The sequence below is a fragment of the Mirounga angustirostris genome, unplaced genomic scaffold (assembly GCF_029215605.1).
Source record: "Mirounga angustirostris isolate CCGP_5_RB_7025 unplaced genomic scaffold, mMirAng1.0.hap1 SCAF_10, whole genome shotgun sequence".
NCBI classification, from domain to species: Eukaryota; Metazoa; Chordata; class Mammalia; order Carnivora; family Phocidae; genus Mirounga; species Mirounga angustirostris.
This window is the reverse complement of record NW_026991718.1, coordinates 48,627,483-48,744,891: the sequence shown is the minus strand read 5'-3', so window position 1 is coordinate 48,744,891 and position 117,409 is coordinate 48,627,483. Positions and strand designations below refer to the sequence as shown.

General features: G+C 49.4%; 1 protein-coding gene across 7 annotated transcripts; it reads left to right on the top strand.

Annotated features, from left to right (window-relative positions):
* Nucleotides 1-16,110: 16,110 nt before the first annotated feature.
* Nucleotides 16,111-115,235, top strand: TET3 (tet methylcytosine dioxygenase 3). 7 transcript variants are annotated; one of them, XM_064572301.1, is made up of 12 exons: nt 16,111-16,246; nt 17,901-18,617; nt 33,290-33,346; nt 67,241-69,374; nt 85,896-85,986; nt 92,232-92,325; nt 97,104-97,312; nt 98,635-98,785; nt 101,493-101,582; nt 102,072-102,209; nt 106,616-106,952; nt 107,473-115,235. In XM_064572301.1, exons 2-12 carry the CDS (start codon nt 18,315-18,317, stop codon nt 109,248-109,250), a joined length of 5,382 nt encoding a protein of 1,793 aa, XP_064428371.1. In that variant the 5' UTR covers nt 16,111-16,246; nt 17,901-18,314; the 3' UTR covers nt 109,251-115,235. The 7 variants fall into 7 exon arrangements, with proteins under 7 accessions (XP_064428371.1, XP_045740710.1, XP_054365736.1 ...); XM_045884754.3 differs by lacking the exon at nt 16,111-16,246 and adding an exon at nt 16,836-17,050; XM_064572300.1 differs by lacking the exon at nt 16,111-16,246 and adding an exon at nt 17,409-17,579.
* The last annotated feature ends 2,174 nt before the right edge of the window (nt 115,236-117,409 follow it).

Here is a 117,409-nt window from a genome sequence, read left to right as displayed (position 1 = left end):
GCGTATGTAGGGTTTGGTACTACGTGTGGTTTCAGGTTTCCACCGGGGTCTTGGAACGTATCCCCGTCAGACAAGGGGGAGACTACTGTACAAAGAAAACTGGTTTCTCTATAAAAGCGCAGCTCCCAGTCAGGTCTTCGGCCGGCCCCTGCCACCCGATGACCGCCCCTCAGCCCTTTCTGTGGAGGGGTGTTGGAACTGCCCTGTTGATATAACCTCACCTGCCGCCCCTCCTCCCATAAACCCCACAAGACTACCTATGCTTCCAGAAGACATCTTGTGTTCCCCACATAACGAAATGCTTCTCTCTCATCTTCTCCCACTCTTTTTTACTGAAAGAACTACTGATTGTGTCAGCCCCCGGTCTACTCCTCTCTCTCTCAGGCTCTGCCCTGGCCCCACACAGAAGGAGCCAGTGTTTGTGCTCTTGGCTTATTCAGCTATGTTCGACTCTGTAGCGGACCTGAATGAAAGTTGTTTGGGGACCTCTCTCCCCTCCTGGGCTTTGCCATTTTTGACACAGACCCTGTCTTGGTGGCCTTAGCACAGTGCCTGGCATTTATCTATTTACTGCTATTTGGCGAGTGCCTAATATAGACTTGCTAAATAAATGAGTGAGGTAACTGGAGACATGACCTGCCCTTTCTGGGGTCATTGGGTTTGTGAGCTCTGTGTTATGATCACCAAGTTACGAAGTGCCTTCTGCGTGCTAAGCACTACAAGGATGTGCAAAAAAACTACGAGGCCAGACCCCATCCTCAAGTTGTCAAGGGAGCCAATGATGACTGAATGCCTGCTGTGTGCCAGATACCCTGCCGAACACTTTCTAAATGTGATTTCATCCGCTCAGTAATCTTAGGAAGGAGGTTTAGGATCCCAGTTTTTACCAGTGAGGAGATAGAAGCTCAGGGAAGTTAGAGAACTCACCTGGGGCTCCTGCACTAAGTGGTGGAGCTGGAGCTCAAACCCAGGTCCACCCTGATTCCAGAGTCTGTTCTCTTCCCACAACAAACTGCTCGTTAAGGGAGACAAAGTTAGACTTTGAGAAAAGAAGGCCAGCATGCATTTCTTTGGGCCCCTATTTAGATTTAGCAGTCCACTGGGGTTGCTCAGGCAGGCAGAACTTCCAGCTTGCTAGCACTGCTAGGTGGGGGCCCCCAGGTGCATCCTAAATAAGCCTTTGGCCCCGCGGGTCCTGAGCAGGCAGACATGCTTCCAGTGGCCCAGATCTCCTCTTCCCGGCAACCGCACCTTCAAGGTGCTGAGTCCCTTCAGGCGGCGGGCATTGAGGTGCATTTGGAAACTCAGTGAAGATTCTGGGATGCCTTTACAAATGCCATTCTACCCAACTTCCTGGTCCAACCTGGATGTTGCTATCAGACAATTCTAAACAGCTTTAATCCTGTTCAGTCTTCTCCTTTAAAAAGATCGGCATCTAAATGCAAAGTGGTATCCTGGATTGGAATCTGGAATAGAAAAAGGACATTAGTAGAAAAACTAGCAGAATCCAAATCAAACCTGGAGTTCAGTAAATAGTAATATCCCAGTGTCGGCTTCTTAGTTTTGACAAATGTAGCATACAATGCAAGATGTTAGCATCAGGGGCAACTGGGTGAGGGGTATGTGGAAACTCTCTGTACTATCTTTGCAACTTTTCTCTCAATCTAAAATTATTCTAAAACTGGGGCCCCTGGCTGGTTCAGTTAGTAGAGCATGTGACTCTTGATCTCGGGGCTATGGGGTCAAGCCCCACGTTGGGCATAGAGCTTACTTAAAAAAATTATTCCAAAATAAAAGTTTATTTAAAAAAGTGTTGGTGCCTCTTACAAGGTGATGACCAGACTCCTGAACTGAGCTTTTGGGATCCTCCCAACCTTAATCTTACCCTACTCTGTGAAAGAATCCTCTGTTCTAGCTAAATGGTTTTACTCACTGTCCTCTGCACAGTTTGTGCTCCCCTCACCCGTGCGTTGGCCCTAACCATGCACCCTGCTGGACTGATAAACTGCCAAGGAGTCGTCATGGTCCTTAATTGCAAACAGAAGCTGGTTACGGTGAATCTAATGAAGCTCAAGCTTCAAGGCTGTCATTTGCAAGGTCCCGGAGTGTCCAGCGTGGCTGTTAGGAGAACGTGATCTCCCATAACTGCTCCTGCCACACAAAGTTCCTCACGGACCTGAGACTCTGGTAGGTATATCTTAGTTGCAGTCTTAGCCACATGCCCTTGACACGCCCAGTAGCTGCATGGGAATCTGAGAAAGGCAGTATCTGACTTTTCATCTTCACCGTGCCCAGGCTGGCTCTCCCTCCAACCACAGTGGGAAAGTCCCCAAGCACAGGAAGGGGATTCATTCACTGATTCTCCACAAAGTGGCAGATGTTCACTACAGGTGGGTTTTCTAGAGCTCTATACTAGGGACAGTGGGCCCAGCTGACACTTGTGAAACCAGCTTAGTTTGGCCCGGAGGCTGCATGGTCCACACTACACTCCTGCATTTGATGCATGAGGCCAGGGTCAAGGGGACTTCATCTCCTGAGAGCACTTGAATTGAAACCCTTACAGTGGAAAGGGCCCCTGTGCACAACTTCGGGAGCAGCAATGGAAAAGAGTGGCACTGGGGAGGTACAGCCTCCTCTGAAGCTGGGGGCCTTCCCCAAGGCAAGAGAACACCTGTGTTCTCTGTCTCCCTGATGGCCCCGTCCCCCCTCCGGCCACCGCAGCTAGAAAACTGGGGGCACCTGACTCTTCCCTCTCACTCATCCCCAACAGCTGGCTGGTCATCTGGGGCTAGCAATTGCCCCCTACTATTTCTCAGCTCTGTGTCACCAGCAAGCGCCACCTTCAGTGGCTGACCTGCTCCCCAGCTGGGCCAGGGCGCCTTTGCGCTCCTACCGAGGGCCCTTTGTGTGTATCTCATGGTTGCCCTTTTGCCACCAAAGCATCAAAATAGTCTATTTCCCCGTCTCTTCAGTAGATCACTGGACACGTCATGCATCTTTGTATCTCCAGTGCCTGGCACATAGGAATGGGCAGCTCAATAACTATTAGACGAAAAGAAAGAAGACAGGAGAAGAGTAGGCTGAGCTTGAGGAGGGTCCCTGGACTAAGCAATGAAATGTCCCCGCCACTCCTACCCCTTTATGCTGCAAGCACCATGCTACGTGCTCGCCAGGTCCCAGGCCAGCTCCCAGCTAGGCGCTGAGCAGCCTCTCCAGTGTGAAGGGTATAAGTAGAAGACAGGCAGGGAGCCCTTTGAGTCTGCTCTCGGACTCCCCCGAGCCAGGTGATCCTGGGGCTGCTGGGCACCAGGTAGGGCCTCATGAGGAGAGAATTGCAGGAGGCAGAAGAGGCCCCAGGCCCTGACTGGGTAAAACTGCAACATTAGCCCCAGATTGCCCTCCTCAGACTTCTTCTACACAAGAAAAATTTAAACCTAAGTCACTGTGGTTTGGGGTTTTATCATTGTATATAGCTCAACTAATAATCCGGGGGCTCTAAGCTTGCTGTGACATTCTCTCTTGCCTCCTCTGGGGCCCTGCTTGCAGGACAGATGTGTGTCAGAGGCCTTGCAACTAGAAACCCCGGAGAATGTTACCTGGCACTGGAGACCCCCTGCAGTGGATAGATGGTTCCAGGGTCCCCGGTGCCAGAACGTGGGAGGAATGAGGAAAGAGGGTGGAGAGAAGCCATGTCACCCTGGGCAAGTCATCAGGCCTAGCTACTCTTTGGTTCCTTGCTTTGAGAACAAGAACGATGTTCTTCAAAATTCTTATAGCCTCAAGTTCAAAATATTTGCCTTCCGAAGGAAAGGAGATGGAGGGCTTGGGTTTAGGCGTCACACCTGGGCTCCAATCCCGGCAGGGCCGCTAACCGTTTGTGCAACTTTGACCAGTTCAGGAACCTCTCTGAGCCTCTGTTTTCCTTAAGTCCGAAAGTGAAACTATCTTTGCTCCCACTTTGCAGGGCCGTTCCAGGATTAGAAATACTGTAGACAGGGCGCCTGGGTGGCTCAGTTGGTTGAGCAACTGCCTTCGGCTCAGGTCATGATCCTGGAGTCCTGGGATCGAGTCCCACATCGGGCTCCCTGCTCTCCCTCCCCCCTCTCATGTGCTCTCTCTCTCTCTCTCTCATTCTCTCTGTCTCAAATAAATAAAATCTTAAAAAAAAAAGAAATACTGTAGACAAACTTCTGGGCACAGAGTAGCCACTTAGTAAGCGGGGCTGGTAGGTCTGTGTGGGTGGAGAGTCTTTCAGAGAGGCTAGCTGAGCTGAGCCGCGGCGGTGAGGCGAGGAACGTGGTGGGAGGCAGGATGGTGAGGACAGACCAGGCAGGTAAGCAGTGTGGGCAAAGGAAGGAATACGTATGATGTGATGGTGAAGAGGGGCTACAGTGTGGTCCCAAGCGGGAAGAGACGATGTGTGCCTACGTGTGATGCCAGACAGACCGTAGCCGGAGCTGCTTCCAGCAAAGGGCGCTGCATGGGTCCCATGGCATGTGAGCTGAGCACCACACGGGAGGAGTAGCCGTAGAGCAGAAGCCGGGATGACAGTGGCTGTGGAGTTAAGGCCACGGACAAAGGCAGGGAGCTAGGAACGTGTCTGGTGCGTTCTGGGGGCGGGGAGGGCAACGGTGGATGAGGAATGCTCAAAGCTTTAAATGGAGCACTTGGGCCCCTCTTCTCTGCAAGGCCACGGCAGGCCGGCGAGCCTCCGATGCTCACGCTGTCTCCTACCTGCTTGCCCTCAGCACCGCTGTGTGGGCTGCGTCTGTGAGGCCGAGCCAGGATGCCTGGGGCTGGACCGAGCCTCTCAGGTCCCCCGGGAGACCTGGCAAAGGGGCTGATAGAGGACTTGTGTTCAGAAGGTGAAGGGCTTGGAGAGCAAGCAAGCAGGCATTCACTGCAGCTTCCTTCCCGCCTGGCGGCTGGCTGCGTGCCCTGAACTTGACCTCAGACGACCTGTGTGTTCCCTTCCTAGAAACGGTTCCATGGCCAGAAGCAGTCGAGCTTCGGCTTGGCTTTGGCTTGCTTTCTCCTTCGGAGCAGAGACTTTGCCTCAGCCGGGATGGGCTGTGCGTGGAAGCCTCCTCGTTACCTGAGCAGGACCTTGCTTTCCTCTCCATCTCCTGCCTCCCAACCTGCCCTCCCTGCCTCCTGGCAGCCTGCGTGGTTCTCACTTTTGCATCCGCGACTTTAAGAGTGTGAGATCACTGCATAGATAAGGGCAGAAAGACCAAGGGGGAAGTGTGAAATGTCTTCCCCAGGCTCTTCGGGCGAGTTGCGAGTCACTACAGTTACTAGGGCGGAGCCGGGACAGCCTGGAGTTCTGACTCGGGCCAATTTCTCCGTCCGGCTGTGAGCTGCATAACTCCATACTCCTCAAATTCATTAAGGCAGGAGGTGTGGACCTCAGCTAATGTGCAAATCCAGATTAACGTCGGTGTCTCGAAATCCTTGTGTGAAAAAGCGAGTTTTGTTTCAGGCATTGTCCTTGTTAACAATACCTGATTGGTTGTTTTGTGAATTGAGTTGGCATAAAAAATAATTCCAGAAATGTTTGGATTTGTCCAGTGTCACTGATTAGTGTTGCCTTAGGAAACTAAATCCAGTATTAGCCCCAGTAAGGGGAAGGAACCGCAAAATTTTCTCTTTAGTCAAATGCATAATGTGTATATATAAGAGAGAGAGCATACTTAGCAAAGAAAGGGACTAATTTCTAATCAGCATACAAACTAGAATTTATTAATCCCAAATAGACTGCTTTGGTCCAAAGCCTTTTCAGACTTACCTTTGCAGCCAGTTTATAGGTCCCAGTAGAGAGCCAGGCTGTGTTCACCATTCAACAGGAATATGTTGAACATCTGGGTCCCAGGCACTGGGCAGGGTGCTGGGAATACACTGGGTAGGAAGACAGGCACACACGTACTTCACGAGCGACCTCTTCACTTAAAAAAAAAGGTCTTATCTAGGCTTGAATACCATCTTAATCATCAGGTTTGGTTCTGAAAGATATTTTTGACTGTTTTCTAAAATTAAGCTCCTCTTCAAGGATACAAGAATGAATTCACTGATTGAAACGAAACTACCCAGAAAAAAAAAAATGTAGCTTAGACAAAGGCAGTCTCAAAAGAGGAATTCCCAAGACATTTTAAGCAGTGGCCACGCAACCTCCCAAGGAGACGGTTGAATAGGAGCACGTATTTGGAAGCGGTATGTATTTAAAATGCAAAAGTACATTTTCATGAGAACAAGGTTTGGGCTTCTGAAAGCCAGCCACCTCTCAAAGCAAGATGACCAAATGGTCTGAACCAACTCAGATCTATTGGCTGCCGTCCACTGGCCATGAGCCCTTAGGCTAGGACTGTCCTGGGCATCCACATCTGACAGCACCTGCCTCCAGAATCTCCAAATCAAGTCAAATTACAAGACTGACAGAGCTTAGAAACAAACCTGCTTATTTGCCTGGGTTCCCATGTTGCCAAGGATATTCCATTGATCAAAGATAATTGTTATCATCTGAGTTTCCAGGTTCTAACAAAGAGCTCATTCTATATGCTTTCTATTTCACACCGACCGTTCTCATTTGAACGCTTGCGGTAGGCACCAAACATCCCCATTTTACAGACAGACAAACTAAGCTTTGGTTAGACGGCTTGCCTAAAGCACATAGCTACAGAGGGCCACTGATGGGGCTTGAAATCAGGTCTTAGAGTTCCTCCACAACCAGACAGAGGCCTAAACTTCTGCCTAAAAGTGAAATGGCTTGGACAAGTGGTGGTTCCCCGCCTGGCTGCACGTTAGACCACACCCAGGTGTGGTTAGATGTTGCCAAGCACATGAGGCTTGGGGCCCCCACCCAGATCCATTCAACCAGAATCTCTGGGTATGGGGCCTGGGCACCAGGATTCCTGGAGTTCTCCGGGTCGCTGCAGTGTGCAAAGCCGCAATCATTCTGTTAGTAATCAGAATTGGCTTCCTTCTTTCCAAAGAAATTGCTTTGTATTTGTCTTTTTTCAAAAATAATTTTCTATTTCTCGATTATAGGAATAATACTTTTTGTAGAAATTTTAGAAGAAAGGTATGAAGAGGAAAACAAAAAGCATCAAGAGATCCATTGTTAATACTGCGATGTATTCTCTTCCGATCTTTGTGCATATCTACTTACAAATGTATATGATTTCATATATTTCGTAAATGTTTTCCAATGTTGCCAAATATTTTTCAAAAACACTATTTTAACAAAACATAAAAGACGTTTTTAAGATTTATTTATTTATTTTAGTGGGGGCAGGGACTGAGGGAGAGAGAGTCTTAAGCAGACTCTGCACTGAGCTCAGAGCCTGATGCAGTGCTTGATCTCATGACCCTGAGATCAGGACCTGAGCTGAAACCAAGAGTAGGTCACTTAACCAACTGCGCCACCCAGGCGCCCTAAAACATAGGAGATTTTTAAAGATATGGTCCATGACATTAATAATGATTAACATTGGACTGCGGGTTCTTTTCAGATTTTCTTTTTGCTCATTTGTGTCTTCTATTTTTCTATAACCTATAACCTATGTTTGTTTAACTTTTAAATTAATAAAATCATTATAATGGCTGCATCATGATTTAATGTGCTCACATTCTATAACCTTAATCATTCTTTAATGTTGGACATCCAGGTTGTTTCTCATTTTCTGTTGTTACAAGTAAGTCTTACATGACGATCCTTGTACCTAGATTTTTGTGCACCACTTTCTTAAAAGTGAAATTATTGAGCCAAAGGGTATAAACATTTTGAAAGTTATTGATAAACATTGCTAAATTGCTTCCCAGAAGGGTACACAAGGTGATGGTCCCCTCAGTGGCATATGTTGGGAAAGAGAATTGTTACAGTCTTTGCAAAATTGAGTATTTTCATTTTGTGATTTATCAGTTTGCTATGATTATTAATGAGGTTGGGCTTTTTATATCTTTATTGGCCATTTGTATTTCTTCTTTTGTGAGTGTTCACATCCTTTGCCTTTCCCCCTCCTTTTGGATATTCATCTTTTTCCTTACACATTAAGAATACTAAGTATAGGGGCGCCTGGGTGACTCAGTTGGATGAGCATCTGCCTTCGGCTCGGGTCCTGATCCCAGGGTCCTGGGGTCGAGCCCCGCATCTGGCTCCCTGCTCAGTGGGGAGCCTGCTTCTTCCCCTCCCTCTGCCTGCTGCTCTCCCTGTTTGTGCTCTCTTTCTGTCAAGTAAATAAAGATCTTAAAAAAAAAAAAAGAATACTAAGTATATTACACTTTTCCTGTTCATTTGTTTTGTAAATATTTTCCCTAAATTTATCATTTAATTTATCATTTATCATCTCCTACAGGAACCTGACTTGAAATGATCAAAACTATAATACTTTTTAGTACACATTCCTTGAATTGCCCTACCTGATACATGATAATGTGAGAAATACGTTGGCAGGCCCCACCTTCATAGGACAAAACATTTAAAAGCAAACAATATGGCATAGCCTCTCATAAAAAGACTGCCCCACCCCAAAATTAACAAAGCCCATTTTCTCTCAGATTTCAGAAATAGGGTAGGTCTTAGGAAGGTACCACTGGGCCTTAGGTGGCTGCCTAACTCCCAAACTCCCCGGGTCGCAGGCCTCGGGGACAGACTCTAATCCTGAGTAGGGTTGCTCCAGAATGTAGCATTTGGTATATACATATGCTAAAAAATAATATGTTGTTTCTCTGACATTCAAATTTAACCGGATGTCCTGTACTTATATTTGCTAAATCTGACAACCCTAATCCTGAGGTTTTCGTTCAGCGTTGATATCGGGCCCTATGTCCCAGATGTGCCCCGAGGAAGCAGGACACAAACCCTGCATCTCTGGTACATCACGTAAGGAATTTACCTGCCTGCCTCCAAGGAGGCTCTCATGGCCAAGGGGCAGCGTCCTCTCTGGGCCCCAGGGATATTTTCCAAAAAACCCACTGCATCAACTTTTCTACACCCATTGGCACGTACTTATAAACCTCAGCTCTTCCCCCAGGCCCTGTGGGTTGCTTCCAGCTTCCTGTGCATCGTTGTTCTTCTCCCTCCTTTTTCTAGCAGCTGTGAGGTTCTCCTGGGGCTGGTGGATCTGGGCAGGCCCCACTGAGTGCCCATCATCCCCTCACTCAGGCGCCCTTTGCCCACTGCACCTTCCTGTTTGAGGCTAATCTGTTCCCTGTGGCCTCTCTCTGCCTTCACACCCCTTTTCTGTCTGAAAGGCTTTGATTCACTACAAATAATTGGATTGTTTTCCAAAAGCTAGATGTTCAAATTCATGCTTTATTGTGGTTTGAAATGGCCAAATGACAGGCGGATGTGGGTCATGGTCTAGTCCTGTCTCCGTTAGGACAACCCTACAGAATGGCAAGAAGAGGGAGGCATCGGCTCATACCCCGCCTCCCTGGCTTAGCAGGAACGATGCCAGAGTGACCTCGAATGACTCAGAGCCTTAGTGCAGGTGTTCCCAAGAACGCCTCTCCTGCTCCGTGGGGAACCGCGGCAGCCTTTTTATCTCTAGCCCATTTATCCCCGAAGACTTCCAAAGCAGAGCTTCTCAATTTGTAGGGCGCCCAGGAGTCACCTGGAAGTCTTGTTAGAACACAGAGACTGATTCAGCAGCTCTGGGGCCTCCTGAGACTCTGCCCTCCTACCAAGCCTCCGTGCTGCTGCTGCTATGGACCCAAGACCACACTTGGAGTGGCAAGAGTTTGAAGCTGCTTCTTCCGCAGCCCCGGGATGGCCCAGGCGCCTGGTCTTTTCAAGTCCAGGGCTCTGGTGAAACCACCAGGCTCAGGAGGTCCGAATCCAAGGCAGTGGGGTCCATGTCTGTGAGGAAGGAGCCCGCGGCGTGAGGGCAAGGAGGGCAGCAGGGGTGAGAGCCGGGTCGCCACCCGAAGGCTGAGAGAGGGGACAAGCTCAGGACCGTTTAGAGTGGAGGTGGCAGGCGCTAGGGCTGCTTGAATATGCAGGGAAGGACGAGTTTGGAGGGCTGCCGTCTCCAGCTGGGGAGGCGGCGGAGGGGCTCCCACTCAGTGCCAAGTCTCATCCTGGGCACCTGCACATCATTACCTCCATTCTCTTAGGTAATACATAATATCCTCCCTGATTATTATATAAATTTTAACTCTGGTTGTCATGGCTACATGTGGTTGAAATATTGTAAGACCCTTTCTCCGTGAAGGGAGAAGAGGAGGCAGGGGATGGGACGGGATGGAAGGAGGGGACCATCTGAGCGCCTACGACACGCCAAGGTCCGAGACAGGACATTGCCATAGCGTGGCTCCTTTGACCCCCTGCCAAGGACTCTGCAAAGGAAGGAGTATAAGTAGCATTTCGACAGATGGGAAGGAGGCTGGGAGAGGGGAATTACCTCGCCCACAGTCACAAACCAGTACACAGAGGAGCTGGAAATGGAGCCCAGGCACCCAGAGGGAGCATCTCAGGGTTTGGGGAAAGTGAAGGTGTGGGGGAGGGGCACACAAGGGCCAAGTGGAATGATCGGGTTTGGTAGGGGCTCTGAGGATGGGTTTGCCTGCACTGCACAGTTCCTGCAAATGGGGGCTGGACCCTCACCCATGAGGGATATGGGGAAGGGGAGCCTTGAGAATGAAAGGAGTCGGTATCAGGTTCAGGTCTGAGATGGGACAGGCTCCTGCTCAGCGGAGATGGAATGGGCTGCATATGGAAACAAGGCGATGGGACAAACAGGTTGAAGTTGAAGCCGTCTTGTAAGGATGCTCAACTCTTCCTAAGAAGGCTTTGCAGTGCTCTGGCTGGATTCTTAAGATTTGTAGCTCAGGAATTTCATGATTTTTATACTACACATTTTCTATGCTTTCCTCTCCCCAGCTCTCCACTTTTTTTTTTTTACAAGTTCCTTTTAGAAAGGCTGAACTTGCTCTTCTGAAAACCTCCTCTGTAAGCCCCCATGTAATCGATCCCTACCCTGTTGACGTGACTCCCTAAATCTCTCTTCAGTACTTCTCTCCACCCCACCTCACAACCCTCATAGAGGCCACCACCACTTTTTTCTCACCTGGGTTCTGGCAACAGCCTTCCCGCTGGGTTCTCTGCCTTCATGCTGAGACTCTAATACACCCCCCGTAGTGCAGCCAGCACTGAGCAAGATGTGGTCTCTCCACAGCACGGTACACGGGACAGACCCGGTGTCTGTCCCTGACAGACAACAACGTGATGGCAGGTGCAGTCTCGAGAGACCATCAAAGGCTTCCTGGAGTGTCACCTGAGTTTAGCCAGGAAGGATGAGTGGGAGTGAATGGCGAGAAGGCAGGAAATGCTTCTGCCATCATTCTGCTGTTTTAGAATTTTCCTTTAGCAGGCAGGCCCCTGGTGACACATATACCCTGAGTCCTTTCCTCTGCTGGATTCTTTCTTAAGTCACACATTCATTTCTACTGAGTTTGTCCCACTGCCACTCATCTCTTCCACATGCTTCCCTCCGCTCAGATTTCTTTGTCCCGGGTCTGAGTCTCTGAATCCTCTCTAGTGGGAGAAGTGACAACCCAATAGAATGGGAATCTCAGATACACATCCCCAGGAGGCAGAAGCACTCATGAAATGGGCAGAACTGATTGCATCCCTCAGATATCCACATCCACCTCCCCTGCAGACACTATTCCCTGTGTGTTACTAGTGCTGTTAACCAAATGTTTGCTTCTCCTTCCAGGCACATGGGAGCATCGCACCTACTGCGCTTCCTCGCCACCTTGTGACTTGCTTTGGCCAGTGAAATGAGAGCAGAAATGATGTGAATTGCTTCCAGGCAAACACTTCGGAAATTAGTGCTTGATTTGCCCCATCCTCATTTCCTGCCTTCAGGGTCGAGGAGGCAACATGTCCAGTTGTAGTTGCCTGTGTCCCCGAGTAGCTATGGGAAACGGAGCTCCTATTGACCCCAGTGGACAGATTTCATGATTGAGAAATAAACGTTTATGTCAAACACTGAGACGTGGGGATTGTTTGTTATTATAGCGAAACCTAACAGGTCCTGTTACATTCGGTCAAAATAAGGTTTGGGGGGAGGTGTACCAAGGCCTTTATCCCTGTTGGGTATTCAGCAGCCTGAGTCTCAGAGTCCATCAAAGTTCCCACCCTCCTGCCCAGCCCCCTTAGGTTAGAAGGTTAGAAGATTTCCAGGTTATTTCATCTTTTTCCTATTATGGTGGGGGCCTCGCATTCTCCTTGCAAGTTATATAGTCTATTTGATTCAGCCTAAATTCAAAATGAAGTCACAGAAATAAAACACGAAAGCATTTGCTGAGCTACTCAAAAACATAGTCTAGATACCCTACACGTGTCACACTAACCAATGCATGTCCAAAAGGAATCCACTGATGAATCTCCCTTCTCCCAGGAGCAAAAGGCCAGCTCTGCCCCGTATCAGCCCTGGCCCTGATAGGAGAATCACAGAGGTCCCGGATTGTAGGCCCAGTTGTGCCACCTGGTAGTGAATGACCTCGGACAAATTACCTCTCTGAGCCCCAGTTCCTTTATCTGTAAAATGGTGATAATAAGAAGAAAAGCTATGTCACAGAAAGAAAAGGAAAGTAACACTTGCCCTTGGTGTATTAGCCACTACGCAGACCGAATGATAATGTATGTGGAAGTGCTTTGCAAAGGGAAAGCTCTATGCGAACAGTAGCTGATAACGTTTTAAACCAATACATGATCAAAGAAGAAACACGTCCCCAAATAAACCTCCCAATGCCTTCAATCTTGAACACGAAGCCCAGGCGTGGACCTGGCTGTCTATTTACATTTCTGCAAAAGGTTCCATAGGACAAAGCTCCTTCTTCAAACAGGACAAATTGCTTATTAGCTAAAGAGAAGGAGCAGGGTCAATCATCTCAGAGGTGAGGGACGCATGATCATTTGCAGGTTCCGCAAACAAGCAGCAGTGCTGATTCCACGAAGTGACTTCCAGAAGAACCACGCGGGCACATTCAACTCAACTTCCTGTGCTCTTTCGCCGGGTGCTGAACCCACCGCAGTTCCTCCGTGGAGCTGGAGGTCCTCATTATTTCCCAGCCCCACCTCCATCCCCAAGCAGGGCAACGCCCCCTGCCCACCCCGCAGAGCCTGCAGCCCACTGGGCTTGTTTCCTTCGCGACGGGATTTCCCTTTCTAACTCTTGGGGCAGCTGCGGCAGCCAGGTCCTGACCTCATCGGAGCCCTGGCCTAAAAAGGCTCAGTCTTCGGTTGCTGGGGGGTGGCGCCCCACCGCTGCTTAATAAAGGGAGCCTCTCTCGGTCTCCCTCCTCTAAGCGCCCCGGGCCTGATCCCGGCTGCCGCCGGGGTGCTGAACTGGCTTCTTCTCAACCGCTGGCTTCCACGAGTCCAGTGCTTCTGCAACTTCGGCGGGCATCTCCCGAAGGGCTTGTTAAAACACAGCGCGGGGCCCCACCTCCAGTTTCTGCTCGAGTAGGTTTAGGGTGGGGCCCGAGAGCTGGCATTTCTAACAAGTTCCCAGGTGCTGGTGACGCTGCGTCTGGGGACCACGGTTAGCGAACCACTCACTGCCTCTAGCTTAATGCGGCCGCGGGACAGAGAGGCTCGGCGCCGTCCCAGCTGCTCTGCCGCCCTGAGTGCGAGGAAGGAGTAAGCCGGCAGCGCGCGAGGCTGCAGAGCCCAGAAGGCCCGCTGGAAAAAACCCCTTGGAGGCCTGTGGGTCTTCCGTGTCACTGGGATATGTCATTAATCAGGTTCTACTGACCTCGTTTCTTCATTCAACACATATTGACCCAGCGCTAGGTCTAGGGTTACAAAGGTGGAAAGACGAGGTCCCAGCCCTCCAGGAGCTCATAGTAACTGGGAGGGAAATGTGCAAACAATTACAATGCTGATAAGATAACTGTGGCAAAGGGAGGGAGCTTGAAACTTCTGGGGTAGGGGTGGGGGTGGGTGGGGCTCTGGAATCCCAGGAGCTGGAAGAAGTTTCGCAGAACTGGCATTTATGCGGAGACTTGCAGGATGAGTGGAAATTTGGCAAGTAGAAGGAGTAGCTGGAAGGGGGTTGGTGGTGAGGGGCGAAGGGGTTTCCCTAGGCACAGGGAATGAGCAAATGAGACTGTCCAAGTGCAGGGTTACAGAGGGAGAAGCCTCTGGGAAAGCACAGGCAGGTGTCGGTCTGGGCCCGGTTTCCCTCCCACCTCTCTGGTGGCTTCTTCTCAGTCTCTCTGGCTGGCCCCTTGTCAGCCGCTGTTCGTTGGGAGCTGGCATTCCCTGGGGCTCTGTCCTGGCTGCCTTCTCCTCTCATGCTCTGTGTCCACTACCCGTGAGCCCCTCCACATCTGAGACCTCACTTACACGGTGCTCAGCAATGGGGCCCGCGGGTGTGTTTCCAGCGCAGGCCCCATCCCTCAGCTCCACACGGACGCCTCCAGGTATCTCTCCTCCCGTACTCTGTCTTGGTGAATAGCACCAGCATCCACCTAGCTAGCTAAGCCAGGGGGTTTTGTGAAACAACCCCCTCATAGATAGCTGGTGGAGAGTACTTTGGCAGGAAATTGCTCAGAATATGGGAGGAAAGATGCCAGGCTCAAATTCTGAACCTACCATTTACTAGCTGGGTGACCTTGGGCTAGTTACTTAATCTCTCTGTTTCTTTATCTGTAAAATGAGTTTCATGATAGTACCTAGTTCACAAGGTTGTTCTATGGATGAGACAGTAACTGCTCTCATTTATTATGCCCTATGAAGAAAAAAAAGAAGTAACTGATTTCAAGTAGCGCTGTCCAGAGAGCAGTAGGCCAAGTACTTGGATTCTCTCAGAGATGCTGAGTACCTTGTCCAAGGTCACTCTGCTAGCAAATGACACAGCCGGGTCTAGAACCCAGAATTTGCTGTCCCTAAGCCACCTGCTTCGCCCCATTGTCACGCTATCTGGAGATTGTGTAACAAATAGGGAAATGCTTATGGTATAATGGTAAGTGAAAAGAAGGCAAGCAAATTGCGTAATCAGAGTGTGTACAGCCATGTTATTTAAAAACAAGGAACTAATCTACAAATAGAAAAGGCTAGAAGGAAATATACACATGGTTAAAGGTGGTTGTATTTGGGTGATGTTTGTCTTCGAATTCTCTATATGTTCTACATTTTCTTTTATATAATTTTTATTAAAATAAAATTACTTAAAACATTAAACATTTATTACATTGACAACAATTTCAAGTCCACAACCTGTTCTCGTATTTGGTTGAAAATTACACTAAGTATCTCTTCTCAGTTCTAGACTTACTTCCCCGAACAGAAACTCTTTAGTCCTCTCACACACCAAGGTAGGAAGTAAGTATTGCAGCCATGTTCCCCACCCACCCGCGGCTGACAACCTGGCCACTGGCGCACGCTGTCAAAAAAAGGCCTGCGAGGAGGGAAGTTCCAGGCAGAACCCCGGCTTCTCCTGCCGCCTAGGGCTTTCTGGACAGCGCTACTTGAGATCAGTTACTTTTTTTGTTTCTTCTAAATAGCCGGCCGAATGCTCTTTTTCCAGTTCTGGCTGAGTTGTTAGCTTCAGCCGGGCGGGGATGCCTGCCAGGTACCTGGCTCCCCGAGCACCGCCCAAACTGGTCAGGCCAGTCCGCCCCAAGGTTGTTTCTGCCAGGACTTGCCCGCGCGCGAGCGTGTGTGTGTGTGTGTTAGAGACCCACCCTTCTCCCCAGCAACCCAGGTAGGTGGAAGGCAGCTGCGGACAACAGCCTGGCAGTCAGGCCAGATGGGTGGAGCTGAATTAATCTAACCTGGAATTTCAACTTGGCCTGCACAACAGGTGAGGGGAAAAAAAAGCAGCAGAGAGAACGGGCAGTTTGGCAACTTGGAAATATTCTTGTGCCTTGCTCCTTGTCCTCTGTCTGGAAAATAGCCCAGGGTGACTTTTCAAAGTGTGTGCACCCGCTAATGGGGCTTGGTTGCGCCACGGCCCCGTCGGAGGTTCTCTGAGCCCCTCCTGAACGCTGTCCTCCTCCGTTACCCTCCGCGACGCGCCCGTTCCCCCTCCTCTGGGAGGCAGGGCGGGGGTATCGGATTAGTCTTTGTTTTCGACGCGAAAGAGCCGAGCGCGGCGCGGGGGAGGCTCGCGATGGCAGGGCCCTGGGGTCCGCCTGAGTACGGCGCTCGGCCGTGACCCCTGCGAGGGTGCCCCGCAGCCGGCCCGCAGCCTCTGTCCCCGGGTAACCCCTCCTTGCCGGCCAGGCTGACTCGGTACGCAAACGCGCGATGTCCCCCATTGTCCTGCCTCGGAATGAGCGAGCGGCAGCCGGGAGAGGGGGGTCAGTCAGGCCCGGAGCTCAGTGCTCCCGGGGGCTCCGGGGCCGTCCCGGACCGCTCGGGCCCGCAGGGAGCGGCAGGAAGTGGGGACACCGGGGCCGGCTCGGCCGAGGGCCTAGGCTGGGAGGTCCGCGTGCCCCACCCCGCGCGGCCCGCCTCGCCCGCCCGGGCTGCAGAAGCGCCGGAGGGCGGGGGCCGCTAGCCCGAAGGGGGCAGCCGGGTCCTGGGAGGGCCGCCGCGGGGGCGGGGAGGTAGTGCAGGTGCAAAGGCGCGGCGGCGGAGCCGGGCCCTGCCGCCACCCGCTCGCGGGCTGCCCGCTCCGTCCCCTCCCCCTCCGCGGGAACAAACCTCCCCCCATTCGAGCAGCCCCGGGCCGGGCGGAGGGGGCGGCGGGGCCGGCGAGGCCGGCGGGGCTCGGCGGGGCCGCACGTGCGCGCCCTCCCGGGCGGGGGAGTCCCCGGGCGAGCACGTGCCGCGGCGCGCGGGGGGCGGGGAGTCCCGCGGACGCCTTCATTGCTGCTGCTGCTGCCGCCGCGGCCGCCGCTGCCTCTTCCTTCCTCCTGCGCCGTCCCCTCCTCGGCCCGGGCGGGGGGCTCCGCGCGCCGAGCTCGGCCCGGCCAGGCGCTCCGTGAGGCGGGCGCCCCAGGCGGCGGCGGCGGCCGCGACGGTGGTGGCGGCGGCAGCGCGGGCCGGGAAACTTTGCCCCTTTGTGCGCTCCGCCCCGGAGGCGGCGGGCAGGTCGGTGCAGTCGGTGCCTTTCCGGCTCCGGGGTGGGGGAGGGGCGGCGGGGAGGCGGGAGGGGGGGCCCCCGGCCCGGGGAGGGGGGAGGAGGGGACGGCCCGGGGGCCGGCCGGGGGGGGCCGCTACTTTGTTGCGGGGGACGGGGCGGGGGTGCTACGGGTCACAGTGTAGCGGAGCCGGGCGGGGGCGGCGGGGCGGGGCGGGGGCTGCGGAGCCGCCGGAGCCGAGCGGCCGAGGCCCCAGAACAAAGGAGCCCGAGCGGCGGCGCGCGCGCGGCCCGGCCCGAGCTGGAGCGCGCCCCCCCTCCCCGCGCCCCCTCGGCGGAGCGGGCCGCCCTCCCCCGTTGGCCGGCGGGCGGGAGGGGGGGCGCGGCGGGGCGGCCGGCGCGGGCTACCCCGGGCGCGCCCCCGTCCAGGCCGCTTCCGTGCCGGGGGCGCTCGGGCAGCCCCGCCGAGTGAAGCTCTCAGCAAACTTTATTTTGAAAGCTCTGCGCCCTCGGGGAGGGCCCAGCGACCTCCAGTGAGGGGTGTGTGTGGGAATTTTGGTGAAACTCTCCCAAGCCCGTGGGGGTGGGGCAGAGGACAACTTTCTTAGAAATCTCACCTTGATCACCCCTTTAAATTTGTCGGGCAGGTTCCCTCAGCACCCCCATCGGGCGCTAGGCCTCCTCCCGCAGGCGGGGAGAGGGGTGCCGGTGCGCCCCTGCCAGAGGTTCGGGCAGGACTTTGTTTGAGCAAGCCCTTTCTCTTCCCCCATTTTCTCTTTTTCCAGAAGCAGGAAGAGGTAACATGTGAAAGTTGTCCCTGAGCTTCGAGTGATGCGCTTCCCCTTTCTGTCTCTGTTTTAGGCAGCGCTGCCTCCTCCATCATCCTGCCCCCGGAGGACAAGTACCAGGAGAAACTCCTCACCCTGCCCAGCCCCCACCACACACCCACCTGCTCACCTCATGCCTGGGTCCAGGGTGGGTGAGGGTGAAGAACCCACCCAGCCAAGATGATTCTTTCTCTGGGGACCGCTGCTGGTGTCCTGCCCCAGATCCTGGGTCCCAGCAGATGGGAGAGTGGCCCCCAACTGAGCCCTATCAGACTGCTGCAGAGGAGGTGAAGAGGCGCCTATCCTGGAGACTGGAGCTACTTGCCTTCACCCTTGTGCACTCTTGACTGTTCTAGGAAAGAAGGACCTGGTGGGGGCCTTGGCAGGCAGGCGGGAAGCTGGACCGTGGCTCTCCTCCGGCACCTATGCCCCTACCTCTGGCAGCATCATGAGCCAGTTTCAGGTGCCGCTGGCGGTCCAGCCGGACCTGCCAGGCCTTTATGACTTCCCTCAGGGCCAGGTGATGGTAGGGGGTTTCCAGGGGCCTGGGCTCCCGATGGCTGGGAGCGAACCCCAACTCCGAGGGGGTGGAGATGGGCGAAAGAAACGAAAACGGTGTGGTACCTGTGAGCCCTGCCGGCGGCTGGAAAACTGTGGGGCCTGCACCAGCTGCACCAACCGCCGCACACACCAGATCTGCAAGCTGCGCAAGTGCGAGGTGCTGAAGAAGAAAGTGGGGCTTCTCAAGGAGGTAAGCTGGCCCTTGCTTGGCTGCCCTGCCCTTTCCACGAGGCTGATGTACTCTCAGGGTCTTGCAGACGCCGTTGGGCCCGTTCTTCCATTCTCATCCTTTCGGTCTAACTCTGAATGGGGCCATGGGTCAGAGCTGGCTTGCTCGCCTTTGCCGGGCTGACAGTTGGTAAGAGAGAAACCGGGTAGCAGGGGTCTCCGGCTAGCACGCTCATCTCCGATGTTTGCGTTTGACGCATCTAGCCTTATTTCTAGAAGTTTTTTGTCCTGCGTGAAGCCTCAGATGCACTTCCAGGTCACACCAATGCTTGGGTGACGTGGGGGAGTGATGGTGTCAAGTAAGGGGTGGAGACTGAGGGATTTGGAAAGAAAGATTTGGGGTGACAGGGCGGTTTTATGCTGCCCTGATGGGATGGGATGTGTCTTTTCCTAAGCCTTTTCTTGGGCACCATCATTCTTCTCAGAAAGACAGCAGGAGCGCCAGTTGGAACTGGGAATTTGATGACAACCCACGATTTGGGTTCCCCTACTGGCCTGAGGTACTTCTGGAGGTCAAAGACTTTTCCTTATCTCCTGTGTTCTCAGGACCTGGCTCAGTTCCTTGACGTGTAGTTGGCACTCAGAGACTAAATGAATGAATGAATGAATGATGTGCTTTCAAGACACTGTCAAGCCCAGGAAAGAGTACTCCCTTTATTTGGAATAGGGGGATGGAGGGAGGAAAGGAGGAGCGGGGATGAGCTGAAAGGGGGAAGTGGAGAGGTAGTGACCCTGCACTGGCCATCTTTCCCTTCTATTCTGGTGGCGGGCTGCCAGCACGAGGTTGGCGGCAGCCTGGATAGCGGAGAGTTGGCAGAAGTAGGGACGAGCGAAGCTGAGCAGCTCTGGAGGAGCGTGGAGCAGCTGAGGTCGCTGCAGGCAGCGGAACTGGCGCTGGACAGAGCCGGCGGCCTGCGCGGTCTGCGGGGCTCCTCTGCTCTGCCACTCATTTGTCCAAGGGCTCAGGCGCCTCGGGCCCCCTCTCCGGGCCTGTCTTCTCCCCGGGGAAATGGAGGGGTTGTGCTTGATGGCCTTTGAAGCCCTTTCCAGCTGGGCTGGGAGCTGCTGCGCTTCTGAGGGCTAGGGCACCTGTGGCTTCCATGGGCTGGCGGCTGGCGCTCGGGATTTCCCTGACCGCTGAGCGCCCAGCTGTGCCGTGAGCTTGGTGGGGCTGTGGTCCCGTGGCTGGGAAGAAAGCTCCAAGTGTTGGGGGCAGGGAAGTGGTTGTTGCTGGGATGTTTTTTACTCCTTTTCACCTTCTCTTGTCCACTCCCTGTGGAAGCTGCATGTCATGGCCCAGGACCACAGACTGTGCTCTATTTCCCCGGTCTCTGGTTAAAGCAGGTAGCTCCCCACCCCAGCCTGGGAGACTGTGTTCAGCCCCTGTGTGTTGCTGGTGTTGTGGGGAGTTGGCATCCTGCTGGCCCAGGGCCCTGTGGGTCATTTCTGAAAGCAGGGAAAAGAGCAGGGGTAGGCTTCACTCCTGGGCATGAGATTGGTGTTTTGGTGTAAGGAAGACCTGCTCGGTCTACTTTTAAAGCTTGGTTCCATTGCTTGCTTCCTTCAGCCATTCACCGCACCACCCCGCCGCCTCCCACCCCTTATGTTTCACTCTGCTTCTCCCGTGATCAAACCTGAGTAGGGGGGTTGATCTTTCTAAGCTGGATGTTCCTGGAACCAGCGGCCCTGGTGAACCGTGTTTGAGCTTTTCTTAGAGCGGCACCAGTGCGGCCTACCTGAGTGAAAGGGGCAGAGAATGAGGCCAGGGTCCTGTTTTCCTTGTGCATAAGCTGCCGGCCTGGGCTGCCCGGTGATCATGGGTAAGATACAGGGATCTGGCTTGGCTGAGGCTTACAGACAGCCCTGCTGAGAGATCTGTATCCCTGGGGACGTCGCCATGGCCAGCTGTCCCTCTAGGTCCCCAGGGTCTATGGCTGGTGGCCCGAGGTGTCCCAGGACAGAAGGTCCGCATACTGGCGTGTAGACCAATGCTGGCCTACAACAGTTTTCCCAGTTTCTAGAGAAACAATGGAAAGGGGACAATGCAGTGAGCTAACTTTTTCTGACCTGTTTTAAGGATAGGTCCTTTCTATTTGATGTTCAAAAGGTGCTTTCTTTTACGAAATAAAGGTGCTGGTAGAAAGTAGATCTATTTTTTTTAAAAAGTCTTTACTTGGTAAAATACAAGATGGTAGCCACTAGCTCTAGATCTACGACTTTTTTTTAAATTGGTTTGTGAAAGCTGAAAGCATGGGAACCACTGTCCAGGCCACGCTGCATTTAATGAATGCATCTCTCACGCGATCACAGAGCTGAGAAACGCTCCGAGAGGCTCCGCTTGAGTGATGGAGCCCGAGAGCCAGCCCAGCATTTATCAGCCCCAGCGGCACTGCTGGGACCTTATGCATCAGATGTGAGCAGCCTTGTAGCAGAGGGAATGTGTCCTGGGACTGGGGAGGTTGGGAAAGGGGGAGACATGTTACTGGCATCTGAGGGTGGTTTTTGGTTTTGGCTCAGGAATAGAACTTTAGAGTTGGGTCCTGATTCTTCAGGTGGGGCAAGACCCAGCATCCAGGAGTCTCTTGAGAACCAGTCCGTCTCCTTGTATCCCTGCTCCCTGGCATTTCTTCTTCTAGGCACCTTTTCCCTCTACCCGTCTCCACCTCCCCCTGCCTCCTTTGAGTTGTCTGCTGACCGCTGCCTTGTATCATTCTGTAAGCGGGGAACGTTATCTTGGGTTTCCCATCTTTCTTCCCTACTCCTCACTCTTTTTTGCTGTGTGTGTGTGTGTGTGTGTGTTTGTGGAAGGGGAGGTGCCATGGAGCCCCTTCACTCAGAGAAGAAGTTCAGCGTTTTAAGACTAGAGATAGCTCCCAGGGACGGGCCCTCCCGCCAGAGCCAGGTGACTGCCTCTCTGGGACTGAAAGTGAGGCCATCCACCTTGATGTGGTTCATTCCTGGACTGTGGTCTTCCTTCCTAATGGCAGGAAGGATTTCGATCCTAGGTTGATGTCTGAAGCTGTTAGTCTTCACATTCTTTTTACCTGAGTGGTGACTTGTAGCACAACGGACATGCCTAATTAGAAAAGTAGGGTTTGGTGGGTGTGGAGACAAAGTAGGCCTCAGACCCCAAAGCAGCACTGGACTGCTTACTGTCTTGAGCATTGGTTTCTCTTTCTCTTGTTCTCTTTTTTTTTTGTTTTTTTCTTTTTAAGTACGCTCCATGCCCAGCATGGAGCCCAATGCAGGGCTTGAACTCAAAACTGTGAGATCAAGATCTGAGTTGAGATCAAGAGTCGACACTTAACTGACTGAGCCACCCAGTTTCTCATTTGTCAGATGGAGCATCTGTTTCTCATTTGTCAGATGGAGTGACCCTTCTCTGCGGGGTTGTTGTGAGGATTAATGGAGATTAAAATATGCATAATGTCTGGCACATAGTAGGTAATCAATAGACAGTGACAGAACATTTCTAGAACACCTAGAGAAGATGCCTGGGAGTGAATCCCAACTCTGAGGGATGGTGATGGGTGAAAGAAACGGAGACAGTGTGGTATCTTCATGCATTAACAATTGTGTATTAGTCTCTGAGTCGTAATTGTAGAGATATAATAAAAATTAAATGTTTATCTCAAGACATCTTCTAGCTTGCTCACAGAAGAACCATGGAGCCAGGCAGAAGGAGGGAGGAGTTTGCAGCCTCTCTGCTGGGGGAGGAGGCTAGACACCCAGGGGCCAGGCGCTGCTGAGGTCTTGGGCCTGACTGAGAAGTTGCTCGTGGGTGAAGGCAGTAAACACCTGATAAGAAGGGTAGGAGAATAACTCTTAATGGAAAAAAACAAACAAATCCTGCTTACAAAAACATACGTGTAAGGTGGGAAGCTTGACTGAGAACATTGTGGGTGAAAAATGAAGAGAAATGGGAATACATATACATAGCGTGAGCACACTGTCTAGCCCTCGGCCAGGTGGATTCAGTGGCTCTCTCTGCCAGTTTTGAGACAAGATACCTCAGAATTGGGGATCCCTCCACAGTATCAGAATACCTATGAATTCTTGCCTCGCCTGTCGGTAGTTCTGTGTTTCTGAAGACAGAGGCTGTGAGGAGGGGTGCTTTCAGGCTGGTACCAGTTTGCACCAGCAAAGGGAGAAATGGTAGAAGAGAGGCGATCAGATCCTTCATAGAGAAAGGAACCCCATCTTAGCGTTTGGGAAGCCAGAGTGAAGCCTGGGCAAGAACAGGCATTTGCCACAGACTTTAGAAATTGTTTTTCAAATGCAAACGGTTTTTAACCCCATGGCCACAGACTCTAAAAGGGAAGTTAGCAGGAGGGATAGGACTGCTCTCTAAAAAGGAAATGCTGACAGTACAGCCCTGAATGGTGCCCCAAGGAGGGAGGTGGTGGGACTCAGGGAGAACTGAGCCGTCTGTGTGGCTACATGAGCTCTGTTCAGTGAGCGCAGATGGTGGAAGGCCACGCTCCGTATGTGGAAAGGGGGTGCGTGTCGCCGAAGGCAGATTCAGGAGTGGCCTGACCCCTGAAGAGGAGTGTCAGGAAGTCCAGTGGCCAGAATGTGCTGAGGCTGGTGGAAAATACTCAAGACAATAAATGTCTTTTATGTATTCCCAGGGTAAGAATGAGAAGGAAGAGTAGGCTTACAACTTCGGGCGCATAACTGGGGACAGAGAACAGCCCCTGGGGCCCTGTGTTGTTGGGAGGAGTGAGCTTGGGGAGGACCCCAGGGGGTGTGCTTAGGAAAGGAGGGCCCTTCAGCTGCCTCAACCTGAGCGTGAGCCCTTCGCTCGCTATGGTACGGAACCCCGTCACCCACGCTCGCAGAGTGACAATCTTTATGCAGTTATGGTGTTTGAAAGAGGGCTAAAAGACCGGAGACAGGCAAAAAGTCCCAATTTTTCAGAGAGATTTTGGAAAATTTAAGCACATAAGCTTGACATCAGTTTTCCATCGCTCTAGAGCAGGTTGTTAAAAAGGTAGTTTGTGAGACTAGAAAGGCAAGTGGTGAGCTCTGGTGAGAGGGGTGGTCCTTGTGACTCTTTATAAAGCAGCCCAGCCAAATGAATAGATGCTGGGTTTCTGCAAATAAATGATGGCATCTCCTGCAGCTTCTTGGACAGATCAGAGGGCCAGCTTTTTATTTAAAGTCATCCTGAAGAGAGGTCACTGGTGTAACTGCCTGGTTCAATCTTTTTATCAACCATGTGGATCAGGGATTCCACATTGCGATCCCCTGGGTTCCACTCCCAGGGATTCTGATTTAATTGGTCTGTGATGAGCCCAATTGGGCTGGGGCTCCCCAGGTGTATCTAATGTGTAGTTAGGGTGGAAATTTGATGCAGATGAGAGACCCAGGTGATGAGCGCCGACCTGGGCTCTTCTAGTCAGGTTGCTTGCTCGCCCTGAGTCTCAGAGTATCTGAATGGTTCATGACCATGCATCCTTCTTGCCTATCCGCGGACCAGCAGCATCGGCATTACCTGGGAGCTTGTTAGAACTGCAGAATCTTGGGCCCTACCTAGGACGTACTGAATCAGAATCTGTACTTCAACCAGATTCCCAGGTGATTTGTATGTCCATGAGAGTGTGAAGAGCTGATCTACAGCACTTGTGTGACTGGGAAAAGGGGGTGGAGCTTGGAGAAGGGGACAGAAGTAAGTCTGGATGAATAGGTAGAGAATTCCAGTTGCCAACAAGAATAAAGAAGATGACCCAATCCATTTCTTTTCTTTCTTTTTTTTAAGATTTATTTATTTATTTTAGAGAGCGTGCATGCGCATGCACATACACAGGGTTGGGGGAGGGACAGAGGGAGAGGGAAAGAGAAACTTAAGCAGACTCCGAGCTGATCGTGGAGCCCCACGGACACGGGGCTCGATCTCACGACCTTGAGATCACGACCCGAGTGGAAACCAAGAGTCAGACGCTTCACCAATTGAGCTACTCAGGTGGCCCCACCCCAACCCATTTCTTTACCCTGCAGGTCAGGGAGACAATAACCTCTTGAGATTTGCTTCAGGTTTATTCTTGTTCTTCTGGAGCCCATTAGCTTCTAGTCTAGTGAGTTATCAATAAAATCTCTTAAGGACTTGTGGAACTTGTGTGTGTGTTTTGAGGGTAGTCAGGAAAGGGCTCTCAGAAGATGTCTGCTGGTAAGTAGCCAGACTCAGGATCTTGGAGCCCATGAGAGAAGTAATTGGTGGTGGTTGTGAAGAGGAGTGGTATATGTTTGTAGGACCTTGGGTCTTATGGGAGGGTTTGGAGACTTACGGAGGAGAATGCATGTGTACCATCTTCCTAAGCTGTAGGTAGGGAGTAAAGGTGTGTCAGATCTGTGGGTGGGGTGGGGTGGTGATGGTGGTGGTGCAGGTATTAAGTTGAATGATAGAACAAGGGGCTAAGGAGATTGGGGTGGTCTGGAGCATTGGGCCCCAGCCAAACTTGATGGAATTTAATCAGTAAATCCAGAGTCTTGTACTTGTTTAAAAAAAGAAAAACTAATGCACAAGTAAGGAACCCTGGTTTCCTAGCAAGTAGGAAGAGCTGAAACTTTTTTTTTTTTAAGATTTTATTTATTTATTTGAGGGAGAGTGAGAGAGAGCATGAGAGGGGAGAGGGTCAGAGGGAGAAGCAGACTCCCCACTGAGCGGGGAGCCCGATGCGGGACTCGATCCTGGGACTCCAGGATCACGACCTGAGCTGAAGGCAGTTGCTTAACCAACTGAGCCACCTAGGCGCCCCGAGCTGAAACTCTTAAAAGGATTGTTGACAGCCTATCTCGAGATCCATCAGAATGGTCACATGAAGGATAATTGAAGGAAATAGGGCTGTTCAACTTTGAAGTGAAGAATGCTAAGGTGAGTCTTATGTGAAAGAGGGAGTCAGTTTCTTTCTTTTTTTTTTTTTAAAGATTTTATTTATTTATTTGAGACAGAGAGAATGAGAGAGAGAGCACATGAGAGGGGGGAGGGTCAGAGGGAGAAGCAGGCTCCCTGCCGAGCAGGGAGCCCGATGCGGGACTCGATCCAGGGACTCCAGGATCATGACCTGAGCCGAAGGCAGTCGCTTAACCAACTGAGCCACCCAGGCGCCCAAAGAGGGAGTCAGTTTCTATGTGTACAGGAGTGTGCAGAACTTTTAGTAGTGGGTGGAAGTTATAAGCAGGGAGATTGAACCTATGTTAGAAAAAAGAATCGTCTAGGGGTGCCTGGCTGGCTCAGTCGGTGAGCATGCGACTCTTGATCTCGGGATTGTGAGTTCAAGCCCCACTTTGGGTGTAAAGCTTACTTTAAAAAAAAGAAAAGAAAAAACAATTGTCTAACATTTACAGCTGTTCCAAAAATGAAGAGCCAGCCCTGAGAGCGCGTGTGCCTCCTGTGCCTGCGAATGTCTGGGAGAGGCTGGGTGTTGACTGGTAGGGATGTTACGAGGACATCCTCTATCGGTGGGGGCTTCCACGCGTGGTGTCTTCTGCTGAGACTGTAAAGTATAACATCAGGTCTGTTTTCATGTTACTTAGACAATTACATTGCCGAAGGAACCTCTCTCTTAGGCCATAAAAGTTTTTGGTCAAGTTCTAGATGATCTTAGACCTAGACCTAATCTCAGACTTACGTTGGAATAGAGTGTGAATTTTCTGAAAATTTCTGCCAAATGATATGTGAAGGTTCAGGGGTGTGTTTTCTCAGGGGAGAGGGCCCATGGTTTTCAGCAGATTCTCTGTAGTAGTCACGGCCTCCCCAAATTTCAGAAATGTTCTCTGAGTTGTCCAGTATGGTAGCCATTAGCCCTGTGTGGCTGTTTAAGTTTAAATTAATTAAAATGAAATAAAACCAAATTCAGTACCTCAGTTGCACCGGCTACCTTTCAGTTGCTCAATATCCACATGTGGCCAGTGCCTTGTGTATGGGACAGGGCAGATATAGAATGTTTCCGTTACTATGAAAAGTTCTGTTGAATATGGAGCTTCCCTGTGTGATCTCTGAACCCTCACTGAAACGTGTATCTGGGTTGGGGAAATAGTTGTTTCTGTTGGCTGCTCTCAGAAGAATATTTTGGACTGGGATCCCTGTCCCCACCCCACCCCCAAGGTAAGCGGGGAGGGGTGTGGAGGGGGCTGGTTCTTTCCTAGGCTCTAACACACCCTGAAGCTCCTTGCCTCCCCTTGAAGGCATGGGCTGTGTTCTAATTACCTGCTACGGGGAAGGAATAACGACAGGAATGAGGCCTGGTCCCTACCCAAAGGCTGTCTCTGAAGCTCGCTAGAGGGAAGTGGCCTCTCCCACCCCCAGTCTTGACCAGTGGCCTTGGTGAGCCTTGCCTGTGTTTGCATCTAGCCCTGTTGTCGCCTCTTTGCCTTGGGCCTCTCATTCTGGAGAAGGCGTTGTGGGGACCGGTTGAAAGACCACATCAGGGGTCTCAGGAGTTGTCACTAACCCCATCCCCATCACTTCTTCACAGCCCCCTTGTGGATCGAAGGCAGGACGCTCAGGAAGAGAGGCACCCCTTCATCTCCCTTGAGCCCTACTTGGGCCTGGCCAGGCGCTCCTGGGGGAGTCGTTGAGGGCTGCAGGGGCCTCTACCTGAGGGTGGCCGGGTACACACCCTCCGGGGCCCTGTCTCCTGTTGTTTGCATAAGAAATCCGATAACCTAAGTTTTTCTTAGTCTTTGAGGGAGAAGAGAAAGCTGGCAGCTCAGTTGTGGGTGACTGGCTGGACTGCGGGTGACTGCAGGTCTGGGGATTGCTCGCTGGCTCTTCCTCCGCCGCCGGCTCTGACCCGTGAAGTCCCCAGTCCAGTGTGCCCCCCACCTCCGTACACCCAGCCGGGGAGCCTGCGGACGGAGGGTGTACCTGCTGCTGCTGGCAGGGCAGCACCTCGGGATCCTCCAGACGGAGGGAGAGCTGCACACGGAGGGGCTCGCTCTTGTCTCCTTTTCCTCTCTTTATGGGTTGCTCTGCTCCTTAAGGGTATGCATCCATGCCCCCAGCAAGGTGCGGGGCGTTGGGAAGTCCTGGTGCTAGGATGAGGAAGGAGGAGAGGCACCTTCCCGGCGTGTTTCTTTGGTGCTGGGACCGGCAGCGTCCCCGGTGCTAGGGGAGGGCTTTGGCTTCAGTGTCCCCGAGCAGGACGTCATCTGCTTTGACTTGGAGACCCGCGAGTCGCCTTCCCAGCCTCATTCAGCGAATCTGAATCTCGCCTGGGACTGGCTGTGCGCAAGGCGCGCTCCGAGCCTCAGCGGCGGGGAAAGCGGAGGCGGCGCTTACTCGGTCCTTAATGAGCTCGCAGTCTGGGGAGGGAGACGAGCATGGAAACAAATAATTACAGTACAGTCTGTCAGGTCTGTAAGGGAGGGACGCCTCGAGGGCAGAGACCAACCTTACTCACCTTTGGGCCCAGTGGGGAAGGGAGGGGACCTATTCTGAGAGTTTCAGTGTAGCCATAGGTGAAGGATGAGGGGGCTTCCAGGAGGAAGGGGGCACCTCCCCTGAGTCTGAGGTGTGTGGAGATGCTTCTCGAACGCTCAGGGCTGGTGGCAGGGTGTGGAAGGACATGGACACACCGCAGGGGGCCACCCGAGGGCACTCCCAGGTCCTCCAGGTGGTGGGGAAGACACTTTGTGTGAATTCCTCTTGGAAGTCTTCCACAGGCGCTGTCCCCAGGTCTCTAAACCACTCAGCATTCCTGTCCCACTTCTCAACGACCTCTTAAGGTTCCGTGTTGTTTGCTTGGATCCTGGGACATTTGGTAGCCCAAGGCTGTTGAATTTGGGGTGGGGAAATAGACTGTAAGACTTTCTCACTAGCTTCGAGGACGGCATGCGGGGTATGGGCAGAGCTCCAGCTGCTGCCGCTTAGCCTGGGGGGCCCAGGTGCATTCTGTTGGTGAGTTCGGAAGCAGGCGGGCTGGCCGAGTTGTTGGCAGGCTCTGACTGCATTCCCTTGGACATTGCTGGGTGCCTGGGTTCAGTCCATCTCTGCTGCGTCTCCAGGAGAAGCACCTTTTCTCCTCCTCCTCCTTCTCCTCCTCCTCTTCCTCCTCCTCCTTGTGATTGCTGTTGACACAGACTTCCGCTGCCAAAGCTAATTGTGAGGCCTGATCAGTGAATGAAGGCAAAGGCAGTTCCCATGACAACCGAAAGAGTTTCAAATATAGGGGATGATGTGTGTGATGGGCTGCAATTACTTGGGTGGAAATTGATGCGTGGACACCGGGGACTTCAAACATAGGCTCTGAAGGTGGAGGAGGTATTGGGTTTCTTTGGCAGGATCCTTTGTGTGATGGAGAGGAAAGGAGAGGAGGGTATGACGTCCCCCCCAGTTGATTTCAGGTGCCTTCTGTGTATGGTATGTTGGGCAAAACCCCGAAGGGCCTTTGGGAAGGCATGACTCCAGCCATTCTGGTGGGGGAGGCAGGACACCCAGACAGACAAATAGCAGTACCGAGTGTCAGATGAGAAACGTTAGAAGTGCTGTCGGCTGACAGAGGACTGGGGTAACCCTAGAAGGCTTCCTGGAGGAATCGGGTCTTGAACTGAGCTTTAAAGTAAAGCTTTGTGGGGAGTGACCTCATTCAGGACACAGCTGTGCCGGAGAAGAGAAGTTTGTCTATCTTCTGCCAACGTTAGAAGAGGTAGGTTGATATGAAAATCCTAGAACCACACAGAGCAGTCTGACTGTATCAGTGCAAGTGAGGGGACAGCAAGAGCCCTGCTCAGTCATTTCCTCATTGTGTGACCTTAGGCAAGGTGCTTAGTCTCCCTGTAAATGGATTTCTCTATCTGTAGAATAGGTGTGAATAATTCCTATTTCACTGGTTTGTTTTGAGGATTAAATAAGATATGCTACGTCATGCTCCAAGTGTGGGGCCCTACATGGGGTTGATGTTTGGTTGATGTTCCTGCACATGCTCCTGAATCTATGTCTGGATGTATCCCCATCCCCTAGTCTTTGTATATCTGTGTGGTTTCTGGCCTGTGGGTACCCGTGTTACTGAGGTTCTCAGTGTTGGGGTAATTTGTGTGTTCTGAGAGTGAGTGAATCCATCTGCCTCTCCTCAGTGGGGATGGCTGTGGCCCTACTCCTCTTTGGGGAGTACGGTGGGACTGGGGTCATGACAGAAAGTAGGGAGGGGCCCCTCAGCCCCCAGGGGTCCCAAGTACCTCTGGGTCAGCCACTGAGAAGTCCAAAATGTCGAAAGAGAGGCCGGTAGAGATGGGAGAGGGTTTGTCGTGGGGTGTGGAGAGTGTCTCTGCTAGGAGCATGCACCTCTGTGACTCCTTGGAGCCCTGACATTCCAGGTTCCTCAGGAAAGGGCAGGAGGCCCGTGTGGGACAGAGACGGGGGCAGGTAGACTGCCCTGGGGAGCATAGGCTCTTCTAGGATATCCCTGGATTGCTGGGCGGAGGCGCGGGTGGGGGGTAGCCAGGACCTGTGGGTAGGGTAGGACTGAGTTAGCAGTGGAGTTGGGGGGGTGGGTCAGACAGTCAGGGTGGCTCCTGAAGGCTGGGGAGGAAGACGTGCTGGTTGAACGAGGCTAAGGCTCAGCTGTAGTTCAGTTCGAACAGGTCTGCCCTCTCCAGAGAGCAGGTGTCCCTCTGATCCTTGGGGACCTCAAAGAGAAGGTCAACCAGGAGAGTGGCCTCCACATTTCAGTGCCCAACCCCCTGCCTCCCCACCCGCCTTGCCTAGAAACTTAGCACAGCCTAGTAAAGTGGGGAAGATGGGGCCCCCGCCCACATGGGGAAGACCGCCGTGTAAATAAATAACTGCGCCTGGTTGTGACCGGTGCTCTGGGAGAGGCTGTGAGCTGCGCTGTGAGGCCCCGGAGGAGCGGGGGATGCCCGTGGGGGCTAGAGGAGCTGGGAGAGAGGCAGAGGGAGGGAACAGGCGGAGGAAGCCTAGCACCGGGCGGGGGAGGGGAAGGGGGGAGGAGAATCCAGTCAAGGAGCAGCTTCCCGAAGTCTCTGAGGCATGAAAAACGTTACTATTCTCAGACCCATAGCTTGAAGGGAAGTGGTTAGGTTCAAATGACCCTATCCCTTTTTGCATTTCCCTGGGGTTGGCAGAGAGCGAGGGGGGTGAGAGGACTGGAATGAGCAAGGCCTAGATTGGAATTCTAGCTCACTCCTCACCAGCTGTGTGTTGCTGGGCAAGTGACTTAACATCTCTCGTCCGCTTCCCCATGAGAGGCAAGGTTGTGTGTGGAGTAAGTCAGACGCTCAGTCAGATGCTCCTACAGCGTAACTGGCACAGGGCCTGGGACGCAGCAGGGGCTTGATAAACTGTGGCAGCCGCAGCAGCAACAGTGTTAACTGTTACTGTCCAAGCAGTGTTAGTCACTCTTATCCAGCAGCCAACCGTGTGTGTGTCTGGGGGGCGGGGAGGCCAGGGGTGCTGGGGACCAGAGTAAAGAGGGGACTTCTCTTGGCCTGGCCAAGGTAAGAGCTTTGGGGGTGCAGAAGCCGTTTCCCATCTCGAGCCGTGGTGTAGGACCCTGCTCCTTGCCTCGCCTTGTTGCCTACCCTGGAGAGGAGCCAGCAGGGCTGCCCTTTGTCCCCAGGGGTGAGGCAGGTGTGGGCCCTAGTGCTTCTTGGAGTCTCCTCACCAGAGGCCAAGGCAGCTCCTCCCATTCTGAGTATCAGCTTGGGACCCCATGGAGGGGGCAGCAACTGGGCAGGTCACTGAAACAGAGGCTCCCACACATCCTAACCAGTTCTACCAGTTACCTCTTCTCTCTGGCCTCAGCACCTTCATCTGTGAGATGAGAAGTAGCACACGGTGAGCTCCCCCCCGAAATTCAGAGTGATGGTGGCTCGCTCTGCTCGGTCATGTGGCGGGCGCCATGCTACCTTTCTTTGTAGAATCCTCCTGACTGTGCAGGGCTTAGCTGGTGTTTGTAGTTCCATTCTACAGAAGAGCCAAGTGAGGTTAAGAGAGGTAAAGTAACACAACCATGGTGCTGCGGCTGGCCGGTGGTGGAGCCAGGAACTCAACCAGACGTGCGAGCACCAGAGTCTGTGGCTGTCCCCTTCCCAGGAGGTGGTAACTTCGGGGGTATTCAGCTACAGGGAGTGGATAGGGTGCAGCAGGGTGTGCCCAGGAATGCCCAGGAAATGAAATCGAGGAGTGGTTTGTTAAGACCTTCCTCTCCCCATTCTATTCTTTCTCCTCCTGCCATTCTTCTCTTCTCCTGGGTGTTGTAGCTTTCAAAGGCTCAGAGTCTGGGAAGTGGAGGCCAGACCTCTTGGGGTCTGGGTCACCTCTTCTCTTCAGCCTTTCCCAGGCATGGGAAGCCCTGAGGTCTGGGGGGCGCCGAGGACCTGGAGGGCCACCTTCCATGGCCTTTCTGAGAGAGGAGGAAACATCCTAGTGGTGGTGGCAGAGGCTGTCTGGATAGGGTGCGGTGTGTTCAGGCATGAGCGATGAGGGATCTAGGGTGAGGTGTGGGTGTTTGTGTGTATGGGGAGGGCAAGGCTGACTTGGTGAGGCTTTGAACCACAGGAGTGTGCGCTTCAAGCAGTCTGTTTTCCGAGGTGGGCGCTAGAGGGAGGGAGGAGCAGGACTGTGTGTCACGGTTAAGAGTCTGGTCTGTAGAGCCAGATGGATCTGGCTTGGAGTCCCAGCCCTGCTGTGTTCTAGCTGTTGTCACCTTGGGTAAGTTCCTTTACTTGTCTCGCCTTGTTTCCTCATCTGCAAAAATGGGGTAAAGGTTCATACTGCCAAGACTTTTTTTCTGTTTCTCCTTCCTGGAAGATGACGGCGGTTGTCACTCCTCCTGCTCTTATCCTAGCACCTGGCACTGTTTTCGCTGCTGCTAGGATGAGGCAGTATGCTGGTGTCCTGGGGTGACAGAGGGGCTGGAGGGGGAATCCCACCAGCCCACCCCAGCTCGACCCCGGGCGCCGTCTGCCCTCTTTGACCCTGGAGATGCAGAGGACGCCTTGCGTATTACCTTCAGGGTCCCCTGCTCAGGAGGAAGCGGGGTGCCCCGGGATCCCCGGCCTGCCAGGGAGCGGCGGCAGACCTGGGCTGCAGCCAGCGCAGCACCGCGGCACCCTTGGCGGCGCCCCCGCCTCCCGGCTGGGCAGGTCCAGCACCCCCGGCGGCCCTGCCCCCGCCGCCCGGCGGGCCACGGGGATTGGCTGGCGAGCGCGCCGCCCCCTCCACACCAGCCTCGCCGGCGGCGGGGAGGGGAGCCAAGCCGGCAGCTGGCCGCCGCCTCCTCTGCAGTGCCTCCCTCCGTGTGCTCCGGCGGGGATAATGGGAGGCCCGCCGGCCGATGCACCAGAGGAGGCCGGCCGAGGTAGAGCGGGCAGGGCGGGGAGGGACGAGGCCAGACGGGACTCAGGACGAGGGGCAGTGCCCTCCTGGATCTCGGGAGGGTGGAAAAAGGAGAAATGAAAACAAAAACACGGAAAGGCGAATGAGCCCATCCACCAAGAGTCTGGGCGGCAGCTGGAGCCAGGAAGATGGTCCCTGCTATCCTTTCTTTCCGCGGCCCCCTCCCTCCGGTTCTCCTCCTTCCCCTGCAGCGGTGCTGGGGCTGTGCAGCCGAAGGACTTTGCTTCTTTCCTGGTGTCTGCCTGGCTCATCAGTCTTTCTGGCTTCTTTTGCAGGTGGAAATAAAGGCTGGTGAAGGAGCCGGGCCGTGGGGACAAGGGGCTGCTGTCAAGGTACCTTGTGTGTGTGTGTGTGTGTGTGTCTGCGCGCGCGCGCGCTTGTGTGTCTGCGCGCGCGCATGTGTGTGTGTGCGCGTGTGTGGTGGGGGTGAAGTGTTTGACTGGATTGGATAAAAATAAAGGGTCTCCTCTGGTGATCCCTTAATCTCCCACTGTGTGTGTAGCAGCAGCTGAGGGGGAGGGGTGGCGGGGGTGTGGGCGACCAATGAATTCTCAGGCCTGTGTGGGTTTTGTTTGGATTCTTTTTGCTTTCTCAGCTGGATGGTTTGGGTGCTGTTGGGATTGGGTTTGTTGAACTGTTTTTTTTTTTTTTTTTTTTTTTAATACGTGCAACCCACTCCCCACCCTTGCCTCTGGAAATCTCTAGAGAATGTCCCTGGTGCTGTTGGTTTGCATCCAACCTGCAGAAATCCCGGGGCGCCCTGGGGGGGGGGTGAGGGGGGATTGTGCTCCTGAGTCTGAAGCTGATAGGGTGTCATTAGTCATGCTGCTGTCACCATGGAGATGGCTGGAGAGGAGAGGAGGTGGTGGGGGTGAGGATATTTTGGGTAGGGTGGGGGCTGATGCAACATCATGACTGGGAATCCGTCGGGCGGCTGTTGTTACTCTGTGCAGCTTGGTGTCTGGGGGACTGGGAAGGGAATGTTACCAGGTGCGTGGGAAGCAGAGAAGGGGGCACTGTGATCGTCTGAGGGCCGGGACTGGGGTATTTGGGGCAGAGCAGGGCAGAATCTGGTGGGGTCTCAGCCATTACTAGGGAATACAGAGGTTCCTCTCGCGTTGGTAAGGACCAGGTTTCCTTGGGCTTTGCCCCTCTTTTCAGGGCTGGGGACCCGCTGAGTGTTTGGGATTACTCAGCAGTATCCTCTGCTGGCCCAGGGTGGGGAAAACTGAGCGGGAGGCAGCTTCATGTGGCTGCCTCTCAAGTTGAGAGCAGAGAGGCTGGAGAAGGAGTGTGGGGACTATCAGGGCAGGGGCCGGATGGGGGGAGGGAGCCTGTCCCTGCCCCTGCCTCAGCCCTACTTTCCCCTTTGGCCCTCGGAGCCCTCGGGAGCTGTGGGAATCAGGTGGCTTGGGTAGCAGGTGGGCAAGCTGCTGAAGTCCCCGGAGGCTCTTAGACTTTGGTCCTTGGCAGTCCTCCTGCCGCTTCCTGGGAAAGCTGTGGGAAGCTCTGTGGAGGTGCTGGAAGTAGCATCCTGCCGCCTCACTGACTGGGTGGGGATGCTGGCGGGGAGGGGCTCTGCTTCCCCACGTGGGATGGGGGCTCCTGGGCGAGCGGCTGCTGGGTGGATCAGGAGCCGGGGTGGTTCCCTGGCCGCCTACCAAGGAACTTGAGGCAAGGAAGTGCTTGGCGGAGGGCATGAATTTTGCTTCTGAAGCCCCGTTCTGGGGGAAGAAGAGCCAGGTGGCATTAGCTCCCCTGGGGAGCTGGGCAGGCCTTGGTGAGGCTGGGAGCAGTGGGCGGCCCCTGAGGGAAGCAGAGGGTGGTTGATACTGGCGGTGCTGTGGGTGGGAAGGAGAGAGCTGTGAGCTCACTCGCTCCCTTCTCCAGAGCAGAACCCCCGGTTCCACCTCCACTTCCTTCCCTGGCCTCCCACTGCTGCCTGGGGGAGCTGTAAGCAGTGTGTGTGCTGTTGAGGGCTGTGGGCATGGAGATCATGCAGTGCACCTGTTCTGCCCCCCACCCTGGGGAGAACAGGACAAGGGGATGAGGACAGATGGGCTCAGGGCAGAGGCAGCTCCCTCCCTCTCTGTGTTTCCGGCCTTGTCAGCCAGAGCTTCCCTCTCTGCTGGAGGAAGGCCTGCTGGCAGGTTTGTTTACTCCCCAAAGCACCCCCCTCCTGCCTAGCGATGGCTTCTCTTCAGTTCTTTCCAAGCCCGTTCTCCGTTTCTCCCTGCCTGTGTTCTGCTGGCCCTGCAGTGCTGCCGGAAGCGCTCAGCCTGATGCCTCAACCTTTGGTGTTGTGGGCATGCGGCAGAGGCTCCTTGAAAAAGCAGAGGAAGCCTTCTAAGCACATCTTCCTCCTTCCCCCTTCTCAGCGTAGGGCCTGAGCCGGCTGTGTTTTTGAAGTTCTGAGATTGTGTCTGTGCTTGTTTTTATTGTTGAGTTGTCTGTCTGAGAATCCTAGCCTCCTCTTGGCCCGGCTTGGGCATTGCCAACAAGCGCTCAGATCTGACACTCCCCCGCCCCCGCCTGCCCCCCCCCCCATTCCTGGTGCCACCTTTCCCTCACATGGAGTTTCCTTAGGTGGCCAATCGGGTGCCGTGTCCCACATACCCCGATGAGGCAGTGTTACCAGATCCTCTTCCCTCAGCAGGTTGTGGTGTAGGAAGATGTGTCTGGTGCGTGAGCTCATTCTGAGATCAGGCCAAGACTCTGGGACACGGGACAAGGGGGCGTCACTTGTCCCAGTCTGTGTTCCCACAGGATGGGTGCAAGACGGGTAAACCTCATGGGTGAGTGGTGTGCAGCACGCAGTGGGAATACGCTCGTCTGCTGTGTGCAGTCCAGCCGGAGTTTCAGGCACATCCGTGCCGTAGGGTGTGTGTAATGCCTAGCACAGGCACAGAGCTGAGCTTGACAAACGCAATTTGTCATTTTGCTGGCGAGTGTGTTATGTGTCTACTCATGATAGCCCAAGGAACATGCCATAGCACACACTGTTGCCACCGCCTCCTTCTTGGCAGCCTGGACAGGAGTGAGTGCCCAGTGCCGAGAGCTCCAGGCCACCCCTGCTTTCGGGCTCCCACGCTGCTCCCACGCTCTGCCCCATGGGAATCCTTGACTGGCTGAGGATGTCTGGAAACTATTTTGGGACTGTGCCCGGGATCTCTGCCTCCTGTCTCTCCTTTGGACCACTGCAGAAATGCCCCTTTGTCGAGGATCTGTGATCCACACACCGTGGGTGACTCCTACTAGTTCTTCCTTGCCTGTTCTTCCTACTCTCCAGCCCTTGGTGAGGGTCTAGCAGAAACTCTTTTGCTCTAGGTAAGTTTTCAAGCAGCAGTGAACTTGGGGAGATAAGGACGCAGGTGAGCGTGTCAGGCTAGAGCAGGAAGGGAACCAAACACAGAGTTGACTTTGGGAATGCTGAGAGAGAGAAGAGAGAGAGAGCTAGAGAGAGCTCGCGCTTCCCCCCCTCCATGCGTGATAAGGACAGTAGTTAGAGTCCCAGAGCTCAGCCCCACCTCCTTAGTGACCCCAGTGCCTTCTGAACCATTGAGAGGACAGTGCAGGATAGATATGTGAGCGAGCCAAAGGGACAGAGCCTTCCTGCCTGCCACAGTGCAGGGACCCGGGAGCCGCCCGCAGGGATCACAGTGAGGGCTCCAGTGGCCCACTTGCTGGGTTTGCTGAGGAGGGGCCTAGGCTCCGGGCTCCCCCCAGCTGCTAGAAATGATCTTTGTGGTCCTGCCAAGTCCCCTCCCATACCCCTGAGGCTGTAGCAAGGGGTTTGGCTCAGTGGAGGTGGGGGCAGGGAGCATGGGGAGGGGCTTTGGTTTGGCTCAGCTTCCGGGTCTCCCAGCTCTCTTTCCCACCCTGACCTCTTGGGCCTTTGGCCTCATTTCCTCTCACACTCTTGCATCTGGCAGTCAGCTGAGGACTCCCCCTTGTTCCCAGCATGTGTGCAGCTTCTGAGAAGGAGGTGGCTTCCTTGGGGGTTAGTTTAGGAAGCCTTGGGACAAATAGGGGACCAGCATGGCCCAGATGGTGAAAATCTATTGATTATCGGGCGCCTGGGTGGCTCAGATGGTTAAGTGTCTGCCTTCGGCTCAGGTCATGATCTCAGGGTCTTGGGATCGAGCCCCGCATCAGGCTCCCTACTCAGCGGGAAGCCTGCTTCTCTCTCTCCCTCTACTCCTCCTCCCTGCTTGTACTCTCTCACTCTCTCTGTCGAATAAATAAATAAAATCTTAAAAAAAAAAAAATCTATTGATTATCATGCTATCCAGGACTGTGATCCTACTTGTTTTATCTCCCCTTTTCCTCTCCCTTTGTCTTTCAACATTTATGAGCATTTACCATGTTCCAGGTACAGTACTAGATCCTGAAAAATAAGTCTTTATTTGTTCTTCACAGTACCACAGAAAGCAAGAGAGATTGACAAAATTAGCAAAAATCCTAACTCAGACTGGGAAAACCAGCACTGGCAAGTTTTGTTTTTTATGCAGCGAAGGCTTTTGATCTTTGTGTTTGGGGCTGTGAACTTGCACGTGGCAGACCAAACCCTTTGCCCCCAGCTGTGCCTAGCTCCTAGCTCTTTATATTTGCTTTCATCACTGGCTCAGTGGACCTCAAGGGACTTCGCAGGAAGAATCCACATGCCAGCCTTGTTTTGAGTAAGTGTTTCTGGAATCTGGTGCTTGCAGATTAGGGTAGTAGGGTCAGGAATGAAATAGTTGGGAAGAAAGCTTAGTTTTGAAAGGAAAAATTGTTGGTTATAGATGTGGTGTGTCTGAGATTCAGGTAAAGCAGGACAGAAACACCATGCCCTGGCGGTCCACCTTGAATCCTGAATCACCTTCTACTCAGTTCGAGTGTGTGGATCCTGCAGCCCGGCCTGCCTCAGGGTTCCCATGGAGACCACCCGCTAAAAGGAGGAAGCTGGGAAGTGCAATTGTCTGGTTTCTTCTCCTCTCTGTTCCCCACTCTGCTCCTGTGCATTAGGTGTGGGGGCACTTAATGTTCCAGGACTTTAGTTTTCTTTGTGAAATGAAGGGGTTACCAAAGTTAGTTTTTCTCAACCGAAATGTGGCAAAGTGCCAGTTTTCTTTTTTTTTTCCCTTCATTCCCAAAATGTTGCAGATGGAAACATAGCCTTACTTTGTTTGTACAAGGAGTTTGTGGCTTGTGCCAGGCATGGCTCACCTTGGGAGCGCAGCACCATCCAGACCGGTCTGGGAGCCACTGGATGAGGCGTGTCCGGCGAACACGCTCTTGCTTGTTGTGGCAGGTGCAAAGAGCTGGGATGGCTTTAGAAGTTGCGGTGGACTGGTGATCCACAGTTTACGGGCCATGTCTTCAACTGCATTATTTTTGAACTTTGCTTCTGGGAAAGCAGAGGGTCTCTGTTTTGACCCCCTCCCCCTGCCCCTTTCTGGATAGGACTTCCCCTCTCTTCTGTACCGTCCATCTGGAGGACGCGTGGAAGAGTAGAGATCTTACTATCCCAGAGATTCTTTCCAAGGACCTCGACAGACTTACCTGCCTCTCAGCTTCTGTAGATAAGGATGCCTGCAGTTTGCCCTTTCTTCTCTGTGAGTCTCAGATTCTGATGGAGAGGAGTCAGAGCCTGCGGAGCCCCCTGCAGGGGCAGGAGTGTGTGTGTGTGTGTGTGTACGCGTGTGCGCACGTGTGTACCGCGGGCCTTAGAGGAAGGGAACAGTTAGGGAGAGGCCAGGTCTCCTGTAGATGCCAGAGTGGACTTGGGCCCTACAAGATGCTAAAGCTCCATTGTCTCAGGCAGGGTACCTTGACTTTTGAGCTTTTTCCATGTGGCGGCTCTCAGTCTTCAGAGATACAGCTCTTCTCGTCTGGGGGCTGATCCCAGACTCTGCGCTAGTTTCTGTGAGGACAAACATCCCAGTATTTTTGATGGCTATAGTTTGGACATTTTCCTTCCTACTTTATCCCGCTTTCCCCCTACACACTCTGTAAAACTTGTTTTTTTCTGCTGAGGATCTTCGGTCTTTTCATGTAGGATGCTAAAGACTAGACAAAAAATAAAAATACCAATTTCCGACTACCGCAGCTGCCTCATCCTTGAGGAGAGTAGGGCAGGGGCTAAGACATAGGTGACAGTGTCCTGCTGTAGAAATATTCCTTAGGAGGCAAACATCCCAAGGACGGTAAGATTAGGGTCTGAGCAAATCCTGGTTACCTCTGTGGCCTAGAACTCTTGTGCCCTTGGTGCTTAAGTAATTGGATTTCTCAACCCCGCCTCCAAGCATTTTTCACATGTAATCCTAACCTCATGGGCTTTGCGAAGGAAACAAAGACATTGAAAGGGTTTGCAACTTGTCCCTGACAGTGAGCTCCTAAACTCCCTGCCCTATTGACTGAGTTTTCCTGCTTTGCCTCTTCCGCAGCAGGCACCCACGTCCCCTCCCCCTCAGTGTTCTCCTCCCCCAGAGTCTGCTCTTTTAGCCTGTGGGCCTTGGTTCCCAGCCCTGCTACACAGATGGAGTTTACTGAAGGAGCTATTTCTGCCCATCCACCGTCCTATATCTTAGGAAGTTTTCATCCCTGATTCCTGCTGGTTCCTCTGCATAAGGTGGAGGGTATAGGGAGACCAGTAACTAGAGCAGAGGCAGAGACCCTGGACGGGTTCTGGGCTGAGAGTCCTGTCTGCATCCCCAGACAGATTCTCTCTGCACCACCTTCTCCCTTGAGTGTGGGCCAAGGCCCAAGTCCCCTGGGCCAAATCATTTCTCTACTGGCTTGAACAAGTGCAAGCTGGGTACAGGGAGCACCCTCTGACCCCCAGGCTCTGCTGGACCCAGAGAGGGGAGGCTGCCTTTCCAAGTGGGATCGTTGTTACCCTACACCCTGAGCTGTGTGGGGGGCACACAGAGATGGATTTTCAGTGGAGTGGGGGAGGCTGTGCCCCAGAGATGTCCATTCTGTTTTTCCTGGTGCAACACATCCCTTTCTCTTCTCCTGCTGTGTTCTCCATCCTAGAACACTGTTCATGGCCTCAGCCTATGCCCACTCTCACCCCGTGTGCTTTGAGCTTAGCCCTAAGTTCTAGACTGAGCAGAGGGGGCCTTTGAGGGGACTGCTTTGTGGGGTATAGGCCAGGGACTCCTTATGTCAGTTATCTAGGAGCTTATAAGATGCTGTGGGGCTGGCTGCTGGGCCACAATAGCCATCTGCTTTGGTCAGACCTGTGGGTTCCTCTCACACATTTAGGTAGAGTGGATGCAAGATGAGGGTGGTATGGGGTCCCAGAGATGAGTGTTGGAAACTCTGGGCAGGTGGTCCGTGTGGCATCCCTGCCTCACTGGCCCTGCCACTGCTCCCTGATGTGATGGTTGAGCTATACGCTGACCTCTGCCCTGTGGCCTTTCTTCTCACTGTTATTTTTCCTCGGTTTCCTGGTTTCCAGCTGTGGGTTCCCGGTGGTGTCATTCGGACCCTGAGTAGTAGTTAGGGCTTAGCTCTGGGGTTGTGTGGTTGGAGTGGTACATGTTTTGGGGCTGTACTGGCAAGTGGTCCAGAGCACTCTGAACACTTGGCTGGGAGCCAGCGCCCAGGGCTCTGTGTCCAACCCTTGGGAAGCTCCTCTCCCACCCTTCCAGAGGCTGCCTCCTTCCTGTGGGGGCATGGGTCCCCCCTGGTCTCTGCCTGGGGTCTGGGGGTCATGGGACGTGGAGGAGGACCTGGGAGGGTGCCAGGGCACTTCGGCCCTAAACGCTTGCTGCCACCCCCACAGCCTCCACCGGGACAAGCATGCTGAAGCTTGCTTGAGAGAGTGCCTGGGGCCAGTCCCTCCGGTTCAGCTAGTTCAGTGGTGCTCCGTGCCGCTGCATACTAGAATGATCTGGGCAGTTTTTAAGAAAGAAAATATCCGTGCCGGGGCCCAGCCCCTGAGAGGCTGATGTAATTTGTCTGGAGTAGAGCCTGGGTGCTAGCATTTTTCAGGACTACTCAGGTGATGCAGGTGTGTGCTGCTTCATCCAGTTTGGCTTTCCTGTGTCTCCCTGGCTGCCCCAGAATTTTTTTCTTGTCCATTGATAATTTTAGTAGGAATCAGTAAAGAGTCGGGAAAAATGAAGACAGCAAGACATGTCAGGCAAAATACCAGATTGAATGTTCTGTTCCATGAAACTGGTCCACGAGTTCATATTTATCAAAACCAGAGTTTAAGAGGGAAGCTCTGTGGCAGAGGACAGAAACTGAGTGTTCTCCTCTGAGTTTTTAATTATTAAAAAAAATTTTTTTTATTGACACATAGCATACACACAAAAGGGCACATACTCTATGCAGCTGGGTGAGTTTTCACAGAGTAAACACATCTGCATAACGAGCCCCTGGCTCAAGAAATGAGGACTCTCACCCCGTTGCCATCATCCAGGATTTCTGTGTCATTTGCACAAAGTCAGGTCAGGATATGCAATAGTACAGTACTGTGTGCTGGCTTCGGCCCCAGAGGGCTTCAGCTCATCCTCCGCCAGGAGCTGGGCTACGCGCTGTGTGGGGGTGCCTGAAGCTGAGTGGGTTTCACTGCCGAGGGGACACAGGGCCCAGGAGGCCTGCAAGCCCCTCCCCTGGGCAACCAGCTCCCCCCTCACCTGTGAAGTTCCTCCGCCACCTTGGCCATGAGCCTTGCCCAGTCCTCGATCTTGGCTAAATCCAGAACTCTGTTACCATTTTTTGGCTTTTTAGTCTCTTTTTGTATTTTACAGATAATACATGTTCTTTGGAAAAATTAGAAAATAGAAATAGACAGAAGGGGAGGAATTTGCCCATAATTTCACAACCCAGTTAACCACTGTTCAGTAGTGTTCCTCCAGACTTGACTCTGTGCACACAGTTGACCCTTGAACAACATGGGTTTGAACTGTGTGGGTCCACTTATATGTGGATTTTTTTTTTCAGTAAATACATTATGGTACTGTCCATGTGTTTTTCTTATGATTTTCTTAACATTTTCTCAGCTGTCTTGTAAGGATACAGTAGGTCATACATATAATGTATCAAATATGTGGTCATCAGCTGTTTCTGTTATCAGTAAGGCTTCCTGCCAATGGTAGGCTATTAGTAGTTCACTTTTGGGGGAGTCAGAAGCTCTGTGCAGATTTTCAACTGCATGGGGATCAGGGCCCCTAACCTCAGGTTGTTCCAGAGTGAACTACTAATTTTCTGTTGTTTATAAAAATGGAGTCCTGCTGCGGTATCGCCCGCTTTACCCTACATATTACTAGCTGTAGTATTGTTGCTTGAGCACTTAACATGTGTGTGGTGCGTGGGGCCAAGTTTTCATAGTTCTTGTGACAACTTCGAGGCAGGTGGTAGTAGCCCCCACCTTTCAGATAAGAAAACTGAGATTCAGGCCAGTGGTGTGACTGATATTTCTCCAGGAGGTGGAGCTGACTTCAGAGCCGATCCCCTTGTCAGTTGACTACCGCCTCTCTCCTAGGACTGTCCTTCCATGTTAAATTCATTTGGCAAATATTTAGTGAGCAGAGGCCATTGTTCTCCTTAGTGATGCCCCCCCCCCTTTCACTCTAATATGAATGTCTCTAGTGCTATTGCTGATTGTTTGGGGTCTTTATGTCATGTTAGGGAATTCACCTCTTGCTTCATTTTATTAAGAAGTTTTTCCCTATTAGTAGTGGATGCTTCATTTTGTCACATCTATTTAACATGGTTTGAAGGTGAAATATTTCTCCTTTGCCTGTTAATAGGATGAATTGTGTTAATGCATTTCTTAATATTGCACTATCTTTACATTCCTTGAATATTCCATACTTGGTAATGGGGTATTTTTTTTTTTTTTTAGCATGCTGTTTGATTTGTCAGCGTGGGAGTTTTGCATTTATTTTTGTGAAGGAGATTGACCTATAATTTCTGTAGCTGTTGTTACAAAACATTTACTTTGTGTTTTCTATGAAAGTGATCTCTTTTTAAATTTAATAGCATCATGGGTATAGGGTTATTGCCCTTAAGTTCCCTCAGTAGCTGTGATTTCTTTTCACTTTCTTAATTTCTAACATCGTACATTAATTTCTTTTTTTATGTAACTTAAAAGCACATAGATTTGTCAGTTGTGCTTTCTGTTTTCTTTTCTTTTTTCTTTCCCCCATGCCCAACGTGGGGCTTGAACTCACGACCCTGAGATCAAGAGTCACATACTCAACCGACTGAGCCAGCCAGGAGCCCCAGCTTTCTGTTTTCTAAAGCATGAATTTCTGCTTTAGTCTTTATTGTCTTCTTTTCCTTAGGTTTATTTGGTATGTGCTTTTTCTAGATTCTCTGTTGGATCTGTAAGACACTCTATTTTTTCTTTTTCTACTTTTTTTTTTTTAATCATCACAGACACATTTAAAAATATGACTTTTTCTCTAAGTTCTCCTGTGGCCTCTTTTGCAGGTTTTGCTATTTCATGTCTGCTCGTGCTCTTGAGGAGATGCTGATGGCACACCCAATGTGAGAGTACCATGTCCTGGTGCAGCCCAGCTCCCTCTCCTCCCAACAAGGGGGAATCACTAGCTGTGAAAGAATGGCGGGCCAGAGAAGGCACTTGGTTACTTTTAGGGGCTTTGTCTCCAAACCACTGGGCAGGGACCTAGTACTAGCTTACCAGCTTAGCAGCCAGACCTGTGGGGGGAAAATTTTTTTTTTTAACCTAAACAAGATCAGTTTGAATTTACTGCCTAGGACCAGAGAATATCCTAGGCCCATATAGAAGTTTTAGTAGTATTGAGAAGAGCCTCATGCATTAGCAGCAGAGGAAATGAGAAGCTAAGAACAGTGAAGGGGAAGGGGCAGGGGCAGGGAGATAAAATTTTGACCCAGAGCTCAGGGCCTAGCTGAGCTGGTCAAGGCTGCAGGTTCAAGTCTTGCTCTGTGCTTCTTTGATGCAGTTCTGGAAGATAAGGCCCAACTGCTGCCCTGAGGCTGTGAAGAGTGTGCTAGGATGGACAGGACAGTAGGGTAAGAGCGAGGGATTCATAGCACCAGGAAAAACAGCGTGGGCATCTCTGGGAGACAGTCTCCAGTGCTTCCCTGCAAATCCATTTCTTTATTCCCCCAGAGCTCAGGGTATAGGGCAACAATGATCCCAACGGGGAAGGCACAGTTTCCCCTCTGCAGGTTCAGCAGAGTCTGGTGTGGTGGGGAGCCCTCTGCACCCCAGCCTGAACTTGTTGAAGCCAGCAGAGAAATTATTTGGTCCAGGGGTCACACTGGAGGGAGAAGGTGCTGCACATCGGGGGATAGATTTTCTTACCCTTTACCTTGACTCCATGGAGAGCAGTAGTAAAGGCCAGGGACAGAGAGATGGTGGATTTTGAGTTCAACCTAGAAACCACTAGCAATATTATTATTCTTTCTTTTCCCCAAATGGGCAATACATTTTTGGACTTTAAATAAAAATAATACATGCCCATTTCACGAACTCAAAAAATATAAAAGTATATAAATTAGAAAAATTAGAAACTGAAAATTGCTATTTCTTCTCCATCCTGGTGTAATCTCTATTACCAATTTATACATATCTTTGCAGACTTTATTTTTTTTTTAAATATTCACACATACACACACACGCATGCATTTACTTTTTTTTTAAGATTTTATTTATTTATTTGACAGAGAGACACAGCGAGAGAGGGAACACAAGCAGGGGGAGTGGGAGAGGGAGAAGCAGGCTTCCTGCTGAGCAGGGAGCCCGATGCGGGGCTCGATCCCAGGACCCCAGCGACTGTGCCACCCAGGCGCCCCTCTTTGCAGACTTTAAAGTGAGTATATGAACTTACTTTTCCTGCAGTAATGTGTTTGTACAATCCTTTATTTTGGGTATTCTTTGATTTGCTCATTAATGTGTTGAGGGCATCTTTCCATGTCAGCACATCTATTTTAGCCTTTTAAGGGCTATAGAGTCTTGCATTTTATAGGTTTATTGTAATTAAACTGATTCCCATTGATGGACATGTACAGTTCCAATTTTTGTGTAATTATAAATGATGTGGTAATTGACATATTTGTACATATATTTTTTGGCTATTTGTTCAAGATTTATATTTGTATATGATTTGATAGGGATTGAGTTTTTCCTGGATAGAAAGCCTATTATTTCCAGTCTGTTTATCAACTATTTATAGTTTCCCAAATGGTTTATAATTCTACCTTAAGCATTTTATATATACATATTCATGGGCATCCTAGAGCCTCTCTTCAGTTCCATTGAATTGTCTGATTCTGTGTCAGTATTTTATTGTTTTCTTTTTAAGATTTTATTTATTTGAGAGAGAGAGAATGTGCACGGAGCATGGTGGGGGGAGGGGCTGAGGGAGAAGCAGACTCCCCACTGAGCAGGGAGCCTTACATGGGGCTCAATCCCAGGACCCTGGGATCATTACCTGAGCTGAAGGCAGAAGCTTAACCAGCTGAGCCACCCAGGCGCCCCAGTACTTTATTGTTTTAATTACAGCAGTTTTTATATAACAGTTGGGTTAAAAAAACCCAAAACTCATTTTTTCCACTTTTTTTTTTTTTTGGCTTTTCTTTTATATTTCCTTTTCCAAATAAGCTTATAAACAACTTGTCAAATTCTGTGAAAAATATTGTGATTTTTCAATTGGAATCACATGCAATTTATAGATTATTGGGGGGAGAATGAGAGCTTTACAGGGAATCTTCCTATCCAGGAAATGGGAAGTATATCTTTCCATCTCTTCTAGTCTTCTTTGTGTGTCCACCAGAGTTTTAAAGTTTTGGCTCTTACACATTTCTCATTAGGTTCATTTCTAAGATGTTGTAGGTCTTGTTATTACTGCGGTGAATGGGATCTTTTTCTGTTACACTTTTTTTAAGTTTTATTTACTTAAGTAATCTCGACACCCCGCTTGGGGCTCGAACTCACAACCCCCAAGACCAAGAGTCATGCGCTCCCCTGACTGAGCCAGCCAGGTGCCCCTGTGTTACACTCTTTAACCTGTTCCTGCAGGTGTATTGGAAATGCTCTGGGTTTTGTCCCTGGCACTGGGCCCCAGCAGCCCCTCCTTCCCTCATCCCTGTGCATGAAGTCTGCACTTCCGCAGCAGTACTTTAGGGCCTGGTATGAGTTCCTATGGGGAGGTGCTTGCTCCTCGTACTCCATTTCGTTTCCCAGTAGCTGGCACAAGGCCTGGCATGCAGTAAATCCTTTTAATAAATGCTGTAGAATCCACCTGATGAGAGAGACAATGAGCTTCACCTCCTCAAAGTGTGACAGCCTAGGCCAGTCTGAGGAGCAGAATCTAAAGCAGGCCTGGCTGCGAGCCTGGAGGCTGTGAGCCGGATAACAGACATGGGGCACCAGCCTGATCCCCACCGTAGAAAGAAGGTCCTGGGCTGTTTTCCCATAGGCAGACATCCAGGAGGAGCCCTGTGAACCCACACCCTGTCATTACCTGGGGACTAACAGCCCACTTGTCATTAACTCTCATTAGTACTAACTAGTAGGGAGCGTTGCCTTCTCAGTTCCCAGACACCTGAAGGTGGCCTAAAACACAAACTTACCTGCGGCTGCTCTTTGGGAATGAGGATTCATGGAGGCTGGAAGTAGAGCTTACAAAGGCCACTGGTGAAATTGGTTCCACTTCTGTGTGCCCGGTTTCCTTTCTTAGGCAGCATCTTTGTTCGTTGCCTGGCTATTCTCCGGAGTCTAAGACTCCCACAAGCGTCTTCTTAGGTAGAGCCTATCAACGCGCCAATCCTCCCTGTTGTGTCTGCATTTTATTTTTATTTATTTATTTTCTAAGTAGGCTCCATGCCCAGCGTGGAGCCCAGCTCGGGGCTTGAACTCACAACCCTGAGATCAAGACCTGAGCTGAGATCGAGAGTTGGGCGCTTAACCAACTGAGCCACCCAGGTGCCCCTGCATTTTAAACTTGTAATTGGGGATCGGGAGGCACTAGGTCTCGAAGGAGCTGTCCAGTGCAAGCCCCTCTGTCCTGCCCCCCTGCCCCTCGCCCCATAACTGCAGGTTCCCGGTCTCTGCTGCCCCAAGAGCTGGGATGAAGTTGGAGCTGCCTGCCTGCCTGCCTAGGAAGGCTGTGTCGGCTGGGACCCATGAACAAGACCCCCCACCGACGCTTCCCCGGGAGACGTGGGAACCCCTGCTGCTGTTAAGCAGGGGCCAGATGCCTGCCTCTTGCCCTCCCTGAAAAGAAGGTGGGGAGAGGGGTCAACTTGGCTTGGGTTAGAGGTGGGCTGGGATCCGCTTCCCAGTCACCGTGCGGTCGTCCCGCATCTGTTTCAGCGTGTCACCGGGTTGGGTTTGCAGCAGCAGTGAACAGCTCTCATTGAGCTGGCGGTCTGTGCTCCTTCTCCGCTTTCACGTTCAGGTGGCATAGCAGACGCGACAGCTTCCTCCCGCTCCTCTGCTAGTGTATCCAAGTCCCCTGGGAACCAAGAGGTCGAGGAGGGAGGGGAAGTTCTGCTCTGGATCCCCACCCCACCCACACCGTACTCCCTCTGCCCCTGCCCACCTGGGGGAGGGGAACAGCCCCAGGGCCGAAGGACATCCCCGTGGGCCCCGCCAGTACCAGGCCAAGTCCTTGGGCCCCTGGTGGCAGCCGCGCTGCATCTCTGCCCGCTCTGGAGGAGCTACCCTCTCAAGGTGCCGAGCAGAAACTCTGACAGATGGACCTCCATGAACCTGCGGAGCGCTTCCAAATGCCTTCTCCGGGAGCAGAGTGCATTCTGGCAGGGAGGCTAGGACACAGGGCTGCTCGGGACTTCAGCTCCCCTGTTGGAGAAAGCCTTTTCCTACCCCTGCCTCCCCTGCCCACCTGTTGCCCTCTTTAAAGAGCAGAAGCACTGACCACTGACTGGTCGAGCCTGCACGTGCACATGGTGGGGGGTGGGTAGAAACAGACGGCTGTCCCCCTGCCAACCTGTAAGACCCCCCAGTTCACCCAGTTTCTAAACCAGTCAAGACTTCCCTTTTTCTGCACTGACTCTCACTCCCATAGGGTTATCGGCGGGGTGGAGGCTTCTCAAAAGGTAGTTTGGGGACCACCTGGTTCCAGATCCCCTCTGTAGCCACACAGGGTTGATCTCTGAGGGTAGGACCTGGGGGTCTACATCTGCAGCCAGCTTCCTCCAGGTGATTCCTGTGCCAACTGGAGTTTGAGAACTGCCAGGCTGCAGAGTAAGGTAAAGGGGCTCTATTTATTTGGGGCTCCAATACTTTTGACGAGGATTGAAAGGACATGCCTTTAAGACTGTGATTTGTGGAAAGGCCAAATATTATGCGAAGGCTTTTGAAAATCCAGGAGAGACTAAGCATCAAAGCTGTTAAATTTCAGATAAGGTCAAACCTGGAGATAGTTAAAAACTTTTTTGTTGTTGTCTGTTACAAAGAATGCAAATTCATTGCTGAAAAACTAGGAAGTTCACATAAGCACATAGAATAAAACATCTAGAATTTCACCACCTTAGAACTCCTGTTAATATTTGGGTCTTTCTAGAACAATCATTCATATATATATATATGGGTTTTTTCCATGTTAAATGTCTTTATTGATTTTCCCCCTGATTATCAACAAAATAATATATATTTATTATAAAATCTTTATTTTTAACTGGTATAAAAATTGGCATAACATTTGATTTGCAAATCTCTTATTGCTATGTTTAGTTGGATCTGTACTTCTGTGTGAATATATTTTTATTTCCTTTGCCTATTTGTGTGTTTTTATGAATTTGTAAAAGGTTCATATATTAGGGGTATTCTTTATCAGATCTTGATAAATATTACAAATTTATTTTAATTTTTTAATGTTTTATTTTGCTACACTTTTTTTGTACATGGTTATGTACAAAATCAAATCTCATTCCAGTTCATCAGTTCATTTGTTTTGGTTGTACTAGACAGAACAGGCACTGCTTTTGCACATTTTAAAAGGAATTGAAGGCGATGGGGCAGATAGGTACAGGACAGACCAGAACATTTTAATGTTCATCCACATCACCTGGGGATCTTTTTACGATGCATTTTCTGATTCAGCAGGTCTGGGGTGGGGCCTGAGATTCTGCATTTCTCACAAGCTCTCAGGTGATGCTGCTGCTGCTGGTTATGGGACCAGACTTTAAGTATCAAGGGCCCAGAAGTTTCTAACCCTGGCTGATGACAGAAGTACTTGAGCATTTTGGAATACAGAATTCTCTGGGCCTCACCCCAGAAATGTCAGGCTGTGGGACTGAGTCCCAGGTTGGCCACGTGTGGCTGGGTGACTTAGAGACACTGCTTGAGCCCCTCTGAGCCCTTGGATTCCTTGTCTGTGAAACAGAGAGATAGTGCTTACCTCATAGGGATCTGGGAGAATTAAATAAAAGAATAAAACCAATCATTTTTATGAGCTAGAAAAATAATAACTTTTGGGCCTGGTGCCCTTTTTGGGGGGAGGGTAGTTCTCTGATACATTTCTACTTGTCTAGTGATTGATATTTTTAATATTTCTACCCCTTCCTAGAAAATTGTCCTTTTGTTAATATTTTCAAAGTTTTAGTAATGCACTTCATGCCTTATTCACTGATAATAGTTATATTCCTTTTCACATTTCTAATATTGTTTATGTTTTTCTTTTTCAAATGATCAGCCTTGCCAGAAGTTTGTTTATTCTATTGGTCTTTTGGAGAGCCATCTCTTAGAATCCAATTATAAATACCACTACATTTTGTTTTCTAATCAACTATTTCTGTCTTTACTGATTCCTTTTTCCTACATTTTTATTTTATTTTTTTAAAGTTTTATTTAAGTCCATCTCTACACCCCACATGGGGCTTGAACTCACAACCCTGAGATCAAGAGTTGCATGTTCCTCCAACTGAGCCAGCCAGGCATCCCTTTCCTACATTTTTAAAGTATTTTATTTTCTAGCTTCTTGGATGGAGACTTAATTTATTTTCCTTCATATTTAGTTAAAAGTATTTACAGAAGCAGCTTTAGAAGAATATAAAAGAATTTTTCCTCTGTTAATAGCTATTATTTTCATATGGACATTACTCCACACTTCAGATCTGTTAAGTGTGACTTTTTTCCACAGAAACAACTCTATTTTTATACTCAAATCAGTTTACGTATTAATGATATTTCAAGTACATACTTACCCTGACACGGACAAGTAGCATACATAAATTGGAAATAAATGTAGTTGTGATTTTGATTTCTATTTTCCCCTTGACCCTAGAGTTATTTGGGAGACTGACTTAGGATTTCCAGATGTCGTGTTCCTTTTGGTCAGAGACGGCTGAAGGCTGCCCTCCCAGGGCTGTACTGTGTGTCTAGGCTGTGTTCTTTGTTCCTTGTGGGGCTGCATGTTCTGGTGGAGTTCATGCACGCGTGCTGCTGAAGCTTCTGGTTAGCCTCTGGGGTGTGCAGGAGAGAAACCATCTGTGCCCTGTGCATGTGGAGGGAAGGGGACTTGGGAGGAGGAGAACAGGGTGGTCTGTTTTCTGAAGCTTTCCATTTCTCCTGACAACCTTCCGGACACTGTCCAGGTGGCCCCTTTCTTACTTGCCTTCTGCTCTGAGGTTCTTGTCCGGTATCTGGGGTGGTGTCTGGGGCTCACTGTCCCTTGATGTTTGGAAGATCTGGGGTCTGGGTGGAGGGAGGACTTAAGTCAGAGACCCTGAGTTCCAGAGCCCTCCTGCTGCTGCCGAGGAGCTGTCCTCTTCCTGTTTCCTGTTCCTTTTCTGTAAAATGTGGAGAATGTTACCTTCTTACAGAGACTGGGAGAGTCTAGCAATCATCTAGTAACATAATTCTGTTAAAAACTATTTTATTTTTGGCATACTTTCAGAGTTTCAGAAAATTTGCAAGAATAGTACAAGGAATTCTCTTCACTCAGATTTCCAAATGTTAACATTTTACTACATGTGCTTTGTTTTCTTTTTCTAATTTTTATTTGAACCATTTGAAAGTAAGTAGCAGACATGTTGCCTTTTACTTCTAACCACTTGAGTGTGAATTTTCTCCTTTTTAAAAATTTTTAAAGATTTTTATCTTTTAAGTAATCTCTACACCCAATGTGGGGCTCGAACTTACAGCCCCGACATCAAGAGTCACATGCTGTACTGACTGAGCCAGCCACGTGCCCTGAGTGTGGATTTTCTAAAATCACGTAAATAACTACAGGGCCACGACCAAACTTGGAAAATTAACATACATACAATGTTGCTACAAACCTGATCTATAGACTTCACGAACACTAACATTATTAATCTACAGGTGTTATTCAGATTTTGCCCATTGTCACAACCCATTTTGGAAGGGGAAAAAAACCCCCACCAAGTTACACATATTCACTGCTCAGGTTTCTTAGTCTCCTTTATGTATGTATGTATGTATTTATTTAATTTATTAAAGATTTTATTTATTTGACAGAGAGAGACACAGTGAGAGAGGGAACACAAGCAGGAGGAGTGGGAGAGGGAGAAGCAGGCTTCCCGCTGAGCAGGGAGCCTGATGCGGGGCTCGATCCCAGGACCCTGGGATCATGACCTGAGCCAAAGGCAGACGCTTAACGACTGAGCCACCCAGGCGCCCCGCGCAGCTATGTTCTCTTGTTTCTGCTTTTGTCCTAAAGCTTCTTACACAGATGGAGATACAGGTTTTCTCTAAAGGATTTTTTTAAATTACAATTTTATTGCAATGTAATTCACATCACATACTATTCACCCATGAAAAGTGTATGGGAAACACTATGGGAAAATATCTAGGATACAGTCAGGGAAGAAATGAGCATTTAAAAACCCCGAATAGGGGCGCCTGGGCGGCTCAGTCAGTTAGGCGTCTGCCTTCAGCTCAGGTCATGATCCCAGGGTCCTGGGATGGAGCCCCGCAGTGGGCTCCCTGCTCGGCGGGGGGCCTGCTTCTCTCTCTCCCTCTGTCTTTCCCCCAGCTTATGCTCTCTCTCTCTCTCCCTCAAATAAATAAAATTAAAAAGTCTTTAAAAAAATAAAAACCCCGAATATACTCAGTGACCCCAATTTTATAAACTGTATGCATATTGCATGGGGGAGAAAAGGCACCAAATGTATACTGTAGTCCTCTCTGGGAAGTGGAAGCTCCTTGTTCTTACTTCTTTATTTTCCACTTCGCAGGGAGAGAGCCTCCTGTTCTTCCATCTCTCGCGGCCTCTCCTATGGAAACTCTTCTTTGCCTTTCTTGTCATTCTATTCTTAGGACCTTGCTTTATTCTTTTGGGTCATCCACCAGAGTTTTCCTTGGCTCTGTAATGAGTTTTAGTGTGCCTGGGATAATTCTATCAGTAGCTGCACAAAGGGCAGCTTCACTCAGAGATAAACTCGTAATTAATATCAGTTTTCATTGCTTTCATCACATTCTCAAAGCCACAGAGTCTATAACATAGATTTATGCTGCCGTACACATTTTAGAGGTAGTGGTATGGGTCTGTCCAAAAGGAACTTTCCTTTGAATGAGATCTAGGATGAATCCAAACATCTGTAGTAAAGTCTTTGCTCGTGAGGCAGAGATTGCTCATCCACTGTGGCATCCCCAGTGCCTAAAAGTAACATTCATGTAGTAAGTTCTCAATACATGTTTGCTGGAAGCATACCTGTACATACATATGAACGCTATATATGAAAGGCGTGATGGTTATGATGTGCTTGATAGCATCATTAGGTGAGATTTTAGTATTCTAGGGGGCCACTCTAGCTAGAACCTGCTTTTTAAAAAAACTACCTTCTATCGTTTGTCCTTTGCCTGCATTGTTTTATGTATTTGTAGTCATGACTTTCGTACAGCATGGTATTCTGCTGTTTCTACTGCCCATTTTATCAAACATATTTCCTTGGCATTCATAATTTATGGTTTTTGAGACTATCTAATATTCTGATGAGTTGTATTGTAATTTACCCAACCGTTCCCCTCATCCAGAGTTTTCAGTTTTCACTAATGTGTAGAAAAGGTTTTTTGAAAAAAATGCCGATTTATAAACCTAAGTTCCTAGGAGCAAGATGGCAGGATCTATACATGTATTGGTCTACCTACCTACCTACCTACCTACCTACCTACCTACCTACTTACTTGCTTATTTTTACCATTTGAACAAAAAAAAAAAGATTGAAGTAGTGAATTAGGCATGCTGGCCTGGGAGCTGGGGACCGTGGGTTCAAGGCTTAGTGGATTGAATATGACTGACAGTGCGGGCTGGGGTGAAGGCAGAGGCGTGGTGGCCACTCAGGGAGCCTTGTACTGCAGTTATCCCAAGAGAGAAGTGAGGAGAAAATGGAAAGAAGGCAGATCTGAACTACTGTCAGGAGGAGCCGTGGACAGGACTAGGGTCTGCTTGCATATGGAAGCATAAAGGGGATGACATCAAAGGTGATGGGAGGTTTGAGCCAGGATATCCAGGAGAATAACTTTTCACATGAATTTTTAAAAATCAGTATTCAGAGTAGGAGTTGCTGGGGAAAAAGGGGACAGGTGCTGTTAGGTTTTTTTTTTTTTTTTAAGATTTTATTTTTAAGTAATCTCTACATCCAGTGTGGAGCTCTCACTCAAGACCCTGAGATCAAGAGTCACATGCTCTTCAGACGGAGCCAGCTGGGTGCCCCCTCCCCCCGCAACCTGCCCACCGAGTTAGGTTTTAAATGTGTTGAGCTTACATTGCATCCAGGTAGAAATGTTTCTTGGAGTTGGAGAGCAGGCTGGGAGCTTGAGGAACAGTCCAGGAAAAGGGAAGCTTTAGGGTTGGTGTAGACTGAGCTGTGGAGCCTTAGGTGGAGGGGAGGTTTCCAGGAGAGCAGAGGGTGGAAGGGTGGAGAGTAGCTCTGTTGAGGGGATAAAGGAGGAAATGGAGAATGGAGGACCAAGATCTAGCAGCGTCACAGAAACTGGGAGGAAAGTAAGTGGGGGTGTGCCACAGGAAGGCCAGAGGGAGGAGGACTCCCACTGTCTTCCTCATCACCCCTGATCCTCAGAGAGCAGATCACAGATGCGGAGGGCCAGGGTTTCTATGCCCTTTTCTCTAACACTGCAGATAGGACTTCCAGATGAACATGTACAAGAACCCAAATACTGGCATCTTTCAGTTATCTGGGCTAACAGACCAGTAGTGCCTGTGGATAATGAGACTATACTGAGATGTGTGATTGTTTTTTTCCCTAGGAGTTTAGGATAAATAGAATTTATTCGATTTATTCACACTCCCTAATTTCCTGTCACCAGGCTTCCCAAATGGCAGTTTCTCCCCCATTTCCAGTTCCTAGCCCACTGTGTGAAGTCGGTCTTATGACTGATGTTGGAGGCCCCTCTGCCACAAATTACTTTTCCTCCAGATTTTTGGGTGCTGGCTTAAAGATTCATTTCTTTGAATGAAAAAAAGTGTAAGTCCTCTTGAGTTCTTGAGAAAGGAGGAAGGGACGGGGGTAAACTCACCTGACGGGCGTCCAAGGGAGAGGCTGAAATCCATGCTTTGTGAGACTCGCCTGCACGTGTGGGAGCTCATTCTCCAAAAGATGAGAAGCTTGGCCGCTGGGAGGCCGTGGCATCCACACTCCCCTCCCATGTTCCATTGGCTTTTGCCACTCACCAGTGTTGAGCCTTGGAGTCTGGTTAACTGTCCCTCATTTATGTGCCCATCCACTAAAATGGATGTTGGAAGACTCGAAAAGGTTACATTTGAACATGACATTGCTTGTTTAATCCAGGATTTCGCCCCGGCCTCTCAAAACTGTTAGCTGCTCTCCTCCTCAGGGTTGTCCTCTGGCCCTCCCAAGGGGCCAGGAGGTTTTGTGGGCTTTGGGCACCTTTAGGGAACGTGCGTGGGGCCGTTGGTCAGCGGTGGTGCTCAGTGGGCTGTGGTGGCAGCGGGTTTGCTTTCTCATTTGCTTCGCGGTCAGACTCGGGGGTGGGGGGTGGGTGGTGAGAAGCGGGTGTGGGCAGTCGGGTGGGTGGAGCCGTGGGAGTGCCCGGCCTCGCTGGGGGGTGATGGGGGCTCTTCGGGACGTGCACTGCGTGGCTCGGGCGATGGCCCCAGCGGCTGCGGGAGGGGTGCGCGCGCGCGTTCGTGCGTGTGTGTGTGTGTGTGTGTGCGCGCGCGTGTGTATGTCTTGCTGTCTGGCCAAGGAGCCGCCTCTGCGTCCTGACCTGGTTCTCGTGCGCTGGCGGCTTCGAGGCAGCTGCTGCGCCTTTGGCCAGGCGGCTCAGTTTCCTCCCGGCTGACCCCGGCCGGCCGCCACCGGGCGCTCGAGGCGGGGGCTTCCGTCGGGAGAGCTGGCCGCCTTGGCCGAAGATCAGGAGACGGCGCCCGGCCTAGGCTCCCCACCGAGCCACCAGCGTGCACCCCCTCCGGCTGCCTGCCGGGTCGCTGGGGGGAGGGGAGGGGGGAGGATCGCGCTGCCGGGAGAGGCGGCTTCCGCACCGTGCGCCTTGCAGGGCTTTACCTTGGACTTCGGGTGGTGGGAGCACAGCGAGCCGTAGAGAACTTTTACTGGGTGGGGAACTTCAGCCTCTGCGCCCCACTTCAACCAAACCCTGTCTTCCCCTCCCACAGTGCCGCTCATCTCCTAGGATTTTTCCTACTCTCTCCGTGTGTGTGTGTGTGTGTGTGTATGTGTGTTGGGGGGATGGGTAACACAAACAACTCTCCAGCAACAGAAATAGCAAAAAGAAACTTCACCCACAAATTCCTCTCCGGGAAGCTCCCCATCTAGTCTTGTTCCGAGGCCTGCATAGTGTATGCAAAGTTTCAGGTGTGTTGTCTGTACCATGTTCTTACACCTTCCCCTTAAGTAAAAATCTGATGCCTACAATAAAGTCTGGAGACTAGGAACAAGGAAATACTCCCATTCTATACCACCCCGAGATGAGCATTGTTAACATTTCTGCATATTTTCCTTTGGTGTTTTGTGTGCACAAGCGTGTTGTGGATGGAATTGAATTCTTAAATTGGGCAGTATTTTTAATCTCGTTTCTTTTCTCCACTTCAAATAGTGTATAAACACTTCCCCTGTCATAAAAACCCTCGGAAAGCATCTATTTATGAGTACATTCTTGAGTTTCTTTTTTCGTTTAAGACATTTTAAGCAGTTATATATCTACTGATAAAGTAGTATGTATTGTAATTTTTCTTATGTATTATTTGAAATGCATATTTGACCTAGTGTTTTATGTACATTAAACAGATAAAGCATGATAATGCACACATGAAGTACCTACCCAAGATAAAAATTAGAACATGGCCAATATCGCTGAAACTATCTGGGTGTTTCCCCTAACCCTATACCCTTTCTTCACCTCCAGAGGTTACCACTCCCTTGAATTTTGTGTTTATCATTCCCTTGCTTTAAAGAAAAAAAGTTTTAATTACATACATTTAGTTAAATCTTTTACAGTACATTTAATTTTATTTTTTGATTGATCTTTTTTGAATTGGTAGACTATAGCCTTTCAAGGCTTGCTTTTTTTTTTTTTTTTTTTTTTTTAGCTCAGTTTAGTCTGAGATTTGTTTGTGTTCCTGTGGTTCATTTGTTTGCACTGATATATAATATTCCATTGTCCCTCTGTGGTTGGTGGGCACTTAGAATATTTCCATGATTTGGCTTTTATGAGTAATGCTGCAGTGAACATTTGTGTACGTATCTCTGATGCACATTTGCAGAGTTTCTCTGGGAGTGGAATTGCAAGACCATAGGGTAAATGTATGTTTAACATTAAAAGAAAGCACCACACACCTTTCAAAAATATTTCTTCTGTTTTGCCCTCTACCAATGGTATATGAGAAAAAAATTTCTGCTAACCTCCACCAGCACTTGATATGAAACTAAAGTTTTCACCCCTTACTGTGTACCTGGTACTATTAAAAGTGTTCTTCATATGTTAATTTGTTTAATCATGACAACCTTGTGAGGTTAGGTACTATTATTAACCCCGGATATACAGATGAGGAAACAGAGGCACAGAGAGGTTAATTTTCAACCCCAGATTTACAGATAAAGAAATGAGACACAGAGAGGTTAACTAACTTGTGCAAGGCCACACAACTAGTAAGTGGTAAGGGCAGGATATGAGCTAAACATTCTTTTTTCTTCATTTTGAGATCTTGTTCATTTTGTTAAAATTAAGTTATTAAAATAAATAGAATCCAGTTAACCAACATTGTATTTCAAATGATATCTTAGCGTCCTGCTATACCATGAGTAAAATAAAGAGGTATGTTAATACATGTACAAAATAACACTTAGAATGAAAGAATGCATATTTATATGCTTTATTTTCCAAGGAAAGGTTGCCCATGGAAGAAAAGGCCTGAGACAAGTATTCATAAGAGAAGCAACAATATATACTATGGACACCATACCAGTACTTATTTCAAAAATAGCCAGTTAGACCAGGAACAATTGAACATTGATGATTTTGCTCTAGTGTATACCAGGAGAATCGAACTAAACATTCTTGCTCTTAAATTATATATAGTGGATATAAAAAGAAATCTCACGGTGATCTTATTTTGTATTTCTCTGATTACTAAGAAGTTGAGTATTTTTTCATATGTTTATTCCCCATTTTCTTAAGAAGTTGAGTACTTTTTCATATGTTTATTCCCATTTTCTTTTCATGAAGAAAAACCAACATAACATTTTAAAACCATTTCCCTATTGTTGGGGCACTTAGGTTATTTGAATTCTTTATTATTAATGCTTCAGGGGAAATCTTTGGCACATGTAACTTTTTAATTTCTTCTGTTGTCTTATTTATTTTGTTTACATTTCCTGAAGTGAGATTAGGAATACTTAATGGTTAAAAATCACAGTGCTTGGGGCGCCTGGGTGGCTCAGTTGGTTAAGCGACTGCCTTCGGCTCAGGTCATGATCCTGGAGTCCCGGGATCGAGTCCCGCATCGGGCTCCCTGCTCGGCGGGGGGTCTGCTTCTCCCTCTGACCCTCCTCCCTCTCATGCTCTCTCTCTCTCAGTCTCTCTCTCTCAAATAAATAAATAAAATCTTAAAAAATAAAAAATAAAAAATTGTGATAGAGGGCGCCGGGGTGGCTCAGTTGGTTAAGCGACTGCCTTCGGCTCAGGTCATGATCCTGGAGTCCCGGGATCGAGTCCCGCATCGGGCTCCCTGCTCGGCGAGGAGTCTGCTTCTCCCTCCGACCCTCCTCCCTCTCATGCTCTCTGTCTCTCATTCTCTCTGTCTCAAATAAATAAATAAAATCTTAAAAAAAAAAAATCACTGTGCTCTTCTGGATTGCTGTGTGATCCTGGGAAAGTTACTTAGCCTCTCTGTGTTCAGGGTCCTCATCTGTGGAGGTATATCTCTACCCTGTAGGAGTTTATGACGATTGGAGGAGATGAGTGAGTGTGCAGTTATTAGCATGATACTCTAGGAGTGTTCCATCAAAGTTACTAGACTTTTCCTAGTTCCTCGTCTTTTCCTTTCTTCATTGAAACCACATCGGTTACTGTTGGGTCAGAAGGCATGAACAGTCACAGCCCTGTGCTTCTGCCAGATATGGTGACCTCAGGAATTCCCTGAGGTCACTGGGTCTAATTCAGCTTTTTCCCAAGCATCACCCCAGCCATTGAGAGATCTGCTACATCTGTATCCAATTTGTAGTAGAAAAAAAATTAGATTTTAAAGTGTTTTATTGATATGTACATACTAACCACAAGAGCCGCTACCTCCCCCCCACCTCACACAGGAACGCTCTTTGCCAATACATGACAGTCTCTAGAAGTTAGACATAGCCCCCCAGGATTTGCTGTCTGCAGACATGGGTGTGCAGAGTGTAGACCTGGGACAGGGCTAGCCAGCGCACACACCCCCACACTCAGACACAGACAGACACATGCAGGCAAATGAGCACATTCCCTGAAAGGGCTCCCCTAAGAGTCTCTTTCCCCTCGCACAGATTTGTTTCATCAGTAAATCCCAGGAGAGGAGAATCCTCTTAAGAGATGAATAATTGATCACCTCTAGACAGAAGGTGCCATAAATACAGCCCCTGTGTTGAGAGGCGGTGGGGCCATCAGTTGGGGGAGGGGGAGGGGAGGAAGGACTTGGCAGCTGCTCTGTAGGACTTGGGGGGAAGGGCTTAGCTGGGAGGTCCAACCCCTGGAACAGCTGCTGGAGGGCAGAGGAGCTAAGCTGCTGGTGCGGGCTGCTGGGAAAGCACTGGGTGGGATCTGCTGGCCAGCTCGGTGGGGAGCAGCCGCTGCTATCTTGGAATCCCAGAAGAATTCATTCTTGGAGATTCCACTGTAGAGGATGCACCCTCGACCAGCCCTGCCTCCCAGCCACTGGCCTTCAGTGGAGGTTGACTGCAGACTCATCCGTCCTGGCTGGAAACACCTTCCCAGGCATGTTTCTTCCAACATGGTGACCGGTCCGCAGAACAGCCCCCTGGACTCTGCCTCTTCTGACTTCCCCTTTCCTAGAGGCCCTAAGACGGTGTGGCCAGCGAGGACTTTGATCTCTCAAGATAGTAGTGTTTAACCTCCTTCCTTCTGTCTCCTTTTGATAGGGGATTGCTGATTTGGTTTCAGTGTGCTGATACTCTGAGAGCCAGGAAGGACTTGGGAAATCTGGTGTCTTTTCTGCCCCGCTCCCTGTGTTCTAGACAAAAATGAGATGTTTGGTGGTGGAGTTCCACACCTCTCTGGAGCCCCTCAGGTGGGGAGGGTGGACTGCTATTGTTGAATGCCTGCAGATGTCTGGGGGACCAGCTGTGGGGGAGTGGGAGCGGAAGAAGGGAGTTGGCTGTAGAAGAAGAGATGGGTGGGACCTTGGGAGTCCTGAGCAGGCAGGGTGCAGGGACCAATCCCAGTAGAGGTTCCTGGACCCTCAGAGGAAGACCTGGAGTCCCCTTAGGGTGAGAATCATGACTGGGATTGGTGTGCCGTATGCACATGTCAGCTCTTCATGAAGTGGGGTGAGACATGGAGTCTGCTTGGATCCGAGAAGGGCATTTACTCTGCCTGTCTCCCAGTAACAAGCCCCTGTTGGCCCCCCATTGAGAGGAGAGCACCCCCAGCTTGGACAAGGCTCAGCCTGGGATGGGTCAGAGCCTTCCTGGTGACACTGTGAGGCAGGGAACCGACTGGGTAAGGTTGGGAGTGTGGATCCCAGTGAGGCCAAGGTGCGGTTTTGTACCTGGAAAGTGGCTATAAAAAGGGACCCACTTTCGGTGAGCCTGTGCATGGAGGGGGGATTCGGGGCAAGCTGATCTGGGGATCAGTTTTGAGGTTCTCCAGTCACGTAGGCAGAGGTATTCGCCATGGCGCCGGCAGCCTTGCAGACCTCTGCGGTGCATGCTTTGTGACGGGGCCAGAGCAGAGTAGCAGCCACCAGCTCTGCTCTCCAGGGACAGGGCTGAAGAGGCGGGTACCAGCCAGGTCCTGGGAGGAAGAAGCAGCAGATCTTTTTGAACATATACTGAGTACTTGCTGCTAGGTCCTGAAGGTGTGATGGAAGCTTTAGTGTAGGAGCTTACAGTGTAGTTGGTCATACTCACAGGAAAAGATCCCCCACCAGAAGGGGGCTGTGTGTGGTGACTGTAGGATCGGGCTCAGACCCTGTGGTCAGCAGGTCTGGGGAGGGAGGAGTTTATCAGGAAGCAGTTGATTCCGTTTCTTGTCTCAGCCCCTACATTTAATCATCTGCTTCCATAACCATGGCTCATTCTCATCTCTCGGCTGTTGCCTTAGTTCAGGCCCTTATCACTGATTTGGACATTCGTCTCCTAACTGGTCTTTAGGCCACCAGCCTTGTAGTCTGCAGTGTGAATTCTACAGGGACACCTGATTGCCCCTCCTAAAAGGTAAATCTGCTCCGTTTTGTTCATGCTGTGAGCCACACACCTGTCCTCCCATACTTCATACTCAAGCCGTGCTCAACAGCTTACCTTTCCCTGGGCCCCCACGCCTTCTCATGATTGGGTGCTTTTGCATATGCTCCTCCCTCCATCTGGAATTCCTCCACCCCTCCCCCCTCCCAAATACCTGCCCATCTTTCAAGCCTTGTCCCCAAGGTTACTTTGAAGTGAGACTTGTTTTGTTTTGTTAAGTAAACTACCCCCAACGTGGGACTCGACCTCACAAGATGAAGAGTCTCTTGCTCTACCAACTGAGCCAGCCAGGAGCCCCAAAGTGATATCTTTCTTGACACACATGTCCACCTGCCCAAATAGAAATGACCCTCACCCTACGCCCTTGTGTAGACTGCTTTCACAGCACTGATAGGCTTTAGGGCATTTGTTTATAGTCTGTCTCTTTTCATTTATTAACGTCTTGATGTTCCTGAAATAGAGTCTGGTCTTTATGCCACCCCAAAATTTAGTGGCATAAAGCAGTCATTTTATTATGCTCATGGAGCCTTTGGATTCAGAAGTCAGGAAGGACACAGCATGGGACACTTGTCTCTGGGCCTTGATGTTTAGGGCCTCAGCTGGGGAGGCTCAAAACCTGGAGGTAACTCGACCACTGGGCTCGAATCCTTGAAGGGCTCCTTCACACACACATTGGGCAGGTGATGGCAGCTGTTGGCTGGGACTTCCATTGGGAATGTCCGCTCAGACACCTGCTTGTGGCTTTTGTATGTAGTCTGGGCTTCCTCACAGCATGGTGGCTGAGCCCCAAGAATGTTCCGCTTTGAAAGCCATGTAGGGTCACTTCCATCACTGTCCCAAGCCCAGCCAGGTTCAGGAGAGGGAGCATAGACCCCACCTCTCCATGGGAGAAGTACATGTGGGATGGAGGGGTATAAGATAGTCTGCCACACGCGCTAAGTACTTTGTGCGTGCAAATGACATTCTTCAATTCTGGAGGCTGAGCGTGGGTGGAATGGGAGGAGGAGTTACGAAGTGGTGCTGGGAGCCTTGAGGGAAGGTGAGGCATCATCAACAGAGGTAGTGGGTGGGGTGGGGCTGGGGGCACATGGAGTTGCTTGAAGGAGCCCCTGGCAAATTGGCAATTAGAAAGTGTGCACACACACCAAGACTCAAATTAGGGGAGCAGGCATGGAGAGAGAGGAGATAGAGCAGAGGTGTTCTCATCTAGAATTGTTTGGGGTCACCTGTTTGGGTCTGGTGGTCAGGCGCATTGGAAGAACACAGGTGATGCTGGGGTCAGGAACATTGGCGAGTGTAAGAATGCTGTCCAGAATAGGAAATTGGAAAGGGGGCTGTTGCAGGTGGGGAGGGGAGTTCACTTCTGTTTGAGACACTCTGCTCCTCAGTGGGCTTGTAGCGTGGCCCAGGGGGTGGAGCTAGCTGGAGGTCAGCTGAGAGATCCAGACAAAATGCAAACATTGGGGAACATCCTTGGAGTGGCATTTGCTGGAGCCCAGAGGGGATTGGGGATTGAGGGAGATGGCATGGAGGGGTTTAGAGCTGGGGCATTTCTGAACTGAGACTTTGAAAGGGCCTCCCTCAACTAGCCTCCATACTCTAGCATTGCCAGTAATCACCTGATAACTACCTTGTTCCTTTTTCAAAGTGTCCCTTCGTAAGAACTTGCTGCCTCCTGCTTTTTAGGGGGACAAGGGTTGGTGCGTTAGCATCTCTAAGAGTTAAAAGTCTTCCTTAAATTGAGCCCACGTGTCCCTCTCTAAAGCTTTACCCATTTTCCAATTCCATCCCTTGAAACGAGTCTAATTCTGTGCCAGGCTAACAAACTTCAGGTGTGTAAAGACTTTCACGAGTTTTGTCTTCTTCAGAACCTAAAGGGACCTGTTCCTCTATGGTTTTGCACTGTCTTGCTTGCTCTGTGTCCCCTCAGGGGCAGCCCCGAGGGAAGCCTGGGTTCAGGTATGGTCTGGGCAGAGAGGGGCCGTCGCTGCCTGTGCTACGGGGTCCTGTTCCGGTCAGGTCATGGCTGTGTGTGTGTCCAGCTATGGCTTGGGACCCGTTAGCAGACTATGAAATCAGCTTACAAAGTTGCAACCTACAAGAAACAGAGGGAGGGAGGGATTTGTGTATCTAGTAAGGGGAAATAGTATTTTGCCAACTTGTCATGTATATAAATACATAACGGATCATGTTGTGAGATACATTTCTTCCTGTGGATTATAGTAAAGAAGTTGCAAAAAACCCTGGGTTATAGGACCCTTTGAAGCTGCCAGATCATCAGATTGTGTGTATCGTCAGCTAGTCTTTCACCTCTCCTGATCCCTAAGACATTTTTATGTGCACTGCTGCCATCTTTGATTTGCACATATATGGTTTGGGGACTAAGTATAAGACCCTATTTATCCTGTTAGATTGTTTTCTCTCCAGCTGTTGAGCTTTTGGCACCTGGTCCTTTCATTTAACATGGCTTTATCCCTCTTATTTTCAACATCTGCCTATTTAATAAGTGTGCCTTGTCTATCATTATTGATAAATAATAACAGGACAATTCTGAGGACAGAGCCCTATGGCAGACCACTAAAGACCCCCCCCTCCCAGGGGCGCCTGGGTGGCTCAGATGGTTAAGCGTCTGCCTTCGGCCCAGGTCATGATCTCCAGGTCTTGGGATCGAGCCCCATGCTGGGCTCCCTGCTCAGCAAGGAGTCTGCTTCTCCCTCTTCCGCTGCCTCTCCGCACTGGTCCTGCTCTCTCTCTCTCTCTCTGTATCTCTCTGTCTCAAATGAATAAATAAAAAATTCGTTAAAAAATAAAAAAGACTCCTCCCTTCCCCCCACCCGGGTTGCTACACCACTTGAGTTTGAGCATGGTCATTCTGCCAGTGGTGAGCCAGCCTGCCTGGCCTGTAATTCTCTACTGCTGGCCCTCAAAGGGGTCATGGCAGGCCTTAGGAAATGTAAACATCCATAGCCCAAGTAGCAGATGCAAATGCCTACAAGGGCTTGGCAAGTGACACGAATGAATGAAGTGATAACTAATTCAGGCAATTAATAAGTAATCTCTGACCCCTGGCCTTGGTGTCCAGAAAGCAGCATGGAATGGTGAGGCTGGGGGCAGGCCCGAGCAGTAGCCGCGGCTCATCAGCCAGGTAGAAGTGCGGACCTTCAAGACAATCTCGGTTTCATGTAAAATTTGGTTTTTTAATATTGGCAAGACAAACAAGAATCTAACACTATGCAGGCCAAACCAAACAGATCTGTGGCTGATTTGGCTTACAGCCCTTGAGTTTGTGATCTATCAGACAGGATGTCTCCCAGTCTCCTGGTCCAAAAACCATACGACACAAAACAGTGAGGTTAGTTGGATGTTGATGGGTTGATGGCCTTTGTTGAACCTGGCTCCTTGTGGTTCCCTTAGTTACTCTCTCAGGAATCTTACTGGGGCTGGTCTTGCTCGGTGCACCAGAGTTGGGAATGATGCTTGCTCTTTTCTTGCTGGTGGCACCTTCTCTGGAGGGCATTTTTCTTCCAGGATCCCCGGCACATGTTGAGGAATGCATCAGTGGGATCCCCTGGCCGAGAAACTGGAATTTAGCATTTCTTAAAATCTCCCCGCACCCATCCTGGCTTCACTTCCCTCGTTTTTGTGTCCACTCTTCCCTTTCTTCTCTTTTTGGTCTAAAGAGCATTTTCTTTCCCAGGGAACTCAGAGGCCCAAGCGTCAGCCTAGCCCTTCCTTGTTCTTGTTCACAAACCAAAAATAACTTTTTAAATCCTTTTAGTTGTCTTGACCATTTTGGGGAAGCCTCAGCTCCCGCAGCATTAGTCTTCCTGACACTGTTTTTGTAAATCCACGCTACTCCCTCATGTTTCTTCAGGGTTATGCATGCTCCTTCTGTCTTTTACACATAAGCATGTAAAATTTGGCCACTTCAGACTTCGTTGCCTTTGCTGTCACCGTGGTTTAGGTTTCTGAGAAGGAAGGAAGGGACGACCGGGTGATCAACTACATTCCTAGAGGAAAGGTTTCGTTCCTAGTTCCACGTTCGGAGAGACAGTCAGGGAAAGGCGGCCTCGTCCGTGGCCGGTGGGGGATGGGAGGCCTTTCACCGGGCTGAGAGAGTGTTCGTGCAGCAGCTGTGGGCAGGAGACACCGAAGTGGTTAAGATACGGACCTTGTCATGAAGGAGCTCCCATCTGCTCGGGGAGGCAGCTGCTTGAATGATAGCAGGGGCCTGTGGAAAGTGCTGCTAAGGCATGTACAAGGTGCTGCAGGAGCCCAGGGGACAGGAGCCACAGGGCAGTCTGCCAGCCAGGTCAGGGAGGAGGTGCCATTGAGCTGGTACTTGAAGGATAAGCCAAGGTGGCCCCACAGAGGCTGGGAAGGGCATCCCAGGCAGTGAGCACTGCATGTGCAAAGCTCAGAAAAGCATGTTGGAAAAGCACAAGGGTCCTTTGTGGCCAGAATGGGGCAGCGATGAAGATGAGGTGGGAACCCTAGGCTGGGGTCTCTGCTCACCTTCCACTGGGCTAATCCCAAATCCCACCTTCCCACCGCTGCTTTGGAGCCCATGCATGATGGGCACCTTCCACAGTCTGGGGACTAGTATCAATTTAACCATCTGTTTATCCACTCTATGCTACACCTTATAGAAAAGTTGCAAAAAGAGTACCTGGGACGCCCACATACTAAAATTGTTCACATTTTGCTTTATTTGCTTTATCATTTTCTCTCTGTATGTGTATTTTTTATATGCATATCATATTTTTCTGAACCACTTGAGGTTAAGTTAGAAATACTATGTTCCTTTATCCTGAATACTTCAGTGTGTGTGTGTGTGTGTGTGTGTGTGTGTCCCCTGAGGACAAAGACATTCTTTTACATAATCAGAGTAAAATGATTCAAGCCAAGAAGACTGAGATTGACACAGTGTGATCTTATCCGCGTCCATATTCAAATTGCATCAGATGTCCCATGGTGTACCTTCCAGCTGTTGTCCCCAGTCCGTGATCTAACGCATGAACATGCATTTCTCTGTCTTGTCTCTTCAGTAAGCCCAAGATGTTTGCAGAGATGTTTGTCTTTGAAATTTTTGAAGACAACAATCCAGGTGCTTTCTAACATACCCTCCAGTTTGGGTTTATCTGATGTTTCCTCATAATTACATTTGGGTTGTACATTTTGGCTGGAATTCTGTGTGAGTGATGTTACATCCTTCTCAGTGTATCATATCAAGAGTCTCATGATGTTGGCCACAGTATTGGTGACGATGAGTACTCTGATCATTTGGTTCAGGTGGTATCTGCCAGATTTCTCTTTGCTGTTTTAACTCAGTGATTTTCGAGGAGATATTTTGAGACCATGTCTATATCCTGTGCCCCATTAAGCTTTCACCTCCTAGTTGTGGCATCTACTGATGACTTTCCAAATCTATTGTCCCTTCTGTATTTTTTTTGTTGGCAGTCTACTGTAAGGAAGCGCTTTCCTTTCTAGAGGGATGAATTCTGCAAACTGAATTTCGCATCTTCGTATTAGCTTTTAACTTGCTGGGCTGAACCCCTTGGCTCCTTCCCTTTTTTGCCCTCCCCCGTCTGTGTGCTTTGCTGGACATCAGGTGTATAGTGGTGGTTCTTGGGCTTGAGAAGAGGCCTGGATCTTGGTCCGACTAGCAGCTTGCTTGTGACTGGCATGACTGGCTCGGCAGGGGCTGAACGCACGTGGTGTCCGATCATCAGTGTTTCTCTCCAGCCTGGCTGGGGCTGGGAGTGGGAATGTCATCTTGTCACCAGCTCTCAGAGCTCGGCCAGGGTTTAAGTGAGGACAGTAACAGGCAGAGAAAAAAACTGTGGTTTCCTTCCCACTAAAAAGCTCTGGCTGACCTCTGGTCCAGGCTGCGTATGTCCCTCAAGGCTGCTCGCCCCCTCCACGTATACCACACACTTAAAGGCATATTGCTTCTTGGGGTGTTTGGTTAGCTTTCTCCTGACAAACACCGAAATCAGCATGGTCCCGGTGTCACTTTGGTCATTGCGAGTTAAAGATCTTTTTGTGAGTCCTTAATAAATGCTTGGTGTCTGGGGAGCCTCATCCGTATGATCGATCTTAGGCTCTAAAAGGATCTGAGAACATTCAGAATTCTGGATTAGGACCTCTTAACGATCTGCCTTTCCTTTCTGTTGGTGCAGCTAGCTGGGCAAGGAGACCTGAAGATGAAGATGAGTTCAGGCTTGAGCTGTTTCAGGGACAGAGTGTGCAAGAAATGCAGGGTTTAGGTATGCATCTGCGTGGTGTGAAGCAGGACAGTGCTTTTCTACTCTCATGGCTCATCTTTTTCCTTTTTTCTCTCTTTCTTTCTTCAGACAGGCTCAGAGCTCAGCCCAGTTGATGGACCTGTTCCAGGTCAGATGGACTCAGGGCCAGTGTACCATGGGGACTCACGGCAGCTAAGCGCCTCAGGGGCGCCGGTCAATGGTGCTAGAGAACCTGCTGGACCCAGTCTGCTGGGGGCTGGGGGTCCTTGGCGAGTAGACCAGAAGCCCAACTGGGACGGTGCCCCGGGCCCAGCTCACACTGCTCGCCTGGAAGATGCCCACGATCTGGTGGCCTTTTCGGCTGTGGCCGAAGCCGTGTCCTCTTACGGGGCCCTTAGCACCCGGCTCTATGAAACCTTCAACCGTGAGATGAGTCGCGAGGCTGGGAACAACAGCAGGGGAGCCCGGTCAGGGCCCGAGGGCTGCTCTGCTGGCAGCGAAGACCTGGACACGCTGCAGACGGCCCTGGCCCTCGCTCGGCATGGCATGAAGCCACCCAACTGCAACTGCGATGGCCCGGAGTGCCCTGACTACCTCGAGTGGCTGGAGGGGAAGATCAAGTCTGTGGTCGTGGACGGTGGGGAGGAGCGGCCCAGGCTCCCAGGGACTCTGCCTTCTGCTGAGGCTGGCCTCCCAGCGCCAAGCACCCGGCCAATCCTCAGCTCTGAGGTCCCCCAGATACCTCCCCCCGAGGGCCTGCCCCTGTCCCAGAGTGCCCTGAGCATCGCCAAGGAAAAGAACATCAGCCTGCAGACGGCCATTGCCATCGAGGCCCTCACACAGCTCTCCTCTGCCCTCCCTCAGCCTTCCCACTCCACCTCCCAGGCTTCTTGCCCCCTCCCTGAGGCCTTGTCCCCTCCTGCCCCTTTCCGGTCTGCCCAGTCCTACCTCCGGGCCCCCTCATGGCCTGTGGTCCCGGCTGAAGAGCATGCGTCCTTTGCTCCTGATGGCCCTGCCTTCCCGCCAGCAACTCCTAGAACAGAGTTTCCTGAAGCCTGGGGCACCGACACCCCACCAGCAACTCCCCGGAGCTCTTGGCCCATGCCCCGCCCGAGCCCTGACCCCATGGCCGAACTGGAGCAGCTGCTGGGCAGTGCCAGTGATTACATCCAGTCAGTATTCAAGCGGCCCGAGGCCCTGCCCACCAAGCCCAAGGTCAAGGTGGAGGCGCCCTCTTCCTCCCCAGCCCCGTCCCCATCCCCCATGCTCCAGAGGGAGGCTCCCGCACCATCTGCAGAGCCCGACGCCCACCAGAAGGCCCAGACCGCCCTGCAGCAGCACCTTCACCATAAGCGCAGTCTCTTCCTGGACCAGGCCCACGATGCCTCCTTCCCCGCTCCCACGGAGCCTCCTGCTCCGGGCTGGTGGGCCCCACCAAGCTCACCTGCCCCACGGCCTCCGGACAGACCACCCAAGGAGAAGAAGAAGAAGCCCCTGACACCAGCTGGAGGTCCCGCGGGAACCGAGAAGGCCACTCCTGGGTTCAAGCCCAGCGTCCGGAAGCCCATTCAGATCAAGAAGTCCAGGCCACGGGAAACGCAGCCTCTCTTCCTGCCTCTGCGGCAGATCGTCCTGGAAGGGCGGAGGTCCCCAGCCTCTGAGGATGCGCAGGCACATCCACCTGCCCCTGTCCCCGCCTCACAGGGCTCTGCTGTCCCCCCGCCCCCAGAACCTTCTCTTGCGCTATTTGCACCTAGTCCCTCTGGGGACAGCCTGCTGCCCCCTACTCAGGAAATGAGATCCCCTAGCCCCATGGCGACCCTGCAGCCGGGCTCCGCCGGCCCTCTTCCCCCTGCCGATGACAAGCTGGAAGAGCTCATCCGGCAGTTTGAAGCTGAATTTGGGGATAGCTTTGGGCTTCCTGGCCCCCCATCTGTGCCCATTCAGGACCCCGAGAACCAGCCAACGTGTCTCCCAGCCCCCGAGAGCCCTTTTTCTACCCGCTCCCCCAAGCAAATCAAGATTGAGTCTTCGGGGGCTGTGACTGTGCTCTCAACCACCTGCTTCCATTCAGAGGAGGGGGGCCAGGAGGCCACACCCACCAAGGCCGAGAACCCCCTCACACCCACGCTCAGTGGCTTCCTGGAGTCACCTCTTAAGTACCTGGACACACCCACCAAGAGTCTGCTGGACACACCTGCAAAGAGAGCCCAGGCCGAGTTCCCCACCTGCGATTGTGTTGGTAAGTCCGCCCAGGGGTCAGGGAAAGTGGAGGCCTGGTGGGCTTGGGTGTCTAGGCTCAGTCTCTTGTCTGGCAAACATTTACTGTGTGCCAACGCCCCCCCCCGGGGGGGGGCCTGGGGACACTGAAAAGTTCTCACAAGCTAGTGGAAGAGCCCACGAAGGAAGCAGATAGTGATGCTATGTGGTGTGTAGCACGTCGGTGGAGGTACGTGCTGGTGCTTTGTCACACACACGGAGGCGAAGGCCTCGTGGAGGCCTGCCTGTGCGAGATGGTGCTGGTGTTGAGGCCTGAGCCTGGTGGCTGTGAGAGGGCAGGGCTTATTTGGACTGCTCTTGGTCTAGGGGGAGCAGAAGGGGCGGAGTGCATGTGGGTATGAACCCAGGGTGGCCTGGGGGGCAGGCGGGGGCCAGATCTTGCAGGGGCCCAACAAGTTGGGGTCAAGAGTTTGACTTGACCTCATTGGTTTAAGTGAGCTTCTGAGAGTTGTAAAGCAAGGAATGATCTGTCACCTTGTGCTTCTGAAAGACTTTTCTGGCTGGTGGTGGGGAAACCTGTAAGAAAGGTGTCATGAGCCAAGCAAGAAGGAGTGCAGGCCTGACTGAGAGAGTGGGCGGAGGGACCTCTTGGGAGGACATATGGGGTATGGACAGCCCGGGGTCTCTGCCTGGGTGGTGCTGGTCCCCGAGAACGGGCCGAGAGCCCGGAGCTCTGAGTTGTGGGTTTGGACACAGTTGGCGTCCAGGCTGTGGCTGAGGCTGTGGTGTGGGTAAGAGAGCGGAGGAGCCTTGCCTTCCTTCCTGTGAATAATCAGGAGCAAGGCTGCGGGGACTGCGCCTGGGGGCTCCTGTCTTGGGAGGTCACTGAAGTGTTGGGAAGCCCCAGGTCTCCTCTAGGGCTGTGGCTCTCTGCTGTGTATGGTGTGTTCCATTAAAGACGTGTTTCACGTGTTGCTCAAAAAGCACATTGATGCTAGTGAGGAGTATGTTGAGATTCTTGCGATTTTAGGATACACCAACCAGGCCTTACAAAAAAGCTGTGTTCGCTGCTTGTTAAATTAATGTCGGGTCAATGGTGTGATTCGTTGCGATGCTGCATCCTTGCAGTAAGGAGGAGCTGGGCTGTCCCGCTCATTCCAGCTACCCCAGACTCCTGTACTCCAGACAAGGAATCACTTGGGGAACAAGGAAACGTTGGCCCCAGTGTTTCTGTCTGGGGGTGAACAGAGGTGCAGGGTCCTGCCAAATGCTCCCAGACATGTTCTGGGATTGTGGTTCCCTTTGAGGGCTAACCCTGTTCATTCTTGGATCTTAATAATGAGATGACATTGAGGGCCTCCTTATTTCTCAGCATTTTGGAGAAGCTTGTTCCGATCGTAGGAAGTGGGCCCTTCCCTTTGCCCTTTTCCCTCCTTGCATTAGTATGAATCTGTCCCATCTACCTTGTGTTTAGTACACTGTCAGGTATTTCTCCCCCCTGCAGTGTAAGACCTAACCTTACATAGTGCTTAGGCCATAGTTGGTCCTTACTAAATATTTTAGTTGTTGAATTCAATTATTTGGAGGTGATATTTGATCAAACTAGTTTTTAAAATTTGAGTTCTAATTCCATCACTTCCTCATGCATAAAATGAAAATGATAATGACATCCCCTCACCAGGGCTGTTGGAGGGAATAAATTAGCTAGCATGGGTACAGCCCTTAGACTGGTGTCTGGCACATAGTAAGCACTCCAAGAGTGCTGGCAGTCCCGACGCGTATTGAGTGCAGTAAAGCAAGAGAAAGAAGTAGAAACATACGTATTGAAAAGGAAGAAAAGTGTTGGCTGTTACTTTATTCATCAATCGTTTATTGATTACCAGCTCTGTATTAAGTACTGTGAAGGATAAAAATTAGGAGACATGGCTCATCTCTGAAGGACCTTGCAGTGCACTCCAAGTGGCATCTGAAGCCACAAGATACTCAGTCAGCCCTCCGGCAGGCGTCAGCCAGATCCCTGTGTGGTCACATGGATGTGGCTGGACGGTAAGAGTGCTCGGAACCCCCAGGCCTGGTTGTCATTACCGAGGGCAATGTTTTCTTTTGGAAACTCTTGTTCCAAGCTGGGTGTTGAAACAGCGGTGAACCCCAAGAGCACACGCGCCATCTTCGTGGCATCAGGGGCCAGGTGGCAGGGGTGAGGCCAGCAGCCCAGGCCCTCAGAGCTCTGCATTCCCCCGGAGAGGACTAGCGAGGAGAGGAGAGGAGCGGGCAGGGGAGTGTGGGCGTCACACAAACCCGGCAGCAGCGAAGTGTGCGCCTCAGCCAGGGAAGGGCCAGTCGTTCATTGCTCCAGTTTGTGTTTTCTCTGTATCCGGTCCTAAACAGAGAATTCAAACCGACCCTACCTCATGTGGTTAAATGTTAACTTATGGGGACATGCTTAGTGGGAGACAGTAGACACAAGCAGTACATAAATGATCATCTCAGCTATGTTACAGAAGGAAGGGAAGGAAGGGAAGGAAAGGAGAGGAAAGGAGAGAAGGAAAGGGGAGGGGAAGGAAGGAAGGAAGGGAAGAAAGGAAGGAAGGAAAAGACTGGTAGGAAATATGTCAATAGTGGTTGTCTCTCTGGTCAGTGGGTGACTTTTCCCTTATATGTTTTCTGAACTTTCTGTAATGAAATACGTATTTTATAATCAAGAAATGTTTTGAAAGTGTATCCTGGAAGTAGCCTGGAAGACAGATGGGTGAAGGGTGATGACCTTGCGGCAGAAGACTGGTTAGGGAGCTATTGAGAAGAAGAAGAAGAAGAAAAAGAAGAAGAAGAATTGTAATCGTAGTAATAATAATATTTATGAAACACTTGCTCTGCTCCAGGCACTGTGCCAAGTACGCTACAGTTACCAACTCATTTAATCCTCATAACATCTACATGAGGGGAGTACTATCAGGAGTTCCATCTTAATGATGAAGGAAGCAAACCTAGATTCAGTAATTTACCCAGGTCATACATCTAGCACACCGTAGAAGTGAGATTTGAATCTAGGCAGTTGGACCCTTAACCAGCACACGATACTGTGATTGAAATTGTTGAGAAAGGAGTCCTAAGTAAAACAGTGGTATTAAGAGTGAAGAGGGCCAAGGAAGAAGGGATTCACATGGCAACAGCTTCTTGAGGTGCTGGGGTTTGTTTTAGGGAGAGCCATCCTGTTTTCCAGAAGTATCTGCAGATCCCACCTCTGGGCAGTTGCTTCCATCAGTCAGTATGGCAGAATTTGTCTCCGTGAACTCGGGCTCAGGACATGGGTTAGGAGTAAAGGCTGCTCACTCTGGGATTAATGTCAGATGGGAACCGTCTCATGTTCCAGAAACTCATCCTCTCAACAGTGGCAGGTAGAGAGGTGCAGATTGCAGGTCAGTTTAAGGAAGAATTTTCCATTGAAGTGACAGTGAGATTTGGAGATGCCATTATGCGCTAATAATAACTTTATAAAAGCATAAAAAGGTTTTATAGCATAGCAAAAGAAACTTAATATTCAATATGGTGACTTTTGCCAAATCAGCAGTTTTGGCCAATATGGGCTTCACTGAGGAACCAAAAACCCGTATACGAAGAGCACTGTTTTTCTCTTGTATAAAGACTTACGAGTTTCTGAAGGTATGGGTGGCATTCATATGGACTTATTCTCCAAATCTTGAAATCCTGGAATTAAAGGAACCTCTTGAAGCTTCAAAGAAATAAATTTAGAAGACATGAAAGGAAATGCCTTTCTCCAAAAGGTAGTATGATATGTACAGGTTTGGGAAAACTTAACGCAAGTGGAAGTTTTATTTTAGATTATTGGAGGAAGAGAGTATTGATGTATTTTTAATATTTTGCGGTACACATTAGAGATCCCCTTAACCGTCCTGTAATACCATTGTCGGAGACTGGACAGTGAGCTGCTATGACGAGGCCCTCTACGTATTTTATCTATTCCTAGAAATGGGGAGATTCACAAGTGAGCCAGTTTAGGACAGAGAATGAGTTCAGATGACATTTTAGTGGGAAAGCGTCCTTGGAGGTCATCTGCTCATCCCTTTATCGTTAAGGAAACAGGTTTGTGTTAACTTTTGAGTCTTGTCCCCCTGTCTGTGAGGAGCATCCCATAGGCAGCTGTGGACATTAAACCATAAGAAAAGCAGATGAAGACAGATTTTAGGAGGCACCTTCATAGAAATGACGTATTTTTATCCAGTTGATCATTTGCCGTAAAGAAGTAGCCAGAGGCCAGTATAAGAAAAAAATATGTCCTTTTGCCTGGAGCATGGTGAAAATCTGGGTGAGAGAGGTGTTGTCCAGCAAATGTGGCCAGGAGCAGTGTCCACTGGGTAACTTCAGTCCGGACCACAATTCTGAATGGGGGACACAGAGACTTACTTACCTCTGTTTACAATCATGGGAAGTCTATTTCCTGTAGTTTTTATGAGAAGGTATCCGCCCCCCCCCCCCCCCCCCGCCTCTCATTGAGTTTGAGATGAAGAGGAACTTCATGTGTTTTAAATATTTTCTTTAGACAATGGAATATTTGGATCCCAGCATAAAGGTGGGGAATCTGACTCTGGGGAGGGTATCAGAAGTTCCTGGAGGAGGTGATGTTTGAGGTGAGAAGTTTAATGGATTAATAGGAAGAAGATAGAGTGTTCCAGGCAAAATGACATGAAGATTATGGAGATGAAAAATACACAAAAAACCACATGAAGACATAGAGGTGAGAAAACATGGAGACATGCAAGTAGTTCTTTTTTTTTTTTTTTTTAAAGATTTTATTTATTTGACAGAGAGAGACACAGCACAAGAGGGAACACAAGCAGGGGGAATGGGAGAGGGAGAAGCAGGCTTCCCGCCGAGCAGGGAGCCCAATGTGGGACTCGATCCCAGGACCCTGGGATCATGACCTGAGCCGAAGGCAGCCGCTTAACGACTGAGCCACCCAGGCGCCCCCAGACATGCAGGTAGTTCTGGTGTGACTGGTGTATTGGATGAAAGATTGGGAGTGGCCAGAGAGGGGAGCTTCAGGGGAGACGGGGACGATACTGAAGGCAGAGAAGCCAGTTTGCAAGCTCAGGCATGGTTCAGGCGAGAACTAATGGGTGCCTAAACTCAGAGAATGACATTGAGTGGGAGAAAGGAGAGAAGTGGATGGATAAGAGAAAGATTAGGAAAAAGAACTAACTGTTGGCTGTAGGAATAAAGGAAGAAGCATGTCAGGTGGCTCCTGAGGTTCCAGGTTGGGTGACCGGGTGGACAGTAGTGCCATTTACCTAGATTCAGAATCCTGGGAAGGGAGCAAGTTTGGACATCCAACTTTTGAGATATCTGTTGGACCTGAAGGTGTGCATCCAGGTGGGTCTGTGAGTTGGAGGTTCTAGAGCAAAATGATGGTAGTTGATGTTTCAGTTATGATCATTCCCCCAGGCTGAATGTGTAGATTGAGAAGAGGCCCGAGAAGGGAGCATACTAGCATTTAGAGGGTCTCAAACAGGAGACTGTGAAGGAGGGTGTGGAAGAGATGTGGGAAGGCTAAAGAACCAGCAGAGAGTTTGGGACGTTGGGAAGGCTGAGAGCCCAGTTCTGAAGAAGGGTCCGGATTTAATGCTGGATTCTTCTTTGTCTCACACGACGTGTTATTATATGTGCACTGGTCTTGTCGATTAAACCCCAGGGACTGAATGTTGTATTTCTAAAACATTTAGACTGGTGCCGAGCACTCTGGTAAGTGCGCTTCATATTTTTTTTGGTTAGCTGGTCAACCTTATTCTGCCTCCAGCTCTACAAAGATGTCAGATGAGTTTAGGCACGATCTCCTTCCCTTTAATCTTTGTCCTCAGTGAGTGTGCCTATGTTATAAAGGTATTTGTGTCTACTACCAGCAGGCCTGGCATGCTGCCCATGGACTCACAAGCAGCTGACCTGTGATTTTAGTTTTAAAAAAACTCATCTAATCTACACCTAATCCAGGGTAGAGCCCAACCATCTACCTACCCACTGTGTGGATTTGTGACTGCCAGGAGGCAATGAGCTAGCAATTGGTGATTGACTGTCATGGAAATAGAGTCTAATTAGTTATATAAGCTTAAGCTGTTCAGCTTGAAGTCCACTGAAATGATACCAGGAAACTGAGGCATTTATATAGGATTGTTTGGAAAAAGAAGGTACTGGTACATAAAACCTTAGTGTGATCTTGACACCTATGCATTAATTATCCCAGTTATCAATCGTCTCTATCAATGTCATAACGAGGAGAAATGCCTCAGCTTGTGCTCCCATGTCTTCTGCTGGCCATCGTATTTCCCACTGGGAAAGTGTGGGTGCCTTAGTCTCTGTGTAGAGAGGGGTGGAGGGGGGAAGATGGGAGGTTCACTTAGAAATTAAGGATCCTTCTTGCCGTTAGGCAGTCATGAGTAGTTTCTTGTGTTTAGTATCTCTTGCTGATAGCAAGAGGGATACATTTCATTCTTTCCCTAGCCTAGTGCAGAAGTAGAACAGAGCATATTTTTCTATCTTAATGAGCATAAAATTAAGTGCACAGGGCAAAGAAAAGCACCTAGAGCCACATAACCAGCATTTTCTCAAAAATTGGATTTTTCTCTCCTGAGCTCTGCCCCAGAGCTTATTTTAGGGGGAAAAAATCACTTCTGTCTGCTCCAGCTGCTCAAAGCGAGACATAAAACAGATTTTTCTTCCAGCCGAGTTGAGCCATTCCCTTGCTCTGTCACTTTACCTCTGTAGAGGAGGAAGACACACCCCACTGGGGACTAACAGGAGAATCAGTGACTTAATAGCAAGATAGCAAAAGAACCCTTTCCTGAAGCCTGGTGAAGGGAACAACAACCAAACAGAAGAGAAAATTCATCTGCTTAAGTTTGGAAATAGCCCCATTCTTAAACCATGAATGCCAGGGGCTGTCTACTAGCTTAAGATCAGTTGAATTAAAATAAAGGATGATATGGGGTATACAGATCGCAGTGTGGGGAGAAACAATAGTGGACTCTCAGAGGGACAGTGAAGCTTGGAGAGATGGGCTGCATGCTCTCTGGAAAATGGGGAATGCAGACAGGCCTCTTTTCCCTCCCTACTCCAGTTTCTGATGGGGATGAGGTATAGGGTGAGGACGGTTGGCCTGAGGGCCTGGAAACCATATCCTAGGAGCCAGCTTTGTAGCCGAGGGCCAGCAGCACCAGACAAAGGCCATTGTGCACAGAGAAATATTTGCTGAACCACCAAACAAAAATCCTGCAATCTGTGGGGCTTTATTTTAACTTATCAGAGTGACCAGCTCACTCCCATATGAGGAAATAAACCAAAATCCTAGCATCAGGACAGAGCATAACCCAACCCTCAACACCCAAACATACATCCGTATTTAGAGGTGTTGGCCCAGACAGACAATGCCTGAAGATGAAATTTCCTAGTTGTAACAGTCCACAGCCAGCCCCAGTTCCTCCCATCCCCCTTCAGGCTGCTGAACTTTTGAACTAATAGTTGAAACCTCTCCACCATCCAGTTCTTCAGCTTAATTTCCAGTGATACACAGGACATTACAACACAGGGTTGTCCAGTCCAAAATGTAGTACCAGAGGGTAGAAACCCTAGAGAGAAACTTTTCCATGGAAAGATTAATTAATAAAGAATCCAACATGCAACCGATTCGGATTCTGTGGGGAAAGTAGAGGGATTGATGTCCAACATTTAGAATGAAAATTTACATTAGAAAAAAACAAAAATTTGAAGAACTGATAGGTGCCGTCAAGGAAGGTGGGGGAAAAAAAAGGTTCCCTTTGAAACAGGAAATGAAAGATGAGGTGCTAGAATAAAGTTACAAAGAAGCCACACGAGGTGCAGATTAAATTCCTGAAGCATGCCGTTGCACAAAGCATGCACAGCTGCACCAGAGGCTGGAAAAGGCGGCATCGGAGTTACAGGAAAAGCAAATCAGTGAGGAAGAGGGACTTGGAGGTCACTGCAAAACAGGAAAAGAAAACAGAAATGGTCCTAGCCAGAGTGGGGAGATAAGGGGACCAGAAGAGAGGCGGGAGGAGGGGTCCTGGGTGCAAACTCACTGTCAGGGATGCTGGCAACATTCACTGGGGAAGAGCCTGGAACAAACTGAGCAAAGGCAAGAGTCAAAGGATAGAAAACTTTTCTGAAATGAAAGAAAATGAATAAAAATGGATAAATCATGATCCCAACCAACTTACTGAATTTCAAGGATGAAGAATCACCTACAAATATATTAACTGAAAAATTAAGTCACACGTATTCATTTTTTTTAATAATTTTTTTTTAAAGATTTTATTCATTTGGGACACAGGCACAGAGAGCATGAGCAGGGGGAGAGGCAGAGGCAGAGGGAGAGGGAGAAGCAGGCTCCCCGCTGAGCCAGGAGCCTGATATGGGGCTCGATCCCAGGACCCTGGGATCATGACCTGAGCCGAAGGCAGACGCCCAACCATCTGAGCCACCCAGGCGCCCCTGTGCTCATTTTTTTTTAAACTTAAAAAAATACTTTTAAAAAACATTCTTTTAACTGAAAGACATATAGGAAGGTATATATACCTGAAGTGTACAGCTCAGTAAGTTTTACAAAGGGCACATCCTTCTGTAACCACATCTAAATCAAGAAACAGAGCTTTTCCAGCCGCTCAGGAGCCCCACGCCCGCTCACCTACACCTGAGTCGCTAAAGCGCACTGTAGCCTGCAGACCAAATCTGGCTCTCATCTGTGAGCTAAAAACAATCTTTATGTTGTAAAATGGTCCCCCCAGAAAATCAAAAGAAGAATAAGGTTTCATAACTCAGTGGAGATTAGATGAAGTCCAAATTTCAGTGTCCGTAAGTTTTCATGGAGCATAGCCATGCTCATTTGTTTATGTATTATCCGTGGCTGCATTTCACCACATCCGCAAAGATGAGCACTCGTCGCAGAGACTACATGCCCTGCAAAGCCTTCAGTGCTGTGTGGCCCTTCACATAGAAGGTTTGCCAACCCCTGTCCTAACGTAACTACTTTTCTACCTTCTAACCACCCTGACCGGTTTGCCCGAGTGGCATATGTATCCTATCATAAATACGTATGTGTTCCTTTATATTCTGACTTCTTCTGTTCTGCGTTGTGTTTGTGAGGTTCATCTGTGTGTGTGCAGCAGTTTCTTCATTCTCATTGCTACATAGTGTTCTGTTTTATGAATATGCCACAGTTTATCCATTTGACCATTGCTAGTCATTTGGATTGTTTCCAATCTGGGGGTTATTATGAATCATGCTGATAGAAGATATTCTTCTATATGTCTCTTGGAACATGGATGTATGGGTTTACATATTTACATTTCAGCTTAAGTTGCTACTATTCGTTTTCCAAAGTGGTTGTGACAGTTTAAACTCCTACCAGCGGTGCTCCACGTCCTCACCAGGAAATAGGATCAACGGTCTTCCTGCCGTTGTGGTAGGTGCAGCAGGTGTATCTCATCATGGCTTTAATTTGCATTTCCCTCATGACTGACGAGGTTGAGCACCTTTTCATACCTGTTCATACTTTTCTGTAGAGGGCCCATTCAAGCCATTTGCCCATTTCTCTATGTGTTTGTCTTTTTCTTACTGATTGGCAAGGGTTCTTTATTTATGGTGGATATGATTTTGTTGTTGTTGTTGGATATGTAGTATTGCAGTTCTCGGAATATTAGAAGTTTGACCTGAGAATTCTGTACCCAGTTACGTTGCCATTCACATGTAAGAGCTTCATTAAAACATTTCCAAATATACAAGAACTCAAATTTTCTAGCGATGAATCAGATACGTAAGGGATTGGGGAAGTTATATATATCATGGGACTGGTAGTGAACACTAAATGCGTTCAAATGTGAAGTTTGCATTTAAATAACTGTGATAATTGTTTTTCTAAAACAAGAGTAATTTATATACTTATATTTGAGATTTTATATCAAATATCGCTTTGATAACAGAGAGGAAAAAATATGTTCACGAGGATACCCACAAAAAGCAGGAGACAAGGTGAAGGAGGAGGTGGGAGAAATTGTAAGGGTGCTAACTTCTTTATCTGCAAAAGTACAATGAGCATTACTAAAGACATACTATAGATTTTTCTAAATTACCAGGGGTGGGGGGTGGGGAGTAAAGGAAAATATAAAACCTGTAACAAAAGACAGGAAAGAAAAAAAACAAAGACACAGCATGGAAAACATGTCCTAAAATGACAGAAGACCATACATACGTTATGGCAATAAATGTAAATAGGGTAAACTCACATACTGAATTTAAGATGAATAGCATTAAACAGCACCAAAAAGGGTTAATAAACCTTATTTTACTACGAAAAAACAGAAGCACGTATTGCTCGCCGATTCAGAGTATGTACTGCCTTCTATAGAACATTACCCCAGCCTTGCAAAGTATTGTCACTTGTCTGGCACCATAACCAAGTACAAACCCATTGCTACAGAGAAGATACACACACACACACACACACACACGTATGTATACACACACGTGTATATATACATGTACACATGTATACACACATATAAATACGTATATGTGTGTATATGTATATATAATGAGATGTATTTTCTCACATCTATGTAAATATATACGAGATACATAACCTTATGGATATATAAACATATACATGAGAATAATTAAATTTGTAAACGTATACTAGTTTTATAACTGAGCATACTTGGTTGTAAGTTTAATTTTTTTCCATAGAATATCTTCTCCCGGATACAGACATATAATCAAGGAAAGGGATCTGTCTCTATTATTTTCAATCTATCTATCTTACATGTTTTTATAGGTATAGAATCAGGAAAAGGGATGTAGTTAAAGGAAACAATGCTTCTGAAGGACTCCTTGGGCTGCCTTGTAAACTGCCAAAAGGGAAAGAATGACTTTGCTTTTGTTTGGCTCTCGGAGCTCCGTCTGCCTTTGCCTTTTAGTGGCCTTCCCCAAGAAACCTGACTGTCCATTGTGGAGGCTGGTGTGGTTTTGGATCTGTATCTTTTTTCCTAGCTGCTGGGGTGAGGTGGCCAAGATTTGGTTTGCATCTTCTCCTTGAAAATCTCCTTTCTCTGCCTTTAACTGGGTAAGTTTTGAGCTTTTTCTGATTGGGGGCAGAAGGTAGTCACTAAAAGCTACATTATGTTCCAGTTCCAGTGGAAGATCCTGCAGTCAGTCCATTACTTTGACTTTTCTCCAGACAATAGAAGCTGGAATAGAGCCCAGAAGTTCTGGCATCTTCTTGTATTCTATTTTCTATATACCATATAGTCTCCCATCGCCTATAAAGAGCTTTCAGACCACTACTTCCAACACCCACATTCTTACATTTTCTTTCCCTAGCCTCCCCTGGTCTCCCTCCCTCCCACCCCCACTCCGTATGCTTCTTTCTGCAATCCTCTCTGTGTTATGTTCAAAATAGTGTATATTTGGAGCAAGTCCTTTTTAATTCTTCAGTTGAAAATATTCATTCATTCATGAAACATTTAAGCAATTGATAGGTTGAGAACGGTGCTAGGTGACATCCCATCTCATCCTCAACAATTCTGTAAGGTAGGAACATTATTTTAACTGCTTTTAAGGCTCGTAAGGGTTGTGTAACTTGGCCACAGTCACACAGTTTGTTTGGCAGAGCCTGGACAGCAGCTGCCTATTGAGTTCGTATGATGCGCCAAGGACTGCACGGAGCCCTGAGTGTAGTTTGCGCAGGAAGGCATGAGGATTGGAGGCCGGGAAGGTAACTCATCGCAGTTCCCCAGGGCTCTGCAAACTCCGTGTTCTTTCTGCTGTGCCATGCTAACAATAAAAGCATGCTGTGATCCATGCCTTGATGTTTCTGTTGTCTGCAAGGTGCTCTGGGGATCCGGAGGGAAAGTGGACCTGAGAAGTGCACTGGCGTTTCAGAGAAGAGGTGCCGTTTAAACTAGACCTTAAGAGAGGAGCTTTTCCAAAGAGCGAAACGAGGAAAGGCACTGTTGTCAGTGAGGAAGCCCGTTTGAAGTCACGGAGGGCTTGCCCAGTTGTGTGACAGGAGCTGCGCTGGCCACTGCCGCGTACGGGGCTGGGACATGTGCAGGGGGCGCTCCACACGGGCCTTGTGGACTCTGCCCCGGAATTTGGGTTCTTTCTCCGGTCTGACGTGGGGTCATCAGTGCGAAGTGGTGTGATCAGATTTGGGGGGAGGGGTGTATAATATAAACTGGTGGAATTGGGTAGGATAACCGAGGAGGGCTGAGATCAGTGAGATCATGCCCATGATTCGGGCAAGAGCCTGACCCCGGACATTAGTGGGGGATGAAGAGCCTCCAGCAGCAGAAGCCAAAAGAGGCAGGCACGTCCCGTCAGTTCATCGGCTGAACTGCAACACACCATTGCAAACCTTTTATTGAGGGGCTTCAGGGAAATGTCAGAGGGCTGGGAGTTCAGTGAGATCAACATCCTCAGCCTGGTCGGGACCTCCCCAGCTTCATAGTGGCCTGAAAGCTCTGCAGACCTTTTCTTGTTTGTTTGTTTAGTTTAGTTTATTTTATTTTATTTTATTTTATTTTATTTTATTTTATTTTATTTTATTTTATTTATTTTATTTTATTTTATTTTATTTATTTTATTTTATTTTATTTTATTTTATTTTATTTTATTTTATTTTTTTATTTTTTTATTTTATTTTATTTTATTTTATTTTATTTTATTTATTTTATTTTATTTTATTTTATTTTATTTTATTTTATTTTATTTTATTTTATTTTATTTATTTTATTTTATTTTGAGAGAAATGGGAGGGGTACAGAGGGAGAGGGAGAATCTTAAGCAGGTTCCACACCCCATGTGGAGCCAGACACAGGGCTCGCTCTCACGACCCTGAGATCGTGACCTGAGCCAAAATCAAGAGCCGGATGCTTAAGTGACTGAGCCACACAGGTACCCCTTCTTGTTTGTTTTTAAAGCCAGGAACACAGCTGAACTCATTTTCACAAACTTGCTCTTACACTTATTCTCAGGGTCGGTAGTGACCCAGACACCGTTTTGCTCACCTGTAGTGTGTGTGTGACGTATGTATACTAACGTATGTGTGATTGCACGTATACACGGACTACAGTGTATTATACATGCGATATTGAAATTTGCTTTTTTTTCCCCACTTAAAATATCTTGGAGGTCATTTTTTGTCAGTAAATCTGGAGCTACCTGATTCCTTTTGATACTGCTTAGCATTTCATTATATGGATGTGCCATGGTGTCTTTAGAATACATAATGAATCGTGATGGACATTGAGGTTTCTGATATTTTGCCATTCCAAATGATGCAGTGAGTGTTCTTGTATATACATATCATTTTCACGTATCCAAATTTCCAGAAATGAATTCTTACAAGAATTGAAATTCTTTGAAATTGCTGAGTCAAATGGACTCATGTGCATTTGTAATTTTAACATATTGCTAAATTACTTTCCATACTGCCTGTTTTCCTATACCCTCACCAACACAAGACATTGATGGTGACTCCTCTGAAAGGGAAAACTGATACCTTATTGTAAGCTTTACAGATGTTTGAGCCATTTGCATTATCCTTTTTATCCTTTTTAAATTTTTCTCTTGAATTATTGACCTTATTTAACTATAGGAGCTCTTGATATTTTAAGGAAATTAGCCTCTTGTCTGGTATGAATTCCAGATATTTCTCCCCAGTGTGTTATTTGTCTTTTGATAGTTATTACTATAAATTTTTTTTTAGTTAAATTTATCAGGATTTGTATGTATGTTGGGGGGGGCTTTAGAATTTCATGTTATACTTAGAGAAGATTTCCCTTTTTATGAATATTTTTGAAACTCTCCCATTTTTTTTCTCTCAGAACTTGTATAGTTTAACTTTTTTTGTATTTAAATCTTCCAACTCTTCAGAATACATTTGGGGGTAAGTTATTAAGTATGGATCAGACTTTTCCCCCGTTGTCTCAACACCATGCATTGAAAAATTAATCTTTCCCCATTGATTTGACATGCCATTAGGTATCTTCTTATGTGTGGATCTTATCTACCCAGGTAGACCATAAACTTTTAAAAGGCAGCAATCAGATATTATCCTATCTTGAATTCACCCCCATAAAGCTGAGCATAATATTCTGTATAAAAGAGGTATGACAGTGTTTTTACATTTAAAGAATTGTGACTTATATATATATGGGGAAAGTACGCAAAACATTCACATACAACTCAATGAAAATTTATAAAATGAATGCCTGGGTAACCACAACCTAGATCAAGAAATAGGCCATTTCCAGCTCCTCAGAAGTCCCCTGTGCACCCGTCCCATTCACATTCCTCTTCCATCCCCCAGAGGCAACCACCCTCTTGACTTGTGACAATGATTTTCTTGTTTTTCTTTATCATAAGATTGGACCATACAAAATCACCATTGTTTGTAGGTAAAAAGCCATTGAATGTCTGCAATTTCATATTTCAACCTAGTAATTTTTACCACCTCTGCATATGTCTTTAAACAGTATAGTTTAGTGGAGCCTATTTTTTTTTTAATATTACTTAAATGTAATCTTATTGTATTTGTTCTTTGCTATGCTTCTTTCCTTTACTGTGATGTTGTGGTGTTCAACCATGTTGTGGAAGGTTGTCAGTTCTCACTGCTAGATATATCCTATCATACGACTGTGCTGCACTTTATCCATCCCACTGTTGCTGGGTTATAGGTTTCCAGTTTTGACTATTGAAAACAAGGTTACTATGAAAATCTTTGAACATGTGTTTTGACGCATGTAACAAAGGTTTCTTCTAGGACAGAATCGGCAAAGTAGGGCCCGCTGCCTAGTTCTTTATTTTTTTTAAAGCTTTTAATGTTGAGATGATTTTACATTTATAGAAGAGTTGCAAAATTGGAACAGAGAGTGTCTGTATACCCTTTATCAAGCTGCCCCTAATGTAAACATCTTACATGGTTACGGAGCATTTAAAAATCAGACATTAATGTTGGTACAATACTATGAACTGCAGACTTTGGAATTCATCAGTGTTTCCACTAATGCCCTTTTTCTGTTCTAGGACCCGTGCGGGATACCACATTGCACTTAGTGTCACATTTCTTTAGACATAAAACAAGCTCCACTACAGTATTCGTGTAAAGTTCTTTTTGTTTTCAGCCTTATATAGTAGCCAGTCAAAACTCTTTTCCAAAGCTACTATTACATAGTCATTTGGGTCTCCTTTCTTTCCCTGAGAAAAATTCATTTAAAGTTCATCCAGGTTGTGTGCATCAATAATTTGTTCCTTTTGTAAAAAAAAAAAAAAAAAAAATGCAGCAAACGTCCTATAACATAAAATTAACCATTGGAAAGTAAGCACTTGAGTGGTGGCATTTAGTACATTTACAGTGCACAACCACCACCTCTGTCTGGTTCCAAAACGTGCTCTTCACCCCAGAACAAAACCCCGTACTCGTTCAGCAGTTACCCAGCGTCTGGCAGCTGTCAGTCTGTGTTCTCACCATTCTGGGTATTTCCCGCGAGTGGGACCGCACAGTATGCGATGGTTTGTGTCTGGGTCCTTTCACGCATCCTGGTTTTGAGGTTCATCCGCATTGTACCGCATGTCAGTACTTCCCTCCCTTTTTTTTTGTTTAAGTTGTGGTAAAATATATATAACATGGCATTTGCCATTTTCACCATTTTTAACCGTACAATTTAGTGGCATTAACTACACTCATAACATCATGCAACCAATCCCCACTACCCATTTCCAAAACGTTTTCATCCCCCCCCCAACCCCACGGAAGGGCAGTACCCAGTAAGTCCCCTTTCTCCTCTCCTGCTAGCCCTGGTACCTTCTAGTTTAATTTTTATCTCTAGGAATTTGCCTGTTCGAGGCATCTCATCTAAATGGAATCATGCAGTGGTTATTCTTTTGTGTCTGGCTCCTTTCACCCAGCATCATTTTTCCCAGGCTCATCCACATTGTAGCAGGTGTCAGAACCTCATTCCTTTTTATGGTTGGGTAATATTCCATTGTGCGGCTACCCCACATTTTGTCCATCTGTTGATGGACATTTGTGTTGTTTTCACCCTTTGGTTCTTGTGAATAATGCTGCTGTGAAATTGGCCTACAAGTATCTGAGTGAGTCGTTATTTTTTATTCTTTTGTGTATATCCCTAGGAGTAGAGTGGTTTGCCTACCCCGGTCTAGAATGCGTACCGTGGTAAACTGAATTCCAAAGTGGTTCTACCGCAATCTTGACAACACTTGATCTTACCAGATTCTTCAGTTTTTGCCAGTCTGCCTGGTGTGCCGTGGTGTTGCACTGTGATTTTAATTTGCATTTCCTGATTCCTGAAGGAGTTGAACACATTTTCACATGTTTATTAGCCATTTGAATTTCCTGTTTTGTAATGTGCCCATTAATGTTCCTATTGGTGGTTTGCCTTTCTAAATTGATGTTGATGAATCGATGCCTCCAAATAATGTTTACTCTGTGTTTCTGCAGAACAAATAGTGGAGAAAGATGAAGGTCCGTATTATACTCACCTGGGATCTGGCCCCACGGTAGCCTCTATCCGGGAGCTCATGGAGGAGCGGTGAGTGACGCCCAGGTGTCCAAGCAGAGGTGGGCAGTTGTTAAGAGAGCATGGCATTGAAGCGCCTCTCATTGTCATTGCCTCGTACCGGATGATGTACAGGAAGGAGGTCATGATACCCAGACTGTGGAAGGTTGACTACGGGTTTCTCTCTCTCCGTAGGTCTGCCCTCTCTGTCTTCCCCTCCCCTGCCCTTCTCTCTCTCTCGAACTATTTTTTTATTGACGAAATGTGGTGAAATGACTCTGTGTCCCATAGTGTTTCCTGAGGTCTGAATTTTGCTGCTGGCTTTTCTACAGTATCGTTCACTGTGTCCTTCTGCCCTCACTATGGCCTATAAATTCGCAGCTAGAGCTAAAGATGTCATGGGAATCGGATAATTTTTTTTCTTTCTTTTTTTCAAAATGACTTCATGGGTGGTATTTTGTGCCTCCACTAGGAGGAATAGAGTATCTCCTCGTTGGCCAGTGGGTGTCTATTCAGGTTGTGTCCTGAGTCGTTCTGACGCTGTCCCAGGAGTCTTTGATAGTTTTCTCGATTCCTCGTATGGCATTATGCTTGGGGTGTGCATTCTGCATTTACCCAAGAAGTCCAGGTCCTTTCTATTGGGGGAAGAAGTATTTAGGAAACAAACTGTGGTACTAGGTTTGCCCGTGACTTCTAGGCCATTTCAGTAGAAAGAGCTAAGATGTATGGGTTGGATTTTTATTTTTGGTTATTGATTAGTGATCAGATACATCGGAGGTTACCTTGACACTTAGAATTCAGACTCAAGACTACAGGGTTTTTCCTTAACAGCCCTGTTTTGTTTTTTTAAGCAGTTCGTATAGATAGAGACTTTAAAATCTACGTACGTGTTCACAGCAGATAATAAATGCCACGAGTTCCAGTGTACAGAAGGGTAAAATAGCTTGGTGATTGAGAGCATGTGGACACTGGAGCTAGACTTCAAGGTCTAATCCTGGCCCTGCCCCTTCCTGCTGAGTCCTTGTGTAAGTTGCTCTACTTCTCTGTGACTCGGTTTTTGTATCTGCAAAATGGGATGATAGAAGTACACGTATGTTGTAGGAGAATAATGAAGAGAAGCTGAATCGATGTCTGGAAAGCACTTAGTGCTTACAGGGAAGGACCACATCCGGGGGTCTATCTCAAACACATATGTACTGGTGGAAATTTTATAACAAGCATTAGTATTTTAATAGTAAAGGCAAAGATTATGTAGACAAATATGTTTGCGTGTACATATACATACAGATGTGTGGAAGGCTGAGTGGCTCAGAGTTCCCACAGATTTGGGAACCATATTTTGTCTGATCAGGGGAGCCAAAAGAATCCTGTCATTAATGTAGCAGGGAACGTGATTTTGAACCGAAAAACTGTAATGGCATCCCTGAATAAATAAATGGTAAGATGGATGGAGGACTGTGATCTCCTGTAATGACTCTTAATTGTCCTGTACCATCTGGAAACATTTATATTCAAAGTAGCCCATCAGAAAAACATTTGATCAAAGACCCGATCTGCACATTTGAGTCTGATTGAAAGGGTACCTCCGAGTCCATGAGAACGAAACGTTTAAGACAGGGTGTGTTTTGTATATGCACTGCCTGCATGGGCCAACACACATATGCGTTGCAGCTCCAAGGTTGGGGCAGCCAGCATTTTGGCCAGTGATTTTTTTTTTTTTCTTGTAGGAAATCTTGACATTATTGTTTGCAGGTTGAGGGCTGCAGGGGAGTCCAATGTGCACATTGATCTGGGACAGTTTTTGTTTGTGTTTGTTTCTTGGTAACAATTTTACAAAATTTCTAGACAGCTCTCTAAATAACTTTTAGTTACAGAAGAGTATGTTTTGAAACAAGGATTAGGAGATAGTGATAAAGTTGAGATTTGTCCTTTTTTTTTTTCCCTCATTGCTTTAAAAATAACAGCCAACTGTAGATTCTTCAGAAACTGATCCAAGGGAGGAATTCCTGTCAAGACCAGGAATACTTGTGTTTTTCCTCAGCAGCTGGTTTATTTTTATCTTAAGGACCTTGTAAATTATGTAACAGATTGCGTTTCCATCTTCGTTAGCTGCTGGTAAGCTCAGAGCCAGATTTGTGTACCCCTATTAGGAGGAATGTAATTTCTCATCTTTGGCCCGTGGGAACCTAGTCAGGTTCACTTCTGAGTCCTTTTGATATGACCCAAAGGAGTCTTCATTAGTTTGCTGGATTTCTCATACAATGAAATTTTCTAGGCCCATCTCTCAGAATACACACAAGACCCTACTGCTTGCATTTTGCATACCAACATGATGTGCATCTTTTCCCCCTTTACTCTGATTTCATCACCTGTTATTTTTATCTTATAGACCTCTTTTTAAAAAAGTTTTCTTGTGGAACAAGGAGAGGAATGAATGATCAGTGAACACCACCAGGCTGGGGGTCTAGTTTGTGAATGGTCCAGGCTGTCTCTTTCCCTAGACCTCTCCCCCGACCCTCTCTCTGCAGGACCACTCTACCACCAGAAGTTGGCCAAAGTCAGGAAGGGGAAGCGAACTGAAATCAAGGAGACGTTGGTGCTTTTAGCTTCTCTGGTAAAGATTTGGAAAAAGGAGGGGGAGGTCAAAACCAAATCCTAAAATATTTTCCCAATTTATTTATGGGTTCCACACGTGGGGAACCCAGGTCCCCATTGACATAGGTAATTGAGTCAGTTGTTGAACTCATATCTGAGAAGGGTGTGCTGCAGAGCCCCGGGTCCTCTAACTGGAAGGGGATTCTCTGTAGCCTAGGAGTTCATTCAATGTTTATTTGAAAAACAGAGAACCAGGACTTGCTGGCAAAGCCTCTGAGTTTAGGGGAACTAGTCTCATTATTGTGTGATAAAGGTAACTCCAAAGAAGTCCAACTTTAGATCAGTGGTTCTCAAACTTGAGCATGCTTCAAAGTCTTCCGGAGGACGCATGAAAGCACAGATCCCTGGCCCACCCCAGAGTTCCTGACCCAGCAGGTTTGGGATGGGACCCGAGAGTCTGCATTCCTCCCAAGTTCCCAGGTGATGCTGGTCTCAGCACCACCCTTTGAGAACCACTTGCTAAGATGATCAAGTTATCCCTCAGAATAAGGTTTCAGCCTATCCTTTCAGACTTTGCCTAGGGTCTAGGAGTTCATCTGTCTACGGGGATGAACATCATCTAGACGTTCTAGAATATCATCTTAAGGATAGGCCATCGAGTGAGACATTTAAGAAAAAAAGAGCCAAATCCAGAGTTGATTGGTTGTCTTTAAGCACAGACATAGTTCTGATTTAAAAAAAAAAAATGGTCTAGCTGTTCAGACAGTGCTTGGCCCTTTTATTTGGTCTTGAATATTCAGTTCAGTGCAGGAAGTGTTTCTCACATGGGCGGGATGGTGGGGAAGGTACTGGTCAGAAAGCTCGCGTCAGTGTCCTCAGCTCACCCTCCTGTGGGGAACACGATATCCCGTCTGTTTCGGTGAGAGCAGCATGGACACCTCGGGCTGTTCTTCCCACAGTGACCCCAGGACACATCAAGTACCCAGGCTTTGCACTTGGGGGCCACTTCCTGATAAATATTTGTGAAATTGAAAGTTTTCCAGGAACTGAACAAAAGCGGCACTATCTGGTCTTTTCCTCTGGAGCCAGGCCATACCATGTCAACTCCCCAGAGTCCTGTCCCCAAACACATTCTATAAGGGACTCACATAGCCATAGAATTTTCACGTGCTAATTCTCAGAAACCCTTTCTCTGTTTCACTCAAGATCTCCATGAGCTCAAAGAAACTGTACATCGGTATTTTAAAAAATAATTTGTTTTCTTTCCCAATTACAAAAATAGAACCTGTCTATAAAAGTCTTTCTTTAAAAAGCTAAGAATGAATAAAGCTCTCCAGCAATTATCCAGAAGAAACATGCTTACCCTTCAGTTTTTTCTAAGCATTTATAGCTACACATATGTATATAAATTTTAAACCAAATGGGATTACTGTTTGCAGCTGCTTCCCCCCCCATCGCTTAATTTCTTCCATGTTAGTGCATATAATTATATCAAATCCTTTTTGATGGCTACATGGTTTTCCATTATATGGAAATTTATTATATTTTATTTAGCCAGTCCTATACTGGATATTGAAGTTGTTTCTAATTTTTCAGTTGATGCAACAATGACTATCTTGTTCCTAAGTCTTGGTGTATTTGTACAGTTATTTCAGAGGTGTAGAGAATCCTGGAAGCGGAGCAGATGAGATAAAGAATACAGGTCTCCCTCACTATCCAGAAGTAGAGCATCCCTTGGAAAACTTTCCTAAACCAAAAATGGCAGTAAAGTGAAGAAGCAGTTACCTTTAACTTATATGGAAAAATGTTTGAGCATTCCTGGACCCCCCCCCCCAAAATAACCTCTTTTAGGCTTCTCTGATACCTTAAGGCACATCTGGCTAATGGATGCACAGAATGAATCAAGACAAAGCATAGATGCTCACAGATACAGTTCAGAGCTCTGGCAACTGGGTACTGGGATGTTGAGTGGATTTCCTGGGGAAGGAGCTCAACGGGGCCACTCTTGCCCCCGGGCTCGGGCCTCGCACTGCCTCCATAATGGCTCATTGCGAAACAAACGCTGAACGCAATTTTTGCTTTTTGCCTTTCTTTGTAAAAGCAGAAATTCTCTTTGGATTTCTTCCAGTTACCAAAAACTAGGGGCTGATGTAGGTGTTCGTAAGAGCAAAGTGGTATAACATGAACTTCTGAAAAGTGAGGGATACCTGTATGTGTAACTGTGTGTGTGCGTGTGTAGAGAATATGTAAACTGGAGCAGGTATGATAACATTGCTCTCTATTAAATAGTATATTAAAAATAATAGGGCATGGCCAACTCGGATTCATTACAGAAATACAAGGATAGTTTGATTTAGACAGTCTGTTACAATACCGCACCATATCAGTTGATGAAAGAAAAAAAAACCATTCAGGCATCTATGTCCTTTGATGCTAGAAGTGCTTTTGGTAAAAGTAATAATTCTTGATTAAAAATCCTTAGAACAGGAGACCCTTAGGAAACGCCTTCAAAGTAAGGCGGTCTCTGTCTCTTTCCCGAAGTCAGCTGGCTTCACGCTCAGTGATGAAGAGTCAGCAGCATGTTAGTGGAGACAAGAAATAAGGAAGGGTGCCTGTTAGCACTTCCGGAGCCCTGGCTCGTACAGAGAGACAGGAGCCTGAAACGGGGCGTGAGGAGTGGACAGGAGGAGGTGACAACGGACCCTGCTTGCAGGTGATAGGACTTCGTGCCCGAAACTAAAAAGCCATTACAAATAAGACGGTTCAGTCAGATGGCTACTTAGGTTGTTGAGAATTAATATTCAGTGAGCCCTTCCCTCGTGCCAAGAACTTCAAAGCACCTGAAACCGTGCACCCCCTGGGGACGATCTTCTTTGTTCTCTTTCCAAGTCTAAGACTTGGACTTTCAAAGTCCATTTTACAGGTTAGCAAATGGAGGCCTAGAGAAGTTCAGTCACGTGGCTACGGTCCTGTAGGCAGAACGTGGCCGGCCGGCACTGCAGTTGCCGTTGCCCGTGGCACCGGAGTTGTGTGGCCTTGCGCTGGGCCGCTCAGCTCCGGGGACCGTGGTTTCATCACCTCTGGGGGAGATGGCCTCGGGATCCTTGTGTGTGCGCGCGCGCGCAGACCAGGGCAAGCGTGTGTGCGGGATGTGCGTGCTGCATGTGCGTGCTGTCCGGGGTGTGGCACGACCACAGCTGGGGCTCGGGAGGGCCCCTTCCCCCAGCCTCAGCTGTCTGTCCTCCTCATGCTCAGATGTCCGCTGGGGATTGTGGAAAGAAAACAAGGCTTTCCCCGTTTACCTTCTTCTGCCTACTGAATGTGCAAATCACCAACTCTCAGAGTGACTCAACTAACAGGGCTGGCTACCAAGGCCCATGTTTAGCCACTGGCTTGAGCACCCTCCTGGGGGCGCGGAGGTAATCCTCAGGCACGCTGTGCTTGACGGCCCCCTGTGCCCTGGGACAGAGCTGGGCCAGATGGGCCAGAGGCCCTGGGAGCCCGTACGTGGCGGCTGCATCTCCGAGGCTCTCAGCACACAACACGCATTTAAGCTCTTCTCCTTCTCTGTCGACCCCACGGTAACAAAACCCACGCTGAAGCACAGAGGCTTGCCTTCTCACCACAAGCTGCTCTCCTCTGGGCTCCACTGTGCTGACGGTGGCTTCTGTCTCCGTCCCCAGGTACGGAGAGAAGGGCAAAGCCATCCGGATCGAGAAGGTCATCTACACTGGGAAGGAGGGCAAGAGCTCGCGCGGCTGTCCCATCGCCAAGTGGGTGAGTGTCGAGCCCCTGTGGCTAGGGCTGTGCCTCGTCGCCCTCGCCACAGGCAGGCCAGGGCTGTGCAGAGCCAGCAGACACGCTTCCTGTCCAGGGGATCTTTGGAGCCAGCACCTGCGCTCGGTTAAGGTTGTTTCCCCCCGGCCTGAGCTGTCTGTCCTCGTTTTGTTTAAACGCCGGCCCCTGGAATCCTGGGCTGGCCTCAGACATGCTCTAGTCCGTACGCTTAGTTCATACTCTCCCCGTGGCTCAGGGACATGGTTGAGGGGAGGCATAGAGATGTCCTCTCACTCCAGGCTGGGCCCCACTGTGGACCGTTTAACTCTTCTGCCCCTGCGCGTGCTACTGGCGTTCCCATCTCCCGTCCAGAAGAACTAGGCCTCCAGGCAGGGTCGGGGACGGTCGTGCATCTGCGTGACTTCTGAGCCGCTGTTGCCTGTGAGGCAGCCTGAGTGTCTCAGCAGGGGGAACGGCAGTGACGGAGACCCCCACTCCCCCCGCCACACACACAGCTTTCTGACCTTGCCTTTCTAGTCCTCCAGGAGATCTTTAGCATCACTGCAGAATCCGTCCTCGAGAGCAGCCACGGGGTCATCAGGTAGCCGTGAGCTTAAAATTTTGAAGAGGGGTGGTGCTGAGTTGTGTGGTGGTCTTTTCTAGCCATCTCTCTTAGTGCAGTGGACTTCTCTGGTTTGCCTACACAGCCACCAAATACCCTATCTGTTTTGGTGGTAGAGCTCATCTACACCTCCCTGGAAGTTGGCAGAGGGACAGGTGTCCCCTTTCCCTGCCCCCCTCCACGGAGAGGCGACCCATAAATGCAAAGAAGGGCAGATTGTTCTTGGTGGCAGCATGGCTACGGGCAAGTGGCAGCATCTAGCTGCCTGTGGTGGAGGACACTTCCCGTGGTTCTCCCTGCCCACCGGCCTCTCTGGTCTTATGTCTAGAGCCTGGGTTTTCCTTTCCAACCAGGTTCATGTCTTTGTTTACCGCCAGAACCCCTAACCAGTACGTTCATCTAAAAGTAGTATGCCTGACAGATTCGGGACTTGACTGGCCAGGACCTTGGGAACAGAGTTGAGGCTCATCATGGGTACCTAGTAAATGTGTGTTGAGGGAAGGATCTAAGAAAGCAGTGGGATGGCCCAGGGAGCCCACTGGTAATTGTCAGTTTTAAGGTGGCCTGTACGGGGTATGGAAGTCGCCAAGCGTGGGAGTTAAGGGAGTGACCCAGGTCTCATTCCTAAGGCTCAGTATAAATGGAGACACGCCAGAAGCAAACACCACGGACAGCAAAAGTGGGCTTTCGGTAGAACTATGACCCATGGAGATGCTGCTTGGGCCAGCCTGTACCGATGACCGGGGGCAGGAGGCAGGTATTTGAAGGCCCATTGAGGGCACGGTGGAACAGACCTCGTGGGGAAACCCAGGGCTCAAAACTAAGTACCAAGAGTGGGAGCTGCGGGAAGACAGATTTGGGCTTCTGTTGGGCACAGTGGCCAGGGAATTCCTGCACAGAATCTGAGCGGGCTGTCTGTGGTTCTGTGGTGGCTTGTGAGCCATTGGCGTTGGTGTCCTCCTGCCCTTCCATGGGCCTTTCACGTTTGCATTTTGTGCGTTCAGACCTGCTGGCTTCCTTCATAGTGCGGGTAGGGAGCTCCACTTTAGTTAGTTTTCTAACGGATTTTTTGAGCGTAGCCATAGGCCTGTGAGGGTGTGGCCACAGAGAGCTGTCTGCTTGTGCTTGTCGTGTTTATGTGTTTGCCACTTGGGAAACCAAAAGGATGTGGCCTTGATGTCCGCTTGGACTGGCAAATGTTTGCGTGCTCTGAACACACATCACACGTGGGCACCATGAGCCAGTGCCCTGCCCTGTGTGCTGAGCAGACATTGACAGTGGTGCCTCAGAAACTCCGGTGACAGGACTGCTGTCGTGTGTGTGTGTGTGTGTGTGTGTGTTTAAGAGTGTTATTTATTTATTTGTCAGAGAGAGAAAGAGAGTGCGCGCACACACAAGCAGAGAGAGCGGCAGGCAGAGAGAGAAGCAGACTCCCTGCGGAGCAGGGAGCCTGACACAGGGCTTGATCCCAGGACCCCAGGACCATGACCTGAGCCGAAGGCAGACGCATAATGACTGAGCCACCAGGCACCCCTAGGGACTGCTGTCTTACCAGTACCTGGGCCATGCAGAGCTGCTCACGGTACGGCTGGCTCAGTCTGCAGAGGCCGGGCAGTCACACAGCGAGTCCTCTCACGGCATGACTTAGTGACGTGGTCATAGGTTACTTTCCCCCCCCAAAAAAAAAAAAATTAAAAAAATAATGATGTCACCGATGCTTCCCTGGGTTGGCTCAAAGTAGGAACTCGTGGGCCAGAGATGTGTTTTGTTTAGCATGCAAGGTGCCCCTTAAAATTTTGAAGGAAATTCTGACACCTGCTGCAACATGGATGAACCTTGAGGCTGTTACGTTAAGTGAACTAAGCCAGTCCCAAAAGGACAAGTTCCGCGTGATTCCACGTGTATGAGGTTCTGCGCGTAGTCACACTCTTCGGAGGGTCAGCAAGTAGAGTGGTTGTTACCATGGGCTGGGGCAGGAGAGAGGGGAGAGAGTGTTCCATGGGTACAGAGTTTCTGTTTGGGACGAGAGGACGTCGTAGAGGCGGATGGAGTTCTCGTGGCGTCTGCGTACTTAGCCGCTGAACTTTACACTGAACGATGGCCACCGAGGTCAATTTTATGTCCTGTATGTTTTACCATGGTTTAAAACATTGAATTAGATGCTCAACTCTTTAAAGGGAGGGGTTGCATGTAAAGTCTGGATCTCTGTTTTCTTGTTAAAATGGGGAGAGGTGGCTGTACGAGGCTGAAATTCTCCCCAGGTAGTGGCTGATGGAGAGGAGGCCTGGCTTATTTCTTTTGAAGGGGCAAGTGCTTTTTTCACGTGGCCATGGTCCACACCGCTCCCCAGTTGTCCGGCTGGCCCACTCTCCTTATTTGTCCTGCCTGGCTGGCTGCCTCTTTGGATGTCTCCCTGCACTGACAGGGACCGAGTGTGTCTGCAGCCCAGGCATCTCCTGACCCCCAGACCCAGGCTACTGGGGTCTATGAGAACTGGCCACTCTCAGCCCCGGCACGTTCCCAGTTAACTCACCACGAAACAACCCACAACCTACCCACTCTCCCCTGCCACAAAAGTGGAAATCCATTTAAGACTTTCTCCTCTCCCTCAGCCCCAAGTCAGATGGTCCCAAAGCCACCTTTCTCCTCAGTGTGTCTGAATGCATTCCTTTTCCCGTGTCATTCCCCACTGCCCTAGTTCAGCACTTTATCCACTTTTGCTTGTTATGTTTGTTAGTGGTCTCCCTGTCACTCTCCCCCACCCCCAACCACCTGCTCCCCTTCTAGAGCAGGAAGCTACTTAGGAAAGCCCCCTGTGTAGACTCCTCTGTGGAACCCCCACCTTGAGTCCTTGTCCCCTCAAAGCCCTTTCCAGTCTGCCCTCCTCCTTCCCCTCTTCATGGGCCCTCATCAGCTCCCAGAATTAGTTGGGGTTCTTAGGGGAGGTCAGCCACCTCATCCCCCAGCTCCCGGGCCCTTCGCCGTGCCATATCCTTTTGGGAGCCAGGTCAGAGTTCTGGGAGTGAGTGAGAGTGGGGTTGGGGGAGAGCCCGGCTGAGGAGCCGTGCAGCGTGGAGCCCCAGGCCCTTGGTTTTTGTGTTCTTCAAGAGCTTTATTGAGATACAATTCATATACCATACAATTCATCCATTCAAAGTATACAGCTCACTGGTTTGGGGTATATTACTAATTTTTAAAAATTGTGTTGAATTATACATAACCTAAAGTTAGCCATTTTAACCATTTTTAAGTGCACAGTGGTACCAACTACATTCACATTCTTATGCAGTCATCACCACACTCTCTATTTTCAAAACTTTTAGAATCCAGAAACACTGTACCCCATTCTTTGCCCCCCAAGCCCCTGGCAGCCACCATCCTTGCTGTCTCTGTGAATCTGACTGTTCCAGGCACTCTTTGTAAGCGGGATCCTATACAGTATTTGTTCTTTAGTGTCTGGCTTATTTCACTTAACATGATGTTCTCCAGGTTCATCCATGTTGTCGCATGTGTCCGATGTTCCTTCCTTTTTAAGGTTGACGACTACTCCATTGTATGGAGAAGCCACATTTTGTTGATCCGTATCTGTTGATGGACACTTGGGTTGTTTCCGCTGTTTGGCTGCTGTGAATAATGATACTCTGAACACGAGTGTATAAACCCCTGTCCCGAGCTCTGCTCTCGGTCCCCTTGGGTATATTCCTGGGAGTGGCACTGCCTGGTCATATGGTAATGACATGTTTCGAGAAACTGCCAAAAATTTCCACAGCACCAAAGCCCTTGCTTTGTAACTAAAATCATACAGATAAGCAGCATTTTCTCTGCAAATATTTTAGGACTACATAAAAAAAAAATCTCAATGTATTTTGGCTCACAATTTTCTCTCTCTATATTTAGTGCTAAGCCTATGCAGCTCATCAATAACTTAGATTTTGTAGTAACTGTTTTTTATTTTGCTCTTAAAAAAATAACGTTTGTGTTCATTATTCCCTAATGGTAACGGTCTCTTTGTATGATTGCTGTCGACACTGCCCTAAAGACCTGCACCCCCTGGTCTGGTCGGCAGAGGTGAGGGGGGTGTGGCGTCCCAGGCAGAGGAGCGTGGGGGCCAGGCTCTGACAGTGAACAGTGCCCACCCCGCCCCGCGTCCCTGCAGGTGATCCGCAGGCACACGCTGGAGGAGAAGCTGCTGTGCCTGGTGCGGCACCGGGCGGGCCACCACTGCCAGAATGCGGTGATTGTCATCCTCATCCTGGCCTGGGAGGGCATCCCCCGCAGCCTCGGAGACACCCTCTACCAAGAGCTCACCGACACCCTCCGGAAGTACGGGAACCCCACCAGCCGGAGATGTGGCCTCAACGATGAGTACGTGGGGAGCGGGGGGTTGGGGGCGGGGGTGGTCCCCGCGTGCAAGGGTGGGGGCGGCTGGGCCAGGTGGCCATCGGCAGGGCCTTGGGCAGCAGATGCAGGGGACTCTGCCCCCCCCCCCTTCACTGGGGCCTGTCTGTCCTGCAGTCAGGACTGTGATGAAAGCAGCTGCCCCACAGTCCTGACCTGGGTTCTTCCGGTGCTGGCGGGAGAGGGTCTCTTGCCTTGGCTTGGCTTCGCTGTTGTTGAACCTCACATGGGCTCTGGGGCTCTAAATGGTGGAGCAACTGTGAAAAAGTATGTGAGTGTCCCGCAAGTGTAAGGTGTCAGTGGTGGTCATGAAACCTGCCCTTCTAGGGTCTCTTCCCATTTTTTAAATTAAGGTGTTTTTACTAAAAAAATAAATAAATAAAAATTCATCCTTTTAGGTATACGGTTTGAAGAGTTTGGGCTTTTTTTAAGCTTTTATTTAAATTCCAGTTAACGCACAGCGTAATAGTTTCAGGCGTACAAGTGTGAAGAGGGACAAATGTTTACAGTCCTGTAGCCGCCACCACCACCACCAAGATACGGAACGGTTCCATCGTTGCCCCCGGTTCCCCCGCACCTCTTTAGAAGCAAGTCCTTCCTTCTGCCCTGGCAACCACCAGTCGTGCTTCATGTCCCCATAGGTCTGCCTTTTCAGGAATGTTCTATAAATGGAACCAGACCGCGTGTAGCCTTTTGGGTCTGGCTTCCTTCCCTGAGCACAGCGTCTCTGAGCTTCACCTGGGCTTGTGGGCTAGTAGCTCATTCCTTGCTGCTGCCGAGTAGTATATGCTGCTGCTGGATGCATCACCGCGCGTTATCCATGCCCCAGTGGAGGGGCCTCTGGATTGTTTCCAGATTTTATTAGCTGTTGAGTTACAATTACATGTCTGTGTTTATGTGTTTAAAGGCCTGAAGCACCTGGGCCTGAAGGAAGCGGGCGTGTTCCAATACGTCCCTGTGTGTGTCGAATGTGTCGGAAGCTGTCATGATATTAGAGTTAAGGCAGAGGATGAACCTCACTGGGGTTTTGATTAGATTCTTCCCACTTACCTCAAACAACCCATGAGCTTCTGCCAACAACAGATTCTTAGACCTTCAGGCTCAGGGGTGGGAGCTGATTCTCCACCCCAGGACATTTGGGAAAGGAGTTGAAGGCAGGGAAGGATGTGGTCCCAGTCACTGGGAGGCCATGGATACTAGGCCTCAGCAGGACCTCCCCCTGGAGAGGGAGGAAGATTTCCGAACAAAAAAAATGTGTCTGCATGCCTAACACGTGATGTGTGTTGCAGCCGGACCTGCGCTTGCCAAGGCAAAGACCCCAGCACCTGCGGTGCCTCCTTCTCCTTTGGTTGTTCCTGGAGCATGTACTTCAACGGCTGCAAATACGCTCGCAGCAAGACGCCGCGCAAGTTCCGCCTTGCAGGGGACAATCCCAAGGAGGTGAGCAGAGCTCCACAGAGCAGTGGGGCCCTCCCGCTTGTCCCCTTCCACCTAATGCCTTTCATAGTCCAGCGGGGAGGGTGGATTAGCACGCGAGACTCAGATGTGCGGAAAATGCAACTTGCTTTATTTATTTATTTTTTAACTGACCTCCTCTTGCTGTGGGGTGTGGTGTGGAGGGGTGTGGGGAGTGAAAAACTTAATCAATGACCGGTACCTCAGACTCTTCTAGCTTTAAAACAGTCTCTTTATGGTAAATGTTCAAATTCCTCATCAGAATTCGACCTCCTTCATAGGTCATTTTTTCTCTTCATTCTGCCCAAGACGTCTTTCAGGGGCTGGGAGGTTTAGCAGGAAGAGGAGCCTTGAGGCTGTGGGCCATTTTCTGGGGCAAGTTCCCTCGTCTTGCCTGGCTGCCAGGTCACCTCTTCGTGAGGTTGTCCACCTGTCCAGGCCCTTGTTATCTCCTCCTGGGAGCCTGGCCTGGCTCTTAGGCACTGGCCTGCTGTCCACATAGTATGGCCTTGCGGTAGCCGCCTCGTCAGGCCAGGCTGCCTTCTGCCTTGCCCCTTCCCCTCTATTGTCCTGCTTGTGAAGGCCATCCAGAGAGGTGGGCTCCCCTCTGAGTTCGAAATGCAGAGGAGGTACAGGCCTGTCTGGGCTCCCCATCATTTCCCCTTCAGCCTCCCCCCTCCCTCCTGCCTGAGCTCCTGTGAGGTAGGGTACTGGGTCCTCTTGTGGGGGTCTAGGCAACATCTTGATCCCTGGCTCTACCTTCCACATTTCCTTAAGCTCCTTGTCCCAAGGGTTTCCCCCTTTTCCACGGGGCATGGGGACTCCCCTTGGGCCTGTGTTTTTCTACTGTACATATAATAAACTTCTCAGAGTTCTCAGCCCTGCTTTTCAGAAGTAAAAGGAAGCGTTTTCAAATGCAGAACACTTTTTCCCTCAAAGCTTGGCTTTTATTTTATTTTATTTATTTATTTGACAGAGAGAGACACAGCGAGAGAGGGAACATAAGCAGGGGGAGTGGGGGAGGGAGAAGCAGGCTTCCCGCCGAGCAGGGAGCCCGATGTGGGACTCCATCCCAGGATCCTGGGATCATGACCTGAGCCGAAGGCAGACGCTTAACGACTGAGCCACCCAGGTGCCCCGGCTTTTATTTTTTTAAGATTTTATTTATTCATTTATGAATGAGAGAGAGAGAAGGTGCAGGAGTGGGAGAAAGAACGAGAGCAGAGGGAGGAGAAGCAGGCTCCCCGCTGAGCTTGGCTCAATCCCACAACCCCCAGATCACGACCCAAGCTAAAATCAAGAGTCAGACGCCCGACTGAGCCACCCAGGCACCCCCAAAGCCTGGCTTTTAGACTATTGCACAAACTAGTCTAATAGTGTGATTTGACACTGGACTTTTATTTATGGTGGCATCTGCCCTCCCCTGGAAGCAGCGAATGCAGCTATTTCAATAAGAGAGGAGCCCCAGGACCCCAGGAAGTAAGAATTACCAGGAGTGAAAATGCACTGCTTTAGTTTCTCTCACTTACTCACCCTATTCCATGAACTTACGTAGGGCTGAGCACTCGGGCCAGCGCCTCACAGGTGTGCTTCTCAGCCAGGCTCATGATACCCCAGGCTCTGGGCATTACTGCCACTCACTTTACGGAGGAGGCAGGTGGCTTGCCCAAGGCCATATGGCAGTAATGGTGAAGTCAGGCCTGGGTTCCCCCAGAGCTCACGAGCCTCACCCCTGTGCTGTGCTGGCCTTGGGCCCACTGTGTCGGTGGCAGCCTTTGGACTGCAGCCAGAGATTGGGGGTGGCTGCCCAACTGGACGGACAGCTGAGCCATTGGCCGCCATCTAACATTTCCACTTCTATAAGCTTGGTTCTTTTTCTCTTCCATCGTCTTCCTCTTTTTTTCTGTGTAAACTCTTCATGTCTGTGCTCAAGGCCTTCTAGGAGGCCCCCGGCCCCCCCCTGCCGGCTCTACTTGCCACCGCTGAGGGCCAGGCTGTGGCTACCTGAAACCCTGACCAAATGTCGCTGGGGTGCTGCTCTGAGTGGTGCGGCACTAGCCAGTGGGCCTTCTGTGAGCAGGCAGGTGTTCTCTGTAAAAACACAGCACAGGAGCCACACGGAACCACCAAGCATTTGAAACGTCACTAGGAAAACAGGGGGACTGAATTCATTTTAATTAAAATTCATATACATTTCAATAGCAGCACATGGCTCGTGACTACCACATACGATGGTGCGGGTCTGGGGAGTTCCCAGCACAAGACCTTCACCACCCCTCTCCTCTCCATCTTCCTCTGTAATACCGGAAGAAAAAGCCACACGTGTTGCTCCTGTTTTCACATGCCTGCCACACCACCCTTCTGCCCTAGGATGCTGAGCACTCAAAACCAACAACCCGTGGTATGGGTTGTGAGCGGCACTGAGCTAGAGCCTGGAAGAGCAGTAGCTGAGCAGTCCCGGTGGCTGGGCCTTCAGGCCGAGACTTTTCCCGAGCTTCCATGTCTCCAACTCTAAAACGCACATGGCACCATGCCCCTCCCAGAGGGAACTCTGTAAAGACACCTGATGGCACCTTACTTCCTACCTTCCCAGCAGCCCCGCAGTGGTTCTAGGATGGAGGTTAACTTCCAGCGTATAGAGTTTGCCAGGTAGGGATGCTCTGGGTACGTGTGACTGCTCTTCTCTCCATAGGAAGAAGTGCTCCGGAAGAGTTTCCAGGACCTGGCCACCGAAGTCGCTCCCCTGTACAAGAGGCTGGCCCCCCAGGCCTATCAGAACCAGGTAAGGGGTCTTGGGCCTTTCTCTGCCCACATGTCATCCACATCTCTGCCCGTACTCCCTGAAGTCAGGAAGTGGGAGACTGAGCTCCTGCCATTGTGCTCCATATGGGAAAAGCTCAGCTAGAGAGAGAGTAATGATGTAGGTCTTGAATAAGATACTTTCTTTACACTGAGCTAACTGCTTCCCAGACTATCTGTCCTCTATCCCTTGCTTTCATGCCTCTCCCCGCTAGTAATCTCCCACCTCCTCTGGTCTGGCTTCTCCCGGGGAGGCTCGAGTTTCTCTGTCCTGTCACCCCTGCATCTTCCAGATGAGGTGAGAGGGACTTGAGATAACCCAGAAGGAAGTCATTCCTACAGAGGCTTCAGCCAGAAAGCCTACCTTCTGCAGCCCATGCACAAGGCAGCCGTGGTCCTTAACCTCCCCAGTGCAGAATCCAGGCCACTGACCTCAGGTCACACAAGCAGTTGTCCTTGGCCATCCACACAGGTGACCAATGAGGAAATAGCGATTGACTGCCGCCTGGGGCTGAAGGAAGGGCGGCCCTTCTCGGGGGTCACGGCCTGCATGGACTTCTGTGCCCACGCCCACAAGGACCAGCATAACCTCTACAACGGGTGCACCGTGGTAAGGAACCCTGGGCCTGTCACAGTGCTCCCTGTGGGATGATCCTGGGAGGGGGACTGGTTTGTGCAGACAGGTGGGCTCAGAGTAGGGAGGGACCTGGAGACAAGAGTCTCAGATCTCTGGGAGGTGCTCTGCCAGACTGCTCCTGCTCACTTCTCTGAGAAATGCATGGACCAGAGTGGTTGGGCCAGGTCGGCCTTGTCTCTGTGTCTCAGGTGGATGCTGCAGAGTGCAGTCTCTTGGACACCTGGAGGCCCTCAGTTACCTAAAGACGGTTCCAGGTCTCCGTGAACACTTGGATTTAAATCCAAACAATCTCTTGATTCACCCATTGAGCAAATGTTTATTTTGCCCCAGGTGCTGGTCTAGATCTTGGGGAATAAAATGGACCAAGTCCTGTCCAAGTATGTGATACAATTCATATCTGGCAGTGATGGAAATGGAGTCACAATTCATATCTGGTAGCGATGGAAATGGAGTCGGGGAAGGGGGAAAGTGAGAGCAGATGCTGTTTGAAACGCCGCGGGCAGAGAGGCCTTTCTGAGAAGGGGCAGCTGAGCTGAGACATGAATGAAGCGAGAGAGTAAAGGGTTGAATGTCTGGGGGTGGAGCGCTCCAGGCAGAAGGACCAGCACGGACGAAGGCTCGGAGGCAGGCAGGGATCAGGTCACAGGGAGCCTAGGAGGCAGGCGAGGCTGTGGGCTATGCTCCAAGTGTGAGGGGAAGCCCCGGAGGGCTCTTCGGCCGAGAGTAGTAGGATCTCATTTATGAAGTCAGAAGCACACTCTTGCTCTCCTGCAGATGGAGAATAAGTATGTGGAGGTGGGGGGAGGGGTGGATGGGAGAGAACTGGAGGAGGCGGCCAGTTGAAAGGCTGGGACAATGTCCAGGCTAGAGATGATGGGGCTGGGGCAGGAGGGAGGGTGGGGAGGGAGGTAATTGGATGACTTGGGGTGATCTTGAAGGTATAGCCAAGGGGGGTTGCTGATGGACAGATACAGGATAGGAGAGGGAAGGACAAGAGAACCACCCAAGTTGTTTTGCTTGCGCACCAGGGCAAGTGTTGGGGTGATGTGCTGAGCTGTAGACTAGCAGAGAAGGCCAGTTTGGGGGGAAACTGTTTGAGAGGCCTGCTAGATGTCCAGGCGGACACGCAGAGCAGGCAGGGGAGGGGGGTATCTGGAGAGCCTTTGGCTCCCAGTTACAGCCACAAGGCCGGATGCAGTCACCGGAGGAATGAGTACAGTTGGAGAAGAGGGATGGTTTGGCCTTGAGTGGGGAACCCCCCTCGAAGGGATGATACCAGCTCTCTTCTTTGCTTTTTAACTGGGTCCTGGGCAGGCAGGGCTCCCCGAGGAACTATGGAAGAGGCAGAGGCCCTGGCGATTCATTTGAAAGGGGGCTCCCAGAGTCTGGGTGTAGCTTGGGTCTGACACAGGGATTGATGGCCCAGCTCTGAGATTTTATTTCTCTGCCTTGTCCTCCTTCCTTATGTCCAAGGCTCGAAGCAAGATGGGGCAGGCGCCTGTCCACACTGCACTGTGAGGGTTTCTAGCTGAAACAGAAAGGGAGGGAACTCCAGGATGTAGGAGAGGGTCAGGGAAGGAGGAGGAGACAGCAGGAGGTAGGAGCACAGTGAGGTTATTCCAGTTCCAGAGCTTGTAGAGTTTGGAGTGAAAAAAAGCAAACTTTTTTCAAAATGAACAGTATTTTTTCTAATTAAAAAGCTATTTAAAAAAGTAAAGAATATAAGAAAGTATAAAGTAAAAATTGCGTGAAATCTCATAAACATGACCAGTGTTAGCATCGGGATGACTATCCTTTCAGGCACCTGATTGTATGTGTGCGTGCGTACAGCTATATATGTTTTACACAAACGTGATCACATTATGTGTATGTGCTGCTCCATGCCCTGCCTTTCTCAAGACTACATGATGGACAGCTTCTGTGTCCCCGGATGTAGGCTTACTTGAGCATGTGGTCAGGCTGCATGGATGCCTCTGCCGTCGTTTGACTGTCCCCCTCTGTATGGACAGTGAGTGTGTCCAGCCTCCCCCTCCAGAAACCAGAGGGAGGGTCCAGCCTTATCACATCTCGGTGCAGTGGTGGAATAATCTCCTTGAGATCCCAGGGTAAGGACATTTAGAGGCTTAGAGTGCTGCTTACTTGCAACATAGGGTGTTCTCAATTTCTTGAGTCTTCGCCTGCCTGAGTGGCGAACATAACGATCTCATTGCAATTTGTGTTTCTTTTATTATGAGAGAGGTTGAACATCTTTTTCTATATTTCTTACCCATTTAAATTTTATCTTTGTGACTATCCTTTATGTCCTAAAAAAAAAAAAAGGATAACCACATCTGTTGACGTTGGTAAGTTATCTGTGTTAGGGAGAGAAACACCACTTCTGTCATCTCTCATTCTTTGCTGTTTTGTTTATCACATTGGGTTTTAGGGAATGATTGGAAGCAGGGCTGTGGTCAGTCCAACCCAGAAGGTATGTGGGTGTCTGGTCAGAGCAGATTAAGTCTGAAGAGCCACACATACGCTGGGAAGAAACATACTTGGTAGAGCATGACACCAAAGGAGAAGCTATAGAGGGGAAGATGAATACAGCTGACTTCATAAAAATGAGCCGTTTCTGTTCAATAATAAAACGCTACGATCAAAACAAAGTCCAGTCCAAACTGCAAAACAGTATTTATAACAAGTGACAAAGGGAATAATCTTCACAAAGATTATTTTGTATGAATGATTAAAATGGATAATCCAATATAAAAATGGACAAAAGGCATAAAAGTCACAAAAAAAGGAAGACAAAAGAGTGGTATTAAAATATACCCAGGCTTTGTTTTACTCAAGTCTGATAAGACAGACACAGACATGAGTGTCAAGAGGACAGAAGTTTGTCCTCAGCCTTCAGGAGCACGTGCTGGGCCACGCGGAAGCACCGGGATTGGTCAGGAGGCAGTGGGGAGAGGGGAGAGTGTGGCCCAGAGCCTTTATTGGAGATTCTGTGGAAAGGAGTGGGCAAGGCAAAGTAGAAAGCGGAGTAAGCTGAGGATTGGAGAGTTTGGGTAGTTTCTGGGGGCTCTGGGCCATAGGGGTGGTCCGCAGTTGTCTTCCCTGGCCCTGGGTGATATAGGGCAGTGGGAATATTGGCTCAGTATGCAGGAGTTTGGTAAAAGAGAGAGTTGGCTGTGTGGGCTCTTGATTGGTTGGTTTGTATATCAGAGTGCACCCAAAGGAGGTCATTTGCTATCTCTAGGCATTAGCTAGTCTTTGGGGAAGGACAGCCCCTCCAGGGTCAAGGTCCCAAATGCCAAAACATCAAGAACACAGAAAATAAAATATAGTCAACACAAGAGTAAAGAGTAAACTTGAGAGGGAAAAAAAAAAATCAAACCTCATTAGTAATCAGAGAATTGCAGACCAACAGTGAGATAGATACATTTCGATAATGAGCAAAATGTTTTTCAGAAGTGAATGGCAAAATTACAAGCAAAAGTGTAGGAAAATGGAAACTCCCCTTCTGTCAGTATGAGTGAAACACTGAGGAGAATCATTTTGGAGGGCAGTTTGGCAACATGTAGCCCTTTACTTCACAGAGTTTCTTCCAAGGAATTATGTGTCTTAGAAAATCTAGCTGAAAGTATAAAAGTATTGTTTATGATAGGAAAAAATTGGAAACAAGTTTTAATGGTGATGACGGTTTAAAAGAATACATTGATACAGTAGAATAATATGATGCAAGTTTTTAAATCACATTGGGGGAGAATAATGCATAAGAAAATATACTGTTTAAAAAGAAGTTATTATAAAGTTACATGCATAATGCGATCCTATTTCATTATCAAAAAGCGAGTTTGGGTATGTGTGTATGCAAATACAATGAACATGTTTATAGTGATTATTTCTAGATGGTGGGATTATGGAGATAATTATTACTTCCTTTGTGCTGGCCTAAATTTTCTATAAGCAGCACATGTAGTTTTTAATACAAGGTATTTTAAGAGCACAAGGAGGCTGCGTGTTCAGGGCGCGGAGGATAAGGGTGTGGGGTCTGAGGCTCGGTGAGGTGATGAGGCGTAATGACAAGAATGCCCCGCTGGAGGGCAGAGCATGGCTGCCAGTCCCGACCAGGCTCCCTCCCAGCCCCCTGAGGGTCGCACGGGACAAAGTGAATGGATGTCCTTTGAAAGCTATAGAGCAGATTCTAAATGCTGATGATACTATTACTCTGTGAACCAGGGGGAACATGCTTTTAGACACTCTAGAAAGAGTGGCTGGCTGGTGTTGGGACTGTGTGCGGAAGCGGGGGGGAGGTCTTGTCTGCGGATGTTCAGCCCTTGCCCCCAGCGCTCGGCGCCCCCAACCCCATGCACCCTCCCTCTGTCTGCTTGGGGCAGGTCTGCACCCTGACCAAGGAAGACAATCGCTGCGTGGGCAAGATTCCCGAGGACGAGCAGCTGCACGTGCTCCCCCTGTACAAGATGGCCAACACGGACGAGTTTGGCAGTGAGGAGAACCAGAACGCCAAGGTGGGCAGCGGGGCCATCCAGGTGCTCACCGCCTTCCCCCGCGAGGTCCGGCGCCTGCCTGAGCCTGCCAAGTCGTGCCGTCAGCGGCAGCTGGAAGCCAGAAAGGCGGCGGCGGAGAAGAAGAAGATTCAGAAGGAGAAGCTGAGCACTCCCGAGAAGATCAAACAGGAAGCTCTCGAGCTGGCCGGTGTCACCACCGACCCAGGTGTGTGGGGAGAGGGTGCCCGCCAGAGGCGGCACCGTCGGGGTGGGGGTGTGGCCCCGGACAGCTCCCTCCCTGCCCCTCTTCCTGCCTCTAGATGGAACTCCAGACCAGAGTCCTGGGGCCTCTCAGCCCTCTGAACCCCACATTATCTTAGCTTTCAGTCAGCGCAGTATCCGCGGCAGCCCTAGGACACCAGAGCTGGGGGGTCCCCTCTTCCCACAGAGGAGCTGGGCTTCTCCTCCAGCTTGCCTGAGCGTCCACACAGTGTGCCAGGGCCTCAGACGCGTGGTCTGCAGGGGCGCGTGGGCCGCTCTCGCGTCGCCTGAGCCAGTGAGGACCCGTGGGGTTCGCCAGGGAAGGGAGGAGGAGGAGTGCTGCAGGGGGCTCCTCCCGGGGCTTCCGTGGGGCTGAGAACCCCTTAGGGGAAGAGGGAGGTTCCAGGCCCAGTCCTCTTGCTCCGGGCCCCTGTGGTCTGTGGTTCTCTCTGCTCCTTCTTGGTCTTGCCTCCTGTCTTCCCCAGGCCTGGCTCTGAAGGCTGGATTGCCCCCGCAAGGCCTGAAGCCCTCCCTCAAAGTGGAGCCACAGAACCACTTCAGTTCCTTCAAGTACAGCAGCAACGCGGTGGTGGAGAGCTACTCGGTGCTGGGCAACTGCCGGCCGTCCGACCCCTACAGCATGAATAGCGTGTACTCCTACCACTCCTACTATGCACAGCCCGGCCTGACCTCCGTCAACGGCTTCCACTCCAAGTATGCTCTTCCGTCGTTCAGCTACTATGGCTTTCCATCCAGCAACCCCGTCTTCCCCTCACAGTTCCTGGGGCCTGGCACCTGGGGACACGGTGGCGGCGGCAGCAGTTTTGAGAAGAAGCCAGACCTCCACGCTCTGCACAACAGCCTGAGCCCGGCCTACGGTGGTGCTGAGTTTGCCGAGCTGCCTGGCCAGGCTGTTCCCACGGACACCCACCACCCCACTCCTCACCACCAGCAGCCTGCTTATCCAGGCCCCAAGGAGTATCTGCTTCCCAAGGCTCCCCAGATCCACCCAGCATCCAGGGACCCCTCTCCCTTTGCACCGAGCTCCAACTGCTACAACAGATCCATCAAGCAAGAGCCACTAGACCCGCTGGTCCAGGCTGAGTCTATACCCAGAGACCCTGGTAAGATGGGCAAAACACCTTTGCCCGAGGCTTCCCAGAATGGGGGACCCAATCACCTATGGGGGCAGTACTCAGGAGGCCCAAGCATGTCCCCCAAGAGGACTAACAGTGTGGGTGGCAGCTGGGGTGTGTTCCATCCTGGGGAGAGCCCTGCCATCATCCCCGACAAGCTCAGTTCTTATGGGGCCAGCTGCCTGACCCCTTCCCACTTCCCAGATGGCCAGTGGGGGCTGTTCCCTGGCGAGGGGCAGCAGCCAGCCCCCCAGCCTGGAGGGCGGCTTCGAGGCAAACCGTGGAGCCCCTGCAAGTTTGGGAACAACACCTCGGCCTTGGCCGGGCCCAGCCTGACGGAGAAGCCGTGGGGGATTGGGGCCGGGGATTTCAACTCTGCCCTGAAAAGCGGTCCTGGGTTCCAAGACAAGTTGTGGAGCCCCCTGAAAGGAGAGGAGGGACGGCTTCCAACCCCGGGGGCAAGCCAGCTGGACAAAGCCTGGCAGTCCTTCAGCATGCCCCTGGGCTCCAGTGAGAAGCTCTTCGGGGCCCTGAAGTCAGAGGAAAAGCTGTGGGATCCCTTCAGCCTGGAGGAGGGGACTGCCGAGGACACCCCCGACAAGGGGGCGGTGAAGGAGGAGAAGAGTGGCGGGGCGGAGGAGGAGGAGGAGCTCTGGTCTGACAGTGAACACAACTTCCTGGACGAGAACATCGGCGGCGTGGCCGTGGCCCCCGCTCACGGCTCAATCCTCATCGAGTGCGCCCGGCGGGAGCTGCATGCCACCACACCCCTCAAGAAACCCAACCGCTGCCACCCCACCCGCATCTCGCTGGTCTTCTACCAGCACAAGAACCTCAACCAGCCCAATCATGGGCTGGCCCTCTGGGAGGCCAAGATGAAGCAACTGGCGGAGAGGGCCCGGGCGCGACAGGAAGAGGCCGCCCGGCTGGGCCTGGGCCAGCAGGAGGCCAAGCTCTATGGGAAGAAGCGCAAATGGGGGGGTGCCATGGTGGCCGAGCCCCAGCATAAGGAGAAGAAGGGGCTCGTCCCCACTCGGCAGGCGCTGGCCGTACCCACAGACTCAGCAGTCACCGTGTCCTCCTACGCCTACACGAAGGTCACCGGCCCCTACAGCCGCTGGATCTAGGTGCCAGGGAGCCAGGGAGCCAGCGTACCTCAGCGTCGGGCCCGGCCCGAGCTGCTTCTGTGGTGCTTTTGCCCTCACGCCTGGGGGCGGGTTGGGGGTGCAGAAGTCTTTTTATCTATATATACATATATAGATGTGCATATATATGTATTTATGGTCCAAACCTCAGAACTGACCCGCCCCGCCCCTCCCCCCCACTTCCCCAGCACTTTGAAGAAGAAACTACGGCTGTCGGGTGATTTTTTTCGTGATCTTAATATTTATATCTCCACGTTGGTTTTTTTCTCCCCCCCCCTTGTCTGGGGGGCTTTTATTTCCTCTTGTTTTTAAAACTCTATCCTTGTATATCACAATAATGGAAAGAAAGTTTATAGTGTCCTTTCACAAAGGAGTAGTTTTAAATTCCATTTAAAAATGTGTATTTATTGGATTTTTTAAAAAGCGACGATAGTAATGGTAAAGGAGCGGCAGGAAGGGCCAAAAGCGCTCATTCCTGCCCAGTCTTGCTGGGCCCAGCGAGCCTGGCCGTCTTGGGAGCTGGCAAGGTTCTCTCAGCCATCTGCCCCTCATGAGCCAAGTGCAGACTGTAGCCACCCTGGTCCATCCCTTCTGACAGATATGCCTTCCCTTCAGGGGAGGGAGCCCTCAGGACAGCTTCTGTCCCCTCCAGTAGGATGGGAGAATCTGTAGAAAAATATCTGGGGTCCCTTTTCCAGTCACCGGCTTGGAGTCGGGGACCGGGGAGGCAGGTGCACCCCCAGGCCAGGCAACAGAGATGCTGGCGTAGATTTCCCCCAGAAACCAGGTTGGAAGTAGACAGCTTCAAGCTTGCTAGTCTCCACACTGAATCCTCTCTGTCCGTTATCGATCAAGTCACATGATGTCACGGTTCCCTAGGCAGCACCTCCTTGATGGAGCTGGAGTTGAGAGGCTCTTAGGAGCCATTTCCACTGGGTTGACAAACCAATGAATACTGGGCTGAAGGAATTTGTCTTAGTGGCAGTTTATTTTTTAAAAAATGCCCCAAAGCTTATGCTGATATCGAAAAAGGGCTACTGTATCTCTAAAAACAAGAAGTTGAACCCAAGCTGTGAAAAGCCAGTGTCGCCCCGTCGCTCGGCACTGTGCAGAGCCTGGTGCTGTAGTATCGTGCTGGGACTTCCTCGACCCTGGGGCGGGTCGCGTCCTGTGGGAGCTCAGCACACCAGTGTAACAGCAGTTAACGCATCTCTCTTCCTGGATTTCCACATTGGACAATGGTGCAGGCCTCACCACCCAAGCCCACCCCCTCCACGCTATCCCGGGGCGGGGCGGGCTCGCACTCAGCAATCTTAAAATGCAGGAGTCCAACGTTTTCAGCAGGTAGCTATGATTTCCCTCCCTAATTGGTGCCATTTCTCCAGTTGATCATCTTCTCCTTTCCCCTTCCCCCCACTTTAACTTGCCCATTCTAAAAATCTGGTGCATTCGTTCAGTTCTTCGAAATGAGAATGTGGTGCTTCATTGTTGCAACATTGTGGAGAGCAGTTGGGCCTGACTGGTAGAAGCAACAGTCGTGGACAGCAAGTCAGACTTCCTGGCGTGTTTGTTTTTCCTGTGGTGTGAGTGACATTTCCATCAGGTTGCCCGTGTGGATGTGTGTGGTGAGTGGGAGGCTTCAGCAGGGCACAGAGAGGGGAATATGGCCACACAGTGAATGACAACCAAGCCCTGAGATACATGTCAGATATTTATTGAGCAGTTTTATTCAGATGTGGGTCTTCGTAAAACGAGTTTAACAATCAGATGACGATGCTAAAGGCAAGTTCCTGAGCTTCCAGGTGCCTTGTGTAAGAGCTGAGAACCGACCCGCCGGGTGTCTGCCGTAACCGGTCAGGAGCACTGGCGGAGAGTCGCTGTAAGATGTCCTGAGCATTTATGTGGTCTGGTTTTAACTGTACATAGTGAAAGATTTTTTTAAGCACTTTTGCCTAGATTTAAACAGCAACTTGAAAAAAAAAAAAAGTATGTTTTAACATGTAATTGTGGGAGAAATTGTAAATAGTAGCTCAATATTTAACGTGCTTTGTCTATCCTTCACTTTTACCATATTCTGTAAAGTTGCATTTATTTTACAGGACAAAAATGAAATATTATTGCTTTTGAAATAAATACCCAAGAGCTTATCAGGATTTAGAATTATTCAGAACTCAGATTTATAGGAAAACCTCTGACCTTCAGTTTGACAAGCTAAAGGAAGCAGAGTCTTTAATAAGCATGCTAATTTTCTAGTTTTGAGGAAAAGTTGGGTCCTTTAAATGCTATTTTGCTTATCGCATCAGTACTTTTATGCAGGTCTCATTTGACTCCGTGCTTAGGTAGATGCGGGGGTGCCTTGAAAACTTCATTTTAAATGATCTTAAGCAAGAAATACAATATTTTACGAAACATTTGGAGAATGTGACCGTCTGTGTGACCCGGGAAAACCCCAGGTTGGCTGTTGGTTTGGAAGGTCCCGAGTGTAACCCAGGTGATTCGGATACTTGGCATGTGTGAATCTTCCTGATGTCTGTTAAATATACACTTCCCCTCGTCACCCTTTGGTAGCAAAAGCCATTAGATGAAAGGAGAAACCGATAACAAGCTCAAAGCAGGTGATGTCTGTCCCGGCAGCCCCAACAGCCTTTGGTCTGTAACTTTCTCGACTCGCGTATAGGCTGCTGCGAGGTGAGTCAAGAGGCAGTCTCCATTGGATGCTCCCATTCCCCTCAGAATGGTGTTTCAGAAATTAGGTGGTGCTGTTGCCATGCTCGAGTCCATGCCGATTTTTACACACTACATGTATAACCTACCTCAAATCTCAGTCATTAAAATTAGCATGCTTTAGACGTAGATTTAAAAAGTAACTATGCACAGCTCCTTATTGCCCCCCCTTGCTGCTGAAGGTTTCTTAAAGAGAAAAATCAAATTTTTATTTTTTACTGGTACTATCATTTTTTAAGTCCTAAAGATGATTAACAGACATTTTTATCATGAGAAGAAAAATAAAGCCATTGCAACGAAAGAACCTAACAGCATGACCAAGTTTTAGAGTAATATTATAGCAAGGAGAAATGGTGGAGTCCTGGAGCCCTCTCCCCAGCGTGCCCTGTCCACAGACGCCATCCACATGCAGTGCGAATGTCTGGTTCTCCCTTTGTTTGGTTTCCCCTGCCTTTTGCATGCAAGGGAAGTGCTTGCAAAGTTCTGTGCTAAGAGATTTTTTAAAATAATCGCTTTGTGGCAGGTTCTCACAAAATAACTGGTGCTAGCTCAAGAACCCATCATCAGAAATCTTGACTAAAGTTGTTTCATGGATTTTGAGGTTTTGTTGTTTCTGTTGTCGTTCGGGTTTTGTTTTGGGTGTGTTTTTTTTTTTTGCCAGGGCCTACGTTTCCCACACGCCGGCTTCGTGGTTACTGCTGGCCCGCTTGCCGGGGTGGCCGTGGTGCGCGTGGAAAGAGATCATACCCTGCCCCGTCTTGGTCCTTCCGCCAGCCTCTTTTGGAAACGGTAGTTTACAGAGCAAGGGGTTTTTAAAGTGCTAAAGCCAGGAAAGGAGCAGAGCTCAAGTGCTTTGTACCAAACAGCGCTAGATGTGTGAGGATGCTTGAGGAGGAGGAGATGGTAACCTGATTTCACGGAGAGAAATCCAGCCAGACTTTGTGACGTGGAACCACCGCCAGATCTCAAAACCAAGGGGATGCTGGTGGAAAATTTAAGTGATATCCCTGACGTGCCTCAACCAATCTCTTTCCTTTTGTTACTGAAGTGTGTTTTATGGACTAGGAAGCATTTTTATGAATTGAAATAGTCTAAATAAAATGGTGCTATGGTGTTTCAATGTGACTGTCCCTGATCCTGTCCTGCTGAGGTGCTATCAAGGTTCTGAAACCACAACCAACCAAAAACAAGGTGGGCTCCAGTCTCTCTTGGCTTCCCCCCATCCCCCGTTTGGTGCTGTCTCCTTAGACCTCTGTTTACCGTGCTAAAACCTGCTCTGAGCAGTTTTTCTGTTTCGTTTTCTTCTTCTTCCCTTGGTGGCCGAACACAGAAAGGTAAGTTCTGAAGGCAGCTAGCTCCCTAACCACGACGGGAGTGGGCCGGCCTGGCTTGGCAGGTGCTCTGGTGACTCATCTGTCCTCTCGGGCCTGATGAGAAAGGAAGGGGAGTCTGGTACTCCTGCCCCTTCCAACATGGCAGGCATTCTCGTAGCCAAGGACTCACGTTTTCCTCCTGCAGCCCACGGTGCCAAGTAGGCACCTCTGAGGGTCTCAAAGGCATTCCTCTTGGACCTCGGTCCTCCCCTGGCGCTGGCCAGGGCCGCGGCGGGCAGCAGGCTCGTTCCTTTGCTCCTCACAGCCCTTGCCCCAGCGTTGCTCCTGCCGGTCCCTCCTCGTGTTCCAACTGAAGGAAGGAGCTTGCTTTGCTCGCTTGATGCCACTGAGGCTGCTTTTTAGTTGGTGCTACTCTACATTTCCTCTTGGGTCCACAAAAGCTAATGTTTGAGAAACGTAACAGGAAGCCCCATTTTGTGTCATCCACTGTCACAATAATTTTTTTTAAATACCTCAAAAACAGGACATTGTGACAACTTCAGTAAAGTAGATTCCGTGAGGGTCTGATACCTGCAGGTTGTCCATCTGATGACTGACTTGACCTTGAAGATTCTGGGGTCCTTTTATTTTTCACTCTTCAGCAGTTAATCATGGCAGAACATCTAAAGGAAGGAGTGTGGTTGACTTTATTTTCTTTGTAAGTTTTGCTTTCGGATAAAATGTGAATCTCCTATGCCCATCTCATTGAGCTTTTTCAGGCATTGTTGCTGTCATTTGAAATGACCTCCTCAAAACCTACTTTATTAGCCAGAGGCATCTGCTGTAGCACTCGGCCAACTTCGACATACCCTGGACCAAAATGTTTGGAGGTGCGTATCCCAGCGTAGGTTATCCAGCCCCACACCCACGCGTGCATAGAGTGTTTCCACTTGAGACCCTGTCTTGGCGCTCCCGGCCCTTCCCACAGAGCCAAGCAATAGGCTTCTCCCCTGAGCAGAGACTGCAGCACAGAAATGCGAGGTCTGAAGTTGCTTTCTGCCTAAGGATCAGTGAGTGATTTGGCCTACTTCCTCATTCGCTTCTATTCTGATATCAGGGATGCTTTTTGTAGCGGTATCATTTGCGCTCTTCTCATTTTGACTACCCGTCGTCATTCAGGGAAAACTCATCACTATTCACATGGGAATTAAAAAAAAATACCATTGGGCTCATTTGAACATCCAAATTTTCTTGATTCCAGTACCTTTTTTTTTTTTCTTTCTTTCGAGGGGAAAAAGGAGGAGAAAAACAGGAGTGATGTCATTTCTTTTTCGCATATTCTAATTATAAAAGAAATAAGGGCAGGTCAAACTGTGGCATATTAACGCATTAGACTTAATCTAGAACCCCTGTAGCTTTTTGATGTGTTTTATTTCTTCTCTCTTTGAATTCCTGTTTGGTTACTTGGCTTCCAATGGAGGTGAACTTAACAACCATACTTGAATATTCCGTCTTGACTTTGTAACTGTGGCTACTTGAAATGAAGTTTATCTGGGGTTGATGGATGAATGGTAGATTTTTGCAATGTCTCAAGGCAATAGGATGTGTATTATTAAACTGTAGATATTCTTAGTACAGTAAATTTATGCTGATAATTTTATTTTGTATAATTTTTAACTTTTTGTTAATATTTTTTCCTCCCACTTTATTGGTTTGCCTCCTGAGCTACCCCTCCTTACCCTCCCTTCTCCCCCAGTGTTTCAGTAAATTTAATTTAGGGTGCCTAGAAATTGCAAGTATGTATCCTTTTTTGATTTGTATTTTATTATAATTTACACAAACAACTGGGTTTGTGAACTGTATTACTCCTGGTATCTTTAAAATATTGTGGGTGTTTTAATAAATTTTATATTTATTTTTTGCACTCAAATTCAGAGTGGGTCCTTTTTTCCCCCCTGCCCCCCCACCCCGAGCCAGGCCCAGATTGTGGTATTTAAGGTTACCTATAACCCCGCCCTCCCACTGTACGTGTAGACGCACCACTGAAGCCCTAACAGCAACAGTAGAGCCTGGCCTGGTCTCCTCCTGCCACCTGCATAATGTTCAAAGGCCATCAGCTTTTAGAGCTGCATATGCAGGGACAAAATGGAGATGGCCTTTTTCTCATCTATGTTTCTGCTTTTCCCGCCCCCCCCTTTTGTCTTATTATCCCCTTTTTTCATTCAATTTGGGAGACACACACCCCCCCCCCACGATTAAGATTTTTCACTTCTGATGGACTATTTGCTAAAGAACGTCTGAATGTATCTTCATTCTGATTATCTGAACACCAGGTGTAGTAGGAAGGGCCAAATATGGAGCCCTAGACCTTGGGGAGGGGAGCATTCCCATAATTCAGATCGCCTGGCCTGCTGCAGCAAACGGGGTTGAAAGAGGGAAGTTGACAGCAATACAGGCCGACCTCAAGAAACAAAAATCTCTAACTAACCTTACAACTCAAGGAGCTAAAAAAAAGAACAAACAAAACCCAAAACCAGCAGAAGGAAGGAAATAAGAGATTAGAGATTAGAGCAGAAAGGAATTATGTAGGGCGCCTGGGTGGCTCAGTTGGTTAAGCGACTGCCTTCGGCTCAGGTCATGATCCTGGAGTCCCTGGATCGAGTCCCGCATCGGGCTCCCTGCTCGGTGGGGAGTCTGCTTCTCCCTCTGACCCTCCTCCCTCTCATGCTCTCTGTCTCTCATTCTCTCTCTCTCAAATAAATAAAATCTTAAAAAAAAAAAAAAAGAAAGGAATTATGTAGAAACAAACAAAAGGAACAGATCAATGAAACCAGGAGCTGATTCTTTAAAAGATCAACAAGACTGATAAAGCTCTAGCCAGACTCATTTAAAAAAAGACTCAAAATCACTAGTGAAAGAGGAGAAATAACAACATCACAGAAATATAATTGTAACAGAATATTATGAAAACTTATATGCCAACAATTTGGACAACTTAGAAGAAATGGGTAAATTCCAGGAAACATATAACCTATCAAAACTAAAGAAGAAATAGAAGATTTGAACAGAGCAATTACCAAAAATGAAATTGAATCAGTAATCAAAAAACTTCCAAAAAACAAAAGTCCAGGACCAGATGGCTTCATAGGAGAATTCTACCGAACATTTGAAGAAGAGTTAATACTTACTTCTTCTCAAACTATTCTTAAAAAAATGGAAGAGGAAGGAAAACTTACAAATTCATTCTATGAGGCCAGCATTACCCTGATACCAACACCAGATAGACACTACCAAAAAAAACCACACAAGCCAATATCTCATGAATATAGATGTAAAAACCATCACCAAATATTAGGAAACCAAATCCAACAATACATTTAAAAAAGTATACACCACGATCAAGTGGGATTTACCCCCAGGATGCAAGGTTTGTTCAATATTTGCAAAACAATCAACATGATACATCACATCAATAAAAGAAAGGATAGGGGCTCCTGGGTGACTCAGTTAAGTGTCTGCCTTCAGTTCAGGTCATGATCTCAAGGTCCTGGGACCAAGCCCCATGTTGGGCTCTCTGCTCAGCGGGGAGTCTGCTTCTCCCTCTCATTTTCCCTTTGTGCTCTCGCTCAAATAAATAAAACCTTAAAAAAAATAAAAGGATAAAAACCATATGATCATTTCAACAAATGCTGAAAAAGCATTTGATAAAGTACAACATCCATTCATGATAAAAGCCCTCTACAAAGTAGGTCTAGAGGGAATATGCCTCAACATAATAAAGGCCATATATGACAAACCCACAGCAAACATCACACTCAATGGTGAAAAACCCAGAGCTTCTCCCCCTAAGGTCAGAAACAAGACAAGGATGTTCACTCTCACCATTTTTATTCAACATAGTACTGGAAGTCCTAGCCACAAGCAATCAGACAATATAAATAAAAGGCATCCAAATTGGTAAGGAAGAAGTAAAACTTCCACTGTTTACAGATGACATGATGCTCTATTTAGAAAACCCTAAAGACTCCCATCAAAAAACTATAGAATTGGGCGCCTGGGTGGCTCAGTTGGTTAAGCGACTGCCTTCGGCTCAGGTCATGATCC

Excerpts from the sequence above, each read along its gene's own strand:
- TET3 (XM_064572301.1), top strand. The coding sequence starts at position 18,315 with ATGAGCCAGTTTCAGGTGCCGCTGGCGGTCCAGCCGGACCTGCCAGGC. Across the intron at positions 85,987-92,231 it reads CGGGAGCTCATGGAGGAGCG|GTACGGAGAGAAGGGCAAAG; the intron begins GTGAGTGACGCC and ends CTCCGTCCCCAG. Across the intron at positions 101,583-102,071 it reads CCCAGGCCTATCAGAACCAG|GTGACCAATGAGGAAATAGC; the intron begins GTAAGGGGTCTT and ends CCATCCACACAG.